A 144,179-nucleotide genomic window follows, 5' to 3' on the forward strand; every position below is an offset into this window, starting at 1 on the left:
ACTTTAGGTCCAGCGGTGTTTTTCAAACTTCAAAACTGCATTGATTACAAATCACAAAGAGAAACTCTTTAAATGTACTTTTTGAATTTACTTCATGAAATTCTTCTTTGGTTCCAGACATTTATTGACTGTTGTTCTGAAACAAGTCTGAAGGGCTAATCTTATATAACTTCTGCAGATCAGACATTTGGCTTTTTTTTTCAGAATTTAACAAGACTTAAAGTTGTCAGTAGAGACTTGTTGTCCAATCATAGCTAAAGGGAATTGTGTTTATAGTTCTAAATGGCCACAATCAAAGGCTTGGCCAAAACTGAGAAAAATAAAAAATGTGAGCTTGAGAGAGAAGTTCAGACTTTCCTCATTTTCTCACCTCCACCACCTGACCATGACTTGAATTGTTGCATAGATGCTATTCGACCGTCTGACACCTTAAACCTGGGGTGTCAAACGTGGGGCCCGTGGGCCAAAACCGGCCCTCCACAGGGTCCAATCCAGTCCATGGGACGACTTTGTTGAGTGTAAAAATTACAAAGAAGACATTAACTGTTATTTATAAATTAGTAAAATTGTAAATTTTAAATAATTCCTAGACCTTAACAAGTTGTTTTGATCATAAAGTAAAATGTTATCTTGCTCATTGTTGTTTTGTCATTTTGTGTCTCATTTTTGTAATATTTTGTTTTGTTTTATTGTTTTTTCTCTTTTTTGTCTGACTTTTGTCGTTTGTGTCACTTTTTTGTCTTGTGTCTCGTTTTTGTCACTTTGTATTTCCTTTTTGTCTCGCTTGTGTTTTTGTCTTCTTTTTGTCATTTTGTGTTTTGCTTTATTCATTGTTTTGTCTCTCGATTTTGTTGTTTAGTTTCACGCTTTTGTCATTTTTTGACCTGTTTGTGTCATTTGTCCATTTTTTTTGTCGCTTTGTAACTTTTTGTCTAACTTTGTGTCCCTTTTTGGTTATATGTGATGTTATTTGTTTCATTTTTTGTCATTTTTTTCCCCACTTTTGTAACATTTTGTATCATTTTTGTTTTTTTGGTCTTTTTCAAAGTATATCGTTCAGCTTCAGACAGCTGTGACTAAATGTTTTGTGTCTTTGTAGATACTCTGTGATCTTTAAGTTATAATAAATGATAAACTGAGGCATAATATTGTTGAAATTGAACTTATTTTTCTGAAGAAATTTCAGGCTGTTCATATTGTTTTGTAAAAAGATAGTTCCTTCCATGTGGATATTTTCAGAATGTACTTTTTTGTAGAGTTTTTCCAAAACTCTGATTTGATTCATTCCTTCTGAATTAAAAAGCCTCCTCTGCTCGGCTGCTACACATTTTATATCTTTAATTCTCTTCAGCAGAGCAAAAGTTGCACTTTGCACTGATGAATGGTGGTGTGTTGGAGCGTCTGATATTGACATGAAGTCAGTGTAGCCACAGAGCAGAGAAATGGAAAATAAGGGGGTGGGGGGTCAATGAATTATTAATGCCCTGCTCTGCCCACTGTATGGCCTATGTGTCATATTGACGGCCCGCCTTAACAATTCCTGTTTCATGCTGCAGCATGCCTGGCTGAAACGCTGCTGCACCATATGCTCCTCTTTCTTTCTTCTTTCTTCTTTCTTTCTTTCTTTCTTCTTTCTTTCTTTCTTTCTTTCTTTCTTTCTTCTTTCTTTCTTTCTTTCTTTCTTTCTTCTGCACAATATTAGATCTTACCCTCTTTTATCTTTTTTTTGAGATCATACAATATTTACATTCATATAAGGTCAAGGTAGTTTTTCAAATATTACCCTCTACCAAAGCATATCACAGAGCCACCAAGGCACAAAACCAATGACCTTTCCTGTGCTAAATGACTTTAATTCAATTTTCCAGTCAGTCAGTCATTAGAAGAAAAATGAGAGCACGCTCAGCCACAACATGCACGTTGCTCCCACTTCCTTTGTTGCAAAAATGACTTTCTCTGGACAGAGGAGAAGACCGATTTTGATGCAGTAACTACATTTTGCAGGACTATATGTTCAAGCCTGTACAGCTTCAGGACAAACATTCGGGGCAGTGGATGCTCTTATTTGCTCTTATTTTGCCATCTATCTCTGTAATACCACAGAGATGCCAAAGAGACTTTGATGAGTCAGTGAGCTACAGGTTACAGATAAAAACAAACAAACTTCAGGATCACTATTCTGAAATTACACAGACAGTTAGCAAACATGATATTTGGTGCAGGCAATAGGCAATAAGCCAAGCGTGTTGCCCACCAATACCTGTGGTCAGAGCCAGTGAGCTGTGGGATTCTATAAATGGATGTAAATAGATGTTTAGTGGTGTGTAATCAGAGGGCAGTGGAGAGGACAGGATGAATAATTGACATCGTCTCCCTCCCTCATCTTTTTACTCTCTCTCTTTTTCTACTTCCTTTAGGATGAACGAAACCCATAAACTCTCACATGGAAGCTAGAATTGTGCTGTCTGGACTAAGCCCATAAAGGCTTCTGACAAAGTGTCAAGTTTGGGATTAGCTTTGGGGATGGCTATTTTCAAATGTTACTCGGGTGCTGCACTGATTTTACTCAGCCTTTTATGTGTTGCAAGCAGGACACATGGTGGCCGATGAGAAAAAGTAAACAGAGGCCGCAGCCAGCGGCATGTGTTGCATTAGCCGGTATGCAATGCAAAAAAGAGAAAAAAAATAAACAGATGCTTTAAAAGTCCCAGATGAATTAGTGAAGGTTTTGTCATTTTAGGAACATCTGGCCGACAGTTGGGAGAAAAAAAGCAAAGAGGAGCTTGATGTGAACTAACAGGTGAAGCAGATGGTTTATTATTCTTATGAGAAGCTATTGTGGCACATGCTGGCATTTGGCTGTAATTTCTGGAATTGCCACTAATCATGTGACCCAGAAGGCTTGTTGGCAATAAGAGATATTTGTGGTATTTATGCCATATTTTATTCCATGTACACATGGTTTATGTTATGTGTGGCTTTTTTCTCTCACCCACTGTTACTGAGTGAATAACTAAAGGACTGCGTTAAGTACCACAGTGCATAGAAAAAAATTCAAGGCGCCACGATTTTCGGTAATAAACATACACTACCAGTCAAAAGTTTGGACACACTTTCTCATTCAGTGTTGATTCTTTTTTTTTAAACTACTTTCTACATTGCAGATTCTCACTGAAAACATCAAAACTAAGAAGCAACATATGTGGAATTATGCAGCAAACAAGCAATTGTGAAATAACTCTAAACATGTTTTCTATTTTAGATTCTTCAAAATAGCCACCCTTTGCTTTGATGAAAGCTTTGAAAACCCTTGACCTTCGCTCAATGAGCTTCATGAGGTCGTCACTTCATGGTTTTCATTTCACAGGTGTGCCTTGTCAAGGTTCATTTGTGGAATTTATCGCCTCTTAATGGGGTTGAGACCATCAGTTGTGCAGTGCAGAAGTCAGGTTGGTACACAGTTGACAGCCCTATTTGACAACTGTTAGCATTCATATTATAGTAAGGACCAATCAGCTAAGTAAAGACAAACAACGGTCCATCATTACTTTAAGAACTGAAGGTCAGTCAGTCTGGAAAATTGCAAAAACTTTGACTGTATTCCCAAGTGCAGTTGCAAAAACCATCAAGCTCTACGACCAAACTGACTCACATGAAGACCAGGAAAGGAAGACCAAGAGTCACCTCTGCTGCTGAGGAGAAGTTCATCCAAGTCACCAGGATCAGAAATCACAAGTTAGCAGCACCTCAGATAAATGAAACAAAGAGTTCTAGTAGCAGACACATCTCTGTATCAACTGTTCAGTGGAGACTGCACCAATCAGATCTTTATGGTCAAACAGCTACTAAGAAACCACTACTATGGAAAAGCAACAAGTAGAAGAACATTTTCTGGGCCAAGAAACACAAAAATGAACATTAGGACCAGTGGAAATCTGTGCTTTGGTTTGATGAGTCCAAATTTGAGATCTTTGGTTTGACCCGTCGTGTCTTTGTGTGACATGAAGCTTGGAGGAGGAGGTGTGATTTTGTGGCAGTGCTTTGTTGGTGACACTGCTGGGGATTTATTAAAAACAGAAGACACACCGAACCACGTGGCTACCACAGCATCCTGCAGTGACATGCCGTCCCATCCGTTTCGCGTTTAGCTGGACCATCATTTATTTTTCAACAGGACAATGACCCCAAACACACCTCCAGGCTGTGTAAGGACTATTTGACCAAGAAGGAGAGTGATGGATCCTGTGTCAGATGATCTGGCCTCCACAGTCATCTGGCCTAAACCCAATCCAGATGGTTTGGGATGAGATGGACCACAGAGTGAAGACAAAAGAGCCAACAAGTGCTCAGCATATCTGGAAACTCCTTCAAGACTGTTGGAAAACCTTTTCAGGTGACTACTTCATGAAGCTCATTGAGAAAATACCAAGAGTGTGTAAAACAGTAATCATAGCAAAGGGTAGCTATTTTGGAGAACCTAAAATATAAACATTTTTTGACTTATTTCACACTTTTTTATTTACTACATAATTCCATATGTGTTCCTTCATAGTTTTGATGTCTTGAGTGAGAATCTACAATGTAAATAGCCATGAAAATAAAGAAAAAACATTAAATGAGAAGCTGTGTACAAATCTTTGACTGGTAGTGTATTCCTTTGAAATTTCACGTTGTGGAATTATTGGACTGTAAACATTAAGGGATAAACTTTCTTCTTTCTCTTAAATCATCAGGGTGAATCAAAGCAATGGCGTAGAAATTACAACACTATGAAAGGCTCATTTTTTAGAACATTATTTGGTATCAATCAAAAATATAGTAATAAAAGCTACAAAACTGTAGTGACCAATTCTTTTTCTAACTTAGCCATTTTATAGGCCTTTTGTTTTAAATATCTGTCTTATTTGTCACCTGCCTGTTAACTTCATGTTTTCCTGTTCGTGTTTTCTTTGGTATTTTCCCATGTAATCGTCATGCAATCTTTTGGACGTTCACAGCAAGGCAATGAAAGAAAGAAACGCAGACAGGAATTAGAGTTAACAGGAAATGTAAATGCGTTGCATTACATAATTTATTGTTTATAGAGTTTACATTGATTTCTTGTGTGAGCATGTCGATTAAACGGTCACTTTTTCAATGAAGTCCGCATGTAGAATAGAATCTTTAAAATGTATTTAGTGCATTATTTAATGAGGTGACATGATGGAGACTGACATTCTGATGAAATTATAAGAAAGTTCTTCCATTTACAGTGTTAGAAATTGTGACAACACACGTTTCATCACCCTGCAGTTGGCGCTAGTATTACCTGGGGACCTCCGGTAATTTGTAATAATTGACGAGGTCATCTGTGATCTTCTTTTCAGGGGAAACTGCCATGTCGCTAATTTGTAAGGCACAAATTTCACCACAAATTACCATATTTCTCTAAAACACAGAGGTCCTGATATTATTAGTCTATTGTGAATCAACATCTGAGTGATTTGTTTTGCTTTTTGGAAAGGTTCTTTTGTTTTCTCTGTGCCTTTCTTCTGCCTCTTTCTTTTAAAAAAATGATGGAGGCACAGAATGTTGACGGATGATTAGACGGCTGACATGCAGCAGGAACATTTGCTGTTTATCACTGGCAGCCTGTTAACAGAATATCTGGAGAGAATGTCAGTATATTTCAGTAAAACACAGAATTTGCTTGTTCTGTGTGAAAGTGCGGCACAAAATGCAGATTTATGGGGACTCGGTTATTGTAGTGCAAATAGGACTTCAGTCTTATTATATTCACATTTTAGGTAGCACTGCTGCCACAAACCACATTTCAAAATATTATACAAGATAGAGATATATAAGGGACTTGTAGAGCAGTTTCAAATTTAGTGGGGCACAACTTACTCAGTGGGGAGAGGCTGATGTGAGTTGTTTTCTGAAAAAAAAAACAAGTTGTCGACTGTAAGGTCAGAGGGAAAGTCATTCATTCACAATCAAGGTGCCAGCAGGGAGAGGAGTTGAGACTGTACAGATAGATAACCAGGCAGGAAGGCAGCTAAGTGGCCTCTGAAGGCAGAACGCAGAGCTGTGTGAGGTTGTGGGGGTTTTGATATGAGCAGCTGCTGCAGAGAGTGTAGGAGGAGAGTGACGAAGGACAATTATTGGAGGCTGAGCTGTGGCGTTTCCTGAAAGAGAGAACCGCAGTGGCTGCCGAGGCAACACGATGATGGACTAAGCAACAAGCTGGGCGTCGTGAGGATGGATGTTGTAAAGTAGATTTGTTGTGTCTGTCTGTCTTTTCACTGTTTTTGAGATTGTTGGTTCTTGTTTGTTTGGAAAGTATTATGACCTTTGTTCAACATAGGTTTTAAAAAAAAACAAAAACAAACAGTGCTGTGAAAAAGTATTCACTCTCCTATAGAAATCTTCTGTTTTCATATTTCTCATCCCTGCATGTTCCTGATCATTAAACTAATATTTATATTTGTTGAATATTAGACAGAGATAGCCCAACAAACACACAATGCAGTTTTTTAAAAGATAGTTTATTAAAGATTGATTGAATATCACCTGGACTGCTCAGTGGAGTAGTGGTTAGCACTTTCGCCTTGCAGCAAGAAGATCCCCGGTTCAAATCAAGGGGTGGGCCTGGGATCTTTCTGCATGGAGTTTGCATGTTCTCCTTGTGCATGCGTGGGTTTACTCCGGCTTCCTCCCACAGTGCAAAAATATGCTGAGGTTAATCGATTACTCTAAATTGCCCGTAGATGTGAGTGTGATTGTTTGTCTGTATATGTAGCCCTGTGACAGACTGGCGACCTGTCCAGGGTGTCCTCTGCCTTCACCCAAGTCAGCTGAGATAGGCTCCAGCACCCCCCGCGACCCTAGTGAGGATAAAGCGGTGTATAGAGAATGGATGGATATCACCCTTGTGAAAACTTAATTGTCTCCCTAAATTGACCAACTGGATTCAGTCTGAACTTCTGTTTGACCACTTAAAAATTTTCATTTTGTTCTTTTTCAGCCACTCAGACTTTTCCATCGCCATGGAAGATTTCTGGTCCATTCTTCTCAGAATTGTTCTGTCACATTAGATTGTTTTCCAGCATGAATTGTCCTTTTAAAGTCTTGTCACAGAATCTCAGTTGGATTCAAGTCCAGACTTTGACTTGGTCACTCCAGAACCTTGGACTTACTTGTGTGCTTTAGGTCATTGTCTTGCTGCATAATCTTTAGGTCATGAACTGATGGTGGATATTCTCCGGGAAGATTTTCTGATAGAGAGCAGAATTCATGGCTCCATCAGTGATGAAAAGTCGTCCAGGTCCTCCAACCATCACACTACCACCACCATGTTTCACTGCTGGTATCATGTTCTTCTTGTAGAATGCAGTATTAGCTTTACACCAGATGTAAAGGACCCATGTCTTCCTAAAAGTTCCATCTTTGATTCATTCAGTCCACAGGATGTTATCCAAAAAGTCTTGGAGCTCATCCAGATATTTCTTTGCAAATATTAGATGAACCTTTATGTTCTTTTTGTTCAGTAGTGGGTCGATCCTTGTGACTCTCCCATACATGTTTTTTCAAATAAAAATGAGTGCGATGATATTATTCATACAAAAATTACACAATGAAACATAAAAAAAACTTTGTCCATCGTATAGTATGTACACTACTTTCTCCAAACAATCTCACAGTACAACTTTCCTCATTTTACAGATGGCGAAACTGTTTCAGGTAGAGAGTAATGAATAAATGAATGAACAAACGAGGATTTCAAAGTTTTAAAATATCGACATTTAGAATTCTCATTCTGGTCACACCATTACAAAGGGCCACTTAACTCAATGAACCAATAAAGCGACAGTGGTGCAAGTTGTAAGTAGAGGTGGGGGAGAAGTCAGTCAGTGCCGGTTTTTATTTCACAGCATCCTGAGAGGAGGTCTAATCAGCCCAAATAACACCTGCGTGGGCGTGAAGTGTGTGTACAGCATTAACACATACTGTGCATAATGCACATTTGTTAGATATTTCTCAGGCGCTTAACTATGCTAATGAACTAATTATCCACCCACAAGTTTTTTTTAGCATTTGTGACAGGAAGCAAAAAAAAAAAAAAAAAACACTTCACTGTTTTGTTACTACAACTACCGAGTGATCATACATCAAGCAATAAGTAGGCAGTGATGATGTGTGGGCTGTTATGAGCTTGTCAGCTCAGTAAAACTAGACTGGATGAGTTGTCCATAAACCCATCTTTCTCCTGCAACAGTGAGATTTTAGCTGCTACGTGACCAAGACGTTTCAGTCAATTCACAACTTGAGTAGGAGATCATAATCCACTTCTAGAAATCAGCTTTGATGATGAGCTTCATGTGTGAGCTGAAATTGTCTCACTGTTTTTCTTTCTGTGTGTAAAATGCAATGTAAAATACAGAATGCAACACTGAGGTGTAGTGGCCATCCTCAAAAACTAGACAATAAAGATTTTAGAACTAAAAACCAGAGGTTATGTGTGATGTTTCGGTGCCTGCAGCAACAACAAAGGACACCGCATGAAATCCACCTCTACGGGTGATGTCCAAGAAAACTGCAGCTCAGAAAATGGCACCAAACTACAAGAGTGGACTTTGCCAAAGAACATGAAAGGAAGCCTGACGAATAATAATAACCTGTATTTGTAGATGCAACCCAAGAAACAAAGCTCAGCAGTGACAATATGACATAATAGAGCATTCATAAAACTGATCAAATGAAACCAGTCTGGATTTGTTTGGATCAGATGGGGTCCAGCATGTTTGACGTCGGTTGTAAAGAAGACAGAGATGGAATGGGGCTGCAAATATTGTAGAGATGACATTTGGCACTGTGATACAGCTTTGTATACCAAATACTGAATGAATCTCATTCAGTTTCCAAAAACTTGGCATGTTGGAATTTTCCAACTGTGACCTGGCCAAACATGGCCTCTGACTTGAATCCAACAGAACACCTTTGGACTATTTTAAAGGGGAACTATAGAGAAGCAAAACCCCCTCCCACAAAGAGCAGCCGAAAAGAAGAATGACTGAACATTTCTGCTAAGATTTGTGCAGGACTGATACCATTTACGCCCTGGAGGATTTAATCTGTGATCAGAGATAGATACAGATACAGATAGATAAAATGTTCAAAAATACAGTAATAGACCATCACTAAAGAGCGACATATTCACTTTTTGCCGCCGCATCTGGACTTTACATTGTAGTTTAATTATTAAAATGTTTCTATTTTTTAAATTACTTGGTTTCATTCTTCTGGAGTTTGTCAAAAAGCACATAATAGTGCAATAAATGAACAGGATTTTCAATCATTTAACATTTTAGTGATAAAATCCTCCTTCGTGTTGGATGTTTTTTTTTTTTTTTGTAAAGGCCTCCAAAAAATAACTTTATCTAAATGGCTTTTGTTGGGTCAAACCATAACTGTTAAAATCAGGTAAATCTTCCAACAAACAGACCTCATGAAATATCACAAATTATAATGTCATTTTTCACCTTAATTTAATAAGATTTTATCTTTTTATTAAGAACCAGCCTTGATGTCACATGCAAATAAATCAACTGAGATGTGTTTTCACTGTCGACAAATGCAGTGTTTTTTTCTTCTTCTTAGCATTATTATAAAATGCTAAAATAAATTTCATTTGCTCTTCTGCTGCCGAGCTGATGAATCTTAATGAATGAGACTGTTTTTGTTTTGGCTCCATGTAGGATGTAATGGAGTTTTTGTTAAAGGTCAGTGCTTAAGTTTCTATGTAAATTTAACAAACTTAATCAACCTGTTCCAGTCTGATTTTAATTGAGTGTTTCAGCATGTAGCACTAGTTGACAAAAGGTCGATTACATAATTAGAGAAAATAGCTTCGTTGACTCTGATATGAATCTTGATTAATGACTCATCCGTTGGGTGTTTTGATGTTTCTATCTTTTCTCACATTTTATGTTGAGGATGATTAAGGTGTTTTCGTCGGGGTCTTATTTTGCAGATATGGTGATGATAAAAAATTTTAAATTCCACTTTCATGTTTTAGGCAACAAATCCTGCATTAAAGTCACATTTATTAACCTTTATGAGAATTATATTTCTGAAAGGACCTTTAGCAAGCTTTAGACTTTCTTCTCAAATCTCGATGACATTGTGACAGCTTGTAGATAAGTTTTATTTCATTATAATTTAAAACAGAGACACAAGAAGAACCAAACTACAATAGCTCAAAATTATTGGATGCATTGCTGTAAAACAGGGCACAGACATTCATATACTTCTAAGAATTTCTAATAATTTTATGTCTAGTGCCATCATTAGGTCAACCTTTTATTGTTTTTCTCGCTTTTATAACCCAAACAGGCTAAACTATTAGCATGCTAACACACAACACTGCATATTGACTGCCATAAAGCTAACAGTATTATGCTAACATGCTAAACTAAGATGGTGACCATAGTCATTATTCGTAGTTATTTGGTGTCTAATAACAGTGTAACAGATCCAGTAGCAGAACTTTCCCACCTACACTGTATGTATTTCCTCCATTATTCTCTTCACAGTTTTCTGAGTACAGGAGGGTCGACATATGTTGGAATTCCATTCCTACACTGCAACGTAAGGCAATTCTTGCTGTAAGTCAAAACTTACATATGTACAAAAGTACCTATATCAGTCACCTACGCTAACACAGTGGTAAAAATCATAATCTAGAACATAAAAGGAAGACAAAAAATAAATGGGGGAGACAGGTGTTTACAACCCATGAATGCAAACGAAGCCATCTTCCTTGTATAGCACTGCTATACTGTTTTGGTTTATATCCATGCCTGATCAGACTCATACAAAACATCTGCTGCAGACTTTGAAGACATTTAAGTGTATTTTTGAAATGAAACTATATGGTTATGCACAATTCTGGTGACTAAACATGGATGTTTCACACACACCTTCAAGCTAGAAGATCAACACAATCACCACGGTGGTACCCAAGAGTGAAGCCATGAATTCAGTATCTGACTGAAGGTGAAAAATGTCCACAATCTCTCTTTCTGTTTGTTATGGCCCCTGGTGGTCTTCTGCTTTAATTATGTGGTGGATGTCTTCTAGATTCTGTTTGGGGAGATAGTTTTTGGTTTTAAATGTGAATCTGCAGCTCCCCGTTAGCAGCTGTTAATGTAGAAGTTACCTGTGACTTGGTGAAGTATATAACTTCTGCTAGGAGCTGCATGACTCGATTAGTCTCATTTACTGGCATTTTGTCATCTCTGTAATGTGTCTTTTGAGGTACTAGTTTGCTTATTTTCTTTTGTTTGCTGTGGGTTGTTACAGCTGTCAGTGCTGTATTTGTGTGTAGGTGGGTCGTGTGGGTTTTTTTCTATTTCAGGTTTGGCTCAGCAGGAGTGGCTTGGTGCACCTATGGCCACTCTACCATCAACAAGGAGTTTAACAGGCAGTCCTAATGTTTGTAGCCAGTGGGCCAGATTGGCAGTACGTGTGTGGTGTCTTGAAGACTTTGGATTGGCTTCATAATTTTTGTGTGAAGAAACTCCCTTTAGTTTTGCCTTAATTGCAAATAAATTGCCTCCATACAGAATATATCCCTTTTATGCCCTACAACTTGTGTCCTTTTCCGCAGTGTAAGCTGATCCATTTCAACCCACAGTGTTTGGAATAGCATCTCCATCTTTCAGGCATGATATCCTGATTTTCCTAACTGGAATTTTGAATGGATGGCTGGTTTTATTCCTTTAGGAATCAAGTGAAAGAAAGACCTGACTGGCCTAACTAATCAGTTTTCCTATTCTTTCTTTCTTTCTTTCTTTCTTTCTTTCTTTCTTTCTTTCTTTCTTTCTTTCTTTCAAGTTTATTTGAAAAAGGACAGCGTGCAGTTACATTAAAAAGATGGCTACACCAGATTTAGCATCATGCTAATTTCCATCTGTAGTCCTTGGTCCATAAAAAACAAACATTCATATTTAAAACAATGCATATAAAACACATTACATTAACAAAGGAAAACAAAATCAATATTAAAATATTAACAAATATGTGTGCAACGTTGTTGGTTTACAGTACAATTACCAAATTCTTTGGGCTTGGCTTTCATTACATCTTTTGTTACTCCCCTCATCCCCAAATCACTTTAATTCACTTAAAATACACTACCATTCAAAAGTTTGGGGTCACTCAGAAATGCCATTATTATTGAAAGATTTTTTTGCAGTAAAGATAACTTTACATTATTGGATAGAGTCTTGACATTGTCATTGTGGTAAATGACTATTCTAGCTGGAAACAGATGATTTTTAATGTAATATCTACATCGGGGTACAGAGGGCCTTTTCCAGCAACCATCACTCCTGTGTTTTAGGGTTAGGTTGTGTTAGCTTACCATGTTTAAAGGCTAATTGTTGATTAGAAAATGCTTAGATATGTTAGCACCTGCATAAAAGTGTGAATTTTCATGAAAAACATGAAATTATCTGTGTGAGCCCAAACTTTTGAACGGTACTGTAGGTGTTGCTACTGCTTTAAGTTTAAGGCGTGGGAGTGCAGTTTTCTTGCTTTCTTTTAGCTAGTTTTAAAACTTGGTTAGCCTTCTTTTGGTTTTATTTATTTATTCATTTATTTTAAATTTGGTAACACCCACCAGCTCTAGTTTCTCTGTATATTACTGTTTTTGTTCAGTAAATACGTTCCCAAACCAAGCACATCTGGCTTTTCGTCTCACCCAGTTCGACCCTAGACATCTAGGTTATAACTCTCTCCCTTACTTATGATGTTGAATAACAGCTGAAAAGTGTTGTTGCAGAACAGTTTGTTGTCACAGTGAAGTTGACCTTTGACTTCTTGAATATAAAATCTCAGAACTTCATCATTTTGTATTCCATTAGACTTTTGTGTGCAAAACAAATGTGTCTGGTGAAGCCACAGTGACCTTAACCATGAAATAGTCATCAGTTCAACATTAAATTAAAATCTGGTAAATTTTAATAAGGCGCTCCTGAGGAATCATTTTAACAAGAATTAGACAGAGACACCAAAAATATACAGATAGCACTAGTGTGGAGGTAGAATGATAGACTTTAATGTCCAATTTCTGGGACATTACCAAGCAGAAAAGCTTATATCAAATGCTTGAGCTGTTTGATCTGAGAGTAACAGCATCTAAAGGAAGATTAAGGGCAATACAGATACAGAGAGAAGCTAAGTCACAATATACATTGTAGAAAATAGGTGTTTATTTCTGGCTTCATGGGTAGAAGTGAAAAAATACATGAAACAAATGACTGTGTAGGAGTTCATTAGCAGGTCTCCTGGACAGAGACATCTAAAGAAAGCCTCCTATAGTTTTTAAAGGTCAGCACCTAACAGCAGGCGGAAACATCACGAACACAATGCAACAACGCTCAAGTAGGAGTATAAAATTGCACACTACAATTATCTACTTTTTCTAACAGGTCCTGCTTTTTCTTGACAGCCATTATGTTGTCAGTGTACAGAGATGAATGTAAGAAACGTACATCACTGCATGGAGAAAAGGACCATAATTTCATGCCTATACGCTGTTTTTATAACCGGATGGTATCTCTCTCCAGTCATCAGAATGTAATTGGTCATCATTGTTTACGAGGTAATCATTATTTCTCCGTCTGCTTTCCCCTCCTTTGATAAATCTTGACTGTATGCAATTAGGGCACAACACCAAGATGCATCTCACACTGTTTTGGTCACCATGAATGGACACGGGGCTTCATCTGCATCCAGACAACAATGACATTGATTGTGCATTTCCACTTAATGATCTTGCTGTCAAGCATCACAAAATGAGCACAATATATCTGTGCTGTGTTGACTGCTTGTTGATTAACACAAATCACCAACAAATCATCTGCCTTTTTGGAGCCTGCAGCGTGTTTTGGATGGCTTCCATCAAAAATGACAAAACGCTGTTATCGTGCATTGTGACTTCATCACCCGGCATTTTTGTGTCGAATCTCTGCTGTAATTGCGTTTGCATTTTTTGTTTTATTGATAAAATGGTAATGTATTAACTGTGAGGACCGTGCCAGAAAACTGTTGATGTCAAAAACCAAACAAGTGGCCACTTGTTTTGTGGAGAACAACTGACCTTTGTTTCCAATCAAAGGCAGCGCACATGGAAAGGTCCCTACTACTGGAGCCAAACATCAATATAATCCTCTCGGGATAATTTCAGGAAGCTTTGCTGTGCAGCTGCAGGTTTATTTTGGTTACATAAAATAAAAATCCGATAGAGGATTTGTCTTCATAAATACATAGAAACTATAGGGTGGCTTAAACCGGTACGTCAGTAACATGCAGCCTTCACAGAATCTAATAACAAAAATAATACTGAACACTAGAATGAGGTTTGAATGTTAACCTCATCAACAAATATTCACAAGTATGAAATAGTTGAATAATTAGGCTGTGTTCTTCCTATTTTTTCTAATCCTGTGGGAACTTCCATTATCAAACATGAATTAATTTCCATTTATATTCACATTAATGCCATAATCATCGCCCTCAGGGGAGGGAACAAGATCCTTACCAGGAGGTTGGCTCTTTATTGCCAGTATTCCAGGATCCCTAGAGGTCATCAAAGAGCCGAGGAAGTGGAGGAAGGCAGAGATTTTTATCCAATAAGAAGATGATTGCCATTCTGACACCCTAAAGAACAGCTTCGCATTAATTCGACTTTCTGTAGGCTGTAAATTACATGTGCACTTTGACTACACTTTCTCGTAAACTTGGTCACATATTGGAGAGTCCATGGCAACCGAAATGATTTTCCTTCATCCAGAGAAAATCCAATCCTTCTACTTCCTCTAAGATCTGTGTCCTCTTGGACCTTCTGCCCTAAACTATGTCAAGTTTTTGCCCTTCTCTGTGTGTGGATAGTGTGGAATCAGAAAGGCTGTGAGAATGAGACTAACAGCAGTAGAAACCATAGCAATTCATCAGCTTCGATGGCGGTATGTGCACTGCAGCACCGGTGAAAACATTTTGTCAGATGAGCAATATGTGCAACTATTAGTGTGTCCTGTAAACATGCTTTCTACGCCATTCATCCACATGGTGATTTATTTCTTCTATCATTCTGTTTTTAAGGTGTAACATATTTTACAAGTCTGAAACTGAATTTGATTCAAATAATTTCAATTTCAATGTGTATACAAGATAATTTTTCTAACAAAAAATGTAGTTAAAGTGTATTAGATGTTGTAGTTGCAGTTGTATAATACTGCAATGTGCTGATCAATATTCTAAATGTGTAGCGTGTCCACCTCTATGCATTACCAAGAGCGGTAATAAATCTTATCAGGAAGCCTCTCTCAGTCCTCACCTCAGACGTTGTGTCTCCAACAGCTGTTCCTCCACTCTGCTCTCCAGAGCTATTTGATTGTGTTTCCTATAGACAATACGATGATAAATTGGTTTATGATGTAAACAAAGAAAATGTCCCTGATGGCTCGCTCTATTATTATATTTGAAGAGTTGCGAGAATGTCAAGTTAAGGTCTGTTGATCAGGGGTGTAAGTTTGACAACGCACAGCGGGGGCGTGTCTCTTCCGATATTTCAGGAGGAGAGAATTGTCCCCACCAATATCTGAGTAAACTTGTTTGCATGATCTTTGGAGTGAAGATAATTCCGATGTGCCTTCCCAGAGGCTTCGGCTCCAAGAAGACCAATTAAGGCATGCTTGCATCTGACTGGCTGAAAAGGGAGAGCGACATTATGCGCAAATATCGTACTTGCCAGCTGTCAGATGCGAGGGAGTCCAGAATTGATCTGTGTGCTGACATCTGTAAGTTATTCGGTCTCTCGGGTGACTTATTGCCTTTCCTCTATTACATGCACAGCCCAGCATACATACCACATTTTGTCCACGTCAACAGTCTGGTTGCTAGCTGGGATGCACAGGAGAATATACGAAACTATGTCTTGAAATTCAGTCCACAAAATCACAAAAAAATGTCACCTATAATGATTTGTATGTAACCCAAAAACATCAGCAGTAGGCGAGAACAGTAGATGGTGCATCTTCAAGGTTACATTTGATGTCAAAATTATGAAAAATAGTTTGGAATTATAAAGTGCAACTACCATATATACTGCAGCTGCTTCAAGGGACACATTAGGGCCCTTCCTGATGATTTCAATCAGTCTTGTATGATATCATTTTAGTTTAAGTTTTTATGTGTTTGTCTGTGTATAATCTACATATAAGAAAGACAGTGAGACACTCTGACATACATAGGCGTCAGTTTAGGGGGGGACGGTGGGGACGTGTCCCCCCCACTTTTTGTCAGGGGTCATTTTGTCTCCAACACATTCAAATTCTTCACATGTAAGCCGTTGTAAACCCAGTTATTTTCAGTAGTATAGAAAATTCCCACGCTCCTGAACACACCATCCGCACTCCGCCGAGAGTTGCACAGACACGCAGCACACCTTCATGAGGTTAAAACAAAACAAACAAAAAAAAAAACGCGCAGACGCTAAATTTGCGCCTGTGCCAAGTGGAAGCTCCGACCAGAGGCGTGCAGGGGCAAAATTTCGGCCCGGGAGAATTAGTATTATAGCGGCCCACAGACCCCTCTACCTGCATGTACCGATAGCTCAACAGCTTGAGCCTCCGCCTTTGGTGTGGTGGTTATGAGTTCAAGCCCAGCTTGTGGCATTTTGCTGCCGTTCTTCGACATTTTCTCAAAGTGCTGTGGTCTCCATCCCCCCCACTTTTAAAAACAAACTGACGCCCTTGCTGACATAATGGAGTATGAGCACAAAAGCTGATTTTAGAGGAGAGAACTGAACAAAGCAGCTAACAATGTGAAGGGACAGTCATCTAGAAATAGGCAGTTTCTTTCAAAAGAAAGACAGCAATCACTAATCAAGCAGTAGCAGAGCAAAATCACCTGCTAGTGTGAATGCTAGCAACAGGGAGCCAACCCAAGATGGGAAAAGCGAGGTCGAACTACATTATTATGTATTTGACTAAATATGTACCTACTTTTGTGTTAAGTGTTTTTACAGACATGAATAATGCTGTTAACGTTCTGGTGCACTATCATGATTACGTCCTCTGTGATCACTGATGATGCTTTCATCTATTATGATGCCAAAACACCAGATTTTGTCAAATATAGCTTGGTGGTCTCGTTTCCGGCTAATATTTCATTTAGACGTCTACTGCGCGTTGCTTTTCATGGTTACGGGTTGTTTCGAAGCTGCATGCTTTCTCGTCTTTGATTCACAACTGACATTATGTTATCTGATTGTGGTATTGTGAGATTGAGTGAGATGCTGGGGAGGAGCGCGCAGGGCCACCGCTGGCTAATCTAAGCTTTAATCAACATGTGTAATAATGAGACTGGCAGCACGCTCGGAGAGGGAGAGGCAAGCTGCAGACTGAATAGCAAGCAGAATATTGTAATGCTTTGTGATGGGCAGGGTGTGCTTTGACCGCCTTGCAATGTGGCCAGGTTAGTTTTTTAACGCACTATTCACTCAGTATTTGAACTACAGGGTCAATATATGTTTGAGGGACTTTGAAGTCCATGGGATACATCTTGAATATATTTTTATTAAAAGTTTAAAAAAAAAAGAATGTTTTAATGTTCATTATGATTGTGTCTTTACAAATTACATAATTATTTATTATGGAAACAATCACTGATTATTGAATAAAATACTAGATATCACTACAAATGTCAACAAAATAACATTCAAATTTAATAACAACCACCTTCTAATTAGCTACACAATAATAAAATGAGCTCATTCAAGAATTGCTTTGATTGTGTTCTTTTTATTAAATTGAAATAATCATGACATGTTTCTTTTTTGGCAATACATCAATTTTTACACGGAAAATAACAAATTGTATCTGTGTCTGAGAAATCACTTTCAACTAAGTACACTTCTCAACGAAGTGTGTTAATTCCAAATCACATGACATGCTTCACATGATGTCATTTCCTCCTGAAGAAAAGACTGGCAAGACTCCAAGGCTTTCTGAGTTATTTAATTTAAAGTAATGGATTTATCATATGTCAACAGATTTACTACAATGTCTTTATACATAACTTTCAATTTCAATTTACCCCAGTTGTATATGTAATATTTTCTCCGTAAAAATGCCATGTGATGTTTGGTTAAAGGTGGCCATGTTGATTTTAGGCCTGAAAACAGCCAAAATGTCACAAACAGTCCTGCTATTATATATGGACCCTACAGAAGATGTTTCATCCATGTTTTAATATCTTCCGCCTTAACTTTAACTGGTCTGGAACATAGCAGCATTTTTGAAAAGTTTCCTGGTTCTTGTGGTTTCACAACACTGAGACTGCACAGCTCAGTTACCAATGACCTTTTTACGTCTGCTGCTGATTGCATTTGTCCGGTCCTTGACCTCAGTGCAGCGTTTGATACAACTGATTGCAGCATCTCGTTAGACAGACTGAGGCGGTTCTTATCCTATGTGTGAAATAGAAGGTTCTTACCCCTAAATTCCACATAACGCGAAACAGCCGCGCCGCACAGCGCCGCGCTCTTGAATCGTACTGCACAGCACTTAGAACCCATTCTCTTCTATCAGACAATTTCCACTGCACACGCTGCGGAGCACCAGCGCTTCGTCTCTGAAGCACCGGCGCGCGCCACGGCGCTGGAGATTCGCTTCAGGTCTATTTTCTGCGCCGCCGCTTCAAAACCTCGTAAATTCACTGTCGTTGAGAAAGCACCAGACAGGAAGTTAAACTATATTAAACCGGAACTTCCTAAATAAAACACAATGCACGACCTCTCGGACGTAAATTTTTTCCTATATGTTGTTATTACGTAACCTCCGGAGGCACGAGCATCAGGTCAGCAGACACAACACGAAGCCATGGACGAAGAGAGGCTGATCACTGAAGTGGAAAAATACAATATCATTTATGATCCAAAACATCCTTTTTACAAGGATACTGGCAGAAAGGACAAGGCGTGGACTGAAATTTCAACAGTTGTGGGAGTGGACGGTGAGTTAACTACTCTATATTGATGAGTTTTACCTTTAAGTACTTGGTAATAGCAAATGGTATTCATGTCATCAGCCACTTGTAACTGTTTTGTAACCTTGTATCACATGTTACATTATTCCCTATCTTTTAATTACTTTGTCATGATCGTGTAACGTATTTTAAAGTTGATTGACTTTTTTGAACACATGTGTGTGTGTGTGTGTGTGTGTGTGTGTGTGTGTGTGTGTGTGTGTACAAATGAAAAAGTTGTAACTACAGCAATACAACGTTTTAAAGTTCACGTGATTTATCTTTATCCACTGTTACAGAGGATTTTGCTAGTAACACAGGAGCCTGTCCAAGCTTCAGTGAACTGTGGGGGATGGGCTCACTTGGGGCCTGTTGCTTTTCTCATGTAAATGTGCAACCCGGTCTCACGGGGATTCGTGAAACTGTCACGTAAGTTTTAGTTTCGGTTTCGTGCGCACCAACACGATTTCGTCATGTTTTTCGTGCCGCTCACCACGAAATGTTTTTCGCTGTGGTAATCACATCTGAAAGTGGTTTATACCGGCGGATTCATGACGATCTAAGCTGTCCATCGGCGTATACTGCTTGTGTGATCGCGTTTGCGGCCGCCGGCTGCCGGACATTTTTGAAATTCCTATGCAAATTGGTAAGTGTACCACCGGCTTATGGTTAGGTTATGGTTAGGTTATGGTTCAGCCCGATCTCACGAGGATTCGTGAAACTGTTACGTAAATTTTTGTTTCGGTTTCGTGCACACCAACACGATTTCGTCATGTTTTTCGTGCCGCTCACCACGAAATGCGCACCAATGTATTTTAAACGGCGGACTTTTCGTGCCACCCAGAACGTATTTCAAACGAATGTGTGTATTATATTTTTAATGTAAAACCATGGCGAATCCAACGCTATATTTTGCATGACATCGTCCCTAACCATAACCCTAACCATAACCCTAACCATAACCTAACCATAACCTAACCATAACCCGGTGGTACACTTACCAATTAGCATAGGAATTTAAAGAATGTCCGGCGGCCGGCGGCCGCAAACGCGATCACACAAGCAGTATACGCCGATGGACAGCTTAGATCGTCATGAATCCGCTGGTATAAACCACTTTCAGCTGTGATTACCACAGCGGGTTTCGTTGTGAGCAACACGAAAAACATTTCGTGGTGAGCGGCACGAAAAACATGACGAAATCGTGTTGGTGCGCACGAAAAAGAAACAAAAAATTTACGTAACAGTTTCACGAATCCCCGTGAGACCGTGTTGTATGGTTAGGGTTATGGTTAGGGTTATGTTTAGGGATGATGTCATGCAAAATATAGCGTTGGATTCGCCACGGTTTTACATTAAAAATATAATATACACATTCTTTTGAAATGCGTTCTGAGTGGCACGAAAAGTCCGCCGTTTAAAATACATTGGTGCGCATTTCGTGGTGAGCGGCATGAAAAACATGACGAAATCGTGTTGGTGCACACGAAACCGAAACTAAAACTTACGTGACAGTTTCACGAATCCCCGTGAGATCGGGCTGAAATGCGACCAGAGATCTCCCTCCTCAGGTAGCTTCCAACCATGCTGTTACTTTTGGACTGAGAGTGAAAGAAAACATTTATAATAAAACTTCCTCCTTTTGAAACTTTAATTTTACTCATTAATTGACCATTTTTATCTGTACTCAAAAAAGGTGACAAACTTTTTTTCTTGAATTTTTTATTTACAAAAATGTATATAAATACAAAGCAACACTTTTTCAAGGAAGCAGTACAAACTGACAGAAGACCTCAAAGAGCTGTGTTAATTTTAGACCTTCCTGTCCTGCCAAGAAACACTGCCCTCAGGGGAGCTGAAAAAGGTGCAGAAGTTCTCCCTCACTGCAATAGCCTCTCTTGATGCTCTGTTTCCTCCCATGTTCTGCACTGGTGCCATGCGTCTCCCCAGCTGCTCTGCATCATCCAGTATCCTCTGGTTTTCATTTGGGGCAAGCAAATAGTTGTGCAGGATGCATGCAGCAACTACAAGAGTGTCAACTGTCTGCGGGTGTAAGTTGATTCTGCGATACAAAATTCTCCACCTGGAGGCCAGTATCCCAAAGGCATTTTCAACAATCATCCTTGCTCGTGACAGTCTGTAGTTGAAGATCCTCTTCCTCTGATTAAGTTTCTGTCTTGAAAAGGGCCTCATCACATATGGCTTTAGGGGGAAAGCTGCATCCCCCACCATGACAAAGGGCATACTACCCAACTGAGCAGCTCCAGGCAGAGGGGCACTGTTTGACACATCAAGTGTCATACTCGCCATTCCTCTCCCCAAATCTGAACCAGCATACACCCCACCATCACTGGTTCTCCCAAAGTCCCCAACCTGAATGACCAGGAATCTATAGTCTGCATCCACAAGGGCCAACAGCACAATAGAGAAAGTCTTCTTGTAGTTGAAGAACTGACTGCCAGAGTGGGGTGGTGCTTGGATGTGCACATGTTTGCCATCAATTGCTCCCAGACAATTGGGGAAGTTCCATTTCTCCCAGAATCTACCCGCCACTGCTCTCCATGTTGCTTCCGTTTGCCTGGGAATGAACCTCTCCAACATCATCTTCTCAATGGCTGCACATACCATGTGGACGGAGTTTCTCACTGTTGTGTGGCCTAATCGATAGCTGAAAGCCAGGCTGAAAAGTGAATCCCCGGAGGCCAGATACCTGTTTGTAAAGAAATAATAAAAATTCAGTTCCAAGTCAGATCAATTGATTTACTCATTGTTGTTTTTCAGCTGATACCTGCAAAAACAGATGGAAAGCACTCAGAGATGGTTTTGTGAAAAACAGAAAGAAAAGTTCTCTGCCAAGTAGATCAGCAGGGGGTACCCAAAAGGAGTGGAAATATGAGAGCATAATGTCTTTCCTTTTGCCCCATCTTCAGCTAAGAGGGTTGGTGTTACGCATGAAAATATTAAGAGCTTTAAACCGATTTGTTCATAAATTATTGTTTGTAAAAAAAAATAACATTTTATATCTACAAGAGATAATGGATATAAATTAACGTGCCTCTGTGCAAATTTGTCCAGAGGACTGAAGGTGATTTTTAAATTTTTAATTAAATGTATGTATAAAATTAGAACAACTGTGTTTTGAGTTTCCTAATGTACTTGTACTCTGAAGCACTTGAGTGTTTGAGTAATGGCAACTAAACAAACTGATTTATTAGATAATACCTTGACTATTTTGCATAAATAATCACTTCTATTCACCTCCGTAGAAACAGCTGGGTGAAAGTGAAATAAGTCTCAGATTTCAATCACAATTACCATGTCATTTTCCACTGTTTCTTCTGCTGCTAAATTTTCGTCTTTTTTTAAATACAATTCCAAGAGCAGTCTGGCCAGGGTGGCAAGAACGGAGGAAAATGAGAGACCTGGAACTCCTCTCTCCTTCTCAGAATCTGAGGGGGGTCCGAGCACCCCAGGTCCTTCTCAACAAAGGAGCGATACACCCTCTCCTGCCCCATCACTGTCACTGCCTACCACCTCAGCACAGACTGGCCACAGGTCCCGAAGCCCAAGGGAGCAAGCCCCAATAACAAGCCAACAGCAGAGCAGTAAAGGAAAAGAGCCGAGAAGGAGCTACAAACCACAAGATATTGGTGATCGCCTAATATCAATTCTTCAGGACCCTGCCCCAAAACCCCACATGCCAGACTCAGATCTCGATGAAGCCTATCATTTTGCACTCAGCCTTGTTCCGATCCTTTACAGAATGGACAAAAATATCAGACAGCAGGCAAAAATGCAAATTCTAAGCACCCTTGACAATTTGGAGAATCTACAGTTTCAACAAGGCTCAATCCCCCATTATCCTACCAGTATGCAGCCCCAGTATTATCAACCCCAAATGCCACATCTCCCCTCACCCATCACAGGGCCATCCACCCACACCCCATTTCAACCACCAGCACAAAGACCCCAAATGATCCAAAGACCTACAGGGCCTTTTTCACCCATTCGTTCAACAAGCTCTGAGCAAAGATGGGATGAGGAACTTTACACAAACCTGTAGAATGTAAATATATAATGTAAATAGTTTGTTCTCGCTGTGTTTTTCTTTGTATTTTTTAAAATAAGTTAAATTACATGTCTGTTATTTTTGTTACTTCAGTTTACAAAACGTTTTTTAAAATAAAAGTACTTTCTTATAACTGTCTGATTCCTTGAATACCTGTTTGGTTAAAATTAAGATAGGCCTACACTTGACGTTTTTTAGAAATAGTAGCCTATAATTCCCTGTATGTTGAAAATGAGAAGATGTCTTTTAAAAGTATATAACATGTTTGGTCGTGCTTTATATATTTTTATGGTCTGTGTAATTTGCTTCTCACCTGAGGGTAACAGCCAACCTTTGTTTGGGCTCAATCGCAGCTCTGTAGGTAGTGGACTGCTTGGTCAATTCAGGGCCAATGATGGACAGAAGTGCATCCATCTGTTCTGCACTCATCCTAAAATACTGATGATGGCGCCCGCTGTCCAGCCTCAGCTCCGCCACGAGATGATAGAAATCTCCTTGATGTCTTCGTAGCTGGTTCAGCGGATGCACCCAAAACCGGCCCCTTCTTCGACCTCTCCCCTCTACCATGTCAAGCAGCATGAGAAAAGCAAAAATTCTCCTCCTACATGGAGATATACATGAAAAAAAGGAAATGATCATTGTTCAGTCAAACAAAGTAGAAGCTTTTGAAGAATGTAGTAAACGCGGAAATTACCGTTTTTATATAGGGTGATATCAGTTAAATTGGGCCATCAGGTAAAATGGGCCATTTAAGCTTTGGATGTCCTCGCCCCTCTGATTTTTAGAGCCAATGACAGCAAATGGTCTCAAATGTTTGCCACAACTGTACTTAACATGAAACCAAAGTATTTATTGATCTGTGGTTGTTTTTGTGGGCAGAAATAAGGTTCAAATTCACACTGCACCGGAAAACTGCGTGGTGAGTGGACTGGCATAAGAATTTCTGATAAAAATTATAAGGATGATAAGTCAATTAAAGAAATGTGAATATATAAAATTGTTGATGTATAATATCTGTCTTGATGACACCTATCAGAAATAATGCTTAAAGTTTGGTATTTGGACTTTTTTTTTTTTTCAAAGATTGACGTTTTTGTTAGTGGCCCAATTTAGCTGAACCTATTCAGGTAAGTTGGGCCCCCTAGTTTCAGCTAAAATGGGCCACCCTTGTTGTCAGTCACACATGCACACATGTACACATTTCAAGGGAATGGAGTAGGCATTTATGTGAAAAGGATGCATCTGCCTAAAAATAATTTTGATCAGTGTTTTTAGTAACAATCCACTGACTTTATCTGCAGTGACTACGGCATCTATGATGATGACGGCTTCACCTGTCAGGACTGTATTTAAATTTGTCGTTTAAGTAGCCTAGGCCATGACATATGTACCTACCCAAGCACACACACACATTTTAAAATTTTGACTATTTAGATATTATTGAGGTTCAGTGTTTTCATTCATCCCATTTATAGGCCTAGTAGGTTGCAGTTGTTTGCAGACGTATCAAGACCTGTAGGAACTAAACAATCCTATTTACTAGATAATTTCAATGCAAAATTAAAATAAAACAACCATTACTAGCCATAAAACCACATTTTAATAGAATACATTGTTTTTTGTTAGTGCTTCAAGCAATTTACCAAAAAGTGGCCCATTTTAGCTGATATCACCCTAGAATAAACCATACAAAATTAACTATTGGATAAAGAAAAGCACTCATTTGAGATCAAAACATAAATCATGTACTCACCCATGCTAGAAGTACTATAAATCACAGAGCAATGTGGCTGGGACGAGCAGAGCGACCTTGTAGAAGCGAAATGAGGTGTGGTATATTTATTTCCTGTTTATATCGTGTTGTTATCGCGCGGTTTCGCGATTCACAGGAGAGCCTCTGCGAGGAGCAGCCCTCCCCATCCGGACGGCGCGCCGCTGCGCTGCGCTTGCAGTGTGCTTTGACTTTCAGAGCAAGACGGCGGCGCTCCGTTCTGCTGCGCGGCGCAGCGCTTTCGAGTTAAGTGGAAATTCGGGGTTAGTGTCTGTGAACAGCCACACATTGTTGTTTTCATGGGTTAAGTATGATGTGGCAAAGGGCTTGGCTTTATTTTCTTAACAAAATGTTTCCTCTGGGCACAGTATTCATAAAGATGTTGCTCCTTTTAATTCTATGCCGATGACACACATCTGTACCTGCCAGTTAGATTCTTTGAGTCTGGTATGTTTGGTGTCTGGTTTGGCGGTAATTTGAGTTTTCAGTAGAACACCACAAAGCTTGAACAATACTATTTTTAACATTTTTAGAACGTATTTCAAAAATACAATCTTAATTTTTAAATATACAGAGATTATTTTACACCCTTTACTTTTATCATCCGGATTACTGCAACAGTCTTTTTTACAGACTGCACAGAAGCCAACCTCCAGACTTTTAACTAGACGCTAGAAATGTGAGCACGAGATTTTAATTTTAGTCTCTGTACATTAGCTCCCAGTATGTCTTTGGACAGAATCTAAGATTTTACCTTTAATTATTATTAGGGCTCATCAAAGGACTTTTAACCTGAACAGTATTGACAAGAACCTTAACCTAATCCTGTGTTTACGTCTGCTGTCACAAATATGTTGAAACTCGAAATAATGTAGTCAATATGTATACCAATATCAATCGGCAACTGATCCCACAAATGCAAAACATTTCTTATTACTCCGCCAAGGAACACAGTGGAGTTATGTGATGATCAACGTACGTTTGTCCTTCTTTTAATTTGTGAATCTGTGAATCTGTCTGTGTGCGACATTACTCAAAATGGATTCATGGATTTGGATTAAATTTTCAGGGAAGGTCAGAAATGATACAAGGATCACCTGATTAGATGTTAGCAGTGATGCGGCCTATAGTCTATTATCCTGAGGGTTTTTTTTTTTTTAAATGAATTGGGTAAGCTACACAAGCAAGACAGGTACATCCCAGAATTACTGTACAAATACAAGAAATTTGATAAGCTTGGGGATTATCTGTAGAATTTATGCAGTGATTTTTTAAAAGTTGTACAAAAGTGTGTGAAGTCACATTGCAGGTCAACATTTTGGCACTGGTCAAACCCTGGCCCATTGCTCATATTCCTCCCATCATGGCCCAGTTCTCTTTCTGACTTGATGTGATGATGGTGAGCCCTTGAGACTTGTTGAAATACACGAGTCTGTTAGAGTCCTGTGGGAGTGTGCACAGGGGGGAGTTCAAGATTCAGTAAACGTGGCTGCTTAAACTTGGTCACTAATAGGGGTTGATAAAGGTTACCAAGTGCTTAAAATGTGAAATGTAACTGTGTCTACCACAAGAGCTGGAATCAGATTAGCAGTTTCAGTCAGTGGCCAAAGGTGGCTTAAAAACTGCCAAGAAATCCAGATAACGTATTAAATTGACAATCTAGCAGAACATTGATTGTGAAAGATCGAAAAAAGAGGAGAAAAAGTTTTGTTCTTAAGCTATGGCTGACAAACTCCTCTTCCAGCAGAAATATAACCCCAAGACATCTTGCTGGCTTTGGTATAATAAACAAAAATATCAGACACCGGATGATAAAAGAAAAAATGGCTGCTCTTATCCCGGCTGTTTCAGGCTGATAAGAAAACAGTGGGTATAGAAACACATGACTACATGCATCCATCACAGCATCCCAACTGTGCAAGCTGGTGGATGTGATTTGACAGAACAGACAAAATTGAGCTCTGCATATCTCAAAAATCACTGCAAATGAAGCCCTTTTATTAACAATTTCTGGCTCAATCCAAAATCTGGTATTTTTTTAACAAGCTGTCACAAATGACACAACCAACATTTAAATTTATGGACAATAAATTCCTTAATTTACATATCAGTGCTTTTTAAAATGGCAATTCAAATTTTATTTGTAAAAATGCAGGTTTAAAGTCTCTTTAAATAAAAATCAGTATCTTTTGAATCCAGATGCTTCCACAGACAAATAAGCATTTCAAGATCCCAGATGCTGTGGGCAGCCTTAAGGGGCTGTTCTCACTATTTTCATTCACGAAAAACTAATCGAAAAACATCACCAACAGATGACTCTCCCTGCTGTAAAGTTCCAGCTTTTAGTGCTGACCATGAGCTGAACAATGAAAGTTTCTCCAAAACTTTTCTCACAAATAGACAAATGCAGTCTCAGATTTCTATCTATCTTTCAGTCAGATGATGAAATCTTTGACCATTACTGTCAGTGCCTCCTACATTTAGGTGTAATTTGTGTGTATAACACCGGAGTAGAGCTTGACAGCAAAGTATACAGTGATGGCAAGTCCTTGGAGAAAACACCAAGGCACTCTGGGAGCCATGCTTCAGTTACAGTTTGAAATTTATCAGTGTTGGCAGGTTGGATGATTATTTTCTAGTGGCTGCAAAATTAAATAAATGCTACAATCTGTTCTTTGTACTACAAGTCCAAGTCAGTATTCCACCAAATTTTGCCCCAATAACGCGGTTCAGGCAAAAATACTTGCAGCACTCCAGTAATGTCATCGAGTGTTTGTGTGTCTGGTTGTTCAAAGAATTCAAATTCGGTTCTACCTCATTTGCTTTGCAACACAAAATCTGATGACTTCCAGGTGATATTTGACAGTGAGGCAGCATTAATACAAGCCTGTCTCCCACAATCCCTCAAAGTGAATATTTTATTCCCTTCAACCTTGAAAACTTTCTCTCTGTTCTTTTTTTTTTTTTTAAAGGGGGCAATTACTTTAACAGCAACAAAAGAAAAGAACAAGACAGAAGGAAGAAGGAAAGTGAATGTCTATTTCCCTTGAGGAGGGGAAACACTTGCCTCAAGTGTGCAGGTTTGGTTTGGAAAGGAGTAAAGAGGTAGAGAACATTGTGCATCCTGTAATCACTATTCCTGCTGTCTTTACACAATAATTTATGATATATTAGAAACCTGAAAAAATTGAAAATGAACTGTTTAAATGTTTAACACGGAGCCACTGTAATTGACAGATCTTACATCATTGTTTCTTCTGCACTCTGTATGAATAATAAGCGGGAACAGACTGTATGTTGCAAAGGATGTACGAATCACAGAGATATCCTGCATAATATCATCCTCAAATTATTGTCAGCAATTCCCATGAAAAGATTTCATTCTGCAAGGGAATATTCTTTATCTAAAGTCTCATTAGACCTCATCTCTCATACTCAAGAGGTGTAGTTCTTATAGCTCTGAATTCGGAAGTTAAAATAATGAGATAAGATCTTAATTTTTTTCTTTGTTGGCCTGAATCTATTAAAAACACACCACCAAGCCACACTAATACACTGGGTGACAGGTTCTTTCATTATGACGAAACATGGGCTCTACACATGGTGCTGTTTTAACTGCTGCATTTCTAGCGAATTTGTAGAATTGCATATCTCTGAGGGGAAGTATTCAGAAGTGCTGAGAGAGAAGAGAAAAAGACAACATGAAGCAGCAGAGGCTAACATTATCCTTTTGACCCATACCCAGATGAACTCTTAAAACAGAACCAGCCATGGTGGGGCTGGCAGAGTTGGTCAGTGTCACGCAAATGCCATACCAGGTAGAGCGTAGATGCTGCAATGAATGGGACATTGTGGAGACTAAACTGCACAATTTGCAAGATGTGAACCAGGATGAATGCCCCTGATAGTCAGCAAACTGCAGATATGACCAAGACCACTGAGAGAACAAAATAAAGTGACAGCATACACTTGATCCCAAGGTAAAAACTGGATAATTGTGAGGTATGAACTCAACCAGGTACAGAGTTTCATAGAAAATGAGAAGGCAAAGAATAAAGTTGCAATCGTATTTGCAGCTTTTCTACAGAGATTTGGTGATTCGCTTTCTTGTTCTTCAATGAAAGTGAGATTTTATGAAAAGGTTGGATTACATTTGCCACAGCTTCACTGTTTCCTGGGACAAAGCATGGATATTGATTGGTAGATATCACTTTCTCTTCAGAAATGGCAGGTTAGAGATTAGGACGAGAAGTGGTAGATGCAGACGGGTGACAAATCAAAGGAAAAACCTGAACCTTTTACAGCTACAATGAAGGGATCCAGTGTCTCTGTGGGGGGACCTTCTGGTGGCACGGTCACTGCAAATCAATACAAAGCTGCTCTGAGTTATTACCTTGATTCAGTGATGAAACATGTCTATCCTGATGGGGCTGGTCTTTTTCAGGACGCCTCCACCCATCGATCTCAAGGGAAGAATGAATACTTTGATGAGTATAGAAGCATGAATCCTGTGCTTTGGCCTTTGCAACTGCAAGATCTCACCCCAGCTGAACACCTCTGGGGTATTTAGGACAGAGATGCATCCAACACTGTCCACATCATCAAAACAACAAATGAGTGAATATCTTTTGGAAGAATGGTGTCATTGATCCAGTAGAGTTCCAGAGACTTGAAGAATCAATGCCAAGGTGCACTGAAGCAGTTCTGGCAACACATGGTGGCCCAACACCTTACCAGGACACTCTGTGTTGGTTCTTCCTTTAATTTGTCTCCTGTCTGCGTGTCAAAACTGTGACAACGTTATGTACAACATATTGTTAATGTTTCTGGCCTGTACATTACTACCACGAGTTACTGCTCCATTATGGTTGCTATTGTGGTTACCTCCAGGAGCTTTTAAACATTGACAGCAAACTCAGGTACCTCAAAAAGGTTACTTTAAACCAGTTAATCTTAACTTTTATATGCTTAGGGTGAGTATTCCCATCCTGATGGCGATAAGTAATATTTGAGGCACTGGCAAATGTGACCCTACTAACTGCATACAGAGTAAAAATAAAGACTGTTGAAATGATTTTGACTTTCACACATCTTCTGTGTTTTCTATTTTTCCTTTACTTAGAACAAAAGCCTCCTAACAGAGGTTCCTGACCCCAGTATGGTGAACTCAGCGTCATTTAATTGGTGTTAATTGTCATCTAATGAGTGCCAACAGACAGATCTTACAAAAACTTAATTTACACAAATCACAGGAAGTCATTTGACTGAGTGTTGATGTAAAAATTTTACTTTAGAAAGCTTTATTTGTTAGTCCGAGAACACTGACAGCCCCCATATGATATACTGTTTTCTTTTGCTTGGCAGAGACTGTCAAGTGAGTTCCTCCTGAAATACCAATTATATGTAAAATTTGACAATACTGCAGCCTACCTGGTTACATTTGGTCACTCTCTCTTTCTGTTTCCCTCTCGGATGGCCGCACTGACAACCACTATGTTATACTCTTGACAACTCTCTCTCAGCTGTATTGCATTCGAGGACACAAATGCTGTAATGCTCAAATGACAGGGATGTATGAGACAACATTGCTGTTAAATGTTTGAAATCTTTCCACTGTCATTTTTTTCTCCTCTCCACATACCTTTTTTTATCCAACACAACTTTTTCATCTGTGAAAGTGAGGATGAAAATTAAGTTTCTTAACTTGTTAACATGCTCAAATGATGTTTTATATGCTGGAAGTCATATTATGAGTTGAGTGACCAGTTACCTCCATGGCGTTTGAACCTAAAAACTGCTGTCTTCCAAAGACACTTTCAAAAACCCAGATTCAGACTTCTGGGGTTTATTTCATAACAAACTGTTTTTAACTGCTGCTACACTGTAACATACACTACCAGTCAAAAGTTTTGAAACGCCCCAAATTTTCCAGTTGTTTATCGGAAATTATGCATGCTGTCTCGTGAATCCATAGAACAACTAAACAAATAAAGTAAAAAGAAAACAATCAATTTAGACAGCAAAATGTAGCCTAAACTTTTGACTCATCAAAGTACCACCTTTGGCAGATATAACAGCTGAACACACTTGATTCTTTCCACAATGGATATCAAATATTCTTCAGAAAGTTCTTCAAAACTCTGTTGCTGACGTTCCCATAAATGTGTGGCACTTGTAGATTGTTTTGCTTTCACTCTTCTGTCCAGTTCATCCCAAACCAGCTCCATGGGGTTTAAGTCTGGAGTGTGTGCTGCCACTCCATGTTTTCAAGCTTCCCCTCTTGTTCTTCTATCCTAAGGTAGTTCTGGCATAGCTTGGACTGATGTTTTGGGTCATTATCTTGCTGGTGGATGAACCTCTGACCATCTAGAGCATACCAGAGGATACTGCATGGTGCTGCAGAATGCTGTGGTAGCCGTTTTGGTTCAGGGTTCCTCTCACTCTGTACAAGTCACCGACCCTGGATCCAGAAAAACAGCCCCAGACCATCAAGCTTCCTCCTCAATGTGTGATAGTTGATGTCACGCACTGAGGAACCATCCTTTCATCTACGACGGCATACAAAAATCCTTCTGATGAACCAAAGACTTTAAATCATGTTTCAGCAGTCCATAATACCTTCTTCCAGTCTTCAGTCGTCCATTGGTGATGTTTCAAGGCCCAGGCAAACCTTTTTTCGTCATTCTAATGTCTTAGCAATGGTTTTCTTGCTGTACCTTGACCTGTCAAACCTGCAACTCCAAGTCTTCTCTTCACAGTTGAAACTGAGACATCATACTACGACCACTATTAAGCTCTGATTGAAGCTGTTGTCCCATGAGCCGTCTATCACCAAGCTGTTGACTTTCAGAAACTATGCCTTTTGATGGTGAACAAAACTGTATTCACTGACACCTTGACTTTCTTCACAATTTGTCTGTAGAAAAGACCGACATTTCAAAGGATTATGATGATCTGTCTCTCTTCTATTCTTAATTGCCTTTTCTTTGCCATTTTTATAACAACACACTACTTTCTGTAGTACAATACTGTTCAAATAATGCTCTTGAGCATATGGTGCCACCGTGTGTTCCAACACTACTTTTATGCAGACAGAGGGGGTCGTAAGTAATCAAGAAAAGTTGGGACACCTCTAGGACTTGGTAGCACCAACTTTGAAGGCTTGATCAACCTTCATTGCTGCAGAACAACTTTAAGTTTTTAACCCATATCTTGTTCCCAGAAAAAGGTCTTTTTGTATAATTCTGAAACGTACATTATTTTTCAGTTCTAGGTAGCCATGTCTATTTTCGTAATCCTCTGGCAGTTCACCACTTACTTTTGTACCATTTCAAGTTATTCATTTGACTTGAACTACTTGATTTTTTTTAAAAAAAGGCTGGAAAAATTGAGGAGTTCTAAAACTTTTGACCGGTAGTGTACATATGTATGGCCATACACTACTGTTCAAAAGTTTGGGGTCTCTTAGAAATGTCCATATTTTTAAATAAGGACAGTTTTTTAAAAATAAAATAACAAGATAGCATAATAATTAAATGAATCAGAAATACAGTCTAGACATTGTTAATGTGATAAATGACTATTGTCGCTGGAAATGGTTGATTTTTAATGGAATATCTACATAGGGACACAGAGGCCTCATTTCCAGCAAATATCACTCCTGTGTTTTAATGCTACATTGTGTTAGCTTACCATGTTCAAAGGCTAATTGATGATTAGAAAACCCTTGTGCAATTATGGTGGCACATGAATAAAAGTGTGAGTTTTCATGGAAAATATGAAATTGTCTGGGTGACCTCAGGAGAAACTATAGTTTACTGACAAAGTGGGTTCTCTGGCTTTTTAATAACAATTATGTTTTTTTTTCTTCAAAACTTGCTGTAAAACATCACAAATGACGCATTGGTGTAAACATTTAAAAATTTACCAATTCAAATTACAGGCAATCTTCGGTTATTCCCAGACAGACACGCCCTCTCTTCATACTACTTGGACCCATTTCACTAATTGATAAAATCAACTCAAGAACAACATTTTAACCAGACATTAGCTACACGCTCAGATATCCTTTGTTCACTCACATTTTCAGGAATGTCACTTTAGTAAACTTTTGAACAGTAGTATACATGTATATATGTGTCGATGGATGACTTGTTTTATGGATGTGTATATAGATATATATGTAAGTAAGTATACACAGTCAATCTGTATGCATGTATCAGCGGGTGCCTCTATCCATGGATGACCATTTCTATGTTTCTATATTTGTGTATATCTATATGCACGTCTCTCTCTGTATATGCTGTGTATGTACGTATATATGCCTCTGTATATCCAAATGGTACTGTTTTCAATGCACATATGTGGAATGCACACTTCACATACATATCATCTGCTACATACATTATGTACATAGCATATTACTTTTACATTGTATATATTGTGGTATTGTATACATACATTTTTTCTATTCTATTCAATTGTATTGTATTGCATTGTGCGATCCAATTCTATCAACTTGTAAGCTGGGACTTTTTGTATCCTTCTTCCTCATCAGAATCAGTTTGCGGTTCGAGCATGTTGTGCTAAATTAGCCCAGTATACAGTAGTGTAGTGTAGGGTGACTTTACAGTCTTTAAGCAGAGGAGTAGGTGAGCCTGCAGGGAGTGGTGGATGGAGAGAGGCTGGGACTTCACAGATCTGCAAATTCTCACGGAAGGCACAATTTAAACAGATTAATGTATCTATCCTTGATGAAAAGAGATGAACTTCTAGGGGTTTAATTAACCAATAAGATGTTGAATCTATACTGTGGACATAAACTTAACTACCATCTTGCTAGATATCAGAAAAAGAATTCACCTAAATGTTAAGCTTATGTACATCAGTGAATCCGTCCAGTTAATTCTTCATCTTCTTCTCCCCCTTCTCTCTCTCTCTCTCTCGCTCTCTCTCTCTCTCTCTCTCTCGCTCTCTCTCTCTCTCTCTCTCTCTCTCTCTCTCTCTCTCTCTCTCTCTGAAACCATATGATTTGAAAACACCTCAGTGTGTTAATGTATTGCCTCCTGGGGCCAAAGAGTAAAAACACACCAATGCTACATCTGAAACCAGATAGATAAATGTGGTATATTGTGAAATACAGAGAGGTTTAATCAGCATTTAAAGCAGGCTTTAGCTTTAAACTCATGTAATATTTATGAAAAATATTTATTGGAAGAAAAGCAAGTGAGACGGTTGAAATATTGAAGAAGAAGGTTAGCAAATATGCTTTCTACTAATCACGCTCTCTAAATACTATAACTTGAATTGATTATAATTTAGAAAGATCAATACTACAACTGACTTGCAAATGAAGTAAAATGGAAGAAAGTTACACATTGCATGAACATTTGCTACACTCAGCTTCCTGCAAAGAATATGCTCAGGGTGATACTCATGTGATCTGTGCATTTCCTACAGTTTATGGATTCTTCTTATTTTACTGCTGTGAAAACTCATACTTCATTGGACCGCCTCGCCTTTAGCTCTGAGAACAGCACACTTTCGCCACGGCACCATTTCGATAAGCTTCTGCAATGTCACAGCATTTATTTCTGCCCTGAGATGGATTAATTTTCTACCAAGATCTTTTATTGATATATATTACATTGATCGCCAAGTCTTCTCTAGCACATCCCAAAGATTCTCAGTGGAGCTGAGGTCTGGACTCTGTGGAGGTCAATCCACATGTGAAAATGACGTCTCATGTTCCCTGATTCACTCATTCACAAAGTGAGCCCCATGAATCCTGGCATCGTCATCTTGGAACATGCCCATGCCATCAGGGAAGAAAAACCCCACTGATGGAAAGACCTGGTCATTCAGGATATTCAGGTAGGTAGGTAGGTATATTTTGGAACATAACGTTGCTGAACCTGACCAACCCCAGATCATAACCCTAACCCCCAGATACTTGTAGACACTAGACATGATGAGTGCATCACTTCATCCACCTCTCTTCTTACCCTGATGCCCCCATCACTTTGGAACAGGGTAAATCTGGACTCATCAGACCACATGAGCTTCTTTCATTGCTCCAGAGTCCAATCTTTATGCTATCTAGCAAACTGAAGCCTTTTGTTTCTGATTAGTCTCACTGATCCAAGGTTTTCTTACAGCTACACAGCTGTTTAGTCTCAATCCTTTGAGTTCCTTTCGCATTGCATGTGGTAATGCTCTTGCTTTCACTATTAAACATAGCCGTGAGTTCTACTGTTGATTTCCTACGATCATCTACGAGTTTGTTCTGACCATATTTGTTCCTCGAAGACGATGGTTCACCACTGTCCTTCAGGTTTTAATAATACGTTGGACGGTTCTCAGCGTGGTTTCAGTAGTTTCAGAAATCTCCTTAGTTGTTTTCTTTGCTTGATCCAGGCCAGAAGATATGTTTTCTGACATGGTTGTTTAAGAAGTGAGAAGCTCCTCACTGCTTCAGCTAGAGTTAAATAAGTTGTTGCAGCTGAAACATATTCATCACTGCAGTAATTATCCAATGGAAGGCTCCTACCTATTTGCTTAGTTAAAATCCAAGTGGCAACTTTTTTTTCCACAGGCAGTGTATAATACAGCCCCACCCATTAACACACAAACTACACACTTAAAGCTCTACCATGAAGTTAAATTAACACCTAGGAAGTCTGAAGTGGCTGCAAACTTTCACATTAACATATCAAAACTTGCCATATACCTTAACAAAACCCTCATTAATTCTGCGTTTCCTTCAAAATGTACTTGTTGCAAACAAGTTGTATATAACTGACTCTGTAGGAGAGAGGGCTGAAGAGTTTTAACCTCGCTGACCTCTAAATGCTCAAGATAAGCCTGGTCATGTTTAAAAAAAGTGTCTGTAAGCTCAGGGCTTCCAGGCAGGACGCAACAAGCAACACCAACACACATGAGGGAGCACACATCCACAGCACCAATGTTAAGGTCACAGCTCCCACTAAGAGTATTATCAGTATCAGTGCACATTGCAAATGCCACAGACATTTTTGAGCATTACATTGGCCCTTTTTTGGTAGTGTTGTCTCTACTGTGCTCTTTCACAGAAATATTTGCTCTTGAGATTCGATAATAAAACACCTCTGTTCTTTAAAGCGCCTGAAAGACAGAGGGTTCAGGGTAATGCATGGTTACCCTTGGTGTGACTTTATATAAGCAGCAGCTGCATAAAGTGTAATATCTGAAATGGTTGTGGCAGCTGCACACTGTATACTGATAATGTTGTGCTGTGGAATGCCTTTGTTTATTGTGATAAAAAAACTCGTGTGAACATCAATGATTCTTTTCTAAATGGAAAACTGTCGGTGAAATATTTTGAGTAACAGCCACCCAAACTATGCAACACCATGAATCAGCATCACAGGGGGTCTTAGGCTTTGTTTACTACCCAGCAGTTGTATTGCGAATAGCTGCAGCATTTTGTTACACATGCTGTTTTCTTTCACACACTGCTTTGTTTGAATTTGGTGCAGTTAATACCTGCATTTTTTTAGGTTTTGGAGAAATTTGCAATTAATATTTGTCACTTCCAATAAAATAGCAGCAGGACAGCTACTGGGCTGAACACGGATGATGAAGAAAGCTGCACCGAAACATCATTTATTCAGTTTCATCTCAGCACTTTTGGGTTCACAGGTGACGATGACATCCGTGATTAACTATCTTCTTTGAGCAGGGTCTTTGAGGCCTTTGAACCTCTCCTGACAACAATTTGTGGAGAGTTACCGCGATCAGATAATACTTTTGTCAGGAGGGGCCACCTCTAATCTCTCTCCGCCGTTCCAAACAAAGGCTGACATCATTCCTGCTTGCAACACACATTTTTTGCTCATCAAAACTGAAACGTGCAGTAGTGCCTTTTAGTCACGGAAATGCCTTTTAGAATGTTAAAACAGAGCAGCGAAAAAGTGGCTCATTGGTCAGCACAGATTTCTGTGGGAATTCTGTTGAACCTTTCCATGTGGGGAAACTCAGATTTAGTCAGTTAAAGTAAACATTATTGTCAGTTCTGCCATATTTACATTACATAAATAGGATTGAAATGCCATTTCTCTCAGACCCTGCTGCAAACATGCAAGGCACAGTAACAATCATTACTATACCGTTCAAAAGTTAACCAGGAACAGACCCCAAATGACTCCAAATTTAGTTAACCTAACTTTGAGTCACTTAGAAATGTCCTTATTTTTGAAAGATAAGTAGTTTTTTTCAATAAAGATAGACATTGTTAATGTGATAAATGACTATTGTAGCTGAAAACGGCTGATTTTTAATGAAATATCTCCATAGGAGTACAGAAGAACATTTCCAGCAACCATCACTCCTGTGTTCTAATGCTACACTGTGTTAGCTAATGGTGTTGAAAGGCTAACTGATGATTAGAAAACCCTTGTTATGTTAGCACATGTATAATAATAATAACAATAATAACTTTGTTTGTATAGACACCTTTCAGAAGAACATTCACAGGGTGCTTTGACAGGTAGAACATAGAAATGTGAGTTTTCATTGAAAACATGGAATTGTCTGGGTGACCCCAAACTTTTGAACGGTAGTGTATCTATTTTAATTTACTCTTGATGCTACATCTAGATAGATAGATAGATAGATAGATAGATAGATAGATAGATAGATAGATAGATAGATAGATAGATAGATAGATAGATAGATTAAACCCTTATTGATCCCACAGTGGGGACATTTTCAGTGTTTCAGCACAAATAGAAAAACAGTACAAAGAAAAGAGCAGCATAGATGTGCATAGATATGAATAGATACTTTTTCCTTTCAGAAGAAAAATATAAATATTTAACGAAAAATTTCAATGAAATTGCACATAATGTGATTATTTACATTTTTATTGCACAGTTTGTAAATGGGTGAACTGAACTACTGGAAGCAGGCTTGATTGTAAAGTCTGACTGCAGCAAGAAGGAAGGACCTGTGCTATCTCTCCTTTAGACACCGCGGATGTCTGTCACTAAGGAGCTGCCCAGTGTTGGTACTGTTTTCTGCAGGGGGTGGGAGATGTTCTCCATGATACTCAAAAGCTTTGTCATCATTCTCCTGTCTCCCACCACCTCTACCGGATCAAGGGGGCAGCCCAGAACAGAGCTGACCTTCTTAAACAGCTTGTTTAGTCTCTTCCTGTCTGCAGCCATGATGCTGTTCTGCTCCAGCAGACCACTCCATACATGATGGCTGATGCCATCACAGAATCATAAAAGGTCTTCAGAAGTCCCTGCACCCTGAAGGACCTCAGTTTTCTGAGCAGGTGGAGTCTGTTCTGACCTTTCACATAGAGTGTGTTGGTGTTAGCAGTTCAGCCCAGTTTATTGTTCTAATTATGTTTGAACACCCAGGTACCTGTAAGAGCCCACAATCTCAGTGTCTGCTCCCTAGACATTCACTGGTGTAGGAGAAGTGAGTCTGTTCCTGTTAAAATCCACCACCAGTTCCTCTACTCTCTCAGTACCTCATTTGCATCTTAATATATTCAATAATCAGCACGCAGGTAATAAAATATAATGTGGTCCAATTTCATTTTTTAATGGAAAATGATGTGGTTATTCTCATGTTTGTGTGTAGCTCAGTGAACAATCATGTGACCAGCAGCAGACTGGCTCCAGCTATTCATGCTGGGTTACTGGCAAACTCGCTGTAATGACTAGACTCCAGGAAGTCACCGCACGCCGGTCTTGCCAAGAAAATTTCACCGCAACACTCCTCTATAATTATTCTTTCTAACATTCCAGTTTGTGTATGAATTAAGCAGCAAATGATCAATAAATAAATAAATAAGTGAGCAAATGCAACAGGCGTGCTAATTAGTGAGTTTAGAAGGTGTTGGTAGACATTTTGGGAGCTTGGAAAGCCTTTTTTCTGGCTGAATCGAAAAAGAATTTGACTTATTATGCATTGAATACAGTTTCAATGTATTTCTTTAACTTTTTCACTCATTCAGCCAATCAGAGTCTGGCCGCAGCGATGTGGGATGCGTAATATCATTTGATGTATCTAAAATACCATTATACAGATTTGTGGAAAAGATTAGTATCTGATTAATACTTGCTGTTGACAGCTACCTCAAGTTTAAGCCCTACCTGACCCTGAAGCCAAGCTAATTCCAAGGCTGGTGATCTGTATCTGCATCTTTATTCGACTGGTTTTGCTGTATTTCTGTAGCTTTCTTCATTCTATATTAACTCTGTGCTGTCTCATGTGAAGGTTTGTCTCTCATCCACTCTTGGTTATATCAGTAAGTCAGATTGACCCTGAGTGCATAGGAGGCCTTATCTCGTCTCCTGAAGGCCCACACAAATAATTCTGTGGAGGCCTTGGAGCATCTGGCTGGATGGAACAGTCAGACAAAACCGCAAGTGACTGACCTCCACTGTTTTTCTCTCTGTTGGGAGGAGTATGAGAGATAAACCTCATAAGATTGAGTGTGACTTTATACCTTTGCCTCGTCTCTAAAAGCCATGAGCACTTCATGCATAGACAAGGGCGTCAGTTTGTTTTTAAAAGTGGGGGGGATGGAGACCACAGCCATTGTCAGATGGAAATGCACACCCTGAGTGGCGTGCTGGGTCATCAGGAACAGCGGGGATATCCCCGGTGGGCCGCTTTATTGTTGGGCCGCTCCAGTCATAAAATAATAATAATAATAATAATAATAATGCTTTAAATCATGGGTCTCAAAGTCACGGGCCAACTGCGGCCCGTGGGACGATATTTTGTGACCCTCTACTTGAGATCAAAGTTTAGCATTGGTGCAGCACGCCTGCTTTTCTCATATGCTTCCGTGTCATTGGTAAGACAGCACTTTGAGAAAATGTCGAAGAACGGCAGCAAAATGCCACAAGCTGGGTTCGAACGCACAACCACCGCACCAAAGGTGGAGGATCAACCTGTTGAGCTATAGGTACATACAGGTAGAGGGGTCTGTGGGCCGCTATAGTACTAATTCTCCCGGGCCGAAATTTTGCCCCTGCACGCCTCTTGTCGGAGCTTCCACTTGGCACGGGTGCAAATTTAGCATCTGCACGCTTTTTTTAAACTCACGAAGGTGTGCTGCGTGTCTGTGCAACTCTCGGCCGAGTGCAGATGGTGCTTTCAGGAGCGTTGGAATTTTCTATACTGCTGAAAATAACTGGGTTTACAACGGCTTACATGTGAAGAATTTGAATGTGGTGGAGACAAAATGACCCCTGACAAAAAGTGGGGGGGGACTCATCCCCACCGTCCCCCCCTAAACTGACGCCTGTGTGCATAGACATCTGCTTTTTTACTTTTCGTACACTTTCAACAACAGTGATGTTGGTAAAATCCGCCCTGGTGTCAGGCATAAACACTTGTTGAAGTTTTTAAAATAAAAATATCTTCTTTTCCTCCAATCACATCTGCAAAGCGCCTAAAGCACATGTCATACCTCACCACGTTTGTCAGATCTGGGTCAAACCAGGATGTGTAAAATCATCAAGAGGAGGAGATCTGGATCTCCTACAGCGCTGAGATTATGTCTTTACTTCCTTCAGCTTAACTACCACTTTGAAACCCTCTTCCGCCACATGAAGACTAGAAAAATTCGAGGGATTTACCAAAAAAAATTATAAAACCTCGACCAAGAATTGCCATCTTATCATCCTGGAGAGGTTTCTGTGTCCTTGTGACCCTTAGAGCTGCAGTGTGCAGAGCATTAAGATCATGGTCCACAGCGAGGGCAATTTATTGGCTCGTATGTGAGAAAGGGGCCAAAGGTAACTAGAGGTATCCATAAGAAGGAGAATAAGGGCTCAACCAAGGCCAAATCCTCATAGGATCACTACTTTAAAAGAGGCAAATTGAAGAGTTTGTGAATTGCATGAATTTGACAGTCACGGTCTGTGTTTACTCTGCTTACACATCAAACACAGAAGATGACAGCTCGATTAATGGTTACTGGTTATATTAGATGTAAAGCAGCATCAGTGGCCATGTGTGCCAAGTCTGACTGTGTTTGTATGTTTATAGGGAAAGAAATTAAAATTTAGTTACAAACAAGTAAAGCACTCAGAGAGCACATGTCAAGGGACGTGTGGAATTTAGAACCCAAATAGGATAACGCGGAGGAGTCAGAAGGCAGGTCAAAACAGAATTTATTGTACAAAATAATGACAATTTAACTACTCACTAGCAGGAAAAGGAGAAGAGTCAAGCTCCAGGGGGGCGGCAGTCCGGGGGGAAAGTTCCTCGCCCTCGCTCGAAGAGGGCGGCAGGGGTCCACGTCCTCACTCCGGAGGACGGCTGGGGGAAACACAGGCTGCTTCGGCGGCTGCAGGGTGTGCACGTCCCTATGACTCTCAGTGAACGAGGCAGTACAATCCCACATCTCCTGCCATGTGAAGCCGGTCTTCATCGCGGCTGATTAAATGCGCTGCAGGTGTGAGGTTCTCGCAGCTGCACCTAATCCAATGATCAGCAGCTGCAGAGAGCCTCACTGACCGGAGACACACCAGCAGGAGAGTGGATGACCTGAAGGGGGCAGGGCTAGACCAGACTCATAACAGCACAGTACTCTGCCAAAGCTGCTCAGTCGCTGTATCATTTTACATGGCTGAAATCTTGAAAAAAATTGTGACAGAAATCACAGCACCATAGAATGCGGCCATTTAACATAGATGTACCCACAAACAAAGCAAACTTGTACTGAGCACAGGCGTGTGTTATGCATGTGTACGTTATGTATAGACACCGGATCACGTGGCCTAAATATGTAGTGGGCAGCGGGAATTGATGGGACTCAGAAACACCCCCACAATTTAATCTTGTATCATTTCAGATGGATAAGTTCTGAAAAGTCCACAACAGTTGATTTTTAGTAGGATCGCAATCGTGATCATCAGCAGGCAGCTGACAGTGTTCAGTTGTTGTCATGGTTACAGTGACACCTTGCCACTATCTCGCAATGACACAGAAATATGTAACTCATCCTTGGATCCAGACTATACACTGCATCACTGCCAAAATCTAATCCCTTGGTTCTTGTGTCATTTCTGACCTTCCCTGAAAATTTCATCCAAATCTGTTTGTCCGTTTTTGAGTAATGCTGCTAACAGACGGACGGACGGACGGACGGACGGACGGACGGACGGACGGACGGATAGACAGACAAATGTATGCCGATTGTCACATAACTTCATTCCTTGGTGGAGTAATAATGTAAGAAAGGTTATCAGTGTCTTTAGAGGGTGACAGAATGCTCAAGAATAAAATAATAATTTGATTGTGATGTTTTGTTTTTTTTTAGAATTAAGCTAAGCATTTCCGCTTTGCTATTTTCTTAATATCAATCAATACCTTTCATGCTTGCACTACCAATTGGGAAATTTAGGAATTTTAGGTCGTCTTAGCTGGTAAGTAATGACAACTAAAACTGCCCAAAACTCGGTCAGTGAATATGTAGCACTCTTTAAAACGATCTATAGCGCTTTTTCGCTAAACATGAGTAAGAAGTCGTATGATTGCCATGAACCTGGACGACTGAGATTCTGCACAGACATGGCTAAAAAGAGAAAACCTGAGGCCGATGGTGCAGGGAAGTTGCACCAAAACAAAGAGAAAGCCTTGATGCTGCAGAGTGTGCAAAGACATAACTGATTTATTTAAGCAGCCTGCAGGCCATAGGCGTCAGTTTGGGGGTCAGGGGTCATTTTGTCTCCAACACTTTCAAATTCTTGTAAGCCGTTGTAAACCCAGTTATTTTCAGCAGTATAGAAAATTCCGACGCTCCTGAAAGCACCATCCGCACTCGGTCGAGAGTTGCACAGACACGCAGCACACCTTCGTGAGGTTAAAAAAAACGTGCAGATGCTAAATTTGCGCCCGTGCCAAGTGGAAGCTCCGACAAGAGGTGTGCAGGGGCAAAATTTCAGCCCGGGAGAATTAGTACTATAGCGGCCCACAGACCCCTCTATCTGCATGTACTGATAGCTCAACAGGTTGAGCCTCCGCCTTTGGTGCGGTGGTTGTGAGTTCAAACCCAGCTTGTGGCATTTTGCTGCCGTTCTTCGACATTTTCTCAAAGTGCTGTCTTACCAACGACACGGAAGCATATGAGAAAAGCAGGCGTGCTGCACCAATGCTAAACTTTGATCTCAAGTAGAGGGCCACAAAATATCGTCCCACGGGCCGCAGTTGGCCCGCGAGTTTGAAACCCATGATTTAAAGCATTATTAATTATTATCATTATCATTATTATTATTATTATTATTATTATTATTTTATGACTGGAGCGGCCCAACAATAAAGCGGCCCACCGGGGATATCCCCGGTGTTCCCGATTACCCAGCAAGGCACTCAGGGTGTGCATTTCCATCTGACAATGGCTGTGGTCTCCATCCCCCCCACTTTTAAAAACAAACTGACGCCCTTGCTGCAGGTGATGACGAGGTCGGCGGTGGTAGAAGAGGAGCAGGGAGCAGCTGCTTTGTCGTGCTTACATGCTCTGTGCTGTGAACTGGCTAAGTGTGCTAACAAAATGTTGTTGCTCACCTTGGGGTTTCAGTGCTGCAAGTTTGACCTTTTCCAAAGTTTAACTGTCAGACTCGGTGCACAAATGTTTAGAGAAGTTCACGCTCAATTTCTCTGAGGTGTATAAATAAATTAGTGTCAAATAAAAAGATAAATGGGCAAAAAATAATAAAAACAAGTGTGATAATTTCATTCTAGACTACTCAGACCTTTTTTTTCTTTTTCTTTTGTATTACAGTTTAAATGCCGTAAAGCATTTGCAGGAAAGATCTGCAGTCAAATGATTTGTTAAATATTCTTCAATCTAAATGAAGAGGTGAACAAGAACAAGAAAGAATGGAGGAGGAGCCCAATCAGAGGTCCATTACTGAAATCTATTGTACAATTGTGAAGTAAATAAAAGAACAATTCATAATTCACATAATCAGGTTAGATTTATTCAAGTTATTTATTGTTTGATTGCATGAATTTGAATGACTTTGCATTATTTTGAACAATAAAAGCAAGAGAGCACAGTCCTCCACCAAAGCTGTTCATTCCCCCATATGGCATTGTCACAAATGCAGCTTTTTTCTTTCTTTCTTTTTTTTTAGAAATGCAGCATTAATTTATTAGTTATTGATGATGAAAAATCACTGCAACATAGATTGTGGCCGTTTAATATAGATGTACTCACAAACAAAATGACCTTGTGCTGAGCGTGGGCGTGTGCTATGCATGTGTACGTCATGTATGAATTGTGCGAACTAAATATATAGCGGGTGGCGGGAATTGATGGGACTCAGAAACATTTCCACAATTTAATCAACTGTTCCTTGTATCACTTCTGATGAAAAAGTCCCGATAAGTCCGCAGCGGTCGTTTTGTAGCAGGATCATGCAATCATGTGATTGTCTGCAGGCAGCTGACACAGTGTTCACTTGCTGTCATAGTTACAGTGACGCCGTGCTGCTATCTCGCAATGATATTTTCAACAAATCTGTGGGTCCAGACTATAAGCAGCCTCGCTGCCAAACTTTGATCACTTAGTCCGTGTCATTTCTGATTTTCCCTGAAAATCTCATCTAAATCCGTTAGTCCATTTTTGAGTATTGTTGCGTGCAGACAGAACAACAGATGGACAGACAAACATACGACAATCGTCACATAACTTGGCCACATTTCTTGGCAGAGAAATAATAAATAAGTCATACAAGTAGCCATTAAGTCCAATTAGGAGTTATTACATTTATTTAGTTTTGATTCTTTGCTTTCTGTACACAAACATAAGGAGGAAAACCTTGAAAAATTTCATTCACTATTTTACATATCAGTCTGACAGAAACTATACAAATAAACAGAATTTGTGTTTTTTATGAAAGATTTGTTGTTCGACAAACATGTTGTGTCAGTTTGGATTGGGTGCATTGCAGGGGCGACTGGTCAATAGAGGGCGCTAGGGCGCCGCTCCCTCTGTCTCACATCATGTAGAGTCACAGCCCTTCCTTTAATAAAACGTTTTTAAAATTACATTTCCATATATATCCTATGCAAAATGGATAATAGAGCCTGTAGAAAGTTACTAAAATGTATAATTTGTAATAAAAAGTCAGATTAGAAATGTCCAATGTTGTCTACAATTACTAATAGTGGAGATATATCCGGCCGGGGCGCACTCATCTTTCCCCATTGACTCTCGTTATAACTTTGACATGCGCAGTTTGTTCCTCTTCAATACAAGAGATAGTAGACCTCAGGGCGCAGGCTGACCGCACCCTGCGTGTCAGCCTGTGCTGAACTGTCGCTCATCTTCAGCAACACAGAGTTCAGGTGCTGCAATGGTGCTGTGGCTCTGTACCTGCTCTTCATGAGCAACAATCTTCAGGACACCTTCTCAGAGACTGGGTCTCTCCTGAAGATCCTCATCACGACTCCAATGACGACAGCTGAATCTGAGAGGCGCTTCTCAACACTAAAAAGAATCAAGACCTTCCTCAGGAACACGATGGGGCAGGATCGTCTTAATGCACTGGCCATGCTCTCTGTGGAAAAGAAACTTGTCAGGGAGACCCCAGATTTTAACCATAGAGTCATTGAGAAATTTGCATGTCTCAAAGACAGAAGAGCAAAACTTGCATACAAAAAATAACACAGATGTAGAGGTGCTGGCTTTAATCTCTAAAATGTGAGGATTTACTTTTTTGTCATTTAATAATGTAAATAGAAATGTTAGTTAACACAAGTGGCACTTTAGACTGAAAGCCTGTTGATTTTCATATGTTCTGAAATCTGAGGAATTACTGTTTTTTTTATTTTCATTGTAAATATTTAATGTTAGTTGACAGAAGCACTTTGGGCTCAAAGCCTAAGATAAGATAAGATAGGTTTTATTTGTCACATGCACAGTTATACATAGTATAATGCCTAATGGTTTCACTATTTCTTTCAGGCAAAGTGACAAATTTTTATTGCTTTGTTCTTAAATTTGCAGATTTGCTGTTTTCTCTTTGTCATGTAAGGTTGTTAATGTAAAAGTTAGCTCACAGAAGCACTGTCTGCTTTAAGCCTTATAGTTAGGTTTTTTTTCACAAAATGTCCAATGTTTGTTGGTTTCACTGGTATGGATTTGTTTTTGTTTATTTGAGTATGTAAATATAAATATGTTGTTCCAAAGATTTTCCTGGACAGAAGAAGCACTTGGCACTTTTTGAAGCTGGAAAAATGAATTGTTTCTTTTTTTACTTTTGAAGTAAAAAATAATTTGCATATTTATACATTCTTAATTTGTTAAATTATAGAAAATGAGATTTTAAGTGTCTGTGTGTACCAATTACACCTTATCTGGAGCAAATCATATCAAACACTGGGGAGCTAAATTCAAATTCACTAGCTGGTAACATTTATGTGCATTTAATTGTCTATTTGACTCAGCAGTAGTGCTTAGGTGTACCCTCCTAGTGGTGCATAGTAATAGCACATCAAATGGCTGTGAACATAATTTACATCAATTCTTGTATTCCGGTGTTGCCGACTCTGCTAGTTGGTTTGGTAAATTAAGTGCGCCCCCCCCCCCCCCCAAGAGAAAAATTCACCAGCCGCCACTGGTGCATTGTATTAAGGTTTCTTGACGGCACATTTTATGGGCCGCTTTTTCTTGCCAGTCCAACTCCTGATGTGTCTGATATTAAATTTGTCCGTCTGATATTAAATTTGTCCGAGGTGAGTGAAACCTTGATTGCAAAAACTAGCTCTTAGCACCGAAAATGCTCAAGGTATTGTACACTACTTTTCATTCCAGGGGATATCTTCTTTGAAGTATCTGGAAGATGTGAGGAGAGGTATATGCACTCGACTGTTCACAGATGGGCAGCTGAAAATGGATAAATTTCCTCTCCAAAAATGCACCACTCAACCAGCCAGGAACAAGAACCTGTTCCTGCTGCTCAATACCTTTCACCACAGTCATCCTATTTTATTCCCCAGAGCAGGATGTGTCATCTAATTTTTCATTTTTACAGCTTATTTTCTACTGATAAAGATGCAATTTAAATATTTACCATGAGTACAGTCGTCATTTTGTTAGTCGGTGTTTAAAAAGAGTCACAAAATGAGGCTTGTAATGCACCATGTCTATGAACTGATTCAACACATCCTTATCTTGCAGTAGGATTACTGAGTAATGATAACTGCAGTGCCAACAAAGATTAGGAAAAAACATCTCCCATCAAAACATCACTGCACTGATTGCACTTTATTGCTGATTTAGTCAAAAGGCCTTGCTTTTCCTAAATATTTTACTCGCACATAATGCAGCAAAAACCCCAAGCTCTCTGTTCATAATTTAAAAATCCCATGGCTGTCTGAGTGCCACTCACATGTTTACTTTGGAAAGGGGTTTATCTCATATGAAAGACCATCATTTCTGAGCATCATCAAGGTTTGATGATGTGCTCTGCAGACGCCATCAGCCGAGGCCAGAACACTGTCTGACGTAAAGTCATGTAATAATGATGTAGATTGGAATTTTCTTTGATTTTAACAGGAACTAATTGCCAAGATGTGAACGGAGGATATGGGCAGATAGCCATGACTGGAAGTGTTAAATTGCCACTGGTTCTGCTGCTGAGCATCGCCTTCATTAATCATGACTTCTCTTCACATCAGCTGTTTCTCATCACGGGGGGGTTATTTTAGATTAGATGTGCAAAAGTTATGAGCAGTAATTACATGGGAACTGAAGAGGGTCTTTACCGGAAGCTTCTGCTAATGTCATTAATTTTCTATGTAAAAACAACACGACAACAATCATATGTGTTCATGGTAATCGACCTTAACGGGCTGCGTAATATTGTCTCCTTTAACATTTATGTGTCACCATTTCTTTTAATTAATGAACATCTTTTTATTTTTCTATTCTCAGGAGGAGACAAATATAGCAGTAGCACATGTTCATTTCAAAAAAGCCTACAGATAAATACACATTAGCAGAATTACAGGCTCTGCCATGATGGGTTAATGGGACAGGGCCTCTGGGAGGAAACTCACACAGTCCATGCCCATATCCTTGGCAGCACACTTACAAGCTAGGTAAAAAGATTCCTCTCTCTGGGTGTTTTGGTAAGACTTTACTTGTCAGTGGTGTTAATAAGGCTGAATTACAGGAGAGCAACAACATCATGGCTCCTACTATTCTCTGGAGGACGTCCCTCTGCCTGCGGTGGTGGAGGATAGTCAGAAGTGAGACCTCCGAGTTACCACCGTAATTAAAGACAAAACAGCTTCCCCACTCAATTCAAGCAATTCATTTTCCCTTGCAGTGCCAACTTCTTTTAAAAATAGCGACAGGCTGCCTGGTCTAGATAATTACACATTATGGCCAATTACGAGGCGTATCCCTGTGAGTGTGCACGCAAAGTCACAACTGCAAGTTTAGGGGGAAAAATGATCCAAAACAAACTAGTCTGTTAGATGAAAACATGTCCGACATAAAGCCCTGGAAATGAAAAACGAGGCAGAGAAAAACACTCTTTTAGTGAAGAATAAAAACACTGAGAGACCACTGTAGCTGTCATAAAGATCAGGTGAATTCAGCAGAGGGGTAATGGCAAAGTAGTCACCTCTTCAATTTTAGCCACAAAGCTGACACATTGCTCACATTCTCTTAAATCTCTCCTCAGAGAAACAGAAAAATAGTATATATAGAATACTTTCTTTAGTCTGATGCCACTGCAATCTAAATCCAGAAAAGCAACTGGAAACGAATGGGTAAGAAGAAAGGTAGGCAGACACAGTGCTGTGAAGTATTTGCCCCCCTGCAGAAATCTTCTATTTTGGCATATTTGTCACATTGAAATTTTTCAATCATCAAATTCATTTCAATATTAGACTAAGACAACCCAAGAAAACACAAAGCACAGTTTTTAAATCGTGATTTTTTTTTTGAAGTAAAAGTGCTCTCTAGCTCATTTTGCTTTGTGTGAAAAAGTAATTTCCCCCTTACCAAATCTACCAAATGACCAAATTCATTCAACAGCTGGATTCAGTTTCACCATCCACACTCACATAGGATTACGGTACTACCAGGCTTGTTGAATCTAAACCTCACTAAATAGAACCTGTCCGGCATTGTGAAGTAGCTAAAGGGTCTAAAAAAGCAGCACATGATCCCATGTTCTAAAGAGATTCAAGAGCAGATGAGGAACAAAGTCAATGCCATTTACAGTATCAGTCTGCAGGGTAACAAAGCCATTGATGAGACTCTGGGACTCCAGAGAACCACAGTGAGAGACATTATCCACAAATGGAGAAACATGGAACAGTGGTGAACCTTCCCAGGAGCGGACCAACGGCCAGTATTTCTGCAAGAGCAGCGACATCTAATCCAGGAGGTCACAAAAGAATGTAGACGAACATCTAAAGATCTGCAGACCTCCCTGGTCTCAGTTAAGGTCCGTCTACATGATTCCACAATAAGGAAGACTCTGGGAGAAAATGGATCCACGGGAGAGTTGCAAGGATCAAACCACTGCTGACCAAGAAGAACATTAAGGTTCATCAGGTATTCGCAAAGAAATATGTGGATGAGCTCCAAGACTTCTGGGATAACATCCTGTGGACTGATGAGTCAAAGGTGGAACTTTTAGAAAGACATGGGTCCATTACATCTGGTGTAAAGCTAACACTGCATTCAACAAGAAGAACATGATACCAGCAGTGAAACATGGTGGTGGTTGTGTGATGGTTGGAGGACCTGGATGACTTGTCATCACTGATGGAGCCATGAATTCTGCTCTCTATCAGAAAACCCTCCTGGAGAATATCCACCATCAGTTCATGACCTAAAGCTCAACATTAATGGTTTATGCAGCAAGACAAAGACCTAAAGCAAACAAGTAATCCACCTCTGAGTGGCTCAAAAAGAGCTAACTGAAGGTTCTGGACTGGAATCTAATTGAGATTGTGTGGCAAGACCTTAAAACTAGGACAGCTCATGCTGGAAAATCATCTAATGTGATTAAATTAAGAGAATTCTGCGTGGTGATGTAAAAGACTGACCACAAGCTGTAACAAACATTTAACTGCAGTTGTTGCTGCCAAGAGACCAACCAGTTATTAGGTTCAGAGGGTCAATTACTTTTTCACAGGGAGGATAGAGGTTTTCAATAAATCCTTAATAAACAACAATTTAAAAACAGCATTTCGTGTTTTGTGGGTTATCTCTGAATAATATTCAATAAATCCGAATATTAGTTTGATGATATGGAACATTTAAGTGTGAAAAATATGAAAAACAGAAAATTTCTGTAGAGGGACAAATGAAAAGTTTATTTGCAAAAACAGATAATTCCATTTTAGAAATTTTCAGAAGACTTTTTTTTAATTGTTTACTTGAGATAATAAAAATAATAACAATAATCATTTATTTTTTCTCTATTTTGTCATGTATTTTTCTACTGAGTCAAATCCACTCAACTTCAGTTTGATTGATATTATCTGAAGTAAACAATAAAAGAAAAAGTTTTCTGCAAATTTATCAAAACGGAGTAATCTGTTTTTGCAAATAAACTCTTCAAATATTTTTGCACACCATTGCAGATCTGTACTTTATTCTCTCACACTCAAATGAAGACCCCTCATTCACACTATCAGTGCCACTTCTTCCTAATGTTCAGTTTCTTTCTTGAATTCACATATTTCATCCATTTTTCCATGAAAAGCAATAACCCCTGCCTTTTCTCTTTGACCATCTTCAGCGCTTGTGCTTAAAATTCACCATCTTTTTGCAAAACATAAATGTCCAGAAACCACACGTTCACCCAGGGCTTTCCTTATCACACTTTTCAGGGGGGAAGAAAGGAACTTGTTCCAGAGACAAAAAAAAAAGTTTCATTGTCATCCATGGCTCCGCTGGTCATTAAAAGGACACTTGGGCTCCTCTAAAAAGCAGAAAAGCAGAGTAGCCCACTACCTTCTAACTGCAGACCTCAAATAAGCCCCTGTAGTCATTACCGGTACCTGCATTCTCCACATTGTAGTCTCTGGTGAAAAGGACAAAATGAAAAGGAAGATTTGAAGAAAGAGAAGTCATTGGAGGGCAATCAAATTCAAACAACTGACCCTAAAGAAATTGTTCAGGTCAAATAAAAAAGGTGAGTTTGAGTCACTTTCTGCTCAAAGGATTCCTGTCAAATATTAGTTTTAAGTTCTGCACAGCTACAGAATATTTAATTTGATTTGTCGTCTCATTTGGAGCATGTGCTTCAGTATGATTAGAACAGGCAATAAATAAACACTTTAACTGAATGAGGACACCTACATGACGCTCATTTGTCATATTAGACACATCTATCCATAAATCCGTAGCCATTTTTCACACTTTCTGCCTTTGACAAATAGCAAACTGTCTTGACAGTGCTGACCTTTGATAGAGTAGAGAGCTGGAGAGTCCAAAGTCGTATTTATCACCATTCACCACTTAACAAAAGAGGAGATATTTGGCAAAAGTCAACAGTACAAACACCTCTTTCGAATTAAATCCGTGAACCTACCAGGTGGCAACTTTTGCCCCTTTCAGGATGATGTACAATCCTTCAGTAACTCCTGGCACTTTGCTCGAATTGACCACATCAGACAAAATAAGGGGTTTGGAGAGACTTTGTAAGTGAATCGTGCTGTTAACAGATGATTTGTTTATTAGCCCTATAAAGTTCCGTCAATTTTCGCCTGAAATTTCTACTGAAGATGTACAGAAAGTAAATTGAATGCTGTTCTTGAACTGTTTGAAGTACAGGCATGGTTGGGGTCTCCTTTGAAAGCTGACAACCTGAATTTTCACCCAGTGCAGTCAGAATTACTCTAGGTCCTACTGGCACAGAGTATTTCATGTTGGAACATACTGAATTAGGATGAATTTTGTTCTCGCCTAAATTTTTCCCTAATAAAACACCTGAAAATTAGTGTGGCTGACGAAATGAGGTAGATCCAGATCGGTCAGTCTCGGCTACGGTTGGCCGTTTAGGGCTCGGAGGCAGGTCAGAGTCACTTGATTGGTTGAAATGCGGTGTAAACATAAAGGAAAGACTTCAGTCGCCATTTTGAGTCCAAGACCGCATGGATCTCTGCACGCTGAATAAAAATATGGGCATAAATACAGTGAATATGAAACGCGCAGCGGCACCATGCGCCGCGTTTGCGCACACGGAGCCGAGCTATTTGTGGATTATTTACTTATTTCAAGACATGTTTTGGACAAAATATTATACTTGCTAGTATTGTCTGGATGCCGAAGCTTGGATTCTGGCCGGTTTTTGTGGATTATTTTCATCTTTGACCAGTAAAAGAGCGTCCAAAGGTGAGTTATGCCCCTTTATGTGCCCTTTAAATTTTTGTTGTTTGTTGGAGAAATGTCTTTATATTACCCGCTGTGGTAATCACATCTGAAAGTGGTTTATACCTGCGGATTCATGAGAATCTAAGCTTTCCATCGGTGTATAGTGTTTGAATCATCGCGTTGGCAGTGTCGTTCTATTTCGAAAAATGCTTATGCAGATATCAAAACGGCCCGCCCGCGGGCCCTGAACTTTAACGAGGGGTTACAGCATCACAAACTATTCTAGGTTCGGGAGTCATTTGGAGATGGGCAAATGTATCTTTCAATGCCAGCCCCTGGTATGAGCAGGTGTCTTTTGGTAGGGTTAGTGCTACACCGTTTTCATTCTGGTGGAAGCAGTTTGTGGTGTTGCACTGTACTAAGAGATGTTTCTGCTATTTAGTAATTATTGTAAAAAAATGCTCTCGAGTCAAGATTTGCCGTTCATCGTCAGACCAAGAAGTTCTTCATTGTGCTTCACAGTCACATGGTTCCAGAGTCGATAGATTGGAAGGAGCTGAGGCAGAAATTCTGGGCTGCAGTGGACCGCTCGCTGTGTTTCCTGATTCAGTACAAATCTATCCATACATACTGATGTCATCTGTCATCTCTGTATAGATCCGGCTGTGTAAGTTGTTTGGTAGTGCACAGAACAGGAGTAGTATTGCATTTTAGTTTGACATGACCTCCTGTTGTGAAAATAATACCTAAATGGAAAATTCTATATTTTTCTCTAACCATATGTGTTTATTGCCGTGCATCTAGCTTTACACCAGAAACAAAAATATCCCTTATGAGATGTTGCAGTTGTACTTTTCCTACTGAAACAGTGGGACGTTCTCAATCTCTTCAAAACCTGCCATGTAATTAGTCTGTAATCCATGACATGCTGTTGTATGTTGAAAACAGATCATGTTTAATTGCACTTTGGTGGTAATTAGTTTACATTTTTACCTTTTGCTGTCTGAGAATAATGTAGAGAAAAATAAGAAGGAGCCGAGAAATCTGCACAATGAGCTGAAAGTTTTAGCAATTTAAGTTTATCTTTAACAGAAATAATTGAATTGAAAAACTGGAAGAAATGGAATTTTGCATCTTCAGAACAGAGCAATTAAAAAGAAACCCAAAAGGATTAAGCAAAAACATAAAAAAAAAAGACTATGCGCTTGTAAAATCTATGCTCAAATAAAGCACATCCAGCAGAATAAATTAAAGCAATTTAAATAGACTACACTGTACATACACTTAGGCACACATGTGAAATACAATTATATGTCCTTGACTGTCCTTCCTTCCATTCACTATTGCAATTATTGTTCCCTTACAGCATCATGATCATACATAAATGTATTCCAGATCTCTCTCTGTGTGACTGCTATCTTATTACAGATGCTGGTAAGACAAGAGTTGGAGAAGGAGGCAGCTTACTGGAACAAGTGTCAGTCGTGTCTGCACTCCAGCATGCCCTGCATCCTGCCGAATGTCACCGTTCTCATCTTCAGCACCATAAACATTGATGAGACTACGCTAAAATCATTTCACAGTTTGCAGTTTCCATCAAACCCATCTCTGCAATTTGCCCCGAGTCATGTACATCTCTATCCAGATAATGTGTTAATCTCCTCTACAGTGAAGGCAGAGTTTCTGGAGATCACTTGTCTATTTCATGGGTAGTTTCCCACAGAAACTAAGATGGAAGCACAGTGACTTAATTATTCTGAACACTTTAGGTAAAACACAGCATGACTGTCAATATTGCCAGATCAATGAGCAGTTTTTCACCGTGTGTTTTAAGACTGAGGATGATTACAAGAACGTAATAAAAGAAAACTATCATATGTACAAATGAGACGTCTGGGCAGAGGAGTGTTTTTTTGTAACTCTGTTGATCATTTATGAATGTGGACATTTGCACTACTCATTGTCAGAATCAAATCTTGAAAAAAAATCCCTACATCTATTTTCAGTCCATATGTTTGGCTGAAAACCAGCTGAATAAAGTAAACTAAAAATAGTCAAATTAATGTAAGCAGACTGAGGAATCTAAATTATTATTTTTGTTTGTAGTCATTTCAGGGACCTCAACCTCCTCAATATAAACGTTCACCATATTGCACAAATGTCACCCACAGAACACAGATTTGTCTTATTTTATATTTTTTTTAAACCCCCAGCAGGAAATAAATGATGCTATTGATGTTGGCTCTTAGAGAATGGAAAAAAGTTGAGGGCCCAATCTTGAGCCTGGGGGGACACCACATGTAATATTGTTGTCATTAAGTGAGATTTCTAAATTTCAGAAGTTGCAGTAGTTTACGATCTAGTTGAATCATAACTGCAAGCCTGTCAGGTAGGATTTGATACTTATTGCTGAGTTATGAACAACAGATATTTTTTCTCTTGAAGAGATCAAAATGACTGACAGGTTAACAAAATTTAGAGTTGCGCTACTTTTCATATTCAGTATAAAGGTCAGATACAGTCTCACTTGTTTTGGATACTGATGACATGCATGTGATTCTTAGGTCTGTGAATTATAATGCTTAAGAGATTTTTTCAGATGGTGCCATCCCCATCCCAATGCCTCCTGCTTATCCCCCTCATCCCCACTCTCACCTAACTGGTCGAGGCAGACGGCTGCCTTCCCTGAGTCTGGTTCTGTTGGAGGTTTTTTTTCCAGGATTTTTATTGTTTTTATTGTTATTGTTGGGTTTTCTGTTAATAGTTTGTAAGGTCTGTATCTTACTATGCTAAGTGCTGGGAGATGACATATGTTGTGAATCTGCACTACATAGATAAAATTGAAATGTCTAAGTCAGTCTTGTTAACATGTAGTTTAAATGTTGAATATTAAACATTGACTGTTCTTTGCCATTTACATTTGTTCTCTTGGCTATATTTCTGTTAAAGAGTCAAGCTTATTATTACCATCCCAAATCTTATTAAGAAATGTCTCATTAGTAAAAAATCTGGAAAGACAAATGACAAATAGACCAATTACACAGATTCAAGTGCAGCAGAAAATATGGGGAAATATAATCAGTGGTGTAGTCCAGGGTATACGGCGGTATACGGCGTATACCCACTTATTTTTCAGTTCGCATTGCGTATACCCACTTCTAATGCTCCCTGGTGCGCATCATTCAGTAATATCTGTGTGCCAGGTAGCCCTCTTTTCCTTAAGGACGATGAAGCCATGAACAACCCTCCTCTGCCTGTAATTGGCTGGTACATGCTACCTTCACTGATTCGATTGGTTAACTTTAGGGATGAGCCAATCAGAGGCAGAGTAGGGCGGGTCATACAGAGGAAAATTTTGCTAACACCTCTGTGGCACTCCAGTTGATTGACAGGTCTGCTTGAAAGATGCGCGGAAATGCGAGAAAGTCAGAATAAACACCTTTCAAGTGAGTGGCACGTATCGAGCGAACCTACTTTCATGGACGATATAATTCTCAGGTAAGTTTTAAGGTGGTTTCCAAATGAATCATTGTTTTAAACTACTGGCAGCATGACTGCACATTTCAAGGAGAGGATATTTTGTCGCCAGTGGTTAAAGCTGCAGTCAATTCCAGCCATTTTCTGTACAAAAAAAAATCGCTAATATTCTATTTGTAAATAAAAATATGACGAGAAATACAGGGAATATTGGACACGCATCGCGAGGTGCATTTCCTCGAAAACGACCTATTCGTGGATCATATACCGTCTTCAAGACATGTTTTGGACAAAATAGTTTACTGGCTTGTTTCGTGTGGATGTCCAAGGTTGGATTATGGCCGTTTTTTGTGAAATATTTTCATCTGTGTGTAATAATGAACCCGGAAATGTGAGTCGCGCTGTGTACGTTGAAGCCGTGTATAGAGAACGGATGGATGGATATTCGTTTTTTGTCGGACAAATGTGTTTATATTACCCGCTGTGGTAATCACATCTGAAAGTGGTTTATACCGGCGGATTCATGAGAATCTAAGCTTTCCATCGGCATATAGTGTTTGTATAATCGCGTTTGTATAATCTGCTTATGCAGATCTCAAAGTGTACCGCGGACGGGACATTGAAGCGTAACTGAAGCGCAACGGGTTAAACTGAGTGTCGGGCCGAGTCTGACTAACGTTTAGAAAGGCTGACGTTATTCTAACGTAACTCTGAAGCTAGCTAGATTGGGATAATGTGGGAAAACCTCTAGGCTGGTAGTTGATTTTAAAGTAAGTAAAAACACAAGAATGGGGACAGGTAGTTTAAGATTCGACCTAAAACAATATTGAGGTTTTATTCATGATGAAATATGAACAAGGATGCACTGTCAACTTCATATTTGAAGTATTTTATTTAAATAAATGTTCAAAAGTAACTGAAAAACCATGTTTGCCTCATGATAAATACATGTTACATTAATCCAGTTTGCTTGTGTGACCAGTAATAACTACAAACTGCTCCTAATCAAGTCATGATAATTTTATAATAGTGGGCAAGTAGAAATGACTGAAAAAATTGAATAGAGTAGTCTTCTATGTCACTGTTTCTAAAACAGGGCGTTTTTCTGGACTAATTTAAAAAAAAAAGGTGAAAATTAAGAGTATACCCACTTCTCCAGGGACCTCTACACCACTGAATATAATCATATTTTAGACAAACCTTTGTCCAATTACAGCATTTTTGTCTATGGGACAAGCTGATAAGTGAAAGAATCTGCATTAAAGTTTCAAGTTTAGATGAAGCATCTCAGAATAAAACTCGAGAAGATTAAATGAGCTGGTTTTCCTCACCTGATTCCATTCCTTTAGGTTAGTGTGGTCAGCTTGGATTAACCAAACTGAAATTTTATCTGTGCCTTTACGCATGTACAAGAACGCAGCTCTTCACACAAAACTTGTTCAGTATCACCATTCTGCTCGTGTTGCGATTAATTTAAGCGGATTAACTCTTTCCTGCTTGATCGGGTTTTAGGAAATTGAAAACCTGGCAAAATACATAAATCAGAAGATCTAAACTGATAGAAGAATATATTCGTGTTGTTGAAATATGTGAAAACATTCAATGTGGACCTGAGAGATATGGGATATGTTAAACAGAGGAATAGAAATAAAGAGTAGCTCCGTTTGTTAGGAGTGGAGACAGAACGCCTTTCGGCTGGTGCCTTCTCTGCTTCGGGGATTTGGTCGGGAAGTGGAGCGAAAAAGACAATAATGAAACAAAGCAGTGAGCAATGGTACAGTACTCTTTTGAAATTTAAATGTACTGATGATCCAGCATCTGTCTACAGTCATGGAGAGAAACACTGCGCTTAGAAACCCGAGTCAGGTTATATTAAGTCAGATTTATGTCACTGTCATATGGTCTGTTTACCTTTAGAGTCAGTTTATTTCACTTTGTTTTCTCTGTATTCTTGCCTTCTTACAGTGGGAATACAGGGAGAAGTGACATTGTGCTATAACCCCACAAAATCTCTGTCGTTTTCGCTCTGGTTTTTTGTCTCCCCTGGGATGTTTTCGTAAGATCACATTGTCACACTGCTTGGCTGTTTAAGTTTCACAGTGACAGCTCTACGTCTTGTTCCTCAAAACAGTGAAATGCAAACAATGACTAGGGAACTTCACAAAGCCTCGAGCTGAAGGTTTTACACAGCTGCTTGTTTTTTTCCCTTGCAATCTGTTCATGCTTTAGATGCGACAAATTCAGTGCCATATTTTGTAAATAAATAACAGCTGTTTGAAAGAGCATCTGCACACCTGAATTTCCTCAATTTAAATATGCATTAGGCGTTGGTCATCAGATTGGATGACTGATGCAGAAACATTCAAGATTTTGCTCCACTTTGATGACATAGCTTCACAGTATTTCTGCTGATTTGTCGGCTGCACATTTATGCTCATCTCCCCATGGACCATAACGTAAAGGAGGTTTCAGATGTGGTCACAGAGGAGGCCGATGGACTCATGAAATCAGTTTGATGTCGCTTTCTGACTTGCATTATTGGTCTAGCCATTAGAGGACGGTAAAATGTGACCATAAAGGGATCTGTGGCGTTCAAACCTTGACTTACTGATATTAAGACACCAGTGTGCCAAGAAAACATTCACCATTACGACACCAGCACCAGCCTGGGAGCAGTACTACGAACACAGATTAGTGTATTAGCAGGTATGTTGCCTAAAGTCAGAGTTTTCAGCATCGCAAAGGTGTCTTTATTTACCTGACGAGATCTCCATGGTAACCAATGCTGTGGAGCTAACCTTGTCGGGTTTTGTTCAGAGTTTTGGATTTGAATTGGTTGTAAGAAGCGTCTCCCTCTAACCAAAGCATCCTGATGTTTATTTATAAGCGATACAGATTCTCAGCTGAAGCAAGATGTTTTATCTGCAAACATATTGATATGTATGCCACTAAAACCACTGAATGAATGCCATGTAGTTACCATGGAAACCCATCATGTATTTAGTTGGTGATGCAGAAAATGTATAAACATGTTTTTATGTTTGATCCTGATTCACTGTCAACTCTGTTTGCTACTGCAGCTGATAGGACACAGATTAGAACATTGAACATTGTATTGTTATTTATGACAATGATTATTCAATCAGTAACATAAATTTCACTTCGATTTGCCCAGAAATTAAAAATGCTATGCTTAACAGATTTCTACCATCATTCCTGTCCTGCATCATTTTCAGTAGCAGCTTTAAATCCATCCATCCATCCATTTTCCTCCGCTTATCCGGGGCCGGGTAGCGGGGGCAGCAGGCGAAGCAGGTCGTTCCAAACGTCCCTCCCCGCAGCGACGCTTTCCAGCTCTTCCTGGGGGATCCCGAGGCGTTCCCAGGCCAGACGAGATATATAATCTCTCCAGCGAGTTCTGGGTCTGTCCCGGGGTCTCCTCCCAGACGGACGTGCTCGGAAAACCTCCAGAGGAAGTCTCCCCGGAGGCATCCGAATCAGGTGGCCTAACCACCTCAACTGGCTCCTTTCGATGCGAAGGAGCACCGGCTCTACTCCGAGCTCCCTCCGGATGTCTGAGCTCCTCACCCTATCTCTAAGGCTGAGTCCAGCCACCCTACAGAGGAAGCTCATTTCGGCCGCTTGTATCCGCGATCTTGTTCTTTCGGTCACTACCCAAAGCTCATGACCATAGGTGAGGGTTGGAACGTAGATGGACTGGTAAATCGAGAGCTTCGCCTTACGGCTCAGCTCCCTCTTCACCACGACGCTTCGGTACAACGCCCGCATTACTGCTGACGCCGCACCAATCCGCCTGTCCATCTCCCGCTCCATTTTCCCATCACTCGTGAACAAGATCCCGAGATACTTAAACTCCTTCGCTTGGGGAAGCAACTCCCCCCCAACCCGGAGGAAGCACTCCACCGGTTTCCGGCAGAGAACCATGGCCTCGGACTTGGAGGTGCTGATCCGCATCTCTGCCGTTTCACACTCGGCTGCAAACCGCTCCAGTGCGTGCCGGAGGTCACGGTCTGAGGATGCCAACAAAACCACATCATCTGCAAAAAGCAGCGAAGCGATCCTGAGGCTCCCAAACCGAAAACCCTCCCCACCACGACTGCGCCTTGAAATCCTGTCCATGAAAACCACAAACAGGATTGGAGACAAGGGGCAGCCCTGGCGGAGTCCAACACCCACTGGAAACGTGTCTGACTTAATGCCGAGTATGCGGACACAGCTCTCACTTTGGTTGTACAGGGACCGAACGGCCCGTAACAACAAGCCTCGGACCCCATACTCCCGCAGTGCCCCCCACAAAGCCTCTCGGGGGACACGGTCGTAGGCCTTTTCCAGATCTACAAAGCACATGTAGACTGGCAGGTCATACTCCCATGACCCCCTCAGCAGCTCCGCAAGGGTAAAGAGCTGGTCCGCTGTTCCACGACCGGGACGGAATCCGCATTGCTCCTCCTGAATCCGAGGTTCGACTATCGGTCGGATCCTCCCTTCCAGCACCCTAGAGTAAATTTTCCCGGGGAGGCTGAGAAGTGTGATACCGCGGTAGTTGGCACACACTCTCCGATCCCCCTTTTTAAAAATAGGGACCACCACCCCGGTCTGCCACTCCCCAGTTACTGTACCCGATGCCCACGCGACATTGCATAGACGTGTCAACCAAGACAGTCCAACAATGTCCAGAACCTTCAGCATCTCAGGGCGAATCTCGTCCACACCTGGCGCCTTGCCACCGAGGAGCTTTTTAACTACCTCGGCGACCTCTGCCACGGATATGGACGCAGATACCCCCGAGTCTTCAGGCTCTGCCTCCTCCATAGAGGATGTGTTTACCGGGTTCAGGAGTTCCTCGAAGTGCTCTTTCCACCGCCCGACGATATCCCCAGTACGGGTCAACAGTTCTCCACCCTGACCATACACAGCCTGGGCGAAGCCCTGCCTCCCCTTCCTGAGGCGTCGAATGGTTTGCCAGAACTTCCCCGAGGTCGACCGAAAGTCCTTCTCCATGGCCTCCCCGAACTCCTCCCACACCCGAGTTTTAGCTTCCACAACTGCCGCAGCTGCCGCCCTTTTGGCCAGCCGGTACCTGTCAGCTGCTTCAGGAGATCCCCAAGCCAACCAGGCTCAAAAAGTCTCCTTTTTCAGCCTGACGGCCTCCCTCACCGCTGGTGTCCACCAGCGGGTCCTTGTATTGCTGCCGCGACAGGCACCAGTGACCTTCAGACCACAGCTCCTAACAGCTGCTTCTGCAATGGAGGCTTTGAACATGGACCACTCAGAATCCATGTCCCCAACCTCCCCCTGGATGCAGGAGAAACTCTTCCGGAGGTGGGAGTTGAAAATCCTACGGACAGGGTCCTCCGCCAGACGTTCCCAGTTCACCGACACGTTTGGGTTTACCAGGTCTGTCCGCCAGTCTTCCCCGCCATTGGATCCAACTCACCACCAGGTGGTGATCAGTTGACAGCTCTGCACCTCTCTTCACCTGAGTGTCCAAGACATACGGCCGCAGGTCTGACGATACGACTATAAAGTCGATCATCGACCTTTGGCCTAAGGTGCTCTGGTACCAAGTACACTTATGAGCAACCTTATGCTCAAACATGGTGTTTGTTATGGCCAAACCATGACTAGCACAGAAGTCCAATAACAAAACACCACTCGGGTTCAGATCGGGCAGGCCGTTCCTCCCAATCACCCCCCTCCAGGTTTCTCCATCGTTGCCCACGTGAGCGTTGAAGTCTCCCAGGAGAACTATGGAATCCCCGGGCGGTACCCCTTCCAGGACCCCACCCAGAGACTCCAAGAAGGCCGAATACTCTGAACTGCTGTTTGGCGCATAAGCACAGACAACAGTCAGAGTTTTCCCCCCTGCAACACGAAGTCGCAGAGAGGCGACCCTCTCGTTCTCCGGGGAGAACTCCAACAAAGCGGCGCTCAGCCGGGGGCTTGTGAGTATCCCCACACCCGCCCGGCGCCTCTCTCCCTGGGCAACTCCGGAGTAGGAGAGAGTCCAACCCCTCTCCAGGATTCTGGTTCCAGAACCCTTGCTGTGCGTGGAGGCGAGCCCAACTATATCTAGCCGGTATTGCTCCACCTCCCGCACCAGCTCAGGTTCCTTCCCCGCCAGTGAGGTGACGTTCCACGTCCCCAGAGCTAGTCTACGCCACCAGGGGGCGGCACGCCCAGGCGCCTGCTCCTGCCTACTGCCCGGTGGGCATAGCACCCGACCCCGACTTCCTGCCCTGTCGGTGGTGGGTCCACTGGGCGGTGGCCCTGTGTTACTTTTTCGGGCTTTGCCCGAGCGAGCCCCACGGGACCCCAGGGCTCTGCCACCAAACGCTCCTGTACGAGCTACCCCCCCAGGTCTGGCTCCAGGGGAAGGCCCCGGTTTCCCTATCCCGGGCTTTAAATCATCACGCATTTCTATATTCCTCTTTGTTCTCTGTTAAAACAACCTGTTGACTGAAGCAGCTGCATTCGATCATTTTATTTTGTGCAGAAGAACACACACAGAAGACATGATGCTTTAAACACCTCCTTTTTATATGAACAGAGTCTGAATAACTCAGACTGAGGTTTTAGTTTTTGTCAAGTCGATTTACACAAAGAAAGCGTGTATACTGTACGTGGAACTGGCTTCATAGTTCAGCCCTCTGTTCTGTTAACTCAGGGCAAATTCTTACTCGATCATCTGCAGACTTAACAGAGATCAAGATTCATCCGACCAGGCTACATTTTCCAGGATGCAATTGTCTAGTTTTGGTGAGCCTGAGCCCACTGCAGCATCAGTGAGTGACATGGTCTTCTGCTGAGCTTTCTGAGATGCTTTTTTGCACACAGTTGTAAAACGCCTGACCTCACTCATGACCTCACTCATCTGCAGAACTGGATGGACTCTGGGTAAACTCCAAAGGTTGTTGTGTTGAGAACCCCAAGAGATCAGCAGTGCTAGAAATATTCAATCCAGCACATCTGGCACCAGCAGTCACATCACAGACGAAGTACAGTGACTTTGATCGGCAGGTGACATTTATCCATTCTGAGATTTGATGTGAACATTAACTAAAGGCTCAGATTAGGCCAGATTTTATGCATTGCACTTCTGCCATGTGATTGAATGAGCAGGAATAAAGGTGTTCTCATAAACCAATCTGTGACGGTATACAGTGTCATGCAAAAGTATTTGCCCCCCTCCAGAAATCTTCTATATTTGCACATTTGTCACAATTAATTGTGTCAAATCGTCAAATTATTTGCACTGTAAGACAAAGATAACCAGGTTGCCGAAAGATATGCAGTTTATCTTCTACCTTCAGATATTCTTAGCATGACCAAAGCATGGGAAATAAGAGGTGGTCATATAGGGAAATGGATAGCCCCAGGTGGAGTGGACTGCTGCTGGTATTGGAAAGGAAAAGCTTCTGTCACATTTTTTATTTCCTCTGGCCATTCCTGGTCTCTTGGTTGATGACCTTGATACCATCGATTCAATGCTGTGAACATGCCGTCTCAGTCTGGTGTTCACGGACAGCCGGTGTTGTCTGTTTCCGATGTTCTCTTTTCCCAAAGGAAATTCCTGTTCCACTCATGTAGCATTCACCACCACAGCTGTTATTAGGGATGTCATACACATCCCTGATTGCTTCAGGTCTGTAGGTAGGAGAACCTTTACTAGAAACATTCAGTGACGTATTCGTTCTCACATGCGCTGTACAAATTTTTCCATTCACTTTATTATTGCCAATATCTACAATATGTCTGCTATATTCCAATAATGACACTCGACAAGTTTTCTTTCTTTGTACCTGCTGTCTCTCAAATTATACTCACAATATACCTGAGTTCTGTTTTTGTTTTGTATGCAAAATTGCAGAAAGTAGGAGCTGAGCAACAGAGCTGCAGATGCTTGGAGATTCTAATATAAACTGAGTAAATATGTGAGCGATAACAAAAGGCTTTCACAGCAGATGTGGAGGCAGAATGATTTCACAGAGCAAAGTTCTTTTTTAACTGTGTTCACAATCTTCCCTGTTTTCATAACGAAAAGGTCGTTCACTGATTAATCGCTGATGGCTTCATCTTAACTCTTTTGAATTCCTTTTCTACTTTGATATGATGCAATTTACATAAAAGTCAGACAAACAAAAAAGTGTTGAGAGGTTATTAAAGTTGGATAAACACTGCTAAAGGTAGAGGTGGTCTAGACGTGGAATCAGAATTCATTACAGTCTCTCATAGAAATTATAATTATAGTTTATAAAAGTTAGATGATATGTGAATATATTCTGTGTCCGTGCAGGAGAACTTTGGAGAAAGCATACAATTTTGGTGCAATAAAACAGTCCGATTTTGAATATTATTTACTGCCCAGCACTGGCTGCCTCTCATGCTTTCCCTGAAATGAACATGTATAAAGATAAACGATGGGACATAATAATCCCTTACTGTAATCAAAATGGGCATTTGAACTGTAAGCCAGTTCAGATGTCAAAAGGATGATGCACTAAACCCATAAATGGAGAGCAGAGAGGATATCTGACTCCGGGCTGTGCTGTCATAAATCTACAGAACCATCAGACCACCAGTGCACAGGCTACCAAATGTAAATATTAGTTCTGACAACGTGTCGACATAGAAGGCGTGGAACGGGCAGCAAATTAGTAGAGCAGCTCTGCAGCTCCCTGTGTGTCCATACAGGAGTCTTTCAGGAACAGTATTAAAGCTGCTGTCCGGAGTTTGAATCGCAGCGTCTCCCAAAACGCTGTTGGTCCCACCCTCCCTCCCTCTGATTTCGCCCCTTTATTGTGCACGCGCGCAGTACATGAGAGGAGTGCCCGGAGTGCTGCAGCATCTTGCCTGTTTTGCTGTTTTCCGCTCTTCTACATTTAGTACATTTAATAAATAATAAAGGAATTATGTTAGAATGCTGTAATTGAGTCTAACTTGTCCTAATACCAAAATAACATGAATCTGCTAGGACGAACGAGTAAAGTTTCAATATGAGATTACACTCGTGTATCCCTCTCGATGACGTTGTTTATCAAACTTAGTGCATTTATGCGTGTATATGTGTTACATTGTTTATTTATTTCTATCTAGAGTTCAGAATTGCATGACTCCTCTGACGAAGAGTATGTCCCAGACGCCCCAACATCTTCCTCCAGAGGTCGGGCATCTAAATGAAGCCGTCAGGCGGGCTATGGAGGCCGTGGTCGGGGAGCGACGCGAGCACCCCGAGCCAAAAAACATCCTGCAGTCTCTTGGCCTGACAAGCCGTGGGATTGGTAACTTTTCTGGAAGTTGCTGAGCCCTGATGCTCTCTCCTCCACAAGCAAAACAAATGTGCGTGCGGTTGCGTAGTGCATAGCTCGCCCACCTCTGCATGGGCTTGCTTGCTGTGCGCGTAACCGTTGATTGACAGCATGACAAAGCTGAAGCTCGAACTTGATTGGTCGGCAGCAACCGGCGCTTTTTGGAATAACATGGGGGTCTATGAGAGGAAGGCGGAGCTCAGGAATAAATTTTCATATAGCGTTATACTAACTTTATATTATAGTATCGAACTAGACTAACACATTTAAGCTTTGTTAAAAAATGATACATAAATTGAAAACAAACGGAAACTCCGGACAGCAGCTTTAAGCTGTAGGTTTCCAACATTTTGTAATCTTTGCAGTTACATGTGTAAAATTCAGGAAAATACACTTCTGTCCCATGAGGTTCTTTTACTCTCATTTCTTTCACATTTTGAAAAGTTACTTTATGGGTGCAGAAAAACAAAACATTCTCTCTCCTCTGTCCTGTTGTTACTGCAGATGTGCCTGAATTTTCTGGACTCGACTCTGCTGTCAAAATGTTTAGCCCGCAAACAAGTGGCTTATGGGAAATGGTGCTAGTTAAAGGGAGCTAAGCAATGGACATGGAGTAGTCTTTGCACTATTGGGTTTTGTGTGCATGTTGACACCATCGGTTTCAAAAAACTAGGTTATGAGAAACATAAATATGTTTGCTACTCTCAAAAGAAACCAGACTGCTGTATAGTATACAAAAGAGATCGGAACATCCCTGAGCAAAAGTGTCGAATTGCATCACCCCTCCTTAACTGCAATCTTATTAACAATCAGAAGCAGACACTTTAGAAATACTATATTTAAAACATAAGCCCCAAACTTAAAAAAATAAAAGCCGTGCTCACTGACTCCCACATTAGAAAACCTGAAATCACAATGTAAATGAACTGCATGTACAGGTTTATAAAATGAGCTGTGAAAACACCACCACTGAAACAGTTCTCAGATGTACTTGTCTGCATCATTTCAGAATTCCCAGAGTAATTTCAACATCTGTATGTATCACTTTATAAAGTGATACATACATAGCTAAAAAAATAAATGTTAAGCTTGTAGCAGTAATCAGGGGGTATAGAATGAGTCACAGCGTCACTAATCAGAGCAACAGTGGTTGTCCAAAAGTGACAGCATGCTCCTTTAAAAAATGTAGTTCTGGAAAACAGTAAACCAACATTTTGGACTTAGCACATGAATGATCAACGGAAATCTGTGAAAGCTCAGATAGTGTAAAGGATATGAACTCCTAAAAACCAGCATTTGAGAAACAAAACTTGCTTGTCTTTCATTACTGGACTGCAAAATTGGGCTTTGCTAAAATTCATGAAAAGAAACCTGATGAATGTTGGGAGCACATTCTTTGATCAGATCAGACTAAAATAAATCTGTTTGGCTCAGATGGAGTCCAGCATGTTTGTGTGAACTTCACCAGGACTACAGCAGTGAATGCAAAGTCCTGGCAGTGAAGCACACAGTTGGGATTGTGATGATATGGGGCTGCATTAGCACAAAAGATGTTTGAGAGATTCATGAAATATAAATATTAGTTTGATAGCCCGGACGATTGAAGTGAGAGAAATATGCAAAACATAAGATTTCTGTAGGGGGGGGGGAAATACTTCTGCACAACATTATATATGCAGTAGACATGGCACAGGGACGATCAATGGAAATCTGTGACAGCTCCGACAGTGTGAAGCACATTGCATAATATGAACAACCAAAAAAGCAGCATTTGAGGAAGAAAAATCTCTGCTTGCTCTTTGTTGCTAGACTGCAAAATTAGCGTTTGCTAAAATGAATGAAAAGAAACCGGATGGATGTTGGGAGCACAATCTTTGATCACATGAGACCAAGATAAATTTGTTTGGCTCAGATGAAGTCCTACTATAGTGAATGCGTAGTTCTGACAGTGCAGCACACAGATTGTGACAATGTGAGGCTGCATTAGCGCAGAAGCTGTCTGAGAGATGACATTTATAGATGGCACCACGAATGTCTGGCTGAAAAGACGACTCCCGGTATACCGAAGCTTGGCAGAAGAGAAATATTTCATCTCTACAAGGATTGAAAGAGTTTCGGAGGAAGAAAAAAGTGAAAACTACAAACTGGCCAAGTATGCTTCCCAACTTGCATCCAATGGAACACCTCAGGGGTATTTTAAAGAGAAAGAAAAAGCAACACAAGCCCACCAGCAAATAGCAGCTAAAAAAAATGTCTCGAAAGAATGGTAGAAAAAACTTCTACAGAACTTTTGGTATCCTTAATGCTAAGAAGAATCAAATAAGCTGTCAACTATATTATTAATTATGAATCATGTGGCATTTAAGTGACATTACAGACTCTAGCACACTGTATGCATCTTTTCCTGGTATCTAAATGCAGTTGTTTACCTGTGCAGGTGTGGTTTAAACCAAGTGACATAATAGAAATACAAAGAAACAGCAGTAAAAGTAAAGAATTCCCGTTAGAGAACGCAAAGAAATGCTAATTTATTCAAAGTCTGCGGTAGAAATATGAGAACACGTCAGGTCATTTAGCAACAACCACATTCATTAAAGGTAAACAGTTACAGGCAGGGACGGCTGGTGTAAATGGGCTAACAGGGCTAAGCCCTCCCAGGCCAACACAAAAAAGATGAGAAAATGATTTTTTAACCCGTTGCACTTCAGTGTTCCGCCCGCGGAACACTTTGAGATCTGCATAAGCATTTCCCTAAATGTCTGAAGCTGCAAACGCAATTATACAAACACTATACACCCATGGAAAGCTTAGATTCTCATGAATCCGCCGGTATAAACCACTTTCAGATGTGATTACCACAGCGGGTAATATAAACACATTTGTCCGACAAACAATGAATATCCATCCATCCGTTCTCTGTACACGGCTTCAACGTACACAGCGCGACTCACATTTGCGGGTTCATTATTACACACAAATGAAAATATTCCACAAAAAACGGCCATAATCCAACCTTGGACATCCAGACAAAACAAGCCAGTAACATATTTTGTCCAAAACATGTCTTGAAGTCGGTATATAATCCACGAATAGGTCGTTTTCAAGGAAATGCACCTCGTGATGCGCATCCAATATTCCCTGTATTTCTCGTCATATTTTTATTTACAAATAAAATATTAGCGATTTTTTGTACTGAAAATGGCTGGAATTGACTGCACCTTATAAGGCTAGGTGAAAATAAAGGTAGCAACAGCAACAATCAGTCAAAAGAAAAACATAGAATATCTCTAAATGGGCTTTTTTTTTTTTTACAGCATTTCATTCTTGTAAGTGATTGACAGGTGTCATGTCCCGCCCCCATGATTTACTGATCATTTGGGCTAACTTCAGTCAGCCCACTAGCCTAGCCACGCTATACCCATGTTTCTGACGGCACAAGGTCTAGGGAAGCTCGACAGGGAGGGAGGCGGGCTACAAGGTTGTCTATCAAATCCCTCTGCAGCAATTGGGTAGGTATACAACCAATCAACGCAACGAATAGGCTGACGTAGTTCCGAGAGCACCGGCGGATTGTGGCTAAGTCCCATTAGCTTCCCAACCAGCGGAGCCGTGGAGCCAACTGGTATATTAAGGATTTGCCATATCCCATCGGCGTAAGTCCAAATACGTCTTTCTTCTCAATGAAACACTTAAGTGCCGTCCTTTGTTTATCTTTCAAGTTGAATTTTAGCTTCAAATCTTTAAGGGCTGGGGCCAAAGCCGAGTCGAAAGATAACTGTTTATTGTGCGCTGGTTGTTTCTGTCAGAATCGTCACGCCTCTGTCGTCACTTAGTTACGCCCGCCTTCTGACTCTACACTTCATGGTGATTGGTCCGGCCAGTTTTAGGAGAATCCAGCCTCGAGCCTTATGGAGGGTAACTAGACCCACCCTGGCAGAGAATTAAATTCGTTGCCGTGGGTTGTCTAGCGCAGCTAGGCTATCAGCCCACAGGACTTGACTTTGATCAATAGCAGCGAGTTGACGCAGCGGTGCTGCTATTTGTGCCAGAGTTGGGAAGGAGGGAGAAAAGGTTAAGCTATGGCGGCCGTTAACATGAACGAGGTGGATTATTTGCTTTCATGTCCATTTTCTTCAATGTCTTTGGAGGAAAAAGCTGGAAGTTAAGAGACTGGGATCACATCGGCCATCGATGTGAGCTTCTTTTCAAATAAGGCAGGCCCATGTTGACCTGTTAAAGGACTGTGACACCTTGTCTTTGCTGAGGTCATCTGTTGTACTGAAGGCGTGTTTTGCACTACATGTCACCAAACCGTTGTAATAAGACAGTTGCAGCAGGCTATCTGTGGGCAGTCGTTGCAGTTGGAACACTTTTTGTAGTGGTGTCTGTGTGTCTGTGTGTGTGTGTGTGTGTGTGTGTGTGTGTGTGTGTGTGTGAGTGTATGTGTGTGTGTGTGAGTGAGTGAGTGAGTGAGTGAGTGAGTGAGTGAGTGAGTGAGTGTGTGTGTGTGTGTGTGTGTGTGTGTGTGTGTGTGTGTGTGTGTGTGTGTGTGAGTGAGTGTGAGTGTGTGAGTGAGAGAGAGTGTTGATGTAGAGCACTAAAAAAGTATAGTGGACCTGTAATTGATGTAACTGTGTGTATCATAGGTGATGTTGCTTTTGCAGCTGTGTTAACCATTTAATTGGTATCATGCATTTGTTAGCCCACCCAGCAAATTTCACCACCAGCCGCCACTGGTTACAGGAATGTCAGATTAATGATTTTAGAGCTTTGTTTGTACGATTTGAAATCAGTCTGTCTTTGCATTCACACTTGCAGCTCTTTTTTCCAAATGGGAAATATCATGTCAGGGATTTGCGACATCTCCCACTTTAAAGGACAACTTGGAGGCAGATGTGAATTTTGTTTCCACTTGTGATTACTGTCTGAACAATATGATGAGAGCAGAGCAGCTAATGGAGGGTGGCCACTTCTGTTCTCTATTTCACAAAACACATGGCAAAACAAAAGTTACATCAGTGGATACTTTCACCAAAACTTGAAAACAATGTATGTGTGTGAGTGTGTGTACACTCTGTACTATCACAACGTGAGTACTAGGTTTCCCAATGTCGATCCTGAGCTGTTATAGTCTCTTTTGTGCCAAAACAACCACGAGGACACAACCAGTAACATTCTGCACATCCGGACAAATACATGAATAGATTCATAAGTAAATAAAGCATTGCTGGTAAACAGTGCAGTGGTGAGGTGTTGCAGTCTCACAGTGAATAACACACCAGGGTACCAACCTGAGGACCTGCTGCTCACTTAGTCTGACTCATACTGTAGATGCTGAACTGTTCACCTGCTAGTGGGTGAACCTATTGCAACCGACTCCCACAGGGCACCGTCTTCCCTTCCGAACTAACAGTCACCATCTCAGCACAGTAAAGCACTCTCTCTTCATTTGTTCCACAGTCTCCTGTGTGAAAGCCACAAAATAATTTGCAGAACCTCTAACCAAAGGCTTGTTTTATAAAATGCACTAAATAAATTGAACTTACTAAGAGACGTCCAGCTTGCTGACTAAGCTTGTGTTGTAACCGCAGCCTCCAAGAGAACACCTCTACACAGGTCTGGTGTTATGTGCTGGCTGTTATACATGAATCTTCAGCCAAATTATGACCCATCTCTTCTCTGATCTTATGCCCGTGTTCCCCTAGGAAAGTCACCTCTGCTTTCCAAAAATGCTTTTTTAACTGACAAATGCTTTTAGAATCATATCTGAACCAGTCCTCCTCTGCTTAACAGAGGACTGGTTCAGAATATGATTCTAAAGTATTTAGGACTAAAAATCCAGTGTTAGAGTTTAAAAAACAAACAAACAAAAAAGAATTAATCAAGCCCATACCCCTCTTGGAAGTTTTCCCATTATTGCTTTTTGGCATTGAATCACGATCAATTTAATCTGGCTTTTTGACACGAATTTACAAAAAAAGACTGTTTAATTTCAAAGTGAAAAAGATTTGACTATTTAGTCTGATGCTAAAAAGAAGATAGCTCTGCCATCAGAGTCTATATGATGATGTTGATATGCTGTTCATAGGCTGCTTTTATGACATCATTATGATATGATTATGACATTATTCTACTGTTATTATGATGTTATTGTGATATTATTAGGGTGATATAGTGATGTTATTAGGATGTTCTTAAGATGATATAATTGTGTCATTAAGATGTTATGATGATGTCATTAGGATGTTATGATGATGCTAGTTGGATGTTATAATTATGTTATTAGGATGTTGTGATGATGTTAATATGATGTGATGATAACAATATTATGATGTTATGAAGATGTTAGGACATTATGATGGTGCTATTAGGATATTATGATGAAAATGTTCCTATTAGTCTTATTATGATGCCCTAATGATGGTATTATGATGGTAATATGCTGTTATGAGGGAGTTTGGCTAGCAACGGACACCATGACTAGGACTTCCGTGACACTTCCGAGACGGAGTGAAACATTGAGACAAAATGACACAAGAATGACACAATATGACACGAACAAGACACGTAATATAAAAAAGGCAATGCAAATATTACACTAAGGAACAAAGAATGAGTCTAACAACACAAATAGGACGCAAAAAATGTCAAACAAACTGCAAAACGGACACATGAAATTAAAAACACGACAAAATATCACGAAATATAAGGAAGATGAAAATATTAGGATGTTATTAGGATATTAGAATATTATGATGATGCTATTAAGATATAATGATGAAGTTATTGTCATAATGTTATGATGATGATGTTAATAAGATGCTATTATGATAATGTTATTATGATGATAATATGTTACTGTGACACTATCGTGATGTTATCATGATGTTATTATGATGATGTTAAGATGATGCTATGATAATGTTATTAGGATGTTATGATGATGTTATTATGACGCTATGATGTTCTACAATTCTACAATTTCATTTAGCAGACGCTTTTGTCCAAAGCGACATACAGCACAAGCAAGAATTCAGACATAAGGACAAACCTGTAGTAAGTGCAAAAAGTGCTTCAAGTGCGATTGGTCAAAGGTGTTGCCATCAAGTTGCAGAAGAATGTTATTATGATGATGTTAATACGATGTTATTATCATGTTATGACAACGTTTTTAGGATGTTATAATATTATGACGTTAATATGATGTTATTATGATGATGTCAAAATGATGGTATGATGATGTTATTAGGGTGTAATTATGATGTTAATATGCCATTATGATGATGTTCTGATGATGGTATTGGGATGCTATGTCCGTTCTACTAGTGGCTAAGTAGTAACATGAATGGGGTTAGGTCACGAGCAGCAAAAGAATGCAAATTGTGGAGTTCTGCTATTTATTTACAATAATTGCGGTGTTAAGGAGTCATTTTATGTCTCCAGGGTAGACAAAAGCCAGAACGATTTTCAAACAGAACTGACAAACAAAAACAAACCTTGCTTGGAGAAAACAATTCGGCAGAAATGACGATCCACCCTTACAAACTCCTACAGGTGAACAAAAATCCACAGTATTAAAACATACTCCAGCTGAAGAGCCTGGAAGAAGAGTTTGGTGGGTGAGTAGTTTCCCAACACCAAGTCAGCACCATCCACCCGTCCATTCTCTCTACACCGCTTTATCCTGGCAGCACCATCGTTTGTTCTTTAATTATCACTCTCACTCTGACGTACATCAGCTGTTCCATGTGTGGAGACAACACGGAATGATCACACAAAACACCATCATAGTTCTGACAAAAATGATGACTGATGTCCTTGTAAATGTGACAGTATGTTTTTTTCATTTTTTGTTGCACCCAGTAGGAGAAGCGAGGGCGACAAATTAAAAATTCTCATATCAAATAACCAAAATTGTTCTATGACACACACTGTGTGCTCATGTGCGACCACATTGCTTATATTAAAAAGCTAATTGAGAAAATTATTATTAGGTGCCATCACCAACCTGCACTTGATTCCTAGTACTGCAGAACCCCTCCCTCTCCCCTTTACTGCTGTGACCTTCAGGGTGGTTCATGAAATTCACTCGACTGTCAGTTAATTAACGCCCCCACCGCTGAAATCATACGGATGCTTCTTCATGGGCAAAAGCAGTCTTCCTCTGTTGCTACTGTCATGCACTTTGAAATGATCCCACCTTTGTTGAAATGCTTTTTATTCTGCGGTTAATTACGGAGTCGAAGCTAGAGCTACTATGAAACTGCAATTCAGATCGCTTTAGATTTGCTTTATTAAGATAAGGATAATCAAATGGGAGTTTAATAGGAATGAATTGCAGTAATCATTTAACTAAAGGCATCCTCATTAGTGCGCCGCTGATCCAGGAGTATTTTATAAAACAAGATTAGAGCGTTATCCAGATACCTGAGAGAGTAATTGTGCTGCCTGCCTGCGATGCTGATTACCTTTTCCTAACCTGAGAATGTTGTTCATGAACCCGGCGAATTTGTGGTCGTCTTCTCTGGTGATAATTTCTAAAAATTAACTAAAGAAAGAGAAAAACAAAACAATACAGCAATTAAACACAGTTTGTTTGGTATTCCATGTACGAGAGCCTCACTTAAATGGGTAGGGAGCGTTGATATTAAAGGGCAATTAGCGGTGGGCTGAATGACTCACAGGGTCTAAAGTTAACTTGCTGCTCTATATGGAACTATTGTGCTGTAGGTGGTAAGTTTTACGTGTGAATCAGCTTGTCAGTGTCATTGTTCTGCCTAATTACTACATGCAATCATGCGATTAACTGCTCTGAGGGGAGAAAAATCTCTAATGACTAACGATGCGTTGAAATCCAACATTCTTCATGACGAGTTCTCCTCTGAATTAAATGTGAAATTAAAAGCACTCATCTTGTGCTGTGAGATTTTTTGCAGTGTGTGTCAGCAGAAGGATGGCGAGAGTGTGGCTAGAAGATAGGCGCTGACCTCACAGGGCCAGGCCTGACGTAAAGGAGCTCTGTCAAAAATCCAGCCATGTGGAGAAGAAAGCTGCTGGTATTTCTAGGTCACCGGGACCATGTGAGAATGCTGCAAGCTCCTTCAAGTGGACTGAATGATTTATTACTCAGTCAAGAGTCAAGAACAGAGAAAAGAGATGGTAGCAAAGAAGTAAAATATGGAAGGAAATAAAGAAAATTACAGGAGGGAGGATGAAATGAATGAAAGCTATTCATATATTAAAAGTGGTACAATGTGAAAGCGAAACAAAATTCTAAGTGCTCAAAAATAATTATGAGATGTCACAAAAAAGTAAAACTTGGACAATGAGGGAAACTAGGAAGGAAACCTGAACAATAAAATTGAAGAAGTGCAACACAAAAGAGTTTTTTGAAACACAACAGCGTAAAAGGGAAGTGAAAGAATAACAAAGGACTGATAATGTGATCACAAAACTTTCAAATGAAACTCCTGGGGAACATTCAGTGCTGGAAACTCTTTCACAGCCAAAATCACGTTGAAAGTGCTAACCCCAGATTTTTTAATAGCCTCCCACTGAGTGTCATGTCTGCAGGAGGTGAGCACTGTATTATTTTCAAGTGTAAAATGCAAAAGGATTTCCAACAGCAGCAGACTAAAGAAAAGCAAAAACTCAACGTGTCTCATCCTTGTGAATGGCTTTAAAGCCCGCTGTGTGGGCGGGTTTGTAACAGTGCCAAGGAGCAAATACTTTGCACTCAGTTTACACGCTAAACTTATTAAACTAGTCAGGAGCACAACATTCTGCAACAATACGATGTGATGCATTTCATAAAAACATTCATACGTTTTCATACGCATGTTCACACATAAAATGCACAGTTACCCTGTTTGGAGCTATAAAGCCTCCATGGTTTGGAACTCCCTATCAGGTTACAGTACATTTGTGTTTTCACATTGTTTACATACAGAAAAACATAAAAGATATCGATATGTTTTGCTTGACTGAACTTTTTTCTTTACTCTTTTCTGTAACATATTTCCAAAATAAAAATAAAAATAAATGTTGACCAGTAAATATAAGAACATTTTGCCAGAGATAATCACACACAAGATAAATATATTTCACGTGATTCATGTGATTTTTTTTAGATTTTTTTTATTTGCATGTGACATCTGACATATATCTTGTAAGACACACACACACACACACACACACACACACACACACACACACACACTTCTTTGATTATTGATTATCGATGAGTTCCACAGCAGAGTTCTAGAATCTTTCTTGTGTTTTTCAATTATCTCAACTACTGTTCATCCGATCACTTTCAAACTTGATGTGTGAGTCGCTGGGAGTTTGAGGAAATACAGTGTTGAATGTATTTATTTATTTTTATTGTGGAACAATTTTATTTGTTTTTTTTTCCACAAGAATTTAAAGAAAAAGGACTTTCCATTCAGCCAAAGATGCATCTACTAAACACTGGTTTCTATGGGTTAAATACTTCTGCAATCACTAATTTGACTTTTTTATATTGTATATCAGTTAACATTATTTTGTTGAAATGTGTCTTTCCTTTGACATGAAAAAGTCTTTTTTTGTAAATACTTGTGTGTTTTGTGTGAGAATGTTTTCATGCAGAGATTTGGTTGAATTTTTCGCATTTTTGTATTGAAACATAAAAACAGTTGTGTTGGTCTTAGCTTCAGTGCAGCGGCTTGTTATCTCACTATGAGTCTCTTTTTAAACCAAAGACTCAATTCAGTCAGAGTAAACACTGACTCACTTAGGCCCCGTCCACACGAAGACAAACCGTGGTCTAAACGTATAAGTTTCTTGCCGAATTCACGTATCATCCACACAAAGACGGCGTTTTGGGGGTCCATAAATGATCATTTTTGAGACCAGGTTCCAGAGTGGAAAGATTTTGAAATGCCGCAGCTCCGTGTTTACTGGCTCTCCGCTACTTTTCAGATACGCTTGCATCATAGTTTCGTATCTTCATTGACACGCATGCGCCACACGCGGCCACGACAACAACAATGGCTGCGTACAGTGTAGCTAATGTGCTGATGCAGCTAGTGACCCTACTATCCCTGTTGCAGGATTAGGGTTTTTGGCTTTATAATCCAGTGACACCCGAAGCAAGAGTTCAACCTCATCGTCCGTCCAGGCTAACATAGTAGCTGGCCCACATTGCCCACTCATGCTTCCCGGCTTGGTCTCTGTTTACAACTTTTGCCACAAGCGTGCATGCCCACTTTTTCTTCTGTTTGCGCGCGTTTCCGTCATATCCTTACAGCGCCCCTAGAGGTCTGGCATGTGTTTTACAGCGTTTCCATGCTTATCAAGTGCATTCATGTAGACGCACACATTTTCTGAGACGCCTTCGTCTTTATGGCGATCGTTTTTGAAACTGTTAAGTGTTTTGTCTTCGTGTGGATGGGGCCTTAGACTCTCAAGATTCTGTGCAAATATTTGGAATAAATGTTTTATAAAACAAGATAAAATAAGCTGTTTTTATTCCTGCAATGGGGACGTTTGCATTGTTCCAACAGCAAAGACAGTTGGAAAAGTAGTACAAAAATTTTAAATAACCAAAATAATACAAGATACTACATAATACATAAGAACTGGTTATAGAAAGAACATTAATGCACATGCCAGTGGTATTGCACAGATTCTTTCATAAATGGAAATATTGCTGTAAGTATTAATTGTCACGATCTCAGAAGGCGGACCCGAACAGAAAGCCACACTACCAAGGCCGGTGGAACTGAGGAGGAGTTTTATTGCAAGGGGGTGAATAGTGGCTCGGTGGGGGGAAACCAGGGTGCAGGAGCGGGTAGCGGCTGATGTAGTGGGGGGCTTGGCCAGGTGGGTCTGGAGGCTCCGGGAGGTTGGGAGGGAAGCAGGTCGGGGGGGTCCAGGCAGGAACGGGGGTCCAGTGAGGGGGAAACCGGTGACAAAATGGTCTGGGGAGAGCCGGAGGGGAAGGAGGACGGCGGGGATCCTGGACAGCTGGGTCTAGACAAGGGGCAGGAGAAAACAAAGTTAAAAAGGTGACAAAAGCCCAGCAAACTTTCAGGAGGCTAGAGAGCAAACTGACTGTGGAGTCTTGTTTAACAATCTGGCAGGGAGTGGAAGGATGAGCCGGTTCTTATTGCTGAGGTGGTAATCAATGAGATGTCCCTCAGCTGTCCGGGAGCCGTAGAAGTGGTTGATTGCCGGAGTGGAGTCAGCTGGGAAGCTGAACTCCACTCAGGCACCGAGCTGCAGAGGGAGAGACAGGGCAGAGGAGCGGACGGGAGACCGAAGAGACAGAGGGACCGAAACCAAGGGACAGAGAGAGAGGGGAGCATGAGTGGGAGAGGAGCAGGAGAAGGAGAAAGGAGCAGATGGGAAAGGGGGTATTTGGGGATGTCAGGTGGGAAGGACGGGGGTGAGGAGGGAGCCCTGACATTAATATTGCACAGATTTCATTTAAGCAGAAAAATAGCTATGTAGCATATGCCATCCTTCTCATTCACACCTTCTCATTCAGTGGTTTTTATTAAATTATTTTATACATTGTAGATTAATACTGAAGACATAAAAACTATAAAATAATAAATGGAATAATAATATATGCATACAACATAATTCCATAATGAAATTGCTGTAAAATTGTGATTGGTGCTTGAATATGAAGTACGTCATAATGTTTTCCCACAGACCACATCAGATAAGACTGACTTTGCCTTTGTGCTGTTACTTTCAGCTATAGAAACACTATTTGTAAAGCATTTTGAACGTTGTGAAATGGGACAAGCTTCTATATTCGGTGCAGACTTACATATTTGATTAAAAAAAACTATAAACACAACATGGAACATACGTGGACAACACAATTTGCCCTGCACTCTCTTTATGAACAACCTTCATAGTGTTTATTAGTTGTGTGAGAAAATGTGTGGAAAAATCACAGTATGAGACCTACACAAAAATGAATGCGGGGAAAAAAAACATTTGCTGCTGGAGGTAAATGGAAATCCATCTAAGTTTAATTTTTTTTCCAAGATATGGTTGTATCTGCCAAGCAAGACTAATTTCAACCAATTACAAAATGCTTTTCCTTGCTGTTTACCTGAACTGTTGTCTGTTTCCCTGCATCATTTCACCTTTTGTCTGGTGATTGTGACAACATGTTTCTGTTCCTCCATCAGCTACAACAACTAGACTTCTTAGAGAATGTATCGATCTTTTGAGAGGCTACAGACTTTACTTGGGTGTTTTAACACCTGCAGACTACATGTGAGCAGCATGTTTCATAGAACATAAGAAGAGAGAGAAGCAGCTGGACGACACAGGGCTGTACTACAAAGCAAGATTAATGGGTGAGCGAGGTCCGTTGAGTCTAAAATCAGACCTGGTCCCTGGTCCAGAGCAGGTTATGGTCAGAGTTTGGGATTTAAATCTGCTGTTAGGAGCCTCTCCTTTTACCCAAATTGTTTCCTTGAGCGATGCAAATTCTTAGTCATGAGAATACATTTTATCTGCAAGCCTGCTGAGCTGTATGTTACTTAAACCACTGAATGAAATTGTGTGTTCACGGTCTCGCCCACTGTATGCATAGCATTGCCATGGAAAACTGCAAAAAAATGCACAAATATACTTTTCATATTTGGCTCTGATTTGCTGTCGACACCGTTTTATTCTACAACTGATGTAACACAGATTAGAAAATAGTTTATTCGGTTGCTATTTATTACAAAGAATATTCAGTCAAAAATATTGATTTCATTTAGTCTTTTTGCCAAAAGCTAAAGCAGTTGTTCATTATGAAACAGTGCAGGTCCTAAATGTACTTATTCAGTATTACATTTAAATGTATGAAGTTTAAAATTTAACAGCTTTAATGTGCAGCTGAAACATGCAGGATTAACAGTTTTGCATGCATTATTTGTAGTAGCAGCATGAATTTGTATGTCCGTTGTAGCTATCCATTAAAACAACCTGTTGACTGAAGGCACAGGATTGGTTGATTTGTGCAGAAGAAGAGTCACATGATGCAGCAACCTTCCCCTTTCACGTGAATGTCCCAAATAATAAAGTCTAAGTCAAGCAAGAAAGTTGATAACCATCTCTGTGAGACCTGTTAACCCTGACTGGGGAGGTTTTGCTGAGCAGTTTGCACAAAAAAAGCTGTCAGATCTGTAATCCACCGCATAAACTAAAGCAAGAGAAGGTAAATAGAGGAAATTCAAATGTGGTCCAGTGAGTCCCTGAGTCTGCAGGGTTTTCAACTAGGACCATGACCTCAAACAGTCTGTTACAATATCATGAAATTCTGCTCAGACAGCTAATTCTTCTCAGCAAGCAGCCATGGTTCACAGAACTTACCTGAGAAGAGCACTTCAAGCTAAGTACAGAACCTTCAAGCACTGGATACCATGGGCGTAACGGACACGGGGTACGCGTCATTTCCACATCTGTCCCCCGCACTTTTTTCAGCCGTTACAACAGCTAAACCCGTTATTAGCATCCAGTAACGTGTTTTCCCGAGCCGTCTTTGAATGCACCATGAGCGCATGCTAACGCAGGTGTTCCACAAGAGACGTGCTGCTGTGCTGAGCAGTGCTGAACGTGCGTCTGGAGTAATGTTTAGCAAACCAGCCAGAGCCAGAAAGAAGCAAAAAAACTTTACACAGTTCTTTCCAAACAAACCGTGTAAGTTGTGTGACCTTGTTGGATGCAAACAATGTTAGACTTGTTAGCTAAATGATGACAAGGTAAAACGTGGCAATATATCAATATGTTAAGCTAGTTAACAATAATTTAAATGTTGTTGCCTCTGTTACATTACTGCTAATTAGTTTATTCTTGGAATAAACCCAGTCCTCTTTCATTTCTGGGCAGAAGATGTGCTCACAATTGCTCTCCATGTATTTAAGTCTTTTGGTCCCAAAAGAGGAGAGTCAGGGAGGAGAAAAAAGAATAGGCTATCTATGGTATAAATTTACAACTATTTTTTACTCCTTCTCTTTCTAATTCTATCTCAGAATTTTGATTTTCAGATTTTTTAATGATTATTTCCATAACAAAGAGCAGAGTCAGGCAGGAGATGGACCAGAGGCGGCGGCCAGTAGTAATGTTGGCCATGCAGGGTCTGCAGAGGTGAAAAAAATATATAAGTGGCTGAGAAAAAAAAATATGTATCTATGGGTTAAAGTGATTTTGAGGTTAAATTCTACTGCAATTTTTACTCTTCCTAATGCTATTTCAGAATTTTTCTTACCACATTTTTTATGTTTATTGCCATAACAGAAAGAGCAGAGTCAGGGAGGAGATGGATCAGAGGCCAGCAGCAGGGACAAGGATGTCGGGTCTTTACAGGTAAGGAGAGATTATAACTTCCTGAAAATAAGATATCTATTGCAGGGAGAAACCAGGCAGTACTGATCATTTCATGTTCAGTGTTTGGCACCTTTGGCTACTCGTCCAGTAGATGTTCAAGGGACATTGTTGTCAACTCAACTAGAGTTTGGCCACTAAAACTTTAGATTTTATAGTTTAAAGTTTTATACTTTATAGTTAAAAGAACTAGCCGAGTTGGTCCCCTGGTATTGTACTGTGGCTGTTAGGGATTATGTGGTTCTTTAGCCACTAAGGACGGTGCAATTAAATGTAAGAGAATGATAAATCGCTCTGAAAAATTTGTCCCCCTCACTTCTGAGATGGTGGTTACGCCCATGCTGGATACAGAGGAGAGAAGAGCCTCACAAACAGAAGGGAGATAACCCAAGAAAAAGACATCAAGTGGAACGGATGAAGGCCATGTTTGAAACTGGTGAAGTGTCTGTGTCGGCCAAAAAAACCACAGAGAGGTCGTAGGGGGAGTAGACAGCATTTCTCACCAACGTGAGCTTCTTTTACTGTTGGTTTGACATCCAGGACTTTGGTGCAGCAGAGGGGCTGAGGATCAAGGAGGGGCAGGTCAGCTAATTGCCCTCACATACAGCTCAATCCATCCAAGACCTCGGGGCCTGATCTCATTTGAGGGAGGCTGGCGAAAGACTGCACAGACGAAACAACCGGCCTTTTCTGTCAACCCTTCAAACACTGTTCCTTTGGTGTGGAAGTGTTCTGAGATAAGTCCGCAGAGCCAACTGCCCTGAAGGCTTCATGTCAGCCTCTGAGAAAAGACCGCTTACATGTCAATTCAGACTTACAGATCATATTTATTTATCACTACATATAAAATCACCGGAGCGCTCACAAGATACACACGTGGACAAAATTGTTGGTACCCCTCAGTTAAAGAAGGAAAAACCCACAATTCTCACTGAAATCACTTGAAACTCACAAAAGTAACAATAAATAAAAATTTATTGAAAATTAAATAATCAAAATCAGCCATCACTTTTGAATTGTTGATTAACATAATTATTTAAAAAAACAAACTAATGAAATAGGGGTGGACAAAAATGATGGTACCCATAACTTAATATTTTGTTGCACAACCTTTTGAGGCAATCACTGCAATTAAACGATTTCTGTATTTGTCAATGAGCGTTCTGCAGCTGTCAACAGGTATTTTGGCCCACTCCTCATGAGCAAACAGCTCCAGTTGTCTCAGGTTTGATGGGTGTCTTCTCCAAATGGCATGTTTCAGCTCCTTCCACATATGTTCAATGGGATTCAGATCTGGGCTCATAGAAGGCCACTTTAGAATAGTCCAACGCTTTTCTCTCAGCCATTCTTGGGTGTTTTTGGCTGTGTGTTTTGGATCGTTGTCCTGTTGGAAGACCCATGACCTGCGACTGAGACCAAGCTTTCTGACACTAGGCAGCACATTTCTCTCCAGAATGCCTTGATAGTCTTCAGATTTCATCGTACCTTGCACACTTTCAAGACACCCTGTGCCAGATGCAGCAAAGCAGCCCCAAAACATTACTGAGCCTCCTCCATGTTTCACCGTAGGGACAGTGTTCTTTTCTTCGTATGCTTGGTTTTTGAGTCTATGAACATAGAGTTGATGTGCCTTACCAAAAAGCTCCAGTTTGGTCTCATCTGTCCAAAGGACATTCTCCCAGAAGCTTTGTGGCTTGTCAACATGCATTTTTGCAAATTCCAGTCTCGCTTTTTTATGAGTTTTTTTCAGCAGTGGTGTCCTCCTTGGTCGTCTCCCATGAAGTCCACTTTGGCTCAAACAACGACGAATGGTGCGATCTGACACTGATGTACCTTGGCCTTGGAGTTCACCTTTAATTTCTTTGGAGGTTGCTCTGGGCTCTTTGGATACAATTCCAACGATCCGTCTCTTCAATTTGTCATCAATTTTCCTCTTGCGGCCACGTCCAGGGAGGTTGGCTACTGTCCCGTGGGTCTTGAACTTCTGAATAATATGAGCCACTGTTGTCACAGGAACTTCAAGCTGTTTAGAGATGGTCTTATAGCCTTTACCTTTAAGATGTTTGTCTATAATATTTTTTCGGATGTCCTGGGACAATTCTCTCCTTCGCTTTCTGTTGTCCATGTTCAGTGTGGTACACACCTTTTCACCAAACAGCAGGGTGACTACTTGTCTCCCTTTAAATAGGCAGACTGACTGATTATGAGTTTGGAAACACCTGTGATGTCAATTAAATGACACACCTGAGTTAATCATGTCACTCTGGTCAAATAGTTTTCAATCTTTTATAGAGGTACCATCATTTTTGTCCAGGCCTGTTTCATTAGTTTGTTTTTTTAAATAATTATGTTAATCAACAATTCAAAAGTAATGGCTGTTTTTGATTATTTAATTTTCAATAAATTTTTATTTATTGTTACTTTTGTGAGTTTCAAGTGATTTCAGTGAGAATTGTGGGTTTTTCCTTCTTTAACTGAGGGGTACCAACAATTTTGTCCACGTGTGTAAGCTATGTGCTTGGAACAAAGATCTGGAAACTGAAATTGAAGCAGAGGAGTGAAAATCCATGTGATCCAACTCAGGCAATAAATACACTGCTCAGACTAATTCTGGCTAATTCGAATGTACGAAACTCCTGCAAAGCTAAATTAAATGAATCCAACCAGATACATGCACTAAATGCACAACGGTTAAAGGAATACTGTGCAGAAAGATTAAAACATTTTAGTTCAAGGTTAGATCTACATGTGAGAAGATTCTTTCAAAAAGAATTTCATTGGATCCTAAATTATTTCTCCCTAATCTGTATCCAAAAGAACATCATAAAAATGAACAAAATAGCTAAAAGGTGATTGTTCTGTTCACAGATCATCTGCTACACACTGGATAAAACAAATGATGCCAAACCATCCACTAGAAAAAAAATAACATATATTAAAAGACAAACAAAAAGCATGAGGAAATTTAGGGGCTCTTTATTACTCCACTTATTATGTGACGATCAGCGTTGGTTTGTCTGTCTGTCTGTTTGCAACATTACTCAAAAATGGACTACTGTAATGGATTTGAATGAAATTTTCAGGGAAGATCAGACATGGCACAAGGACCAACTGATTCTATTTTGGCAGTGATGCAGCTTAAATCCTGGATCCACAGATTTGTTAAAGATTTCTGCATGAAATTATAGTGAGATAGTGGCACGGCGTCACTGTTGCTATGACAACAAGTGAACACTCAGCCATCCACCTGCTGACGATCACATGATTGTGATCCTGCTACAAATTCACCACTGCAGACTTATTGGGACATATCCATCCGAAATGAAACAATGAACAATTGATTAAACTGTGGGGGTGTTTCCGAGTCCCATCAATTCTCGCTGTCTGCTACATATTTAGGTCACATGATTCAGTACCGTACATAAAAAAAAAAAAAAAAATCCTTCATGTCTGACAATGCCATATGGGGGAAGGAACAGCCTTGGTGGAGTACTGCGCTCTCTCAGTGCTTTTCTTGTTCATTTTGTGGTGAAACAGGCAGTTTTTGTATCCTTTGGTCACCCCCTCCCCGTGTTTTTTTAGAACCTATTTTTTACATAGTTTTTAATATATGAGTCTTACGTCATCATCTTCATCGCTGCAGCTATTTTTTAAATAACTTTTTCAACAATTTTTCCTAAAAGTTGACTTGCTTGTTTGTGAGATGCGTCGTGATTCACATTAAACACCAGAATACAGAGGAACAACACATTTCGGAAACTCAAATATTCCTAGGAAAAATAGTTTAAATAGCTTACGGGCTTTATGTTGGTATACGCTGAAAGCTTACAGTACTCGCTACAAATATAACTACGTGTTTCATCCTTAAAAATTCACTGATAATTGCTTCCCCTGGGCTTACAGCAGCCTTCATAATGATCTGAATAAATTGGCTTTCCACTTCATAGACAATAGCAATCTGCAGTGAGAAACTATTCTGACAAAAACAAAACTGTCAGACATGTTAAAACGCTTAACGACTGAGAAATTCACTGAAGTGTCTGCGCTGGTAACTGTAAAGCACAGGATCATCTGTTAATGAACTGTTGAAAAATTTTAAAGCTACACTGTCCATTAATGCTTCGCTCCTGTTACGATTAAATAGTTTGTAGCTCTGAGTGGGCTCTGCGGGTGAGGATTGTGGAAACACCGACGGAAAAGGGTTGGAGGGTTGATTTTAAGTATAAAACCAACCCAGAACTAAAATGTAGTAAACATACATTAGCACAAACTCGACGAGTTTAGATCTCAATGTCTAGATGCAATGCATTTTTTCCCCCATAAAAACAATAGTAAGATGTAATAATTATAAAATGAATAACGTCCTAAGATTTTGAAGTCAATTTTATTGTCAATTCTGTCACATGTTCAGGACATAAACAGGATTGATATGCCGTTTCTCTCAGACCCCGGTGCAAACATGCAAGGTACAGTAGAAAAAACCCAAAAAAAGACACAGACACTAAGAAACAAGACACTAAGAAACAAGCATTGCAGTGCAACAGATAGTGCAGAAGTGTGGTGATATACTGCCTGGCTGGTGTGCAAGTAGATATTTACAGATGGTAGTACAGAATATTTACTGAAAAAAGGAGTGCAATATATCAATATCAAAATATTGTAACAGGTGCAAAGTATGCAGTGATAAAAACAAATTAAGTCAAAATATTCCCTGAGTTGATGAAGCTGCTCTATAATCTTGTTTTATTAATTTAAACTTTACAATGGCCTTAAAGTAATAGCGAGATGTGTTTAAAAAATCTAATTACAGGCTTAGTAATTAATCGTGATTAATCACATTTTGTCCAATAGCAATATATGGCACAATAAGCAAAATTTTCCAATTCAAACAAAAGTTAGTTGACAACTGAATCGAAGAATAGAAATACATGTGAACTTAAACAACAAAAAGGTTAGTTTAATTTATATTTATCTGCATTTTTCATCTGTCTACTACATTCACAGATTATTGCAAACTCAAAGTGCAACAATACAGATTATATTCAACATTTTAGGACTTTTTGTAAACTCATGCACTTTCAGTATCTTGAAAAGTGTTCTATTATGGGATGGCTATACTATTTGTCAGTACCAGGACGGTCATAGCTAAGGTGTGGTGCATCGCCCCAGATATCTTTTGCATGAAGTAGTTTCATTTATGCAAATCCGTGCACGGAGCAGAGGTCTGACACATCGTGAAACTGTCGCCAAACATCTCAACTAGCCGTCATTATACTAAAACAAGAAGTAATTCAGCAGTTTATTACTCGCCTCAAATGTTTTCATTAATATTTATTGTTTAACTGTTTTGGTAATAATAAAGAAAGTTGGCGGCTGAGCCGCCCTGTTGGTCCGACGTTTCTACTGATTTATTCAGTGTGTCCTGTGGATCTTCTTCACGACTATTAGGTACATCTGTAGGTACATCTAGCCCTTAGGTTCATTACCGCCACCTACCAGGCTGGAGTGTGGATTATTAACTGTGTGCCAGAAATGAGGGAACTGAGAAAGGTGTGATTAAATACATTATTTCTTTTGAAGCGTTATTTTTTCTGTAATTAATTCATCATCATTAACACCTTCAAGTCCGTGGCCAACTGTGTCAATTTTCTGCAGAAAACAGTTGAATTATTGTCACACATTTAAAAAAGCGTTATTACAAAATCAAATCAATGTAGCCAAAAGTATATATGATATCTACCTTAAAAAATCCAAATTACTCACAGTGTAATTCTAAAATATAAAATATAAAGAGCATTTCAGGTCCCTGAATGTCCAGATAAATGAGCAAACCAATAAAAACAGAAAACAACGCTTCACACAGTTCGATGTTGCAGCAGTAAAATGCACTTTGAACATCACAGACCACACAGACAAATGATAGATGTAAATGACGTGACATATTTGACATATATTTAGCTTGAAATGCATGCATTATGTGCAGATGTTAAATAATCTAACTCGCACTCTGATCTTTTATTACAAGGCAACTTGGCAAAAAAGCTTTAAAAATGTTTTTTTAGCTAATTGTGTTCACTGTGAATAAACGGTCTGTTTGTGCGGGTTCAATACGTCCTTCAGATCCTTTTAAGGAGCGTCTTTCTTGGAATATTTCCTGTGGAGGAACAAGTATTTTTGTAATGAGGACAAAATGTTTTCCTGCCCTTGTCCAGCCAACAAAGATGTTTTCTGTGTTTGTTTCATTTTTTAAAAATAGCTGCAGCAGTCCTAAATTCCAGGAACACCCAGAGGTTTAAATCTCCACTGTTTTATATTTGAAGGGTTGTCGTAAGATCTGTTGCCTGGTAACCAGTAGCCAAACTTTGTGTAACTACTTTTAATTCATAAGTGACTGCTACAACCAAATGACACCAATTAGTATTTTAATTAATTTTTGTAATTATTTTCCCCTCTCATTATTTGTTCTTTGAACACAGCTTGGCAAAGGTTGGTAATCAGAAAATAAGTCACGTGACTCGGGCTGCTATATGTCCTGGGAGCAGGCTTTCAGAGCAATTAACCTAATGTTAATGAGAGCACACTTCGAAATTGAGTGGACGAGAGCCAAACAGGTGAAGGAGTGGACGAAGCACAGCAGCTTGTACTCACACATTATACAGCTTTTTATCAAAAACAAATAAATAACCTTACAAACCATATTTTCAGGTTCAGTTGTATAAAGTCTACACAGCAAACAGTCAGCTTTTTCCACAATCAGGAGCTTTTTCCTGGAGAATGATATCCTGTTTCTGTAGTTTTACGGCTTTTCTCACTGATGGAGCTGATTCATCAGGTTCTAACAGTAAAATCCTCAAAGGAATTTCAAGAAATCTGCATTTCAGCCATACAGCTAATTCATTTTGATCAAACTAGCTGCATTACACAATAGCTCTCTGCCTGTAGGTCAACAAGAACACATCATGAATAGGGTTAAATTAGATCTTACTATATAAACTCTATGATAAATTCTGGCTTTGCTTCAAGCATACTCTGCTTGTACCATCTGTTTTTTTCATTTTCAGGTATATTCTTGGCTCCAAATCAATTTGTAAAATGCCCTGATTAACTTGTACCATTTTCTTGTTTCTGTTCAGACTCTGAAATATTTGCTCATGTTTCTGTTGTATTGCATGTAGACGAAAGAAATGCTGAACCTTTGTTAAAGGTTAGAGTACGGCTGTTGGGCCACCTCAATCTTTGTTCTGTGCAGTGAGCAGAAAATAAAATTGATCCATCTCCACTGACTAAGGACACTCATTTTATTTCATAAGCTACAATTACTGTTTTTCGTACAAGGTGCATTTAGTCATTTCCAAACAGAGCATTGTGCTTGGATGATTTAAGAGAAATTCTGGTGTTCTTTCCAGGAAAAGATAGAAATCAGTCTGTTTTTCAGCTGACTGCATCCTGGGATGCAACCCTGAAAATATCCAACAAATTAATTACCTCCAAACACTGGACTGGCTTTTTCCATCACTGCTGCTCTTTGCACTGCTGCCAGTCGAAGCCCTTTAAAGGCTTTCTTTGAAATAACCAGTAATACCATAACTTCTGAAATGGTTTAATAGAGCATTGGTGAGGCAATGTCTGTCATTTCAGTAATTATTAGGCACAGTGTGTACTCATTCTGGCAAAAAATCATCATTGTCTATACTCTTTTACAATCTGTAGCATACCCAGCTGCAGATCAAACTACTCTGTCTGAACTGACAAATCTCTGTTTATAGATTACACACAGTTTTTAATCCTGACACGATCTCCTCGAAAATTACATTGCGGTACAACTTGCTATACTCATCGCAAGTGAATGTTGTACATGAAGGCTAAAGACAAAAAAATAGATACAGTGAAATCATTGAGCATGTTACTGACTCTTTAAATACACACACACACACACACACACATACACAATCATCAGCCGCTTTATTAGGTACACCTGTTAACTGCAACTCAACGCCTGTAGGCAGGTAGACGTGCATCAAAGTGGAGAAGAAAGGGGGATTTAAGTGACTTTGAACGTGATAGGGTTGTTGGTGCCAGACGGACTGGTCTGAACATTTCACAAACTGATGATCTACTGGGATTTTCATGCACAACCATCTCTAGGGTTTACAGAGAATGATCTGAAAAGAGAAAATATCCAGTAAGTGGCAGTAGCACAGACCAAAATATCTTCTTGATGTCAGAGGTGAGAGGAGAATGGGCAGACTGGTTGGAGATGACAGAAAGGCAATAGTTACTAAATTAACCACTGGTTACAACCATGGAATGCAGAACACCATCTCTGAACACACAACACGTCCAACCTTGAAGAAGATGTTCTACAGCAGAAGAAGACCACACCAGGTGCCACTCCTGTCAGTTATTAACAGGAAACTGAAGCTGCAATTCATACAGGTTCACCAAAATTGGACAATAGAAGACTGGAAAAAATCTTGCCTGATCTGATGAGTCTGAATTTCAGCTGCAACATTCAGATGGTCAGAATTTAGCGTTGATAACAAGAAAGCATGGATCCATCCTGACTTGAATCAACGATTCCGACTGGTGCTGGTGTAATGGTGGGGGGGATATATTCTTGGCGCACTTTGGGTCCCTTAGTATCAATTGAGCATGGTTTAAATATCAGAGCCTACCTGAGTATTGCTACTAACCATGTCTGTCCCTTTATGATCACAGTGAACCATCTTCTGATGCTCCTTCTAGCAGGATAATGCACCGTGTCACAAAGGTCAGATTATCTTAAACTGGTTTCTTGAACATGACGATGAGTTCACTGTACTTCAGTGTCCTCCCCAGTCACCATATCTCGATCCAGTAGAACCTTTGGGGTGTGGTGGAGCGGGAGATCGGCATCATGGATGTGCAGTCGACAAATCTGCAGCAACTGTGTGATGCTATCATGTAAATATGGACCAAAATCTCTGAGGAAAGTTTCCAACACCTTGTTGAAAGTATGCAACAAAGAATTAAGGCAGTTCTGAAAGCAAAAGGGGGTCCAACCTTTTACTAGCAAGGTGTACCTAAGAAAGTGGCCAGTGAGTGCATATTAACAAAGTTTCCTCGTTATGTTTATAAAAAATATAATCCAGTATCACTTTCCTTTCCTAAATGTGCCATCACAATAAAGAAATGTAATTTCTAGGAGACAGAGATATCAGAGTAGACATGTGTCTGAATTCTCCCCCGATACTCACAGGACCTGATGTTTTTTTAAAGAATATATTTTAACAATAGACAGTGGAGAGAGACAGGAAATGTGGGGGAATGAGATGCATCAAATGTTCTGGCCTGCCAGGATGCAAAGCAGGGACTCACTGCTCAGGGCATTTGTACCCAGGAGGTTATGCACCAAAACCACTTGACTGCTGCACCACCACAGTCCTGCTCTTTTGACAAAAGCCTCTGATAATTCAAGTCATGAACACATTCTGTGTTTTATCTGGCGTTTTATGCACCCGTCTGTAAGGAGCTCATTGCATTTTAGTGGCGTTTCACAATTCATGAAAAAAAAGCTTCTCCCAACGACATGACGACGACCGGTCCTGATAGAGGAGCTGGGAGCCCCCCAAATATTTCTTTCGTCTCTCTGAGACTGGATTACAGCATGCATGTCCAATCAACTGCACTTATTCAACTGTTTCTTTGCACTCTTGTGCCTTAAATGTGTATGCATGAACCAGACAGATGTACTCCAGGGACTTGCAGCAAGGTGTGCATAAAATGACAGCCAAAGCAGACTCTAGATTGGTGCTGCTGTTTGATAAATAGCTCAGAGTGAAGCAGGTTTAGTGAATCTGCTCCTCTGATTTCTTCTTCCCCTTGAATTTACCCTTACTTGTCAATCTGCCGTCTTTCTTCCTACCTAATGCAATCCTTTCCTTGACCTCCCCAGCCACAGCAGATCATCTCTTTTCCTCTCCTCTCTCTCACCTACAACTCCTCCATCCACACATAAGGTCTTTTTTGCCTTCTTCTCAGTCACACCACTTTGTCCATTTTTTCCCCTCCTCCTCCGTCTAATGCAGAGGCCACTGCTGCAGGTTTAATGCAGAGCGCCCTATAACGGGTAATCTATACAGCCGTTACTCACACAGTACAGGAGTCTGGAGCTCCACCCTCTCGCTTTTACAAAGTTATTATATAAACTGTGCTGTGAAATAATGACACAATGGATGAGTTAAGTGTTTCTTGAAGTTAAAGTCATGAATTACCGTGCAGTGATATCTTTTATTTTTTCCCACTTCATTTTTTCAGATCATCAAACTAATTTGAATATAAAACACAAAAATATAAACACAAAATGCATTTTTTTTTTAATGATGATTGCATATATTGAAAGAAAAATTTTGTTCAGTTGATCTTGCCCTATGTGAAAAAGTAATTGCCCCCTTAGCTACCAATCTACCAAATGACCAAATTCATTCAACAACTATGTTCAGTTTCCCCATCCACACTCACATATGATTACTGCCAGGCTTGTTGAATCTAAACATCACTAAATAGAACCTGTCTGACATTGTGAAGTAGCTAAAGAGTCTCAAAAAGCAGCTCATGATGCTACATTCTAAAGAGATTCAAGAACAGATGAGGAACAAAGTCATTGACATTTATCAGTCTGGAGGGTTACAAAGCCATTGCTGAGGCTCTGGACTCTGCAGAACCACAGTGAGAGACATTATCCACAAATGGAGAAACATGGAACAGTGGTGAACCTTCCCAGGAGTGTACAAGCGATCAACATTTCTCCAAGAGCTTCAACATCTAATCCAGAAGGTCACAAAAGAACCCAGACAAACATCTAAAGATTTACAGACCTCATTGGCCTCAGTTAAGGTCCATCTATGTGATTCCACAATGGATAAGACTCTGGGAGAAAATGGATCCATGGGAGAGTTGTAAGGATCAAACCACTGCTGATCAAATAGAACATAAAGGTTCGTTTGGGATTTACAAAAAAAATCTGGATGAGCTCCAAGACTTTTGGGATAACATCCTGTTGACTGATGAGTCCAAGGTGGAACTTTTTGGAAGACATGGGTCCTTTAGATCTGGTGTAAAGCTAATACTGCATTCAACAAGAAGAACATGATACCAGCAGTGAAACATGGTGGTGGTAGTGTGATGGTTGGAGGACCTGGATGACTTGTCATAACACATTGTTGCTGTCTAAGCCATGAATTCTGCTCTCTATCAGAAAATCTTCCTGGAGAATATCCACCATCAGTTCATGACCTAAAGCTCAACACTAATGGTTTATGCAGCAAGACAAAGATCTAAAGCACACAAACAAGTGGCTCAAAAGCTTTTCTGCAGAGAAGAGTGGACCAGAATTCTTCCAGGGTGACGTAAAAATACTGATCACAAGCTGGAACAAACATTTAACTGCAGTTGTTGCTGCCAAGAGACCAACCAGTTATTAGGTTCAGGGGGGCAATTAATTTTTCACTAGTGATATAGGTTTTCATTTAACCATCATTTAAAAATGGCATTTTGTGTTTTATCTCCGTTGAGTATGAGATAAGTGTAAATATTAATTTGATGATCTGGAACATTTAAGTGTGAGAAATATGCAGACATATAAGATATCTGCAAATACTTTTCACAGCACTGCACAACTAGTATTATATTTAAAGCTGCTGTCCGGAGTTTCCGTTTGTTTTCAATCTATGTATCATTTTTTAACAAAGCTTAAATGCGTTAGTCTAGTTCGATACTATAATATAAAGTTAGTATAACGCGATATGAAAATTTATTCCTGAGCTCCACCTTCCTCTCATAGACCCCCATGTTATTCCAAAAAGCGCCGGTTGCTGCCGACCAATCAAGTTCGAGCTTCAGCTTTGTCATGCTGTCAATCAACGGTTACGCGCACAGCAAGCAAGCCCATGCAGAGGTGGGCGAGCTACGCACTACGCAACCGCGCGCACATTTGTTTTGCTTGTGGAGGAGAGAGCATCAGGGCTCAGCAACTTCCAGAAAAGTTACCAATCCCACGGCTTGTCAGGCCAAGAGACTGCAGGACGTTTTTTGGCTCGGGGTGCTCGCCTCGCTCCCCGACCACGGCCTCCATAGCCCGCCTGACGGCTTCGTTTAGATGCCCGACCTCTGGAGGAAGATGTTGGGGCGTCTGGGACATACTCTTCGTCAGAGGAGTCATGCAATTCTGAACTCTAGATAGAAATAAATAAACAATCTAACACACATATACACGCGTAAATGCACTAAGTTTGATAAACAACATCATCGAGAGGGATACACGAGTGTAATCACATATTGAAACTTTACTAGTTCGTCCTAGCAGATTCATGTTATTTTGGTATTAGGACAAGTTAGACTCAATACAGCATTCTAACGTAATTCCTTTATTATTTACTAAATGCAGAAGAGGGGAAAACAGCAAAACAGGTCATATGCTGCAGCACTCCGGGCACTTCTCTCATGTACTGCGCGTGTGGACAAATAAAGGGGCGAAATCAGAGGGAGGGAGGGTGAGACCAACAGTGTTTTGGGAGACCCTGCGATTCAAACTCCGGACAGCAGCTTTAAGGGAAATGTGCTTATTTGCTTTCATGGTGAGGTTTAGTAGATTAATGTCAGTTTGCCGTTTCACCTGGAGTGATGTCTTGATTGGAGAGAGACTTCCTGGAGTGCGTACAAACCCACGGTAATCAGAACGTGTCAATTTTAGATTTTTATTTTACTTGCTCTGGCTTTGTAGAGCTGGGCTTGGTGTTTCCATGTGGCAGCATTGTTTCAGTTTCACATACACACATGAGATTAGCTTAAATTTTGGTAAACTACTCCCTTAACTTTCACTTATTTTGTTATTCACCGCACTAACTCTGGCACTGGTAATCCCGGGTAAGGCTGCTAATCACATGGCTCTGGTCTATAGTGTATTTAATCAGCTGCATTACCAGAGGCTCAAAATTCAAAACTACAATATTGCTAAAGTTGAAACACATTATTACTGCCTAAATCTGTTGTTAGAATCGAAGCAAACATGCCTGTGTTTGTGTTTTACAACCTGACGCCCTCGCAGCAGGAGAGTCGCCCCAGCTGACTCCGCAGTGTTTAGGTGAACCTCACTAAAAGGGGTGAGGGTGCTCATTTAGAAGCCAGATAGAGCCTCCTTTAATCCCACAGATGTGTCTTATCAATGTTTTCCAGTTTTCACTACCCCACTTCCTCTACTCTGTATTCTGCACTTATTTTGCTCCTATTTTTCCTCCTCTGGCAGTACAGATAGAAGTTAGAGCCAGAAAGCAGAGTCAGTCTGATGCTGCAGTTAGAAACTTTCAAATACTGTCTATCTTCTGCTGCTATTGGGGACCAGTTTTCCTCATTCATAAACACATTTAAACACAGTTTTTAGTCCTTGTTTCGAAACAATCCCAACTCAAAATCTCCTTGCTTGCTTTTTCCACTGACCTTTTTAAGTCCTCATCCATGCAGGCTAGAAAAAAAAAAAGAAATAACTAGATGCCTGGGTTGAAAGCTGTTGAGAAAGCTCATTTATGGACTCTGGGTTGATATGTATATTTGAAGCTCCTGTTTCTGTCCAGTTTGCAGAAAATAATAAAACATGAATAATGATCTATCTTTTCCAAACACACAAATGCATCCTGTACTTGTAGGGGAAATCTGTCATCACAGGATGACAAGGGGTTAATAAGCTGCAGAGCTGATAATGAATGAGGGCTTAGGGCTGATAAAATGGCTGCTTTTTTACTAGTTTCATACTACTAATGAAAAAGTGTCAATTTTCTGCTGCAATCGCACTACAGTTAAATACAATGTTGTGAAAAACTATCTGCCCCCTTCAATTTTCCAGATTATCAAGCTAATGTGTATATTTATCTTATATTAGATAGAGCTAACCCACACAATACAAAATGCAGACAACACCACGTTTTATTGTTGGTATCATGTTCTTCTTGTGGAATGCAGTATTAGCTTTATACCAGATGTAACAGTCTTCCAAAATGTTCCACCTTTGACTCATTACTCCACAGGATATTATGTCACAAGTCTGGATGCTCATCCAGATATTAACTACTGTTCAGAATTTTGGGGTCACTTAAACATGCCCTTATTTTAGAAAGAAACACAGTTTTTTTTTCAATGAAGTTAACATTGAATTAGTCAGAAATACAGTCTAGACATTGTTAATGTGGTAAATGACTAAATTGACATAATTTATGTGACACTTCTTATCTGCACTTGATCTATGGCCACTGGAGAAACAAGTCTACAGCTACTTTTAGAAACTTTCTATCTCTATGTACTTTGTGTATAAAACTGTGTGTCTTATGTTATGTGTCACATTATGAATAATAAAATCGACCTTGTAGGTGTCAGCCTTCAAACTGTATTTAACCAGTCAATTACTAATGTGGTGGACTGCTATCGGCTCCCAGCCCTGACATAAACAATCAACTGTCAGCAGCATCAAGGCTCCAGATCAGAGCGGCGGTGCTGAGGGCTTTATGTTGCTGACAGATTATTGCGCTCGTCTTTTAATTGAACCCCAGACGTTGACCGTAGATTTTATAATTACTGCTTTGTATAAGTAAACCAGTCTCTCTTGATTAAAAGGGCATATTTGCATGAACACACTCGTATGATTTCATCCCCAGGGCCACATGAGAAGACTGATATAGCTTTCGTGTGTGTGTGGTAAATATGATGCCACAGCCTGCACTTGGGTCGTTGAGCTTATCGCAAAGGCTGACATGGCTCACCAGGCTCTGTCCAAAGGAAAAACGGTCTCGCTACCAGCACCTCTACAGATCACTAATTAACATGTTTGTTTAATTTGTTGGGGAAAAAAAATATCATTCATTAAATAGGATTAGGGATGTTACCTGTCAGTTACTTTCGAGATTCTCTACTGGTTGCTTAACAACTCCTTTCATCCAAGAAATACCTGATTATAACAAGGTTTAGTTAGCGTCTAATTGGAAACCAAAGGAGTTTGTACATAGTAAACTGATGGCTGCAATTAACATGACAAAATACTGACTGAAACAAATGATAGCTGGGTTGCTGTGAGCATTAAAGGCCATGAACCTGACATTTGGCGTATCGTGTTTGAGTTGTAGAAACTGTTCTGCCACCCACCCAGTAAAAACATTCTCTAAGTGTACAGGTGGATTACGTGAAGGTCACTACATGACTGTGTTGTTGCTTCTACTGGCCTGGAGCTGTGTATGAACTACACCACGACTTTTTGGAAACTCGCAGAAATGACTGATGCAGCAATCTTAAAACCCTTGATTTAGCTTTTACTTATTATTATTCAAATCAATACAAATCTGAATAATGGGAGTAAGAAAACAGATGCAAAGTAGCCATTGCCGCCTACTTTCAGGTGTGTTCCTTTATGTTTTACAAAGTCTTGCATCAGGGAAGATTGCTTATCTTTCAGAAAAAATGACTTGAATATGTAATGCTTCACTGCTACACTTTGACGGTGATGGCATCAACATCCTGCATGCATGCTGCTATCTTTGTACTGAATAGGTGAATTATGATGAAACCCTCATGCATAACTAGATGAGAAAGACAGAGGAAAAAAAGAAACAAATGGATGAAATATATACTGTCAATATTTTAGAGACCCTCCGAAATTTCATAAATCGTATTTTCAGGGGAGCTCATGTGTTATTAAGAGGAGCCAACCTCCCAACGGCTCCTCTGCAGATCCACCCGGGTCTGGAGTGCAAATACCCAGATACTGACCTCACCAAATAATTCAAACACCCACATCGGCTCCAGCACTTCTTGTGTTTTCTGACAGACCACTGATTACAGATTTACTGAAATATTACTCTACTTTGTAAAGAGCAAAAGCATCACTTTTGTTTATTGTATGATGAACAGCTGACCTTTTCCCAAAGGCCTGACTAAAGCACATAAAGACCTGAGGTATGGCTTTGTTCAAAGTGCTGAAACTCACCGATGCAAACTACATTTCCTGGCACAGAAGCACAGAAACTTGCAAATGCTAACCCTTTAATCTAAATCCTTCAAAAATTGCATTTCTCTTTTTTTATTTCACAGATAATAGGCCCATTTCTTATCCTAATGCAATAGAAAATTCATGAGCAGAATTACATTTACTTGAAACACATATCAAATCCATTTTTTGTATGTAGAGCTGCTTCTAATGAGAGTGATTTAAATTCAGACCCATCTGACAAAACTTCTGTCTGAATTCTAATAGACTTGCAGACCGGGGTGTAATTATAAGTATGCATACAGTAATTTTTAAAAAATATTTCCTCTTATATTCCTATTAAGATGAAAAAACACACCTTCTTTTCTACTTTATTCTTAAATCACTTTCATAACCTCTTCAATTCTGCTCATAAAGGTTTTTTTTTTTTAATAGCCTCTTGTCTCTTGTGCATATGCTGGACTTTGTGGTGTGAAGTAATGGAGTTCTACTTGACAAGTTCTGCTTATTACAGCTCAGCATGACTGCAATAACTGCTTAGGTTCACCAAGACTCCCACAGTTTCTGATTTTGTGGATCTACTCATTGCTCTGCTTCAACTGGCAGCTAAAAAAATCATGTCTCAGACCTCTAAAATCTTTCAACAGGACTACAGCCTCACTTCAGGGATAATTTCTTCCTCCTTCAATCAAATACCAGAGTACGTACAACTGTATCAGTGACAAACTAGCGATGCACTTGGAGCACTTGGCCACTTCAGAAACATTTCCTTTTAAACAAGAGTAGCAGTTACCATTACTTCATTGCTCTCTGAGTGCTGCACTTAAATTTGATTAACTCAAGTGAAAGTATTTTCTTCACTCTTGGTCACTTTCATATTCTGTAATTTTACACTATGAATAAACACATTGGCATGAACTCATGACACTGTTTGGTGCTGCAAGCGATTAGTTCAGCTTGTGGCATTTTTTGTAATATGTTTTTAAAAAACGCAGCACAATCGTTCAAAAATTTGGGATCACTTAGAAATGTAATTTTCAATTAATCAGAAATACAGTCTAGACATTGTTATTGTGGTAAAGAACAACCTGTTATGCAAAAGTCTCATTTTTAATGGAATATCTCCATAGGGGTACAGAGGAACATTTCCAGCAACCATCACTCCTGTGTTCTAATGCTACATTGCGTTAGCTAATGGTGTTGAAAGGCTAACTGATGACTAGAAAAAAACTTCTGCAATTATACTAGCAATTATACTGGCACATGAAAAAAAGTGTGTGTTTTCATGGAAAACATGAAATTGTCTGGGTGAACCAAACCTTTTGAACAATATTGTGCTACATGCTCAGTCACACAAAAAGATAATGCCTCATTTTGTCATTAGTAGCGGCTTGAAAAATAACTACATGTATTTGAAAGAGACTCCTGAGGTGAAACTCATCATCCATCTCTGCAGTTCCAATCATCTTGTGTTTTTGAGACCCCTTTAGCATTGTTTCCAAATGGTCGCTGTACAATGCATCTGAAATAAAACAAATCATTTGCAACGGCATATAGATTTTAGACAGGAATCAAAATGCTGCTTAATTTATACGTATTTATTTGTTCATTTTGGTGACATAAAAAAACATAGAAAAAAGCTTCCAGCCAAGACGCATAAGTGACAAACATCTCTGTAACTCAAGACTCAGGCAGAATTGTGATTTTTTTTCCTGTTGTTTGATTACTTTGACATATTCACCGTGAAGGTTTAAACACATCATTAAATATTAGTCCCAGTTGCAAAATTGATAGCGAGTATGTTGAGTTGTTGTCTTTCTACGCAACACAAAAACTTCAAAGTAGAGATGAAATATCGAAAGCCAACCAAACTTTTGCAATTTCATCTATCAAGTTAATTATTATGCGTGAAGACAACTCAGACTGGGAATCTCCAGGAAACAATGTTCATAAAAATTTGATGAGTCAACTGTTTTTCAATTTTTAGCCAGTTTACCATATGTTTAGGTTAATTACTCTACCAAGGAATGTGGCGGTGTTATGTTATTTCTGTCTGTCTGCTTGTCTGTCTATTTGCCTGTTTGTCTGTCTGTCTGTCTGTTTGTCTGTCTGCCTGTCTGCCTGTTTGTCTGTCTGTCGGTCCGTCTGTCTGTCTGTCTGTCTGTTCGCAGCATTGCTCAAAAATAGACTAACGGATTTGGATGAAATTTTCAGGGAAGGTCAGAAATGACACAAGGACCAAGTGATTACATTTTGGCAGTAATGCAGCTAATAGTCTGGATCCACAAATTTGTTAAAGATTTCTGTACTGCAAGGTAGCAGGACAGTGTCACTGTATCTATGACAACAAGTGAACGCTACGACAGCTGCTTGCTGATGATCACATGATGGCAATCCTACAACAAATCGACTGCTGTGGACTTATCGGGACTTTTCCGTCGGAAATGACACAAAGGAACAATTGATTAAAATGTGGGGGTGTTTCCGACTCTCATTAATTCCTGCCGCCTGCTACATATTTAGGTCAAGTGATTCGGTGTCTGTACATAATGTACACATGCATAACACACGCCTGTGCTCATCGCAAGGGAATTTTTTATTAAAGGTTTCATCCGTCGTAAATGATACAACAACTGAGCAGCCTTGGTGGAGTACTGCACTCTCTGAGTGCTTTTCTTGTTTCAATATGTAATGTAGAACTAAAGAGAAATGTTGCTATGGTTACCTATAGTGCTTCCTTTGTTCTCTCTATCTAAGATGGTGGCACAAAATTTGAGAATGGAAGTTTGCATTTGACCTGTTTATACAGTCTGGCTTGTGTAGTAAAAATAATCTACAGTAAATTTCCAGGATGTGTTTTTTTTAGTGTACTCAGGGCTAACATACAGTACAACACCTGCCACAGATGGTAAATATGAGTGCTGACACACAGTATTAACAGACGCCTCCGGGTTCAATCAGAAACCAGCAGAAATTATACACCACTACCGGCGAAGCATCCACTATTCATAGCAGGTGCAAGCGTGCCGCTGTAGCAGCCCAGAAACTCTCCTAATGGCTTCGGGCTAATCACGCAGAACATGAACTTCCCGGTTTCAGTGGCTTGTCAGCTCGTCACCTGTGAACGCTGCACACGCTGTAGGACTTTCCCCTCTATTCCCAGGACTTTTTCTGATCGACACTTCCTGGAGGATGGGCACTGATCATTGCTGGCTGAGTCAAGCTGTGTTTTCGCTCAGTTCGCCATAAAAGCCCACAAGAAAGGACTGCTGGGAGGTTTGTGGGATCTTTGTGGTTAACGGGCCAGACATGAAACAAAGTCGAGGAATTCCTCTTGATACAGCGCTTGCAATTTCCTCCTACTGTATAGTGTGGTGTTTTAAGTAGGGATATAAACAGTGATGGCTAACCAAAAGCCATGGGCAGAAGAAAAAAAATAGTATATTCATGACACAATCACAGCTCACATGTATTAGCATGTAGATCCTCATTTCTAATGGATTCTGAATGAATGATTTTCAAGAATATTTTAGGGATTAGAGCAGTCTTAGTGGAGATATCCAGCCTCTCAGTGGTGTTTTTTTCCTCTTGTCGCTGTATGTATGCAGCTCATGTAATCACTGCCATTTTTAGGCATTAAAATAAACAACTGAGAGTAGGTTTTGTTGTTAGGAACAGGCAGTTCTAAAATGTGGCGGCATAATGTCAGAGTCCTCCCCAACCACCTCTGCCCCACGGGGAGGAGAGGCACCGCGTTTGAGAGGATGACATTTCATGGTCCAGTAGCATTATTGCAATATAAAAACAAAACACCCTTGACTTTTTGTGGGTGAACCGAAGGAGCCGGAGAGAGATAGAAGCAGAAAGAGATGTTGTCAGAAGTTTTGAAGACTCCTTTTCAAAGCTGTAACTGTGACAGGAAGAAATATGGATGAACCAGTAAACAATTTGTTGGTATAGAGAGATTGTGTCACCTGATAGAATCAATAAAACAAAGCATGGCTAATGCATTGTAATGAAGCACCAGTCTAATAAATGTTTACTGCTATCAATGTGTGTGCTGTACAACAGTGTTTTTCTATTAATGCGTGGTTTAAGAGTTGATATTCAGTAGTAACATCACAGCAACTAATCTCTTTGTCACTTCAAACAATCAGAGATTTGCTGATGTATGGTGGATATATGGTAAATAATTCCACTTGTTGTAATTTGGCTTTTATTTATTGTTATTGGCTCTATAGTGCCCTCTCCGGGGCTCATGAGTGATTGGTTTCTTGACGCTCTTTTGTTTATTCTATGAGTATATGTCCAAGATGATCTACTAAGATGTTCACTGGAATATGCCGACATATGGGTCATTCCAGACTTGGAGGACATTTTTGGTCCCACCCATCAAATTTCAAATAATCCATGTACAAAAACATGCAGTTGTTGTGTAAATTCACTTGTCCTGAGAGCAAATATAAAAGACAAGGAGAAAACAATTACTGTTTGAGACTATTTTTAATATACCAAATAAGTTGGGAGTACCTCCTGAAATGCCACTTTTCTCTTGTGCCACCCCCCTGATGACCAAATTGAATCTCAAATAATACAGTTAAAATGAAACATAAACCTTATTTTTGAGGGTATTATTTTTCAGTGATGTCTCTTGTAATTATGGGAACATTTTTTTTAATCAACATAGTATTTTAAATAATAAGAAAAGCACTCAGAGAGCGCAGGCAAGGCTGATCAGTCGTATCATTTCCGATACGTAGATAAGTCTCGATAAGTTAGCAGCAGTTGATTTGTAGTGGAATTTTGTGATGGTCAGCAAGCAGCTGACAGCATTCACTTGTAGTCAGTTACAGTGCTGCCGTGCCGCTATGTCACAGTAATACAGAAATCTTTAACGAATCTGTGAATCCAGACTATAAGCCGCATTACTGCCAAAATTTAATAACTTGATCCTTGTATCATTTCTGACATTCCCTGAAAGTTTCATCCAAATCTGTTAGTCTGTTTTTGAGTAACGTTGTGCACAGACAAACAGACAGACGGACAACATAAATTCTCCACCTTCCTTGGTGGAGTAATTATTCACCCGATCTGGTTTCTGTCATCCTATTGAATAGGCTCAATCCTGATACAATCATCCCAATCATCCCACAGAAATGGGCCAGTAGGTCCCTACTGTACCTACTAGTAGGTACTGTCAATGCTACTACTGGCCCATTTCTGTGGGATGATTGTATCAGGATTGAGCCTATTCAATAGTATGGCAGAAACCAGATCGGGTGCACCTAGGCATGTAGCATGTGTCCCACAACAACCCTGTTAGCATAACCTTTTTAACTAGTAGAAGAAGAAGAAAACAGTGAATCACATGAAACACTGGAACTAACTTCATCAAACAATTTTTCAAAAGACTGGGTGGAGCAAAGCTATGTCTTCTGTTTTTCACATTTTGAGAACATTGTCAGCCTTTATTTAATGTCTCACTCTTCCTCATGCAACCTGTTATACATATTATCAGGATAACACAAATTTTTTTTACATTTTTCTTGACTTTTTTCCATCAATAATTTTGTCCTTTTGGTTAGCAGTAACAGCTAGCTAAATATCTAACTTGTACTCCTGAGAAAAAGCTAACCTTAGCATTGATTGGCAACCCTGTTATTGTTATTAGAGTAGGGTTAGCAAATAACCAAAAAAAAGAACAAAACGTAATGAAAATGGTACCACTGATGTGTACGCTGAGCCAATCAAGATAGTTTATTACTCATTTTTTGATGAGTATGTAGCAGAAAATTGTAAAAGAAAAGGTTAATTTTGCTAAAATGTTGAAGCCCAAATGTCCTCCAGTTGTGGAATGATTCATATCTTTAACATTTTTATTTGTTTAAATATTTATGGGGAGTTTGAGACACTCTACAAGCTATCTATCTATCGAGCATTAGCCCAATGAAGGTGCTGCTCTGGGAGGAGACCCCGGGGCAGACCCAGAACTCGCTGGAGAGATTATATATCTCCTCTGGCCTGGGAACGCCTCGGGATCCCCCAGGAAGAGCTGGAAAGCGTCGCTGGGGGGAGGGGCGTTTGGAACGACCTGCTTCGCCTGCTGCCCCCGCGACCCGGCCCCGGATAAGCGGAGGAAAATGGATGGATGGATGGAAGGTGCTGCTCCTTCTATAGTGTACTGTGCATGAGAGTTTTCTCGTGTTTACCAGGTACATATTCTGCTTTATTTCTGTTTTAATATTGTATTGCTGTGTAAAATGCACTGTAAGTTCCTGAGAGGCGTACACAAGCCTGACCAGAGTGTTTACTCATATTTAACAGACGATGCACAGAGAAGACATTTCAGCCTTCTTTAAAAAATAAACACAATGCAGAGTTGGGGGATTTTGAACCAGCTAGTGACAGAGTGTGACTGAGTGTGGTTACACTGGTTTGCTGCCTAAACAGAAATAGAGTTTCTCCTATGACTTAGGACAGACCATAGACTTAAAAAATAGAGAAATGAGCCTCCCAGGTCTGTATTATTTACATGTGTTCTCAGGTGGCGAGTGGCCTTCAGCTGCAACCTCTCTGGAGAGCTGCATGCGGTCCATCAACCGAGGTTATCTTTAGCTGGTCATGACCAGATAAAAACATCCCTGCTTTAAAAACCAGGCAAGCAGCTACACTTGTGGGGCAAACTTGCTTCAGGTAACAGTGAGCCAGTAAAATACAGCTCAGGAAGTGCAATTAGAGCAAGAGATCAATGAATCTGAAAGCCTATCAAATGTCAAAATGCTTCACAGGATATGAAATGCTTGCTATGAAAATGCTTTACAACAGCAGCAATTACAGAAAATATACTCTTACTTGCACACATTTGATAATCTGATGTGACAGTTTTTCACTATACTGTGTGTGAAGAGAGAAATTAAACATCCTTGACGGATTTCTGCATCAAGACAATTGGCAAGAAAGAAATAAAAAGACAACTGATTGAGTGATTTTTTAAAAAAAGTTAACGTGTAGAAAAAAAAAGTCCGTTAACAGTACCCGAGGCAAACCACATTCCTTCCAGCGACCAGACTGCCCAGCTCTCTGCCTCTGTGGTGGAAATGATTTATAACTGTGGCATTGAAGTGGGTGGCACAGCATGGTGGCAGATGTAGAACGTTTAATGGAGGCTAGTTGGATCAAAGTGTCGGCAGGAAGCATATAAAAAGGTGTGCAAATCTACCGTAAAAGAACCAGCCGGCTGTACAATTACCTCAAGTCCAAGCGCTCATCAGTAACTCTTTGTCTCGTCTATCTGGACTCCCTTTAACTACCTTTGTTTCCACTCTATAAGTGCCAACTCTAAATTACACAGCTGTGATATATTACTAATTGCTGACCTGTTTTTGCCAGTTTGTAATCGGGGGCACTTCTCGTATTAATCACATTTTGCAGCCTGGTGAAGTCTACATTAAACATAGACACTGTTTGTTCCTTCTCTTGTACTGAAAAGGAGTGCGACTCTGGAAATTTATCATTCCAGCCAACTGTGCTAAGCCACTGGGAGACGGTCTGGGGTTGGCTGCTCCCACTTCTCCTCGGTAATGGAAAAACCCCCGCCGAGAGTCAAGATAAAGAACAGGAAGCAGAATTTACACACTATCTCAATTCCCGTTGGAGTCGAGCTCCGGCGTGCATGAGGCACATTTTGGTCTGCGGATAACTGCTAATTTTCTGAGAATGTATTAATTTAATTTGCAGTACTTTTGAAAGAGCGTCGGCTGTTTTAAAGCTTATTTGATCTTTAGGCAAATCCTCATTAGCTGCACACTCTCATTGCCGCTTGTCTTCAAAGCAGACTGATTGAAACGTCTTAATGCCGGAGCTGTTTCTCTTGAATGAGAAAGAGGATCGCTTCAATCTTCCACATGCTGTCAAGACACAGAGGGAAGGCAAAGGAGTCCTCTGGGAGTTCAATGCATTATTCCAGTCGATATATTGATGCATGTTTGAGACTGATCCAAGGGTAAAATCCCCTCAGAGACAAAGGTATAAAGAGAGGAAGAGATGGTGATGTTTATATTCATTTGTCCTCTACTTTGCGAGACGCTTCCTCTCCCCGGCTCATGAATAAAAAATGCCAACAGAGCTTAAACTGACCACTTTCCTATTACGTCACATGATGGATTTGTTTGAAAGCCACTCGTCCTTGGTTTAAACGTCATCATTTTGCCGTGCCATTGACCCTTGCACAAGGTTGCCAAGTCGCAGTCTGGCACTGGCGGCTGAAGTGCTGCACAGAAATGCCGACTTTTCGATTCAGCTCAGGTGACAGTGAGGTCAAACACACATTCAATCACAGCCCGTCGACAAAAGTCACCTTCTGTTTACAGTAAATTAACCGAAGATGTTTTAATTATATCCAAATAGTGTCTTCATTAGCTTCTTTGTTTACATCTCATTAACTGAAATCTCACGTCTAAATCAAATAAAGCAAATGCAATTTTCTAGATTCGCTGTCTTTTCCCAAAATGCTGCAGCTTGTTGTTAATTAAACCTGAAGGTGTGCATCAATAGCTGCTGCACCGATGGATACCGTCTTCAAGACATCTGCACACTGAGATTCTGTTTCATATATGCCACGATGTGTGGTATGTAAAACATCCCAACCATAACAGTGTTGATTTAAATCTCCCGTGAAGGATGGAGACAACATCTCAACAGCTGCCCTTGAGCTGTACATTTGGAGTCAGTGTTGATGTATACTATTGTATTTCAATTTGAGCTCTAATGAGGCTCTGTTGGCTTAATCACTCATGTCCAGGGACGGAGGTGCTGTTCCTCTATCCCCCTTTTTCTTTAAACTATATTCTACCAAACACAGAAGAAAAAATAAATCTCACACCAATCAACCTGGTTCCTGTCAGAGTTTTAATTAACAGCTCGGCATTTCAACTTTGTTTCTGAGAACTCATGTTTTTTTGTTTTTGTGTGTGTGTGTGTGTGTGTGTGTGTGTGTGTGTGTGTGTGTGTGTGTGTGTGTGTGTGTGTGTGTGTGTGTGTGTGTGTGTGTGTGTGTGTGTGTGTAATATGACATGACACTGGTCATAACACTCAACACACTTATAACTGCTTTTGTAACTGTAAATGAGAAGTCTAGGGAACAAAACACTTTAAACACTTCACTCTACTTGTAAATTAAATCTAAATTGGATTTCCATTTTTCGTAACAGCAGTATCTGCTTCCTTTGTGACAGACGTTTAACTCTGGTGAGGAGGTCTCTCTTCCCATCATGCAGCTCAGTGGGTGGAATTAGATTTCTATATTTGAGCATACAACGAAGTCCCATCTGTAAGAAATTATATTTCACAGTAGTATAGGACAAACTCGTTCTCTTGTGGGAAAAAAGCCTCAAAGAAGTCCTTGTTGTTTATCCGGTTCCATCTCAGTTTGATGTGGATGAGCAGGTGTGGATTATCTTTGAAAAATCAGACAGCATGACACCCATTCTGTTTTAAACAGCAGCACTCAGGTTTGTAGTAGAAAGAGAGTCATGAGATCCTTTCTGTAGATCAACAGAAATACAAAACTTCAAGAATTTTATGACACTAAAAGCATGATCAAAAATAATTACTTGTATAAAAAGCAATTTGTATTACAAAATATCTGATCACTTCTACAATTATTCCTTCCTGTATTCTTGTAATATCCACTGAGAATCACAAGGTTCAGCACAGAATATTAAACATCACAAGTCATTTAAAATCTCCACATTATTTAAAGGTTTAAATTCGTTCTTACAGTATTTGTACTATATTGAGGTATATGGGTCATTTTATGTCAATTCAACCAAATTTCAGAACTTTTTCCAGTTCATGTCAAGTACTTTTTTGAAAAAAAAAATCATGTAAAATTTCTACCTACACCATGGAACCTTGCAAAATCCTACAGTTTTACTCCAAATACTTTACAAGTTATGAAATTTTTTGAAAATAAGCCCTCGGTGCAATATTTTTAAAGCCTCACCAGTTGCTAATTTTTCCACAGGATTTGACTGGGGGCTTTTTTGTTTGTTATTAGCTGATTATTACATTTATTCATTTATTGAATTTCCAACCAGGAATTAATAAAGTTATTGTATTGTATTGTATTGTATTGTATTGTATTGTATTGTATTGTATTGTATTGTATTGTATTGGGGGCTGCACAGTGCAGTAGTGGTTAGCACTTTCCCCTTGCAGCAAGAAGATCCCCGGTTCAAATCCCGGCCTGGGCCTGGGATCTTTCTGCATGGAGTTTGCATGTTCTCCCTGTGCATGTGTGGGTTTTCTCCGGGTACTCCGGCTTCCTCCCACAGTCCAAAAACATGCTGAGGTTAATTGGTTACTCTAAATTGTCCGTAGGTGTGAATGTGAGTGTGATTGTTTTTCTGTATATGTAGCCCTGTGACAGACTGGCGACCTGTCCAGGGTGTCCCCTGCCTTCCATCAAGTCAGCTGGGATAGGCAGACATCACCCAACTCCGTCGTATTCCTTGGCGGATTAAAAATTAAAGATGTCATACTTCAGCAATAAACTCCTGCACATGTATTGTAGCTTACAGAGGCTTAGAAACACAAATACTGAATTGGGAAAAATGAAATTTTTGTTGGATTTATTTCAAGAAAATCCATGACCTCAACCAGGAGGCCCTAAAGGTGAGTTGACATAATGACCCAGATATCAGAGCATGTCATTGCCTTCTGAGTGCACACAGGCAGTCATGTTGCCTCAGAAAGACAGGAAAGAGCTGTTAAAAAGCTCACTAGAGCGCTGTACGATGACAGATTTGATGGACAGCTCAGTTAGAATGTCCTGGAAAGGCCAGCTGAACGTGGTGAGCTAACATGTCCTAACAAACTTCATCTTCGAAACAGTGAGAAAGACACAGAATGACGGAGTCTGTGAGAGAAGGAGGCTGGAGGACATGAAGAGACCAACGTGAACATGACAGAGGAAGGCAAAGGGGATGTTGGTCTTGCCTCTGGCAAGACCTTAATAATACTGTGTAGCATGTCATGCACTATTTTCTAATCTTGGTCTGTTTGTGATGTGAGAGCTGATAATCTGACACTGTGTGATACATATAATCAAAGCACAGAACATAATTAAATAGAGAGATGGCGTCTGTAATGCATCAATGACAAAACACTGAAACCAGTTTTTCTGCATGAGGAAGGATTTTTGTCATCTTTAAGAATCTAAATGCTTCTGTCTCCTCTTCTGACAATTAGATGAGTTTCATTTGTTCACGCAGCTAACTGCTTACACAGATACGTCCTCTTGCAAGAGATCAAACACCGCCATAGGTCTTTGTCTCTTTAATTTCCACATGTCTATATTAAAAAACACCAAAGAACGATGGCTCTACTATGCTCTTCCAAAATGATCCTCAGGAATGAATTCTTCGTTCACCTTAATCTAATGAAATGTCATGAGGCTGCAATTTACAGCCATAAATCCAAGAACCAGCAGAGTATGACCTGCAAATACCAGATTTGTTAGAGATGCCTGTGAGTGAGACGAAGCGCATGAAATACCCGAATATAGTTTAACAACAAAAGGTATTCAGAGAGCGCTGACTCACAGCATTGTTGTTTATTCTAGTCTGTTGAGACGCCTGACAATGTGGAATAAAGATGATTTCATCCGGTTTAAATTCAATGCTTCAAGGAAATAATACAGAAGACTGCTGGCATAAAGGTTGACTTATATTCAAGCAAACACCTAAGCTTAGGAAAATGTTTCATTTTCTCTGTGACAACTGGAAACTAGATCAGAACTTAGCAAGCAGATCTGTATTTACACTTCCGTGGTGATGATTTCAAAGAAAATACCAATTTGCAGTCTGATATGTTGCATTGTAAGGACTGAGAGGAGCTTTAATTTGTGTGAATGGTTAGAAGCAAACACAAACATAGGTGTAAATTAAAAAGGAGACAGTGTGTCACTGCTAATGATGTGCTAAACTTATTTATTAACATGTTATATTTTTCAGCTTTTGGATAAATACAGACTATTTTAAGTTAATTATTTGTCACATTTTGTGTGCTTCTGCTGTGATACCATGTTTGGATGTGATGGAATCTGTGGTGGGTTTTGTATTTATTATTAACTCAGACCACAAGAAAAAGTTTTAAAAGTGCATTTATAGAAATTTTTGAGCAAACTGGCTAAGTAACAAAATGACATATATTTAAAAATACATGGCAACACAAAAATGCTGTTAAATAATGCAGAAAGCTGAAGCTCCTGAGGGCTGGGGTGGAGTGGTGACAAAAACATTTCAGTGGATCTGTCTGCATTGTTAGTGCAGCTATCATTTTGGAATCATATAAAAAAAACTGTAAAAAAAATAAAAATACAAATGAAAAACGAAGAGACATGGCAGAAATGATGTTGAATGTAAGAACAGAGAGGATAACGGAAGCAGTTATGCAGCCTGTGTCGTCAGCTGTGCTCCATCAGTAAACAAGAAAAGCACTCAGAGAGCCTGCTCAGTTGTTGTATCATTTTCGACTGCGAAATCTTTAAAAAATTTTATCAGAAATCACGGCAACATATACATTTAGTATAGATGTACCCACAAACAATACAACGCTGAGCTGAGCGCAGCTGTGTGTTATGCGTGTGTACAGATACCGAATTGCGTGACCTAAATATGTGGCGGCCGGCGTGAATTGGTGGGACTCAGAAACACCCCCACAATTTAATCAGTTGTTATTTGTATGATTTCTGACGGATAAGTCTCGATAAGTCAATTTGCAGTAGGATCACAATCATGTGATCGTCAGCAGGCAGCTGACGTAGTGTTCACTTGTTGTCATGGTTACATGGACGCTGTGCCACTATCTCACAATGATACAGAAATCTTCAACAAATACATGGATCCAGACTATAAGCTGCATCACTGCCAAAATCTAATGAGGTGGTCCTTGTGTCATTTTTGACCTTCCCTGAAAATTTCATCCAAATCTATTCATTCATTTTTGAGTATTGTTGCTAACACACAGACAGACAAACATATGACTATCGTCACAAAACTCCACCATATTCCCAGGCGGAGTAATAAACAAGTGAGAAACATGGATGTAACTTATACGGCAGCAACCCTGTAAGAACTCTGCCTGGGTATAGTAGTGGCCACTTCAAGGGTGTTCTTTTTTCCTGCTGTTGGAGCAGTTAACCAGCTTCTGAGACTGTTCAGTCAACCAGACGGTGACATTGACATAATGCTCACTGCAGCTACAGCTACGAAGCTCCTCAGTGAGCAGATCAATATGTGCTATTTCCCCAGCGTGAACTCATAGTTTAGAGGCTCATGTATTTAAAACAACAATAAAACATCAGAAAGGAAGAATGGAGCGTTTGAAAATAGCCTGCACGTGCAATGCTGACTGCATGAATGTCCACTCACTGGTGGCCTGGTCAGCACTTATTGAGCCTCAATGGTCAAATCAATACAGATTTCATGTGTTGTGTCACCAGCAATAGAATCAGTCCCACTACAATACATGATGCACAGTTTCTTAGGTTCAAATCACTGTTTTCATCTTTGCTTTTAATGCACTTCAGCTTGGTTTGAAAATAAAAAAGCTATATTGCTCTCAACGCTATTCATTCCAATATGACAATGCTTTGCTTGCAAATGTAATTATTGCTTTAGATTTAAGGCAACTTCTCGACCAACTCTCTCTTAGAAATCACATTCATACACACCTAAGCTGCAAAAGCACATAAAGTTCATTCCATCTCAGTTTCTGTCTGACCATCTCTGATTTGCCTGAACTCTTTACATCATAAAACACTCATATTTAGAAAGATTTTTTGTGTATTTTTATCTAGATATATCAAATGAGGGGTTTAGAAGCAGAGTGGTCTAACTCACAAAAAATCCAAACTGATTTTTATACAATTTCTGTAATATTCTATGATCTAGTTTCGTGGCAAAGTGGTCTAATTTATATCGCAGTGGCGCTTTGAATAGATTGAAACTTTACTGATCCCGGGGCGGGGAAATTTTCGATGTTACAGCCAATGTTCGACCATTCCAGAAATCACAAAACTTTGAACAAATTTTTTGCAAAAACTACAGAAAGTGGGTTAGACCACTCTGCTTCCTAACCCTTCAAATGCGCTCCATCAAAAAATTATTTTCAAAACTGCTTTTCGACCCACTTTCAGCACATTTTTCAAGACGGAAAGTACTTGATATATCAGTTTCACAGATACTATTTTCTTTTTTATATCCAATATTTAAAAATTTCAAGCAAATCAGACATGGTCTAACAGAAAGACCATCATGATTTGAGCTGACCACCTAGTATTTTGAGAGGAACAATGAGTCTTTGTTAACAAAATATGAAAATATTCTACTGAACGTACAGAAATAGCAAAATGCTACTGTGTTATAACAGTTGACTAACAATTTAATGTGGTTTTCTTTCAGCGTCCACTCTTTTTGAACAGTGTTCAAACATAGGGGTTTGTCTAGATTCATGCAACACTTGGTTTGGGTTCAGGAAAGAGCAGAGGTTTGATTGATTTTGAAAAAGTTAAGAGATCAGGTATTGATATTTAGCCACATCTTTGGCTGAGGATGTCAGCCTCCAGAATCACAATCCCTTTTCTGTTTATGCACTCCATCCTGAGCAACACTTTCTATTTCATATTTTATAGAAGCTTTTATAGAAGCATTCTGTGCTCATTGTCCACTCACTGAAAGGTTCACAGTTCAGCCACATGTTGCAGCGTCCTCGTTCAAGACACTAAACCTGAAGTTCCAACTGATGGGATGCAGCCACCTGTTGCCATCAGTGTGTAAATGGATGAATGACAAACACACTGCAAAGTGCTTTGAGTGCCACTACGGTAGAGAAGCACTATATAAGTGTAAACCATTTACCATCTATGTTTTTAAAAATAAATGTTTTGATTGAGGATCACTCTGGCGGTAAATGCATTTCCCTTGACATGTGTTTGGAACATCTCAACGAGTCATTTTTGTCTCACCGCTTGTTAGTTATTGTTATTGCTTTAATTATTTATTTTACCTCTGGAGCGAGGAGGAAGGCCGCTTGCATGGGACAAGATAAATGTTATTCCGCCTGGTTGCACATTTTGGAACAAGCCGTTAGCTGCGGTTTTGTCGTGCAATGTGTGCACAACAGGGCCCGTGTGTCCTTCAGATTTTGTTCCAACCAAACACTTGAGCAGGTGATTTCACTTCGTCGTTCTCCTCTGTGGGTCGAGGTATTTTAATTAGTGCGGGAGTGTTTGGTTGGAATGACGTCCTGCATGCCTGTCCCTCGATGCCTGCTGGTTGGAGAGGCAGCGGCGTCGAACAATGAAAGGCTATAGCTCTCCGTGTTCCAACACATCCCCAGCTGCCAGATTAAATCAAAGAGCAACAGTGTTCAAAGGAAGGGCACGCCCCAGTCAAACCAATCCATCATGTGATGCAACAATGGAAGTCAGGTTTATGCTGGCTTAAACATTTATTATTCATGCACCATTCATAAGGAAGGCAAGCGAAGGGGAAATGAACATAAATCTTTTCATTGCGTGCTGTTTATTTCTCTCTTAGGGAGAAAGAAATCCTCCCCCCATCTCTTTCTCCCTCTCCTGCATAGACAATAAACTCCGCAACGTACACTCTCTCTCCATGAAACAGCTCCAGGATTTATCAGTATATTGACCTGCAGAGCAAACCCCCTCAGGAGTTCCTGCTTCCTCCTCTTTTTCAGCATTCCAAGGGTGGCTCAGTCCTGTCGGCTCTAACAAGCTGAGCTGTTATTCTGCCACGAAGTTGGCTTTTCTGAGTGTTTATTGCTGATTTATAGCAGTTTATGTATAGAGCAGCATTTGATTATTCCTGTGTTTGACAGAAGTAATTAAACCATGCTGATGATGGTGCTAATTTATGTTCCTATAAGGCAGATGTGCTGCGTTGTTGCCGATGTCTTTGAGCCTTTGGGTTCCGTCGCAGTTCTTATTACGTTCTAACGAAGCATCTGGTTTTGATCTTTTTTCACTCGCATTCTTGAGGGATGGTGCCGTCGTCATTTGTGGTTTCGCCGTCCATAATTTCAGTTTGTCAGTGTGTCATAAGTCAAAGTGAAATGAAAAGGTCTGGAGTTATTCTACTGATGCAGGAGGAGGAAAAGCACACATGACTTGTGTAGCTATATGGTGCTTTATAATTCGGGCAGCTACAGCGCAGTGACCTGAGGGGTTTCGCAGAAAAACAACCACTGACTGTATATATAAAGATGGACCAACCTTCCCCTGACATCACCCATCGGTTTCCTGAACTGTGGTTTTGAAGCTCAGTGTGTCGACTGGGTCTGACTTCTTCCAACTCTAGACGATTCCAAAAATGAGTAAAGAGATGAAACGTAATTGGAGATGAGGCGGGTCATGCAAACATCCTGTGGACTGTCTCTCAAAGTGGCCACATCCCTAATTATGGATTACTTTAAGACCAAATATATGTTCAACAGGTTAGTTATAGAAAAAATACACAGTGCACAGTTGCCATGGATGGAGAATAAGGTTAAACAACTTTACAGCGTTAAACTTGTTTACATCCTGCTTCTAAAATGGTCTTGGTCTCTATACATTAAGCTTCTACTGGCCATTTGATGAACTGTGTTTTACACTTTAAAATTGGTTTTGTTTCTCAGATCCAGAAGTTGTTGCTTAGAGACATAAATAGTAATTAAATAACAGACAATATGATAACTATATATGGAATTTTGGTTAGTGTTTGTCAGGTTTCAGGAATATTTACTTCAGTCAGCTAGGTTCAGTTAAAGTTTGACTAACTTGCACAAAACATGCAATAAATTACACAATTCAAAAAGTTTTCAAGGCAGTGGTGTAACGTATACTACTACTACTACTACTACTACTACGATGACGATGATGAAGAAGATGAAAAACAAGAAGAAGGTGATGGCAAATAAGTAAAAGAAGAAAAGGATGAAAAAGAAGGTGATGAAGACAAAGGAGAAGATAAAGAATAATATGAAGAAGACAAAAAAGAAGAAGAAGATGACAAAGAAGAAGACAAAAAAGAAGAAAATGAAGAAGATGACGACGAAGAAGAAAAAGACAAAGACACAGAAGACATTGATGAAGAAGAAAACAAATGAGAAGAAAAAGACAAAGAAGAAGATGAAGGAGAAGACGACAAAGATGAAGAGAAAAAGACAAGGAGGAAGAAGAAGGAGATGAAGAAAAAGACAAAGTAGAAGAATTCGAATAACAAGATGAAGAAAACGAAATAGAAGACAAAGAAGAACAGGAAAATTAAGACAAATAAGATGGCAACAAAGAAGAAGACAAAGAAGAAGAGAGAAAGATGAGGGTGAAGAAGAAAAAAAGACAAAGAAGATGAGGAAGAAGAAGACAGATGAAGAAGAAGACGAGGAAGAAGAGGAAGGCAGAGACGAAGATAAAGGAGACGAAAAAGCGCAAGACAAAGAAGACACAATTCTACAAAGAATGAAAGCATATTTGAACAAATAAAGAAGATCCTAATGATGCTATTTTGCTGGACCATAACACATATAAAGATGAGACCTTACAGTGGTATTTATTATGGAGAGTACAATAACTAATGTAATAACATATCGATGACCCTAAGGTGTTATAAATAATGGAACTTAATCTCGCCAACATATGAAGACCCCACAGCAAAACTAATTATGGAGATGAACGTGACTAATTCAAGAACTTAAGTTTTGGTTGTGTTTTATATTATTTAATTTTTAAAAAAATAATCGAATTGAATTCTATTTTATTTTGTTGGCTGGTGTTTTCTGGACAGTTTCAGGAAGGTGGGCACTACTGGGATAACACCACTACAACCGCATTTAAAGATGTTACAGTTTGCCATCTAGGAGCCATGAGCATTAAATTCTCTGTTGTTTTTCTTGTGCTGATGTTTTTGTGATATTATTCCACAGGTGTTTCATTAACTACTAAAAGCTGCTTTAATTTAAATCAACTTTTCAAAGACAGTCTGCTTCTCATCCATGTTGGCATGTTACAAGTGTAAAGCAGGTTTTCTTAGTCAATTAATCAGTGGAGCAAACAAACCAACAATCGATCAGTTCTGCATTTTTTGGGTCAGCAGACAGTTTTATGCTGGTACAACCCTTTTAGGCATTCAAACTGTTAAAGGAGCACTTTCCTGTTTCACTTATGACTCACCACACGGAAGAGTATCTGCTTAATGTCCCAGTTGGACCTTTAATGAAATAGTTTACTTGTCTCTAATGTCGCACTGTGAGGTTTTCTAAATTACAGGCTGCAGGATCTCAAAAAACATAAAGTGTGAGAGTGAGTGGGCTGCAATTTTAGGAATGCATGTAGGACAGAAACCACTTCCATGTGTACTTATTACTTTTCACACAGTGAATGCACAACAACAATGAGAATGTCAAATGGAACTGCAGGGGAGCAGCTGCGTATCAAAATTAAAATAGAACGTGAAGCATTCTGTACAAGACAACAAAGACCTTCTGTGACAATTTAGAGATGATGCTAATTGCATTTGCTGTGGTTCTGCAATAGCTGCTTATTCTGACTATAAAATAATATTAGATCATATGGAAAGTATTATGATAGATCATGGTTACCGAATACCAAATTCTGTTGTATACACTACTGTTAAAATGTTTGAGGTTACCTAGAAATGTCCTTATGTTTGAAAGACAAGCAGTTTTTTTTTTTTTTTGTCAATGAAGATAACATTAAAGTAATCAGAAATACAGTCTAGACATTGTTACTGTGCTAAAGAACTATTCTAGCTGGAAACAGCTGATTTTTAATGGAATATCTACATAGGGGTACAGAGGAACATAGATAGATAGATGATTTCAGGGGGAGTCCAGTATTGCAGCTCCTGGAAATATTTGCCTTTTTCTTGCTTGAGACTTTATTCACATGTTTATTACAACAACATCTGAGTGTCTTGATGACATGCAGGGAAAACTGATTTCCTCTGTCAGCAGTCTGTTTACTGTTGATAATCTGGTCTCTGTTGACAGGAGCATTAATGAATGATGTGACAATGTTGTTATGTCTCCCATGGTTGTTTTCATCACTCACACTTACAGAACTATGTGTCTCGGAGGAATTTTATTTTGCAAAAAAAAATGCCGTTTATAAAAGATTAAGGTTGTGAGTGGTCTGAAGAGTTTGACAAATTGTTAAGTTTGAAGCTGTGAGTTGTTTTATCAAGCGGCTGGCATTTAATGTGTGCAGTGATGATCAACGTATTATGAATAAAAAAGCACTAATTTGGACCACTAACTGAGTCAAATGCACTTTAGTATCAATGAGCACCTCTCATTTTTTATGTGCTGATCCCCCATTGGTGTTTGTTGTGCCATCTTTAAAGCTTTTTATTCTCTGCTCAAAACAAATCCATCGATACAGTGTCCCACGCAATACATAACAGACAGGATTGATTTATCACTCTCATTATGCTGCATTAGCGCGACTAAAACTCTGACAAAAGAGTTGAAAGAGAGGGAGCGAGCCAGAGGCCGAAAGGAAAGTCACTGGAACAGAGATTTAACAAGCAGTGTATCATTAATCTCAGCCGGCTGTCTCCGTCTCACATCTCTGTTTCCTGCTGACATGTGTCACTCTTTAATCTGGGAGGACCAAATTAAAAGCAGCACATATACCATAAAGGTCTGTGCCACCCAAACTCTTTACCGCAGCCTCTTCCTCTGCACAAAGAGGTGGGAACTGGGCATCTTGGCAGCATGTGCTCTGCAGGCCTGATTATCAGGACTGGCAGGGAAACAACAGAATGAGCGACTAGATTTCATTGTTTCAAAAATGTTAAAATGTTTATCGAAGGACGTTCAGCTAAAAATCCATGCCAGACTCTTTATTCCTTCAGAGAGCTGATTTAAGAGAATACTGAGAGTGTTTCATAGCAGATATGACCAGATGCGATCTTATATCTGGCACGAAACCCAATAGAGCTGAAACAATAGATCAACCGAAAATTAATTGGTGTGATGCCTTTTGATATTGGTTTATCATTTAAGACATTTGCCAGCAAAAAAAAAACAGACTCCCTTGTGATAACTTCTAAAAATAATGACCACTGTTGTTCCTTGCTTTATGGTTGTAAACTGAATATATTTGGGTTTTGTATTGTCAGTTTTGTAAATGAAAAAATAGAAATGGATTTGTTCTATGATCGCAGGAGCTTCAGCAGAAATCAACTGGACTTCTCTTGTAGGTTCTTTCAAGAACAGAACAATGGGTCTACTTTGATTAAGACCGCATAAAAATCAATTGGAGGGATACTTTGATGTTTTTCAAAAGATACATGTTTGCTTTCTTGCTGAAAGTTAAATGAAAACTTTACCAGCATTGCTTTCTTGTGAGCTGCTAGTTAGCATCGCTAAGAAAGACTTGGAACAGTTAGCATGTTCTGTCAAGAGTCTACAAGAGAAGTCCAGTTGATTTCTACTCAAGCTCCTACGATAATAGCATCACCTGGATGACTGAGAATTTACACAGGCGTGTTTGTTTTATGGGTATTCCAGAATTGGAGGACATTTTACATCCCAGCCATCAAATTTCAAATAATCCATGTACAAAATACTAAAACATGCAGTCATTGTGTAAATGCACTTGTCCTTAAAAAACTACGAGAAAAGAATGTTTGAAAATATTTTTAAAATATCAAGTAAGTCTGGAGTTCCCCCTAAAATGCAATGTTTCTCTTGTCCCACCCTGAGGATGACAAAATTGAATCGCGAATAAAACCGTTAAAATGAAATGGACAACATGAACACAACCCTGTTAGCATAACCTTCTAGCTGGCAGAAGAAGAATAAAACAGTGAATCACATAAAATGCTGGAATTAACATCATCAAACAGCTTTCCAAAAGAATGGGGAGAGCAAAGCTATGTCCTCGCTTCTATTTATTACATTGTCAGCCTTGATTGAATGTCTCACTCGACCTCATGCAACCCTGTTATGCATATTATCGGGATATGACATATTTTTTAAAACATTTTTTCCATCAGTAAGTTTGTCCTTTTCGTCAGCAGTAACAGCTAGCTAAATATCTAGCTTCTCCTCCTTAGAAAAAACTAACAATAGCATGGATTCGCAACCGTGTTACTCTGATTAGAGTAGGGTTAGCAAACAACAAATAAAACGTAATTAAAATGGCATCATTGATGTGTCACCTGAACCAATCAAGTCTTTGATAGTTTAGTACCTATTATTGATGAATATGTAGCAGAAAATTGCAAAACAGAAGGTTTATTTTTCAAAAATTTAAAAACCCAAATGTCCTCCAATTCTTATGATTTTCCAAAATCTTACTCTTAATCATGAAAATAATGGTTAATTGCACCGTCAAAACCCAGAGCTCAGTGTCCTAAATGCTGTTCGCTACATCATACATCTGTGCAATCATACTGTAGCTGAATCTATAAATGATCTAATGAGCCACATAACCGTCAGCGAACTACTCATATGTTCCAAACATGCAGCTTTTAAATGAAGAAATGAGCCTGCTATGCATAAATCTATACTCCACATGTGCATCCACCAAAGTTTTCTTTGTTCTTGTGAATGACACTCTAACATGACCGCAGCCTCAGCTTCTTGAGGGAATTTTTTTTTAATCAAGCATCATATTTGTACTTAATCATCCTTTTACTCCTCCGCTGTTGCAAATTGGTTGCCTATAAATGTCATTTCTAGGAGACTATGAGGGTTGATTTAAAGCAGAATGTTCCAGGACACAATAACAGAGTAATTGTGCGTACATGTGTGCAACGGCCCTCATTTCTATTTTTTACACCTTAAATACCCTTAATGCATTTAATGAGACACTCGTTCTAGTAGCAGCTGCATGGTAAAGATCTTTTCACACCCCGTCTCATCAACAGTGTATCAACGTCAGCTGGCTCCTTCCTTATCGGTCTACTTTATCCACATCTGCCCGCCTGCAGATAAGAATTGTCATTTTCAGCCCATTAGAGGTCTCGACACCACCTATCTGATGGGAGCTGCTTGCCGGCCAGACGTTACTTCATGTGCTAATTCTATACTGTGTGTTTGACGAGTGACCTTGTTACAGACCATAAAGATAAACATTCTGCATTCTAAAAGTTTCAAATGAGTCTCACACTAAGTCTCATTATTTTCCTTAAATAAAACTAGAATATGTGGTAGAAGTAGCTGCAAGAAAGAAAGAAAGGTCATGCAAGAAGAAAATTTTCAGATTTCATGATGAAGTTTAATGTTCTCCATTGTGCAACATAATAGATAATAAGAGGTTGTAATAGACATGAGGACTAGATGTTCTTCCATTAAAATCAATTCTAAACAACCCTCTTAGGTATATCCATTAATAGATCGCCAAAGAGGAGTACTTGACCTGATCTGAAGTCTTTTTCTCAATGTTTTTTGGGGAAAATAAGTAGTGACTAGGAGATAAAAAAACAACATTTTTTTTCCATGTCCTTGTATCAAAATTCAAATAAGCAAATTTCTAGTTGAAATCAGTTCATGTCAAGACACTATGAAGCTGTTCTTAGGCACAACTGAACTAAATGTGTGCATCAGTGTAGTACTATATACCAGTTTCATCTTCTTAGTTTGATCCACTGAAGGGATTTGCTATTTAACACTAATCACAAATTGAAGCGGAAGTTATTGGGATTGCAATAGTTTTACATGTATACGCTTTAGAAAAAAAGAAGAGTTCCTCAGATTAAAAATCAATGATATTAAGGGAATCACCAGGTCATGGAGTTTGGACTGGACATGTGCTCAGTATCGGTTATGAAATGTCAAACTAATTGCAGAGTTGAAAACCCATAATAATGTTGGCATTTTAAATGGGTTCATTATTATGACCCACTACACACAATCTCATTCATAGTTTAGTAATTTGGTTATTAGCCATTTGTTTACACTTGTAAGGTGATATATGTGTAATCTGAGATACAGGATGCTCAGGCACAGAGGTCACAGGTGATTCAGTGACAACCAGCAGCCTGCAGTATGTTGCCACGTTGTGCTAATGTGCTTGTGTTTCGGTATTAGCAGAAAAAAACAAAGTTGGGACACTGTTTTAATCTTATGCAAGTCCGGAAGTCCCATTTGTGTCCAAGGGTGCGACACCAAAGTCATTAATATTCATCCTATCGTGTCTATGAATGTTTGTAACAAACTTAATCGCAATCCATCATAAGATCCTAAAGACATTGCAATGAATACATGAAAACTTTTCTTTGCAGGAGATGCTCGATGCTAGAGGTGAAATATAGTATCAGAGCCATTAGATACATCATTACAGAACCATAAATGTCTGTATAAATATATTGTGCTCATCAGTTTAGTGGATGCTGTCTGACAAGAAAAGTCAGATCACCAAAGTCATTAGAGTTTACTCTCTAGGACTGTTGAATATTTGTAACAATGGCAACCCATCCAGTTGTATTTTGCTCTAAAACATACAAACGTACCTAAAAAATGTATTAAGGGACCTGTCATAAAATGACAAAATGCAAATACTTTAGAAATCTGTGAAAAAATAGGTTTCAAACTAAAAAATTGCATTGTTATTTATTAGGCAAATAAAAACAACTAAATAGTCCATTTCCACGTATATTAAACAAAAATCTAAAGTTTTTCTATGACCTCCTTTGGCTCTGATAACAGCTTGCATTCTTGCTGGCATTGTTTTTATAGACTTTTTGACAGTCTCTTTTGTTACCGAGTTCCAAATAGTTTCTAGCTGTTCCCAGAGACTTGCTTTGGATAAAACCTTTGTGTGATCTATTTTTAATTCAATAAATATGTTCAATAGGATTAAGTCCGGTCTTTGACTTGGCCAGTCCATCAGTTCCAGAACTCCAGATTCCCTTTTCTTGGTCCAGTCGTCTTTGCAAAACTTTGAAGTCTGCTTAGGGTCATGTCTTCTTGGTATAAGAACCCACGACCAATCAGGTTCAATCCAGAAGGGTTTCCATGATGAACCAAGATGTTGTGGTCGACCTTTTGTTCATGATATCATCCACTTGAACTAATTTGCCCATGCCATTTCCATAAATGGAACCCCATACTTTAATGAGGTGTTTCACTGTGGCTTCAAAACATTCTCCAGCTTTTCTGCAGACAGAAACACGACAATGCAACCGAAAAATTCAAACTTGGACTCATCCATCAAGAGTACCTTCTTACAATCATCTACAATCCAATGTTTGTGGTAAATTTTAGACATTTTTGAATGTTTGCAGGTCTCAATAATGGCTTCTCAGCAGCTATTCTTCGATTTAAGCCTTGTTCCTTCAGTCATCTACTTATGGCCATTCAGGAGACTTTCTCTGATTCTGACCGAGAAGCATTAATCTCTTCCTGAAGATCAGTAGTGGCCTTCCTTCTGTCTAGTGTACTTCAAATCTTGAGGCTTGACATGTGCTCCAGTTTGCTTTTGTTTTCAGCCTCTTCCTTGGAGCATTTTGTAAGTACCAGCCTCTGTCATCGAGTCCAAAGCGTACTTGACCACACTGTGAGAACACTTTGTGTCTTGCCCTATTTGTCTCAAAGACCATTCAGCACCATGAAGTGCTTTAATTCCGACTCTCTTTCTCAGTGAGTTCCCTACACTTAACCATTTTGAACAGGAGTGAGGAATTTCAAACTGAACTCATGTTTTTATACCCAAATTTGAGCCAACACATGGGAATTCTCCAAGAAATCAGACATGAATCAGAAACAACCACTAAAACTATGTTTTCTTTTCAGGAACGCAGGCAAATAATTTTAATGTGGCATCTCAATCAAAAAGTAACAATGTGCTTTAATATTTTTTCTGCTTTTTTGTAAAACAGTAAATTTTAAAATGCATCAACAATAATAATAATAATAATAATAATCATAATAATAATAATAATAATTCTATTTTAGCATTAAAGATTTCATTTTGATTTAAGAGCTTGTGCATATTGGCAGATGAACCATTACAGAAACACAAAGGTAATCAGCAATACTGTTAATTTAGTGCAGTGGTGGCAAACACCTCACACCAGGTGGTGGTCTAATAAGTTTTTTAAGCACTGTAAACATCAAACAATCAATCAATCAAACTTTATTTGTATAGCACTTTTCATACAAACAGAGTTGCAACACAAAGTGCTTCACAGATTAAAAACAATCCCGCTCCACCCACTCCACCCTCTAACCCGTCTTCCCCAAACCCAAAGATATAACACAAAAACACAGTCACACAATAACCAGACCCACCCCCACTCTCGCCCTCAACCATACATTAATGCAATGAATATTAAAATATAATATAAGGCTGGGCACAGATGAACCAGAAGAGGAAACGCACCCAAGGAGCTGTCTGCACCGAGAGCTGCAGGTCGCCCATGGCAACCAGGGCTCCAACACAGGACACCGAGAGGAGGAGCGGGAGTGACCCCCAAACCTCCACCAAGAACCCATAGCACAGCACCCTGGCAGCCACAGGTGAGCCACGCTCCCGATGCAGAGAGCTCCCTCAGAGGAAACACTGGAATAAGATAAAAATAATAAGAGCAGATAAAACAGAGAAACATAGAACCCATTATAAGATAATAAAATAAATAAATAATGATAATAAATAAAATAAATACATACACCAATAAATGACAAATAATCGATTACCAATAATTGCTTACCAAGTCAAAGCTAAACTGAAAATAAATATCAGTTAAAAGCTTGATTAAAAAGGTGGGTCTTGAGCCTGCTCTCAAATATATGGTGGTGCTTAAAGAATTGTTCATACACTGTTGGTGATTGGTGTCCACAGAGCCACGCTGTATGAAGTCAGAGCAACAGCAGTTGGACTCTGCATCAAATAGGAATCAAATACAGGATCTGGTCGGCAACTACATGAAAATTAACAGATGTTGCCTTGAAACCACGATAAGGTAATTCATCTATTCTGTGTTCACAACACAGTCGATTATCACTAAAAACAGCTGAGACATCAACAGACCTTTTGTCTAACTGGAGGGCATGTGCTATCATTTCACAGGCAGTGCCAAGAAGTTCTTTTGGTAGAAATCACACAGAATGATGACTGTAGTCCACAATGACTTTCAGGTAGGCCTCCATACGTCCTTGCCATGAGGGCTTATGCCGGAATGAAAGCCTAGCACTCACTGGCACCTTTTAACTACTGATTGAAAACTGAAACACGGTGCTGTTTTTTGTTCTTTTTCATGTGCCAGCTTGATTTGTTTTAATTAACAAGCACCACCACTTAAATTGAACAATTTAGCTTTGCTGTTCTCTAAATTAGCTTATCACAAAGACTCTGTGTGTCATTGAAAATGAAACATAAAATGTGGAACGTCTGATTGGAAGGCCTCAGGTATTCATTTTCTGGCATACGGATCCTTTCTTCTCATTTGGAACAGTCGACATTCATATAAAAAAGGCTTGAGTTCACAAGTTCACATTGAAGATTAGAGTGTCAGTTTGATCATGTCTCCTAACATAAATGACTGCAGCTGCAGGCCACAGAAACAATGTATGTTCAAGTTTAAATGGGATACTTTCAAAGACTTTTCCACTGTCTACTTTGACCAAAGCACGGAGCACGGGCACAAATCAATCCTGCCCTCAATAAACCTGAGTAAAGCCCATCAGTGATGTCATGAGATAGGAGTGAAATAGATAGAGGGGCAGAGCGGCAAAGTCGGTAATTGCCTTTGGTCTTTTATTTAGGATCACATTAAAACAAGTAAAGAGCAGAATACAGCTGGTTGGCCATCATAAATGTTTCCGTCCCAGATGCATTCTCCGTTGCCATCGACGCTGAGTCTAATGTGCACTCATTAACGGACACATTAGTGAAGGGGAAGGAGATGCATTCAGCAGTGTGAAGTGCCTCGTTTTTGTTCTTTAACTGAGCTGTGTCAATGTGCTTAGTTCCTCTGCATGTCTACCCGAATGCAAACTTTGTCTTTGTCTGCCAGCGAAATGAGATTTAAGCCGGTGCTGCATGTGCATAATTTAGTGTTTAAAAGGTGGCAGAGGGAGATCTCCTCCCCCAGTTAAAGTTAATGAATCATGGAGAGACTACCTATATGCATGATAATTAGGACATGTGGTCAAGTCGCTCTAGTGAGAGCTGGTAGCTGCCAGCTGGGTCATAAAATTTTCAGCACAGAGCAAAATCAACACCTTATGGTGGAGTCCAACACGTATTTACTTTGATATACATTCTGCCTTTTTTTTTTAGCCACAGCATATAACTAAATTAACCATTGTGATCAGCCACTCATTGGTTGCCTTAATAAGATGAATTTTCATCTCTCACACAATCAGTATGCGAAGACTACGAAAATGGGCCAATAAACTGAGTTCTCATTTTGTGTGACTGTGCAATACCGGACTCTTGGCCAAGTCTTTCTTCCACAATTCTACAACCTTTTTTTCAAAGTGACATACATCTGTGAGTAGATACAACACAAGCAAGGATCTAGTCAGGAGAAAACAACCTGGATAAGTGCCTTAAAACAGCATAAAACTGTTAAAAAGTTATTTTCAGGTGCATCCATTCAGGTGAAAATCATGTTCATATGTTGTTTTTTATGTGCTTAAGGACACATCAAGGCAGAAAGAAATTCTTCATCGTACTGAAAACCGTAGGCCAAGTGGTCTAATGACAGTCTCAAAACAGACCTCCAGGGTTTCATATATAACAAACCTAAGGAGCCAATCCTGTCAGTCAGAGCTTTCTACATCAATCTGTGTTTGCGTGCTTCAATATTACAACTTTTGTTTGACTGGAGCTGCAGGTGAGGTGTGCTCAAGATGCAGCCAACGGAGAGGGTTGCAAACTTTACAGATCTGCACATTCTAAAGAAAACAAAGCTCAGTCTAAGCCTTTTTAAAGCAGGAAGGGATTATTTCAAAAACAGGCAGAGGTGAGTTCTTAGGGGTTTAATCAATGACCGGAGAGGGATTTAAAAACTTTTACAAAACATTCACTTACCTCTCTAAACTCAAATGCATTGTAGCATCTACGAAAGTCATTAATTGTGTTTTCATGCAAATGTAATACCCACCTGCTGTGTGTAATACATTTTGTCAGTAATTAAAACCTTCAGAAACAAACTGCACCCACTTATCCACGTTCTCTGATGATAGCTGAATTACCTAATGTGCAGCTCAGCAGGTGACACAACACATTTGGTGACACTGTATAATTTCTCTCTCAGTTGTTTATTAAAGTTCCCATACATCACTATTACTTTGATTATGAATACATTGTAAAGATCATTCAAACAGTCTTTTTGAACCTGGATGTAATCAAAATGCATTTATATAGTGACAAATGTGCCAAAAATAAAAGTGATAAACTTAAAGAGACCTACGGCTTGAAGCTTTCAACCCTTTTAGACCACTGACCTGCAACTTTAGCCTGCTGCTATGTTCAATAAAAAGTTAGTTAATGAATAGCTGGTAAACATATTTAGAAGTCAATCACCCAGATATTTTCTCCAACTGTTGGTCGGAAACAAAACCAGAGCCAACAATAGAGTAAATATTTGACTTGCATTCACCAGTAACTGAAAGTTAGTGCTTCTTCGTTGTTACTTTTCTGCCGTAATAAGCAGCTGCTAACACACCTAAATCAGGACAACATGTCAATACTGCGTGCACAACTTGTTTCCTCTGCCTCTAAGTGGACAAAAATCAGCTGTTGAAGCTATTTCAGCAGTGTTGCTGGATTCTTTGGACCTTTGAGGGCAGCTGAATGTGATCAACGCTGACACATTGTCATCCCAAACATCCAGCAGATACAGAGCCGTATTAGCATTCATTTCGATTCATTTGATCTCTACCAGCTCCTGAGGGGAATATCTCACTTTGTTCACCAGATGGTTGCTAACAATGCCAGTATCCATTTTGGTGCGAGACAGGTATCATACAATGAGTTTATCAGAACACTTTTTCTTTTTTTAAAAAACTGAAAATGGCTGTTGAGTGGAAACAGAAGACAGTGAAGTTGCTAAACAACATAAAGTTGAAAGAAACTGTAAGAAGCAGAGCAGAACTTGGTGACAGTTCTCCTGTAGACTGTAGATTTGTCACCTTTTGTGCCACTGTTAGTAAAGAAATAAGGATTAGTGCAGCTTTCGCATCCACATGCAGTACAGACATGTTCCCAATGGATACGGCAGAGAAATTCTGGCCACCTGAACAGGTATGTTTTCCTTTGGAGATACACTACCGTTCAAAAGTTTGGGGTCACCTAGGCAATTTCATGCTTTTCATGAAAAGTCACACTTTTATTCATGTTCTAACATCATTGCACAAGGGTTTTCTAATCATCAATGAACCTTTCAACACCATTAGCTAACACAATGTAGCATTAGAACACAGGAGTGATGGTTGCTGGAAATGTTCCTCTGTACCCCTATGGAGATATTCCATTTAAAATCAGCCATTTCCAGTTACAATAGTATAATATTTACCACATTAACAATGCCTATGCTGGATTTCTGATTCATTTAATGTTTTTTTCATTTAAAAAATGCTTTTCTTTCAAAAATAAGGACATTTCTAAGTGACTAACTGGACTTCTCTTGAAGGTTCTTGAAACATGTTTCCTTTCCCTTGAGAATCCAGTGTGTCTTCTCCTTTTCCTTCCATTTTTACACGTTTAAAAAGATCCCCTTTATTATAATATTGGCTTAGAGGTCTTTTCCACACACCTGTTAGTAATAGCAGGATTTTTGTCATTTCTGAATGTCTACAAAAACAGTTTTGCTTTGGTTTTGTTTATTATTTGTTGTTTGGTCAATAGTTAACTGTAACAAACGTTCTCTTCTGCCTAATGGAAAACAGGGTGTTGGTCATTTATGGAGCATCCTATTGTGTAAGGTAGTGTCTACGGATACGGCACTTTCCATTTGCCAGACAGATACGGACCCGTACGCGAGTCTCGCGAGTCAAGAAGCTGCTAACCACTGCAAACTGTTGAAAGGTAAGCAAAGGTTAAGGTTAGGGTTAGTGTTAGGGTCAGGTTTAGGGTCCGTACCTGTCGTACCGATGCTACAGGTCCGTACAGCTAGCGTCTACCGGGAGTCACGTGACCAGATCTCGCGTATCTGATTGGCAAATGGAAAGTGCCGTATCCGTAGTCCACAGGCTACGGGTACGGGTCCGTACCTCTAGCAACAACCATTGTGTAAAGCTTGAGCCTCATGTGAAGAGTTTATATATTTGCCATTTGGGGAAGCAGCAATACTTGATTATATAAAACCATTTCTAGTTTAAAATGGTTATAAAAGGGTCATGACTTCATGTTTGGGATAATGAATGTTGAATTTAATGTGAGAACATATTTTTCCTTGAAATGGGCCTTTGTTAAGGGTTATAACTCTTCACTTGTGAAGTTAAATTTGTTCATCTTTGCACTCACTGTGACCTGGATGATTGAGAATCTACACAGACACTTCCGAGGTATACAAAGTCTCTGGAAGGAGACTTTGAGGTAACCACACAACAGAAAACAGCCAGATGTATGCAAGGAGAAGAGGGTGCATATCGTTGTAGCTTAGTGTACAAGACGAACAGATGTGATATCTGAGAGGAAGACAGCAGCAGAGGTAGTAAGATTAAGAGAAGTTCAAATGGGTCATGATATAAGCCTTTGAAGAAAGGGGTGAGATGGAGGGATTATCCAACACAACGAGAAGAGCTAATCAAAGGAACAGACTGCAGACTTCATAGCAGGAATTTTAACAGCGACTGATAGACATTAATCCTCGTGACCGGATAAAAGAACCATATGTATTTGAAATGTTATGAGGCTGCTCCTCGCTGTAATTTGTTGAACATAAGCAGAGCTGTGACTGCATTTTCCATGTTATCAGACAGAAGTTGAATTGTTTCAGACAGGTGGTTAACATATGCAACGAGCTCTTTGACTTCTCTTTAAATTATTAAAGTGAGTTCTGCTGCTCCCTCAGCCTGGAACTCGCCACAGCAGAGTCTGAAGCTGCCCCACTTGAGTCCCCTGGAAGACTTTAAATGTCTTTTAAACACTGTGAAAATATCATCTTTTAGGACTTGTTCTTGTTCTTAGTGTTTTTACATTTTAACTTCATTGCTTGGCGCTTTGCACATCCATTTTAATGTCTATGTTGTGTTTTGTCATGACCCTGTTTGTCTGGAACTCAGTGTCATATTGTATTGTTATATTGTCTAGTTTAGGTCCCTTAGTTTTGTTTGTCAGTGACTCAATGTTGTCTTGTTATGTTATTTAAGGACAGGTCTCTCTTGAGAATGAGACTCAGTGTCTCAATGAGACTACCTGTATAAATAAAAGCTAAATAAATAAAATAAAATAAAAAATAGAGCTGAAATCTATCCATCTGCACAAAGTAACTGAAAATATGTTCTACTATATAATTTCTGTATATTTTATGGTCTGGATTTTAGTGGCAAAGTGGTCTAGCCCATAACACATAAACAAATTTCAATGTTAGACCATTGTTGAAAACACAAAACTTTGATCCCATTTTTCTCAAAAACTACAGAAAGGGGATTAGACCACTCTGCTTCCAAACCCTTCAACTGAACCTTTAGGGTTGTCAGGTGTTGTGGTAAAATTCCATTTGTACTTGGATGAATTGCATTTGTATTGTGACGACCACAACCAAGTCTGGACATGACCATTAATCAGCCTCACAACAGTGTAGCACTCACTCTGCAATAGTCACTCTGTAATAGTTCATTGTTGGCCATCAAGCTTCCCAACATGAACAGACACCTGCCAGTCATAATCAGTCAGTCAGTCACTTCCATATTACTGGACCTCCTCACTGTCAGTCACAACACCTGAACCAATCACCAGCAGTCTCTCTCCCACCTGGAATCCACCCCATTCCTTTGTTTGAAGCACATCAGCTTCATTCAGTCACACACATAGACATGGTGAGATGAAGCCTCATGAGGCACTGAACCACTTGAGCCAATTGGTTCGAGAAGGTGTTCATTTCTTGAAGCTTCATGAGCACACGAAACCACCTACTGGTCAAGTGTATAATCACAGGCAGCTGTATCATTGTTCATTATGGCTGTTGGGAATGACTATGAAAAACAAAAAAATGTATGATCAAATAATTTCTATAGATAAATGATCACATATATGTATAATAAAATATATTTTCATGTATTCTGTGTGTGTACATTTCCCCAAAATGGTAGTATCATATAATGTAGCAGGTTGTGTAATAATCAGGGGTGAAAGTAAGCCGGAACGGTCCGGAACTGAGTACCGGCAAAAGATCTGGTGGCGGAACGCAGTTCCGGGAAAAGATCTGGTGGCGGTACGTCGCTCTTCAACCGTTATCTATGGGTACGCCGGTACGCCGCCTGGCTGCCTGCTATCCATAGATATCGACCAGAGTTCACTCAGCAGTACGTGAGTGCGCATGCGTGTCTACTTCCGTAACAGCGATTGTTATGGCCAGTAGCAGCCAATAGCAAATAGGTGCGCTTGACTTATTGCACTGGGACATTTTCCACAACTAGTAAATAGACGTCAACAAGCGCCGCTTGTACCGGGACGGGGTGAGCAATAAATTACACCTGAAATTCCACACATTCTTGTGATTGGCTGAAAAACTTTCAACAGGATTTACAATGGTTAGCATCGACGGAATGGGGTGAAAGTAAGCCGGAACGGTCCGGAACTATTGCTAATAGTTCCGGCAAGAATTTAAAACTACTTTCACCCCCGGTAATGTCTTTCTGTCACCTTAGGAAAATGGCATGGCCTTATGCAGGCAGAGGACAGTGAAAGTGCTTGTGGAACTAGGAAGATTGTACTGAATATGCTTGTATAACTTAGACAAGGATGTAGGAAAGGGGAGATTTTATTCATTTTTTTTCAGAAGTAACAGGTTTTCAACTGTTTCTGGTTTTAAACTATTCCTTTTTTTGACACACACAGTAAACACCTCACCTTTGAATAAAATAAGAAACGGTGAAAAATACAAATCTTGATAAGCAAACCTAATGTGTCTGTAATAATGTTAGATTTAGCTTACCTTATTAGGAGTTAAAAAATCAAAATGTTCCCACATAGGGGAAATTTTCCACTTCCTGGTTGGCTCCATCCTATCACCTATCTTTCTCTCCTCACTCTCCTAAATCTCCAAACTATCTCTCTCTCTCTAAACTCTCCAATCCATATCCAAACTATATCAACACTATCCAAACTCTAGTATCCAGACTATCCAAACTCTTGACTGACCACAACTCTCTATCAAAAACCCACGTTTTGAACGGAGCCTGAGGGGTTTATTCTGCTGTCAGACCTCGCGGCAAAATCTGAACCACTTTCTAAAGCAGTCACGTGGTTCCGCCAGACAACGAGGCTTCGGACGTCATCATTTTTGGCTCCTCCCCTAAATGAAGCAAGCCTCGATACGCACTTTGTGGAAATGCCCCCTCAATTACTCGACACATGCTTCGAACCCTCGACACATCTCGTAACATCACTACACACACAGCAGTAACTTGAACAACAGGATCACCCCACACCACTCATCTCTGGAAACCATTGACTTTTCACAAGCCTGGAAACCTGAAAATCACACCATCAGAGAGGAAGTGAGTTCAAACTCTTGCTAGCATCTTGAAAGCTATTTAGTATCATACTAATGCTCATACAAATGCTAACAGGCCTTCACCCCTGGAACCATGCCTGCAGATTTCTGAATGCCACCAGCCTGGATCAAACATTCATGCTGAACACTGGTGAGAAACAGATCCGTGGTTAGTGTTACTGATGATGATGATAATGATGACAATGATGCCTGTCTGCTGAACAGGTTAGGCTCCTATGGGGGATTTAAATTGATGGCGAGCTACCCTGGAACGAACTGGGAAACAGTTTGACAAGATTCACCCCTTTACCCACCCCACTATTGGCAGGTCTTAAACCTCACAGCTTCATCCCTTCCCCAATGGTGTGGTAGGACTTGCTTAGATAGATTGTTTCACCCTGTTAGGATTCGTTTTGTCCGGTTATGGACTTCTCTCACATGGATGAATTATTTTGATTAACACCATTGGCAACAGTGGAACCACGCTCACCTGAATTTAGAACTGTCATTGAATTGTTGAACTGACCATAGCACTGTCACTTTTAATTGTTAAAAGTGAAGCTGCTGAATTATGATTTAATCGCTTGAATTACACGTGAATGCTTGAATTATTCTGACTCCGATCTTCTGTTATTGTTTTGTTCTATTATTTTGATCATTGTTCTGTCTTGATATATTCAAGTATTTTCTGTTGATTATTTTTTAATACATTACCGGTAACCTAATTTCTGAGTCTAGTGTTCATTAATTTTCACACAGCTCCCAGAGCTGAACCTCTTCCTTAACCTAGCCCTTAGCACACCTAATGGTAGCATATTTCCATTACAAGTGCTACAATAGACCAACCTCTGACAGTTTTCTCTTATTTTGTTATGTTAAGTGATTCTGTTGTGACCAGTGTCAAACAACAAGGTCGAATAACACCGAGATCATGAGACTCTCCGGCTGAGGAATCTGTCTTGTCTTCATGAGAAAGACAAAGCTATGCTGTGTCAAGGACAGATGGTGTTTTACTGTTATTTAAAGTACACACCATTTTATGAAAAAATTAAAATAAGTCTCACCAACGGTAAAATACAACACATGCAATAGTAATATTCTCCTAAATTTCAAATGTCAGGGTAAAACAGTAACAGGGACTATTTTTCTGCATGTTCAATACTTTTATCTTTCATACTTTAACTACATTTTACTGCTACTTACCTACTTTTACTTAAGTAAGGTTTGTTCACAGTGTGAGATCAGAGCTTTTAATTAAAGGATCTGAATATTTCTTGGAATGCTGCTTACATGACAATACAAAACTGTATGATGCAGTTTTGCATCCAACAGGAAACTCTACCAGTAATACAAAATTTCAGAGAAGCGAATCGGAAAACGGCGCAATGTTGAAGAAAAGACGATAAACGCAAGAGGAGAACAATAGTGGCTCAGGGCTGCATGCTGCAGCCCTGAGCCCCTAACTAGCATTTACAGTGCCTTGTGAAAGTATTCGGCCCCCTTGAACTTTTCAACCTTTCGCCACATTTCAGGCTTCAAACATAAAGATATAAAATTTTAATTTTTTTGTCAAGAATCAACAACAATTGGGACACAATCATGAAGTGGAATGAAATTTATTGGATATTTTATACTTTTTTAACAAATAAAAAACTGAAAAGTGGGGTGTGCAATATTATTCGGCCCCTTTACTTTCAGTGCAGCAAACACTCCAGAAGTTCAGTGAGGATCTCTGAATGATCCGATGTCGTCCTAAATGACTGATGATGATAAATAGAATCCACCTGTGTGTAATCAAGTCTCCGTATAAATGCACCTGCTCTGTGATAGTCTCAGGGTTCTGTTTAAAGTGCAGAGAGCATCATGAAGACCAAGGAACACACCAGGCAGGTGGAGAAGTGTTGTGGAGAAGTTTAAAGCCAGATTTGGATACAAAAAGATTTCCCAAGCTTTAAACATCTCAAGGAGCACTGTGCAAGCAATCATATTGAAATGGAAGGAGTATCAGACCACTGCAAATCTACCAAGACCCGGCCGTCCCTCTAAACTTTCACCTGGAACAAGGAGAAGACTGATCAGAGATGCAGCCAAGAGGCCCATGATCACTCTGGATGAACTGCAGAGATCTACAGCTGAAGTGGGAGAGTCTGTCCATAGGACAACAATCAGTCGTACACTGCACAAATCTGGCCTTTATGGAAGAGTGGCAAGAAGAAAGCCATTTCTCAAAGATATCCGTAAAAAGTCTCGTTTGAAGTTTGCCACAAGCCACCTGGGAGACACACCAAACATGTGGAAGAAGGTGCTCTGGTCAGATGAAACCAAAACTGAACTTTTTGGCCACAATGCAAAACGATATGTTTGGTGTAAAAGCAACACAGCTCATCACCCTGAACACACCATCCCCACTGTCAAACATGGTGGTGGCAGCCTCATGGTTTGGGCCTGCTTTTCTTCAGCAGGGACAGGGAAGATGGTTAAAATTGATGGGAAGATGAATGGAGCCACATACAGGAGCATTCTGGAAGAAAACCTGTTGGAGTCTGCAAAAGACCTGAGACTGGGATGGAGATTTATCTTCCAACAGGACAATGATCCAAAACATAAAGCCAAATCTACAATGGAATGGTTCACAAATAAACGTATCCATGTGTTAGAATGGCCAAGTCAAAGTCCAGACCTGAGTCCAATCGAGAACCTGTGGGCAGAGCTGAAGACTGCTGTTCACAAACGCTCTCCATCCAACCTCACTGAGCTCCAGCTGTTTTGCAAGGAAGAATGGGCAAGAATTTCAGTCTCTGGATGTGCAAAACTGATAGAGACATACCCCAAGCGACTTGCAGCTGTAATTGCAGCAAAAGGTGGCGCTACAAAGTATTAATGCAAGGGGGCCGAATAATATTGCACGTCCACTTTTCAGGTTTTTATTTGTTAAAAAAATTCAAAATATCCAATAAATTTCGTTCCACTTCACGATTGTGTCCCAATTGTTGTTGATTCTTGACAAAAAATTAAAATTTTATATCTTTATGTTTGAAGCCTGAAATGTGGCGAAAGGTTGAAAAGTTCAAGGGGGCCGAATACTTTCACAAGGCACTGTAAAGCACATTATAATGGATCTGATCGGTGATCAAATCGCATTCTTCTGTAAAAAAAAAAAAAAAAAAGCCAAAAAAGTGCCTCTAATGCAATTTCAATTTAACGGCAACTAGATAACACACATCAAACAAAATGTACCTGTGACATATTTGTGAGCTTATTTCTTTTCTTATGCAAACTTACTGTTTTCAGTTTGCATTTTGTCTGTTTTTTTTTTTTTGTTTTTTTTTGTCTGGGTCAGACCTCTGCTCTTTCAGTTGGAATCTTCACTCTGCATTTCTATTTTTATTATTCATTGTTGCTCCTTTTATGCTTTAATAAATTACAAAGACAAACACCGTTGCACCTTGACGGTTTTTGCTACGGCTCATCCAGATTTTCCACAAAATCACTAAAAGATTAATATTGACAAAATCTTTTTTTTTAATGCCATTTGACGTTTGGATGGTGTCTTATTTGGAGTTATGTTTGCTCAAGGAACGCGATGGAGTTATGTGACGATTAGCGTACGCTTATCTGTCTGTCTGTGCACAACATTACTTAAAAACGGACTAACGGATTTGGATGAAAGGTCAAAAATGGCACAATGACCAAATGATTAGATTTTGGCAGTAATGTGGCTGATGGCCAGATTTGTTGAAGATTTCTGCGGCATGGCGTCACTCAAACTATGACTACAAGTGAACACATCGTCAGCTGCCTGCTGACGATAACATGATTGAGATCCTACTACAAATCAACCGCTGTGAACTTATCGGGACTCATCAATCGAAAATGATACAAGGAACAGTTGATTAAATTGTAGGGGTGTTTCTGAGTCCTATCAAGTCCTGCATATTTAACTTTGTGCTTTGGTATCCATATATTATGTACACATGCATAACAGACGCCTGTGCTCAGCGCAAGGTAATTCTTCCTCTGTCAGAAATGACACATTGACTGAGCAGCCTTGGTGGAATACTGCCCTCTTTAAGTCCCTTTCTTGTTCTTATTGTATCATGATCTTGCAACATTCTTGATCAGCACCTTCTCAGCACCTCTTCCCACCTTAAAGCTCCTACACATCCACTGGCTGCCCATACTGGTGTTCTGCGAAGCCGCCTGATTAGGACGTGCAGGCTGGCATCTCCCTCACCCTTCACTTAACTTTGTTGACATCATTGCTATCAGAGGATGGAATTTTAGTTACGCCGTGTAATCCTCAGCACAGCTCCACCTCAGGCTCACACTACAGCAGTTTTAAACAAAATCAAGTTACACTGCACACACACTTACACACACAAGGAGAAACTTCACACATTATTCTCTCTAATCTCAGACATGCACACACTACAAGATTAGGAAATAATGGCGCATCGCACAAACTGCAGGATATTATTAAGATTATCGTGCCAGAGGGACAAATAAGGGAACAGAGTGTCACCTCACGTGATCTTATGGATTTGCAGAAGTAAGCAAAGTAGAGACTCTGGAGCTACAACTTGTTGTAATGCTAGTATTGCTTTTCAAAAGAAGTCTGGATGAGAAAATGTTTGGAAGGAGGTAGTGAGGAGAACTGAGATTTTAAATATCAATGTTAATATCAGTGGCTAATCTTGGCCTCAAAATGTTAAATGTTGCTGGACATCAGCGCCCACAGCTTCAAACAGTAGCGTGACATTCATAACCAGCTCAATAATCTTAATCGGTGTGGCCGTGATGAGTCTGTGAGGTTTAAGACCGGATCTGTCAACCCTCACATTAGAAAATAATCTGGGAAGACAATTGGTTCAGTTCAAGAATCCAGACTGGACTTCTCCGATTGTTGATTCTTGTTGAAATGGAAGTAAAAAGCTCAAAGGTCCTGAAGCTCAGTCGAACTTCAACGTGGTCAGAGGTCCAATAAGTGACTGAAATACACCTGCAGGAGTGTGCGAGACTTGTGATTTTCAAATAGCAAGTGAGAATATTGCTTGAAAAATAAGTAAAAAAAATAAAACATGCAACTATAGCATTAATTCAGTTTGTGTAAGAAACCTTCATCTCAGAGTTGTCCTCTGTTTTTAAAGTGTTTCAGTACCTTGATTTCATGTGGTCATTTTAAGCTAAATTCAGTAATACAAACATTTAACAGCACTGTTGATCCTTTTTGTATTTGTAGTTCCATAATTGTACATAGTTAGCTGTATTTGCATGGGGCTAGTATTAGCTGAAGACCTCTGGCAATTTGCAGTAATTGTGGAGTTTGGTTAATTATAATACAACAACAATCTGCCATGGCCGTAATTTTTTTTAATTAAAAAGTCACATTAGTCCATCAGAATCAACATCTCTGTGATTTGGGATGTTTCTCTGCCTCTCTCTTTCTCTTTTTGCAAGTTTTTTTTTTTCATTTTTCTGCACTTTTCTTCTGCCATTTTCCCCACTGAAGAGTTACTGAGGCTGCACTGGCAACTATAAATGAAAGTTTGAAGCATTTTTGGGTGCAAATTCGTAAGCTATAAGTCACCGCACGGCATGGAGACTGTTCCACGGAAGCTTAACTCCATCAGAAGAGCAACATCTCAAAGGAAGATTGGATGGATGACGTGAGGCTGCATGCAGTGAGGAACATTTTGCTGTTCTTCAAATGGGTCTGCAGTTATTATGTAGCAACCCATGAAGTATATTCAAGTAAAACGCAGATTTTGCTCATCCAGTATGAATACACCACATGAAACAGCAATGTAGGGGGTAATTTCTAGATCCCATGAAGCCCCCCCGAGTCTCACTAGTTCCTTGCAAACAGGACTTTTCATGCAATCAATTAGTACGGCAAGAATGTTGTGGACGTTCATTATAATAAGCATCACAACTCAGTTTCACCTGGAAAAATGAAATTGTTTCAGTTCAGGGGCCACATTCAGTACAATTTGATCTAAAGTGAACCGGACCAGTAAAATCAGAGCATGATTATCTATAAATAACTCAAAAATTTTCCTTGCTTTTACCGAGTGCAAAATAGTACATTCTGAAAATGTTCACATTTAAGGAACTGTCTTTTCACAAAATAATGTGAGCAATCTGAAATTTCTGAAGAAAAATAAGTTAAATTTAACAACATCATGCCTCTGTTTATCATTTACACATTACAAGTTACAGATCACAGTTTTGGGTTCCATAAACCTGATGTTACTTTGCTGTACAGTTCAGGTTGTTCTGTTTTCCATAGCTGACATCTAAACGGATGCACAAGTGTTCAAAACACCACACTTTGCACGGAAGGTATGATTGTATGAAGTTAAGGTTTGATTTTATTTCACCTCGGTCTTGAATGAGATTACCTCATGCTGAAAAGAGAAATGGTTGAAAAAATATGCAATCATTTCTGTAATTATCATTTTTATTTCAGCACACGCTTGCAATTAATAGTCGAAATAGATATTGAACTGGAGGATTTTCATTTTCTTTGAGAGGCTGATTTGTCGTTTGGCACAGTTTTTCTTTTTTAATTAACTTAGCAATCATTATGTTCTATTGCTACCGTTGCTGTCTTTAAACTCTGCATGTATGAGCTCTTCTGTCTTCTCAGGTGTGATGCAGCATCTCACAGGGATGAAGGCTATAAATGGGATGCAAGCTATTTATGAGCTATTTGAAGTGATTTGCATTCAAGCTTTCATGGTCTCCTATGTCAAGCAGTCCCTGGCCACACTCAGTTTTGCATAGAAGACCAGTAAAAGGGAATTACATCGTTTTGGAAATATGCAAGGATCTCTGACCGGTGAATTTCCAAGAGAAAAGGATTATCCCCTTAAGCTGCATTTGAGTCCTTGAAGGGACTACAGTGTGTTGACCCCAGCTCCTCCTCACATGCAGGACTGTGAAAAAGCTTTACACATTTTAAATGTTTAGTCTCATTAAAAGGCAAAGGTTGAGCACATTAAATATGCATTCATTTTGTTCTCTGTTCAGTGCACCTTGCACACCGTTAACTAATTGATAAATACTGCTCATTGCATTGTGTTCGAAAACCTCTCGGCTCTACTTTGAGAGTCTAAAAAACTTTGAGCACTGTTGTTGTGTGTTTCATATTTCATGCACACAACACAAAATGCTAAATTTGTCATGAAAAATGAATTTTAAAACGTAACTTGCAGAGCCGCTGGAGGCTATAGAAAGTGAAAGTCAATACATCACCTGTAGTCATTTCTGCAGACCCAGTGAATGATTAATGCGGGTTATAATGCCCCCCAAAAATCAATTTTTTTGGTTTGTGAAAGGCAAAGATACATGCTGAGAAAATGTATTTACTGTTGTTGTTATCACATTTCAGAATAAAACCTTCCTAGCAAGCATTTAACACTGTTTTGTTTAATATCAGTTGAAACAAAGTAGACATGAATATCACTGAAAGGAGCCATTTCAACTATAATCGTTTGCTGCTATAATGTTGCTTTGACGGTAAAAGAAAATGTGTTATCCAATGACAGTGCTGATATAAAACATGATTTGTTACTAAACCAACATAAACATCACAGGGTTCTGTCCTTTGTCAACATGCCATGACAGGAACATGTGACAGTGGTTTGTTGTGCCTATAGAAAACAGATTAATGCATAAATACAATCCTATTAGTGTTTCCTTTCATTGAGGAGAATGGTTTACAGACATATGGATTGAAACATGCAGCCTTCTTTCCAAACAATCTCTCTGAATAATACGTTTAATAACTCAGGCTATATTTATGAGTCTTTCCTTTGGAAAAATGAGACGTGTGTGTATGAACAGTACTGCTCAAAAGTTTGTGGTCACCCAGACAATTCCATGTTTCCCATGAAAAGTCACACTTTTATTCATGTGCTAGCATAACTGCACAAGGGTTAGCTAATCATCAGTTAGCCTTTCAACACCATTAGCTAACACAATGTAGCATTAGAACACAGGAGTGATGGTTGCTGGAAATGTTCCTCTGTACCCCTATGGAGATATTCCTTTAAAAGACAGGCAGGTGATGTAGCGTTCACGTGACGCTATCTGGCAATGATCCATGGATCCAGACTATTAGCCACATCACTGCCAAAATCTAATGAGGCTGTCCTTGTCTCTTTTCTGACCTTCCCTGAAAATTTCATCCAAATCTGTTAATGTTTTAAATGAGAATATTTCTAAGTGAACCCAAACTTTTGAAGGGTAGTGTATACATGTACTATCCATACATATATACAAGATAAGATAGGATAAGATAAACTTTATGAATCCCACAGCTCAAAAGTTCATCATTACAACAGCTCCAAAAAAAAAAAAAAACAGTATAAAGGCAGTACAAGAATATACACACACATGCACATACTTACAGAGGCACAAACCATCTGTTAGTGTTTCTAAACACCTGTGCTGGTGACCACCTGCACTGGAAGCATCTTGGTTGGACAAGTTTCATAATAGGTCTGTAATTGACTGTGCCCTTTGTAAAATCTGGAGCAATTTGGAACTCTTCCCTTCACATCTGGGAGCTGGTTAATGAGTTTCCGACTTGGAACCGCTGAAACTTGCTCAGTTAAAGCGGGCATTTGCTCAAAATCCTCTCAAAGTCCACATTTTTAACCTTGCAACTATAGTGTGCTCAGCTCGGATCGGAGGTTTGCACCCGTAAAATCTGCAGAATGAGTTCAATAATGAAAATGGAGATAAAATCAAGTCAAGGGGGTATTACAATTCTAGTTTGTCTTTTCCATGACTGAGAGAACACTTTTCTCCAGGGCAGTGAACTAAAAACCAAAGCACTCTTTCATATCATAAAATATGAACTTATTTCACAGTGAATACTCATTCAGTTGTTTAATTTTGTTTAAAATTCAGAGGATGCAATCAGGATTTGTTCTTTACTTTGCAGCTGTCTGATACAGAAATTAACTGCGTGACTTTCTTATGTGCATTTTAAACCAATCAAACAACGTCTGCAGACTTTTTAATCATTTATTATGTGACTTTTCATATTAGCAGTCTCTCAATTAAAACAATAACAAAAGCGGTAGTAGTGCTGTGCAGAGGGCGATCGTGGCAGTTGTTGATGAGATAAAGGTTTTATTCATGTCACATAGGGTCCCATATATTCATGTTTTGTCTTTTATTCTAATGAAGTGATTGCAGCTGTTGTTACCTGGAGAAACACCACAAACAAGACAATGAAAAACCAACAGAATGCTAACATGCTAAATAGAAAAATGGCCTCACCACCACTGACAGGAGACCAAAATTAAATAAAAATAAGAATTTATCTGGGTTTGAACACTGTGGGAAATATCTGGGATAATTTACGTCCCATAAATGTACATAAAAGATATATAGAGAAACCATGATGCTACTGTTTTGAAGCTCATTGTCACCATTTTGAAACTGGATGTGGTGAGCAACTGATGGATCCAGCTGAGGATTCAGTCAGCATAGAACCGGTTTAATCATCCATTGTGTTTAAAAACATCAGGTTATCTGTTCCCATGTTAAAATACAAACAGGATTTCTCAACAACAGAATAGTTAAAGCGTGTGGACCTGCGTATTTAGAACCTTTAAATATCAGTGCGCCCGCAGTGAGGAACATCAAGGGTATCATTAAAAGAACATGGGATTTTAGAGCAGAAGGGAAAAATATTACTGGAAGCAGAAGTTTCTCTCTATTTAAAATGGCATTAAGGATTTTTGATCACAACTCTTGAAATGACTGCCTGTGGCGTTCATAACACTTATTAAATCTCAATTTAACGTCACTGTGTGGAGTGCGGCAGTCTCAGCGTTGAATGAAACAAAGATTAAAATAATCAATTATGTTTTGCTTCTGACGGCAATTTGAAAAGTGTTACTTCTTCTGCATTTTGTGAAGTTAAAAGAAATCCAGTCATGTCCTTGTCTCTGCAACTGACAGTCAAAAGAGAAAGAAGAACACAGAAGCAGACACTGCACAGCATACATACACTACCAGTCAAAAGTTTGGACACACCTTATCATTCAATGCTTTTTCTTCATCTTAATGACTAGTTACATTGTAGATTCTCACTGAAAGCATCAAAACTATGAACTGGACTCAGGTGGAGACCCCGATGAGGATGATGAGCATGCAGATGAGCTTTACTGAGATGGTTTCTTACAGTTGGTGCAGAAATTCTTTGGTTATGCAAACCGATTCAGCAGCTGTCCGAGTGGCTGGTCTCAGATGATCTTGGAGGTGAACATGCTGGATGTGGAGGTCCTGGGCTGGTGTGGTTACATGTGGTCTGCGGTTGTGAGGCTGCTTGGATGTACTGCCAAATTCTCTGAAACGCCTTTGGAGACGGCTTGTGGTAGAGAAATGAACATTCAATACACGAGCAACAGCTCTGGTTGACATTCCTGCTGTCAGCATGCCAATTGCACGCTCCCTCAAATCTTGCAACATCTGTGGCATTGTGCTGTGTGATAAAACTGCACCTTTCAGAGTGGCCTTTTATTGTGGGCAGTCTAAGGCACACCTGTGCACTAATCATGGTGTCTAATCAGCATCTTGATATGGCACATCTGTGAGGTGGGATGGATTATCTCAGCAAAGGAGAAGTGCTCACTGTCACAGATTTAGACAGATTTGTGAACAATATTTGAGAGAAATGGTGATATTGTGGATGTGGAAAAAGTTTTAGATCTTTGAGTTCATCTCATAAAAAATTGGAGCAAAAACAAAAGTGTTGCATTTATATTTTTGTTGAGTGTATTTCATCGCTGTTTGATAACATTTCTATCGGAGGAAGTAAAAGCTCACCTGATTAAAAAAAAAGATTAAAACTGTACTGAATTAAATATCTGCACATACTAATCTGTTGCACATTCAGGTATGACATGTAATCCGGATCCATCCCTTGTCGTTCCCTGCTGGTGCACTGAACATGCCGTGCTGTCGTGAGCTGACCAGACACACTATAAATCCCTGCTGCAAATTCCTTTCCGACTCATGTCGGATATGGATACTAGAGAAGCGCACTGGGTGTTACGGTTTACAATGCAGGACAGTCGTCTGACACGCTGTTTTCCTGCTGATGTCCGAGGATTAGAGAATGAATAGAATGATGAAGGACGCACGCCGTTTCCCAGATTAGGATTGACCTGCTTTAAAACATAATGGTGATTTCTTCTCATCCGATTAAAGGCACCGACTGACCCAAATTATTCCGCCTTCTCTGCGTTCAATGTCAGAATATCTGTAATGGCAACATGAGGAATAATTAGATTTTTATTCATCTAAGAAGCCTTTATTTCATTCAGTTTGAACCTGAACCAATTTCCTTATCGTTTGTCTGTAGTTGCTGATTTTTTAGCTGTGTGTTCGACTGCATGTCGGTACATGAAAAATCCTCAGCTGGTCTACGGTGCTGTCCAGACTGCAGTAATCTGTCTGCATCTTCCATTCCATTCCAGTCAGCTTTATCTGTGCTGTTATAGTCACAGTACAAACTTCAGAAAATGCATGCAAACAATGCAGCATTAAAAGTCCAGCGAGGAAGATTTAGAGCAGAGGTGTCAAACTTATGACCCATGGAACGACTTTGCAAAGTGTAAAAATTACAGAGGAGACATCAACTGCAAATTGTAAATTTGTAAAACCACAATAAGATAGATATACAGTGCCTTGTGAAAGTATTCGGCCCCCTTGAACTTTTCAACCTTTCGCCACATTTCAGGCTTCAAACATAAAGATATAAAATTTTAATTTTTTGTCAAGAATCAACAACAAGTGGGACACAATCGTGAAGTGGAATGAAATTTATTGGATATTTGAAACTTTTTTAACAAATAAAAAACTGAAAAGTGGGGCGTGCAATATTATTCGGCCCCCTTGCATTAATACTTTGTAGCGCCACTCTTTGCTGCAATTGCAGCTGCAAGTCGCTTGGGGTATGTCTCTATCAGTTTTGCACATCCAGAGACTGAAATTCTTGTCCATTCTTCCTTGCAAAACAGCTGGAGCTCAGTGAGGTTGGATGGAGAGCGTTTGTGAACAGCAGTCTTCAGCTCTGCCCACAGATTCTCGACTGGATTCAGGTCTGGACTTTGACTTGGCCATTCTAACACATGGATACGTTTATTTGTGAACCATTCCATTGTAGATTTGGCTTTATGTTTTGGATCATTGTCCTGTTGGAAGATAAATCTCCGTCCCAGTCTCAGGTCTTTTGCAGACTCCAACAGGTTTTCTTCCAGAATGCTCCTGTATTTGGCTCCATTCATCTTTCCATCAATTTTAACCATCTTCCCTGTCCCTGCTGAAGAAAAGCAGGCCCAAACCATGAGGCTGCCACCACCATGTTTGACAGTGGGGATGGTGTGTTCAGGGTGATGAGCTGTGTTGCTTTTACGCCAAACATATCGTTTTGCATTGTGGCCAAAAAGTTTGATTTTGGTTTCATCTGACCAGAGCACCTTCTTCCACATGTTTGGTGTGTCTCCCAGGTGGCTTGTGGCAAACTTCAAACGAGACTTTTTACGGATATCTTTGAGAAATGGCTTTCTTCTTGCCACTCTTCCATAAAGGCCAGATTTGTGCAGTGTACGACTGATTGTTGTCCTATGGACAGACTCTCCCACCTCAGCTGTAGATCTCTGCAGTTCATCCAGAGTGATCATGGGCCTCTTGGCTGCATCTCTGATCAGTCTTCTCCTTGTTGGAGGTGAAAGTTTAGAGGGACGGCCGGGTCTTGGTAGATTTGCAGTGGTCTGATACTCCTTCCATTTCAATATGATTGCTTGCACAGTGCTCCTTGAGATGCTTAAAGCTTGGGAAATCTTTTTATATCCAAATCCGGCCTTAAACTTCTCCACAACAGTATCTCAGACCTGCCTGGTGTGTTCCTTGGTCTTCATGATGCTCTCTGCACTTTAAACAGAACCCTGAGACTATCACAGAGCAGGTGCATTTATACGGAGACTTGATTACACACAGGTGGATTCTATTTATCATCATCAGTCATTTAGGACAACATTGGATCATTCAGAGATCCTCACTGAACTTCTGGAGTGAGTTTGCTGAACTGAAAGTAAAGGGGCCGAATAATATTGCACGCCCCACTTTTCAGGTTTTTATTTGTTAAAAAAGTATAAAATATCCAATAAATTTCATTCCACTTCACGATTGTGTCCCAACTGTTGTTGATTCTTGACAAAAAATTAGAATTTTATATCTTTATGTTTGAAGCCTGAAATGTGGCGAAAGGTTGAAAAGTTCAAGGGGGCCGAATACTTTCACAAGGCACTGTATAACTAAGCTCTAGACTATGACTAGTTCAGTAAGTAACGAAGTAAAATATAATATAGGTGTGACAGTGCTTGGCTGTATATCTCCATGTGTGGCCCTATGATAGACTCAATGTAAATATTGAGCCATCACATCTTTCATAAGGTTTACGTTTTTTGTGGACAGATGCCTGTAATTTGTAAGGAGATACTGTAAATCAGTAGCCTAGCCGTGCTAGACCCATGTTCTGAAGGCACAAGGGTCTAGGCACGCTCGACAGGGAGGGAGGCGGGCTAAAAGGTTGTCTATCAAATCCCTCTGCAGCAATTGGGTAGGTATACAACCAATCAGCGCAACTAATAGGCTCCTAGAATGCCGGAAATCAGAGGATGCGGTAGTTCGGTGAGGCCTTATTTATACAGTCAATGGGTGACGCTCAAGTATATTACAGACATGTTAACAGAAAGATTATTCAGAGTCGGTGCTAATGGAGCTCAACGACTGTTGTCGTTTTTGTTGTCGACCCTGGCAGAGAATTAAATTCGTTGCCGTGGGTTGTCTAGCACGGCTAGGCTAGTTGTTTCCGGTTGTTTCTGTGAGAATCGTCGCGCCTCTGTCGTCACTTAGTTACGCCCGCCTTCTGACTCTACACTTCATGGTGATTCGTCGGCCAGTTTTAGGAGTATCCAGCCT

Source organism: Acanthochromis polyacanthus, chromosome 3 (assembly GCF_021347895.1).
Source record: "Acanthochromis polyacanthus isolate Apoly-LR-REF ecotype Palm Island chromosome 3, KAUST_Apoly_ChrSc, whole genome shotgun sequence".
Classification (NCBI taxonomy): domain Eukaryota; kingdom Metazoa; phylum Chordata; class Actinopteri; family Pomacentridae; genus Acanthochromis; species Acanthochromis polyacanthus.